Raw genomic sequence first — 144,179 nt, 5'->3', positions numbered from 1 at the left:
AAGAGATGCTCTCTTTGTATATCTCTATATTCTAACACAGTATGAAGATTTGGACAGACCCATGTAGTATGTTGTAACAATACTTGGCTTGCTGATTTCTCAGCTCTAAGGAAGTCTTTGCTTCTGGCAATAGGGACAAATAATAGTGTTCTTCTCTTTAATGCTTTGGGAATAACATAGTTGTCCAAAATGCTAAACTTTATTCTGCAAAGTTACAACCTGCAACAGATTTTTTTTTTTTTTTTTTTTTTTTTTTTTTTGCGGTACGCGGGCCTGTCACTGTTGCGGCCTCTCCCGTTGCGCAGCACAGGCTCCGGGCGTGCAGGGTCAGCGGCCATGGCTCACGGGCGCAGCCGCTCCGCGGCATGTGGGATCCTCCCGGACCAGGGCACGAACCCGCGTCCCCCTCATCGGCAGGCGGACTCTCAACCAGTGCGCCACCAGGGAAGCCCTGCAACAGATTTTTTAAGTAATTTTATATGTATTCCCTGAGCAATACTGGTCAAATATTCATTCATTAATCAGTAACTGTTTATTTAAGTGCATACTGTACACTGTTCCAGGTTGTGTGGGCGTTTCAAAGATAAATGAGGTTCTACCTTTGCCACTTAAGACATTACAATTATTTGTTACATAGACACCATAATTTCATACCTTGAAGCAATTACTACAATGAATGGTAAATATTTTTACAATAATATCTCCTTTATGTGACATCATGAGAAATTCTGAATAGATGAATTTCCCTAATTAACTTAATTGCATTATTCCTAGAAACTAACATAATTTCTAATGATAGTACCATAAAAAGCAGGACTACTGAATACAGTTTTCAGGATTTCTTTGTGGTTCTTTTGATTTCCCATCGGGGTGTTAGACAATATTTGGTATTTTAAATTCAACTTCATATACATTTAGTTTCATTTACTTAAGTTTGTTTTTATTTTTAGGGATTGCCTTACTTTTTTCCTTTTAACTTTGCTTTTTAATGATCTAAAACGAGTGCATGATTCTGAAATCAAAACTATAAAATATGGGGCTTCCCTCGGTGACGCAGTGGTTAAGAATCCGCCTGCCAATGCAGGGGACACGGGTTCGAGCTCTGGTCCAGGAAGATCCCACATGCCGCGGAGCAACTGAGCCTGTGCGCCACAACTATTGAGACTGTGCTCTAGAGCCCATGAGCCACAACTACTGAGCCCGTGTGCCACAACTACTGAAGCCCACACGCCGAGAGCCTGTGCTCCACAACAAGAGAAGCCACCGCAATAAGAAGCCCGCACACTGCAATGAAGCGTAGCTCTTGCTCACCGCAACTAGAGAAAGCCTGCGCACAGCAACGAAGACCCAAAAATAAAATAACTTTATATAAAAAAAACTATAAAATAAGGTACATTTGGAGCAATCATTCCTGTTCACTCTCTACCCCATATTTAAAAAACTAATTTTTAAAATTAATTTTTAGTCTATCATTTGTTTTTTTATTTTTTTCTTTTTGAAAATATAAACAAATATATACACATACATATAAAAATAAAAGGCAAATATGTGAATATTTATACATATATCTATTCATAAATCCTTTCCCATTCTTACACAAATATGGTATAATAGATACACTCTTTTTGATCTTGCTTTTTCTACCTAACAATAGAACCTGAAGATCACTCTGTTTCTCTTCACAGCAGCACAGTGCCGTATTACATGACTACACAATATTTTATTCATTAGGTTGCCTATTGAGAGACACATGGCTTGTCATATCCGACTTTGAGTAATATTTCCCAAGTGGGAAAGGAAATGGGCAGATCTGAATGTCTGTCTCGGTGGTGGTGATGTTTCATTGCAGACTAATATTTAATATAAATCTGTGTGTGTGTGTGTGTGTGTGTGTGTGTGTGTGTGTGAGTTTGAATATCATTTTTTCAGTTATGGCGCAACCCTGAGGAAAACACTGGAGTCCTAGACTTTTGCACCCAGTGCAACTAAAACTGCCAAGACACACTCCCTGTCGAAGGACATATCATGGATGGTCTGGGAAAACTCCTATGTAAATGTTAAGAACCCAGTAAAAGGAGTGTTTGAGGGGTGCTAATTATCACTTAGGACTTTTCTGAAAATCTGAAAAATGTTAGATTGTGAATTTTCAAAGTAGTGATTGATAACCTGCTTAGATGACTGATTTTGGAGCCATTAGACCAAAACTTTTGTTCAGATTGAAAATAAGGTAGGATTGATCACATTTGTGATGGGGTCATTTGTTGTCTGTTTATAGGCTTAGTTTTCAAGGCCGATGTTAGAGTCTTGTAAAAAAAATTCCTGGGGGCTTCCCTGTGGTGCAGTGGTTGAGAGTCCGCCTGCCGATGCAGGGGACGCGGGTTCGTGCCCCGGTCCGGGAAGATCCCACATGCCGCGGAGCAGCTAGGCCCGTGAGCCATGGCCGCTGAGCCTGCATGTCCGGAGCCTGTGCTCTGCAACGGGAGAGGCCACAACAGTGACAGGCCCGCGTACCGCAAAAAAAAAAAAAAAAAAAAAAAAAAAAAATTCCTGGGCACTGTGTCTGAGATCTTGGTAGAGGTGATCTTGTGGGTGGTGGTGTATTTACCGGTTTCATGGCCTCATGCAGTATTTACCACAGTGTCCTCTTGGGAACAAAGTGTATGCCTGGGAACGGAGTTCCAGGATCAAATCAATTTGAAAAATTCTGGCTTAGACAAGTTTCTTTACAGTAAGGTTTCTTAGAGTCTTTAATAACTAATATACCCATGACTTCTCAGGACAGGGATGTAAAATGCTACTTTTCACAGACTTGTTTCTTTATGCAGCCTATTTTTTCGTGGAGAACATTTTAGGAAAGTTGGATGTAATGGTTAAGCTTCTTACAGTTATGAATGTGAGGGTGAGTTGGCGGGAGAGAGAGGATGAATTGAACAGGGTACTGTCATTCCTGTGTTACAGGGGCTGAGACTGTGCTCAGGTGTTAGCGACGTGCCTCTTCTGGATTGAAGGCAGATCTTCAGGCTGTACATAATATGGAAAGATTTGAAGATATAAGAGATCTGGAAAGAGTTTAGTAAAAATATCAGTTGCTACATCTAATGCAAGATTTTCCTAGCCCCACTAGGACTTTTCATTTTAAGAATAAAAAATTTTCTAGGCCACGTATAATTTCAGTAGTCACTGCATTTCCCCTTTCTGTACAGAATTTTAGATGAATGTATAGACGTCAGATGCTGAGTCCTTTGCTTCAGATGCCTTGCAATCAAAACCCTGATAGGAGGATTTATTCTGTTTTCAATTTAGCAGAAATAAGGAATTATTTTTATCCTTCAAATAGTTACTTTTTTCACTCTATATTTCCCATTTCCTAATTTTTTTCTCCTAACAAGAATAAAACTAGTTATCCTTCATATGACAGTGGAAGAGAAGCCACAGTTTTTTTCTGTACAAAAACCTTCTGTACCTCACATCGGTGTTGAACTTTTTCTGTTCAGGGAGAAGGATATTAACTGTCTGCTTTCCAAGTTCCTTAGCTTCTGATGTTCAGAGCTGTTATAAAAGCAAATTTGAAATTTTGTGGAATTATTTTCCTTGATTGAGGTGACAGGGTTTTGGGTTTTTTTTGTTTTTGTTTTTTGGCCGTACCATGCAGCATGTGGCATCTTAGTTCCCCAACCAGGGATTGAACCCGTGCCCCCTGCATTGGAAGCACAGAGTCTTAATCACTGGACTGCCAGGGAAGTCTAGATGATAGGGTTTTAATGTGGCTTCTATCTGGCCTATTCATACAAACTGTTCCATCTTGGAACTTCCTTTTTCTTTTCACAGAACACACATTTTAAGTCTATTTAAAGAGATTTCATTATACATGTATAAATGAATCACTTCGCTGTACAGCAGAAATTAACACAACACTGTAAATCACCTATACTTCAATAAAAATATATATTAAAAAAAGAGATTTCAAACAATGATTTGCAAACATTCTGTAATTAGATACAGTTGGATTCAGATGAATTGAACAAATAAATGAACGACAATTCTTAACTTGGTATATTTACAGCATATCACTGAAGGAATGACTAGATTTACTTTTTTATTTACAGCATGGTCATGAATTTTAGCTGATGTTTGAGAACTCTCTGATGCTGAGACCAAGAGTAATTCATCTTTCTAAAGACTTTCTGTCTTTAGGAAGGTGATAGTTCCTGTCTGGCTTTTCTGATGATTCTCACAACTTAATTATTTTTGGCATGCCCCATTGCTTACTTCATTGTATAGGTACAACACTGAAAAGTCAGAATGATTTTTGTCTTATCAAGCTTAGAAAACATAATTGTTTTAGAGGGTAATTTAAGGATTTTCACAAACACAGGACAATTTTCTACTAGATGGTGTTATTAGAAATTATATTTTTCTTGTAGTGAGGATGAGACTTGCATTCTGTTTGGGATCTAAATTGCTTTGGTGGCAGGCATTTTTGTGTATTGTCATCACTGTGCCTTTGCGGAACCACCAGAGCACAGGAAAAGCAGTATTTTAGACAACTGATAGAGGGATATACCACGTGGAATGATGGCTACACTTGGCATCACCAAATAGACACCTGAGAACCCTTTGCCGAGTATAGGCTAGTGGAAGCCCTCTGCTGTCAGTGCTGATCATTCTTCCAGCCGCATCCCTTTCTCACTTGGTTTTGTTGAGCTGGAGAGTGGCAAATTCTGCCTGATAATAGTTGTGTCATTTCACTCTGTCCTTCAAAATTTTGGTCCCCAGAAGTACTAATAACTAAAAGGCTTTCCACAAATTGAAGGAAGGAAGATGAAAGAAGTTTAGGAAGCCGAGAAGGTGATCATGGAGTTTTTCATAGCCTTTTTTGTGTGGTTATTGAATGTTTATGTACAAATGCAACATACTACAATCATATGATGATAATAATAGTAGTAGTTATCATTATTGGACACTTACCGTGTGCCTGATACAGTGTAACTGCTTTAATTCATTATTGCAATTTCCTTAACTGTTCCATGAGGTAAGTGCATTGTTACTCTGACTGCAGCTTAGAGAGTTTAGTGGAGCAACTTTGCCAAGTTTACACAGTTAGTGCACCACAGAGGCAGAATTCTAAACAAAGTATTTTCTATTCCATTTTTGTTCTGCATTGACCCAGGAGGCAGGGTAGGTATCTGTACAAGAACTAGTGAATGTTGTAATGGAGAACATACACTTCCTGTGTTCATAGAGCACATGGATTTGCCAGATTTCCTTTTTTTGCTTCGTTTTACATTTTATTCAAAATTAGTAAGCTTAATTAAAACATCATTTTCTTAATAAGGTGCCCCAAAATGTTTAAACAAAATCCCATACATCATACCTTAGTTGCTTTAGTCATGTAATGTTAAATAAATATTTTCTGCTTTTTGTGATTGCATAATTATTAAATTTAAAAACATATAATTTGGTTTTACATGGTGAACCAAGAGAGCGATTTTGGGCTTGTCTCATTTCCTGGGTTGGGGTCATCAGAATCTTTTGAGTGGGTATTTAGTTTAAAACAACATTTTCAGTATTATAATTGGTTGTTTTTAAATTATGATATCTACTTTATTTAGAAATATCAGCAACATGAAAGGAAGGGGTGACCAATGTTCATTGCAGCACTATTTACAATAGCCAGGTCATGGAAGCTACCTAGATGTCCATCGACAGATGAATAGTTAAAGAAGATGTGGTACATATATACAATGGAATATTACTCAGCAATAAAAAAGAATGAAATTGGGTCATTTGTAGAGACGTGGATGGACCTAGAGACTGTCACACAGAGTGAAGTAAGTCAGAAAGAGAAAAACGGATATCGTATATTAACACATATATGTGGAATCTAGAAAAATGGTACAGATGAACTGGTTTGCAAGGCAGAAATAGAGATACAGATGTAGAGAACAAATGTATGGACACCAAAGGGGAAAAGAGGGTGGGTGGGAAGAATTGGGAGCTGGGATTGGTATGTATACACTAATATGTATAAAATAGATAACTAATGAGAACCTGCTGTACAGCACAGGTTTCACTGTACAGTAGAAACTAACACAACATTGTAAAACAACTATACCCCAATTAAAAAAATTTTAAAAATTAAAAAAAAGGAAGGGGTGAGGTTTTGCATTTATTAACTATAAGATAACCATCCAGTGGTACTTTATATCTCTTCTTGCACATCACTTTTGGTTTTACATTATTGTTATTCATACGTATGTCTTGTTTCCCCCTATTGAATTGGAGGCTCTTTGAGGTTTTGTTTTGTTTTCATTTCATAGGTCCTCGATAAATATTTGAGTCACAAATGATTGAATATTTAACTTATTATTAATTCTGTGCCTCTCAATATGTTGGGTGACAATCAGAAACTGATAATTATTGTATCAAAAATAATTTGAGAGCACAAATCCCATAGCTTTGTTATGCAAGGATGGTACCTATAGACATAGGTTATCTTTCATTCTTTGGGTATGTGGAATGAGTGTAAAATTTAGTGGAATTGAAGCTTATTTCTGCGTGTGTATTTAGAGAGATATAAAATATTGATTCTCTTCCTTGGAAAAAAAGAAAAGTTAATGACTAAAAATTTCTTTGTGATCTCTATGACAGTTTTATCACATATGTCTCCAAAAAAACTAATCATTTTCTAAGAACAAATCTGTCTGTGTGCTAACAGACTGTGAAAATCTATCAGTCGCTTTTCTTTTCTGCCTTTCTTTAAACCAAAAGCCAAAAGAAGTCAGCCTTTAAATATTGGAAGTTTTTTCTCTGAGATACGGCTGTACTAGGCAAACACTCTGGCATTAACATTTCTAAAGCAGGCTCAAAGTAAATGAGATATAAAAAAAAACCAAACTCCTTCCAATCCCTATGTTAATTGTCATTTTAATTAAAGCTCCTGTGTGTTATCGGTGGCACGAGATTGCCCCAGAAAGATAAAGTAGGACCGTGTCTGTCTTTAACTTTCATGAAGGCAAAGGAGTGTGCAGGAAACCAAATAGTCAGATAAGTTTGCTATTACGTTAAAACAAATAATTTGCTAAGCATCAGGTGAATCACATCATTAGTTGATTAACATCCTTTTCTTTAGATTATTGCATTTCCTAATCTAACTTATGGGTGGATTTCCTGGTTTGGGGGCTTAAACTAGTGTGCTAGCCTCTTCCAACACAGGCTGTTTTATGGAGATAAAGGAATCTGGAAACAAAAATCACTTTTTTCAGTGGCTTTTGATTTGAAAATTTATTTATTCAGGTTGCTACAAGGTTGTGAGATCAAATAAGAACATACTTGAAAGAGCTTTGTAAAATGTAAAATATTACTCGTTATCATCAATTATTATTATCTGGACAACAAAGCAAATTGCCTGTGTTTATTCAACCCCTCCTTCTGACCTACATCGCTCTATTAGGAAACTGGGAATCATCTTTGGAGTATCTGCTGTACATCAAAGTGACTCAGTTATACCTATATCCATTCTTTTTCATATTCTTTTCCATTACGGTTTATCACAGGATATTGAATATGGTTCCCTGTGCTATACAGTAGGACCTTGTTGTTTATCCATTCTATGTATACCAGTTTACATCTGCTAATCCCCAAATCCCAATCCAACCCTCTCCTTTCCCCCTTCCCCTTGGCAACCACCAGTCTATTCTCATGTCCCTGATTATGTTTCTGTTTCATAGATAGGTTCATTTGTGTCATTTTAGAGTCCACCAAAACCTATAACTCTTTATCCAACCTCATCTTGTTTACCTTTGTGCAACACTGAAAATCACACATCTCTCCTCCTGTTTGACACTCTCTTTCTTAACTTTCCTGATTCTTCTTTTACATGATTTATTGCAACTTCTTCTGTCTTTCTAAGTCCCAGTCTCCACCCACTCAAGCTGGCTACTTCCTATGATTCTGTTTCCAGCCCTCTTTTTTATATTTTTTGTCTGGCTGGCCATGCATCAGAATCACCTCTCCACACCCACCCCCTATCCCATAACACTGTGTGTATGGAATATACTTTTCTGAAATGTCCCTTTATATCTCAGTGTCTATTTCTAAAAACAAGAACATTCTCTTATAGAGCCACAATTATCGAAATATAAAAATTAACATTAACAATACTATTATCTAACTTAAAGACTTGGTTAAGATTTTGCCAGTTGTTCCACTAATGCCCCTTATAACAAAGGGAAAAAAACCCAAAATTTTTGTGGTCTAGGAATTCAGTCTAGGATCACAAGTTGCATTTTACTCTAATTTTCTGCAGTCTCTTTTAACTTGGAGCAGTTCTTCAGTCTTTCTTTGTTTTTCATGACCTTGACATTTTTGAGTGTACAGGCCAGTTATTTTGGGTTCCTCTGATGTTTCCTAATGATTAGATTTAGATTATATATTTTTGTCGGAAATACCCAGAAACGATGTTATGCCCTATTTAATGTCTCATATCAGGGGCACAAGATAACTTGTGCTATTATTTGTGGTCACTTAGTGAGGTGTCTGTCATATTTCTGCACTGTAAAATTATTCTTTTCCTCTTATAATTAATAACTATTTTGTTATAGCAAACAAAGGTAGAAAGGTAGAAGCCTAAAATGAAAGGTAGAAACCTAAAATGAACCCATGTGGTATTGGATTGGGATTGGAGATATCAGTATGAACTCATGGTTTTTATATCTATATAGGTATAGATTCTATCTTTATCTATCCATCTATCTATCTATCTATCTATCCATCTACCCATCCTCCTAGCTCTATCCATTTTGAGGATAAAGAAGAAACGATAACGGTAACAATGAGCACAATTACTATCATATCTTGTTTTCTAAACACCATTCTTCAACAAAAATCAATCAAATCTTCCTTGCTGGGTTAGGAAAAGAACAAGATAAGCCTGCAACAGCTTGTTTTGCCAGAAAATAAGGAAGTGAGCAATGAATGATGGAGATATGTCAAAAGGACTCAAGAACCAGCTTGAAGGGCAAACTTCCCAATGAACATAAAAATAAATGGTAGTAACAGAATAAAATAAGAATCTATGAGTCCATACTCAAATAAGAAGGGGAAATTATTTTTTAGAATAGAATTCCAAAAAATAAATGTAAAAGGAATGATTGAATGAAAACCATCTTTTGTCAGCTACTATAGTAATGGTTGTTTGAGGAAAGAATCATCAATGGATTCTTTTCGCTTTAATATTATTAGATTTGCTCTTCCTGATTCTTCCCCACCCTGTCATTCAATCCACAACTTTCAGCACAAAATTATGTCAAATCTGTTCTTGAGCTGGCCTTCCCTCTGCCCATCCTGCCATGTGCCTGAGCATCTAAGATCAGGAAATACCCTGCTTTCCCAGTATTGGATTAATATCTTACCCCACCTATTTAGATTCTTCAGACTTTCTAAGGAAACACTTAGCTTATTTTATATCAGTTTATATCAAGATGAGAGCTAGAGAAATTCCCCAGAAACATCTTTCCCTGTCAGCTCATGTGAGTGCATTTTTTTTTTTTCTGTGGTACTGCGGGCCTCTCACTGTTGTGGTCTCTCCCGTTGCGGAGCACAGGCTCCGGACGCGCAGGCTCAGCGGCCATGGCTCACGGGCCCAGCCGCTCCGCGACGTGTGGGATCTTTCCGGACCGGGGCACGAACCCGTGTCCCCTGCATCGGCAGGCGGACTCTCAACCACTGCGCCACCAGGGAAGCCCGTGAGTGCATTTTTAAAATTGCTGTTGGTAAAATCCAGATAGGTAAGAAAGGGCTATCTGTCTGGGAAACAGGTAAAAGGAAGTCTGTTGAGGGTTAATAAGACTTTGGGGCCTCCTCTTATATCATAGGATAGATTGGTAGATAATTTCTTCTTCTGCGTTGGAGAAAAGTGTTGAGAATTAGCGTTAAGTTGATGGTCATGCACAGCCTTTAGGTTTTTTTGTTTTGTTTGTTTTACTGTTTACTTTTTCCCCCCTTGGTTTGTAATTCAGAAGAGATTTGAGGTAAGTGGGTATTATCTACTACTCCCAAATTTGCTACTATATTATAATAAAAGCAAGTCTCTGACTAACTACTGCTGCTCACAGAAACATTTATTAAGTAAACACTTACTAGCAAGCAAGCAAAAAAAAGTTTATATAGCTTGTTTTAGAACTTGTTAGGAAGTCCCAGTTCTATTACCTTGCATAAAGGTTCCTTCAAGGCAGACAGGGCAACATTCAGAGGCTGACTTCTGTTACCCTTTTCACAACTATCAGGCAACTCCAAATTCTTTTAAACTAACAGATAGATTCAGGGCCATTTAGAGATCAAAGGTCAAGTTCACCTCCATGGGGAGAGCCTTTCTGGATTCTTCTATTCCGTTCACACTAGAGGGGAGAGTGTCTCTAAAGTATGTTTGCTATTCCACATATTCTTGACCATTTTTAATTTTACTTATGAGAGCCCATTTCTAACTTCTTCACAGTAATTAGTAAGCCACTAGTTTCACCAATTAAAATACTAGCTAACATTTGTTATACTGACGATCCAAGTCTTAGGTGTTAATATGGATAATGAAGTACTTATACTGCCATGAAAATAGGGAGAATGGAAGTGGTGGTTGCTTCTGGAGTGTCACCTTTCCGATAAGATATGGGCTGAATGTGGAGTCTTGTTTAGGGCAACCTACTGCCCCTAGAGTTAAAAACTGAGCTAAGTAGCATGCACACAATATCACACGGTTCATGCTGAAGTCTTAAAAAGTAAATTATAGAAGTTGCAGTGGAATTGGGGGAGGAGGAGATGGTCTAAGCACCAGGACATACCCAGGAATTCCAGTTCCAAGAGGTTCTCGATGAAAACAAAGTCCGTGATCAAATGCATTGGGAAAACACTACATTCTATAGCGCCATTTTGGAAACTAAAAAATGCACGTTAGCTATTTAGAGGTCTATGTCCTGCAATAAAGGAACCTGTTTAGCTTTGACCCTGCATTTCCCAAACTTAGTTGACCACAGAGTCCTTTTTTTTCACCTCACTCTTGAAATTAATTTTCCTTCGGCCATACTTTAAAAATCACTTCTTTAGAAATTATAGAAGCAGCTTTCTTAACCAGCATCCACTTAACTGACACTCAGCATTCCCTTCCTAAAATTTGGGATTGACAGTCTTTTCTCTAACGTGCTCTTCTATCACTTGAGTTGTATGCTTACAAAGAGTCAATTGAGTTGTTTCCAAAACCTGTTTATTCCATTTGTACTTAAAATTGCATAACTTAATTAAATATTACATAATCCTGTGACTTGTGAGTGCAAATATAAGGAGTTATTGTTTCTTTGAAAAATAAATTGAATGCTTTGGAAAGACACAAAGCATTCAATTTATTTGCTGAAAGTGTTGTTAAATTAAATGAGAGCAGGGAAACTATCAAAGATTTGGGAAAAATAAAGTATTTCATGTGTAGATTGCTTTGCAGGTTTCTTTTATGTTGTTAATGCAATTTAAAGAAACTACAATGTATCATTACTCAAGAAAGATTAACTGTATAACTTAAATTAGTGGATTCATTCTGAAAACCTTACATTTAAACAAAATATCTAAGGTACATATATATCAATTTTTATTATTTCCTGCTTTTCCTGAATTTTTTGATTAAGTGACTAATTACAGGCCCTGTGGGTATCAGATAAAAGGGCTCGTGTTCTAGTGAGAGAGAATTGAAGAGGAGACTTCACAAAGGGAAGTGTATATATTCTCTGTGGTATGTTTTTAAATATTCAACACAGATTTTGTCCATGTCTCTTGAGCCAGGATCAGTTGTTTTTAGAACCTTTGCCCCCCTTGCCTTGCTGCCTTCATGCTTTTGGCTTTATTATAAATCCATGGAATAGCTCAGTGCCCATGATGCCGTTAAACTTCTAAATTTTCTCTGAGAGGAGTCCATACATATACACATATGCATCCTTCTGAGTCCAGTCCTCTGTTTTTGATTTTGTGGCTGGGAACAAATTTTATTTATTACTAATGTACTCTTTCTATATTATTTTGTAGTAAAAGTTCTTGAAGAATGTGCAGTAAATAACATTTGATTTCTATCTGGGTTCTCTTATGCCATGGCTGCCTATGATTTAAGGTTAATGTTATGTTTGCTATTTAAGAATTTTGGGGATCTGTACGCATATGTGCTGTGTAAACAAAACAACTGTTTTATTGTGGACCAGGTTTTTCTTTTGAAATGAATAATACAACAATCATTTCTCAGGTTTATTTAAGACTGTATTTGTACAGAGATCTGTAGTTTATAAAAGCAGCGAAACAAGGAAGTGCTTTTGATATGTTCAGAACAGAACAAAAAGAGAAAATATTGCCTAATCCTTTCATTAAAAAAAAAATGGGACACAGAGAAATTTGGAATTCACTCAATTTTTATCTTTTTTATTTTCACAAATACCAGAAGCAGAGCTATAAGATAGCAATTTGTCAAGCTGCATATTAAGCTGGTATTTGAATATGAAAAGGATATTTCCATCCAGTGCAATATTTCTTTTTTGAAACATTGAAAGCCCTTCTATTAAGGCAGTAACTGAAAGAATGCTTTAAAAAACTCCAGTGTGCTTCATTTTGACAGATCCTTTGTACATTTTTTGGAGGGTAAGCTGGTCAGGATGTAGTGGGACAAAGGGGGAAGGTGGAATTGAATAGGTGCAAAGGCATAGCTTTTCACTCTCAAGAAGGGACTAGTTGGCATGAATGTTTTTGGGATCTGCTTGTAGTTTTTTTAGATTCAATATGAAAAAATTATTCTAAATTCTAGTGACCTATCTGCCCATACTTTATGCTAAGCAGCATGGATTATTTGCTATCAATGCCCATAGACATTTTAGGGAGCTTCCTTGATGTTATGTTGAAATCTTATTCCTCTAGTCAGTGAAGTAACTTTCTATTTTCCCCTTGTGGAATCGATACATAATTACTTCACAGGATTTGTTTATTATAGCAGTGATGGAATCTTTTCTTGTTTCTTGGTATACCTACATGGACTGTTTTGTTTATTTTCTAAGTCTCATGAAGGAGGGATGACCTCTATTTTTGTGCTATTGAGTTGAATTGTTAAATTCAATTGAATTCTTAAACCTTTTTCGTGGGGGGCTTTCATGTTTCTGATCATTTTGTCATGGTTACCTGATTATTTTTTGCTTCTTTAGGGTCAATTTACAGGATTACAATACAGCACTTTCAGAGTGCTATATTGTGGGAGCTTTTATTATGTTAGGAAAAGTAGATTATTTTAAATATGCAATCACATCACTCATTCAGCTAACATCTATGGGTCAGATAACTGCTAAGAACTAGAGATATTAAGATAAATGAGAGAATTTTCTGAAAGTTTGCTCAACTTGTAGTTGCTACTTTCTCGAAAATGTATAGTGTACCATATAAACTTGTGATTGAAATGGGGAACCAAAGTTATTTGCTAGAATGGGCAAACATATGTCTTTGTCCAAGTGGAAAACATGGGGGTGACATTGAAATTGGAGTTAGGGGGAGGGAATGGATCAGATATGAACACTGTGTCCTAAATAGGGCAATAAATTGTGTCCTAAATAGTACTCTGTATCCAAATCCAAGAGTAATACTTGCAATAATATTTCTTGTGGGTGTACTTACTTTTTTTGAATTTTTTAAAAAAATTGTTTATTTATTTTTGGTTGCATTGGGTCTTCGTTGCTGTGTGCGGGCTTTCTCTAGTTGCGGCGAGCAGGGGCTACTCTTCACTGTGGTGCGCAGGCTTCTCTGCAGTGGCTTCTCTTGTTGCGGAGCACAGGCTCTTGGCGCGCAGGTTTCAGTAGTTGCAGCATGCAGGCTCAGTAGTTGCGGCACACGGGCTTAGGTGCTCCATGGCATGTGGGATCTTCCCAGAACCAGGGCTCGAACCCGTGTCCCCTGCATTGGCAGGCGAATTCTCAACCACTGTGCCACCAGGGAAGCCCACTTTTTTGAATCATATTTTGTAGTAGAAGTCACAAAACGTGCTGATGTTCCCAGCATTGGGGGCTAGCTGAGGAATTTAGGGACAAATATAGGCAAAATGTGACAGAATTCTTATCAGGTGAGCATAGGCTCACTTGAAAAATTGGCTTTTGGGCTTTGCATTTTGGGCAATCAGCATAGTAGTCCCTTTTAGTGATTATTTCACAGAAGTTAATATTTGCAGCTTTTTCTCTCTTTGAGAATGCAACCATTGTAATACTATCACATGGTGTTGAGAGCAAAGGAAGTAGGGAAAGGAGGCCTCTTTTCAGCTTTGCCCTAAGGCCTATTGTTGGTCTTCCTTGTCCTGGTGGAGACAGAGGAGATACAGAGAGAAACCTAGTACCCGGCAATGGTCCGGCAATGGTGCAGTACATCCGGGCTACAGTTCTCTGGGGGTGGAATTTTAGCTTCTGACAAGGACCTGAGGAGGTTTATGAGCCTTCCTATGACCTGTTTTCTCTTCCCAACTTCTGAGAGGATGTCCCCATTCAGGCCCAAGAAGAATGAGGCAAATGTTGCACAGCTTTCTATTCTGCAGGCTCCATGAGGAGTGGTGAGAAAACATGTCCCCATAGGTTTTAAGTTATCTACGCAGTAAATAGGACAATGAAAAGACAAGAGGCAAATTATAAGGACTGTTTAAAAACCTGGTTAGTATGGGCTTGGGGAATTATGTCTCTTGCCTAAGTTGCTCCCAGTTTGAAATCTTCTTAGTACACTTCGAAAGCTGCTCTGTGGCTGACAGCAGTGTTAGTCGGAGATCTCTTAATCCCCATATAGATCAGCATCTCTGTAAAATAAATCACTTGACTTTTTTTTCTGCCTAAGGGGATGGCTTAGGAGACTAACCCTTAGATCTGAAATGTCTGCAGACTGCTTCTCTACTTGACAATTTGAATTGTACTTAGCTTTGCTGGTCTTTTAAGCTTTCAAAGGAAATAGATTCACCACTGAAATGCAAATATAATCATTGTTATTTTCTTGTCTTGTGGAGTATATTTTCACTGAAATAAGTAGGTAATGTACTGTTTTCAAAGTCCCAACCACAGTGTTTTGTTTTGTTTTGTTTACATTCAGTAATTCATGTATTCTTTCTAGGCAATTATAGAATTTTTCAGTCAGTCAGTAATTTACTAAGCATATTTCCTGTTTTCAGCACTTTGCAAGGAACGCGGGCATAACAAAAGAAATCTGAGGCACAGTTAATGTTTCTGTGTAGGGTATAGTATTTGTAGAGAAATGAAGTCAAGTCAGAGGAAACAAAGAACAAGAATTAAATGTTCAACTGAGTAGTACTCACCATAGGAACCACATGTAAGTAAATACTGAATATGGATGAATGAATGAATAAATGAATGAATAGAAGTGTTCATTCAAGGAAGAAATCATTATGGACTCCATGTGTCATGGAGTAGATGGGATGTGAGCAGAGCCACAAAGGATGAATAGGATTTGGCAAGTAGAGAGAAGTAGAGGAAAAATGTTCCAGATAAAGGGAGCAAAGGTAAAAAGGTGAAGGTGAGCATGCCATGTTTGGGACCCTGAGGGAAGAGACCAGGCTGACCAGAGAACAGGCTTAGTATGCAGGAGGAAAGAAAAAATAAATTTGGGCACCCCCCCTTCTTTGATAAGTGAATCTCAGTTTTGTGCCTGTCCTCAAATGATGGGTCATGAGTGGTCTAACCCACTCATGACAATTCTATTTCCTACTTTCCCAGCCTCCTTTGCAGGTAGAAGAGCCCTATGACCTCATTCTGGCCAAGCTGAAGACAGTTGATGGCATTTATGGAAAAGTTTTTTTTTAATATGATAACATGTTTATGATAACATGCAGGAACTTCCTTTTCCCCTCTTCCCTGCCTCGAATGAAGATGTAAAGTCTAGAGCCATATGGCAACTTTGCTACCACAAAGAAAAGGCTAAGAGTGTTGTCTCTGACACCACCAAACTGCTATATCTATACCAAGAGATGCCTGCTTCCTGACTTCCTGCTATGTGAGAAAAATCAACCTCTGTTTATGTTATATGTGTTGTATAACACTCCAAGTCATGGTTTTTTTAAGTTATTTGCAGTGTTTTAACATTATTTTAAGAAGCCTAATCTGTTATAGTGGGCAAGGTGAATTGGAAGGGGGTGAAAATTGAGGTGGTTGTCATAGCAACATGGGGCTGGGATGAAGAAGTTCTGGACAAGACTTATGGCAAGGGGAATAGGAGGGAGGCAGACATCTCTGAGAAGAAGCCACATAACTTCAGAGTTTCTAAACAGGAAAATTAGTGGGATAGCCATACTGCTTTGAGAATATGCAAATATCATAAAAATGAATTCACTTTTAAGGCATGTTGAGTTTTGGATGGTGATGGGACATCCAGGTAGAAATGTTCTGTAAACAGTTTAGAAATAGAGCATTTGAATTCAAGGGAGTCTATAGGGTGCCTATGACCTTGGATGTGGACAGAGAGAAAAGCATTAGACAATATCTCCAATTATGAGTTGAGAGGAAGCACAAGGTCAGTAGTACAAACATGGAGACAGAGAAAGGAGATAATACAGGGTTTGAAGATTAAACATGGTGCAATGTCATCAAAGCAAAGGGCACATAGAAAGGTCAAGAAAGATGAGGACTGAGGAGAGAAGTGAATCTGGTAAAAGCCGGACACCAATCATTTCCAAGAGAGGAGTTTCTGCAGACTTGAGAGCCACGTATCAGCTGCCCAGATCTGAGAAGAAGATGGGGTAGTAAGTGGGAAGGGAAGGGAGTAAAAAAGGAAGGCAGTAAAGGAAGAGCATGCATTGAAGGAGTTGGAGATTGAGAAGTGCTGATTCTTAGCACTTAGACTTAGCACAAGATGGTTTTAAAAAGGTTGAAAACCAAGAAGGAAGTAGTTACGGGAAAGGTCCAAACACACAGCAAAGTAAGGCTATCGGTGATGTTGGAGAAAGATTTTATTTTTAGGGAGGTTCAGATGCTCCTCTGAAGTTGGACACAAGGACGACAAAGGAGCTGTGGAAACTAGTAGCTGGAAGCAAACATACTTGGGTGTGTCTGTCTCCACGGGGTAGGTGAAGTCAGGTGTTAGCAGCTGGGGTGGTGGTGGGGGGAAGTGACGAGGGAGCCTTGGGAGGAATTAACTCTGGAGCAGCTATTGTGAGGATGTGTGTTAATGAGGCATCTGTGCAAAGATCAGCTGGCCTAACCTAGGTGAGATGGCAACAGTCCTTGTCAAGGGCAAGGCTGCGTGATTTTCTGTCTTCCTCAGGCAGGTCCTTAGCAGAGAACCAGCAACTGAGAAGGAGACCCAGCATCAGGTGGAGATTTCATGGGGAGTAGCAAAGGTGAGAGAGTGTAGAACAATGTTCCTGGGGAGGGAAGAGGATGAGAAGTCTAGTGTTCCAGGAAGCAGGAAGACCGTCCAGAGGATAGAGAACAGATCTGGAAGCTGTGGTGGGGGAAGTGGTGGAGAAAGGGGTTCTGACCTGAGAAGAATAAATGCAGGTCTTGGATGGAGCAGGACCTTGAGATGGAGAGGCCCAGGCATTACCCGTTAGTACTTGGACACAGTGGCTTGTTATAAACAGAAATTTCCAAAAAAAATTTTTTTTTGGCAAAAAAACACTTGGGTGAAATTACATGCCATTTACTCAAAGTATACTGGTGTATTATTTACTTAGAAATACAATTTAGGCTGAGTACAACTTAGTCACATATCTAATAAGCTTTATGTCACTTTGGTAAGACTTCCTAAATATGAAATAAAAAGCACTGAAGTACCAGTTCTGGCAGTATTTTACCCTTCCACGCATTCAGCTATAGGCTTGCTGGACTCAGCCTTGGGTTTCTGACAGTGTGGCTGAAACCTGCCATCCATTCACAGTGGCTTCTCCTAGTTAATCTCTGTGAAGGACAATATTTTTAAAAGTCCTTAAAAAGCACACTAATGAGCTAGCAGATGGCGTTTTGCATGAGACCCTAACTGGTCCACACTGTAATTGAACTATATAAGGAACTTTGCTCTCAGCTCAGGAGGAATCCTGTGAAACTCAAGTTTATATTAACTTATGAAGGGGTCGTTTCTGTACATTGGGACTGATTTTCATATATGTGTTATAGCACCAGTTTTAGTGTATAAAAACTATGTATAAATAATAAGGGATAAAAGTGATGCAAATTGTGAGGACCTTAGTAGGTTTTTACACTCTTATTTTCTTCTGATTTGTAAAAGTGAGGCATTATAATGGCAGAAAATTTGAAAAATAGGGAAAAGGAGAAAAGAAGTAAAAATTGCTCCAACTTCCTGCAGAATACCACTATTTGCTTATTTTTTGGTGGGGTTTTTGTTTTTTGAAACTGGAATCATATTAAACATACCTTTGTTTCCTACTTCAGTAGGTCAATTCACTTCTAATTGTAGTTTCATTTTCTGAAAGCTCTCTAAAGTCAGCAAGAAAGGGTTAAGGAGGTAGCACACAACATAAGAGTTAGCAGAAAGCTAACTTAGAAAGTTAGCTTAGAAAGGCTGGCTAATTTGCTACCTCCACTAACTTTCTACTCAGAAAAATGTGGTTGCACTGAGTATAGTCCCCATTGCCTAAGATCTTTAGATGATATGCTTTAACTCTATTATGATTTATACTAAATTCTTTTTAAGATTTACTCTAAGTATAGGTAAAATTTAGTTTTCTACCTTGGTTTTAATTGTTTACTTACAGCCCAAAATGTAGGAGTTAATTTTGGGTGATAGGTCCTTTCATGTTGTCAGATTATTTTCCTTTTAACATTTATGTATGGTTTTTTTGCATTATGCTTTCTAGTGGAAATCAGATGTCCATTAAAGTGAATCAACTGACTATTCAAGTCAGATTTGCTTTAATTTTCCAGCGTTTATTGAGCTTTAATACTCTAGTTTTTTGAATGTTATGAATCTTAGGAATGTAGAGAATATGAAACATATTACATTATTTTAGGTGGAAAGTTAAACCATTTGTAATTTGGATATGTTGTCCTAATTTTTATTACATAGGATACTTTCACTGTTTTTTTTAACTGTGGAAATATTTCATGTGACAGTTCATTTTGCCTTATAGAATTTCCATTTTGAAATTGAGGACAAAAGGAATAATTATTTTGCACTGATTTGTATTTAATACAAGCACTTGAGAAGTAACTAGGAGGGGAGAGAAGGGGGAAGATATTCATGGATATGCATTCTGGAGTAAAGAATTTTAATTGCCAGAAATTAATGGGGCTGCCAAGGACTCAACTGTTATTTTTTTTTTTTTTACATCTTTATTGGAGTATAATTGCTTTACAATGGTGTGTTAGTTTCTGCTTTATAAAAAAGTGAATCAGTTATACATATACATATGTTCCCATATGTCTTCCCTCTTACGTCTCCCTCCCTCCCACTCTCCCTATCCACCCCTCCAGGCAGTCACAAAGCACCGAGCTGATCTCCCTGTGCTATGAGGCTGCTTCCCACTAGCTATCTACCTTAGGTTTGGTAGTGTATATATGTCCATGACTCTCTCTCGCTTTGTCACAGCTTACCCTTCCCCCTCCCCATATCCTCAAGTCCATTCTCTAGTAGGTCTGTGTCTTTATTCCTGTCTTACGCCTAGGTACTTCATGACATTTTTTTTTTCTTAAATTCCATATGTATGTGTTAGCATACGGTATTTGTCTTTCTCTTTCTGACTTACTTCACTCTGTATGACAGACTCTAGGTCTATCCGCCTCATTACAAATAGCTCAATTTTGTTTCTTTTTATGGCTGAGTAATATTCCATTGTATATATGTGCCACATCTTCTTTATCCATTCATCCGATGATGGACACTTAGGTTGTTTCCATCTCCGGGCTATTGTAAATAGAGCTGCAATGAACATTGTGGTACATGACTCTTTTTGAATTCTGGTTTTCTGAGGGTATATGCCCAGTAGTGGGATTGCTGGGTCATATGGTAGTTCTATTTTTAGTTCTTTAAGGAACCTCCATACTGTTCTCCACAGTGACTGTATCAATTTACATTCCCACCAACAGTGCAAGAAGGTTCCCTTTTCTCCACACCCTCTCCAGCATTTATTGTTTGTAGATTTTTTGATGATGGCCATTCTGACTGGTGTGAGATGATATCTCATTGTAGTTTTGATTTGCATTTCTCTAATGATTAATGATGTTGAGCATTCTTTCATGTGTTTGTTGGCAATCTGTATATCTTCTTTGGAGAAATGTCTATTTAGGTCTTCAGCCCATTTTTGGATTGGGTTTTTTGTTTTTTGTTATTGAGCTGCATGAGCTGCTTGTAAATTTTGGAGATGAATCCTTTGTCAGTTTCTTCATTTGCAAATATTTTCTCCCATTCTGAGGGTTGTCTTTTGGTCTTCTTTATGGTTTCCTTTGCTGTGCAAAAGCTTTTAAGTTTAATTAGGTCCCATTTGTTTATTTTTGTTTTTATTTCCATTTCTCTGGGAGGTGGGTCAGAAAGGATCTTGCTGTGATTTATGTCATAGAGTGTTCTCCCTATGTTTTCCTCTAAGAGTTTGATAGTTTCTGGCCTTACATTTAGGTCTTTAATCCATTTTGAGCTTATTTTTGTGTATGGTGTTAGGGAGTGTCATAATCTCACACTTTTACATGTACCTGTCCAGATTTCCCAGCACCACTTATTGAAGAGGCTGTCCTTTCTACATTGTATATTCCTGACTCCTTTATCAAAGATAAGGTGACCATATGTGCGTGGGTTTATCTCTGGGCTTTCTATCCTGTTCCATTGATCTATATTTCTGTTTTTGTGCCAGTACCACACTGTCTTGATTACTGTAGCTTTGTAGTATAGTCTGAAGTCAGGGAGCCTGATTCCTCCAGCTCCATTTTTCGTTCTCAATATTGCTTTGGCTTTTCGGGGTCTTTTGTGTTTCCATACAAATTGTGAAATTTTTTGTTCTAGTTCTGTGAAAAATACCAGTGGTAGTTTGATAGGGATTGCATTGAATCTGTAGATTGCTTTGGGTAGTAGAGTCATTTTCACAATGTTGATTCTTCCAATCCAAGAACATGATATATGTCTCCATCTATTTGTATCATCTTTAATTTCTTTCATCAGTGTCTTATAATTTTCTGCATACAGGTCTTTTGTCTCCTTAGGTAGGTTTATTCCTAGATATTTTATTCTTTTTGTTGCAGTAGTAAATGGGAGTGTTTTCTTGATTTCACTTTCAGATTTCTCGTCATTAGTGTATAGGAATGCAAGAGATTTCTGTGCATTAATTTTGTATCCTGCAACTTTACCTAATTCATTGATTAGCTCTCATAGTTTTCTGGTAGCATCTTTAGGATTCTGTATGTATAGTATCATGTCATATGCAAACAGTGACAGCTTTACTTCTTCTTTTCCGATTTGGATTCCATTTATTTCCTTTTCTTCTCTGATTGCTGTGGCTAAAAATTCCAAAACTATGTTGAATAATAGTGGTGAGAGTGGGCAACCTTGTCTTGTTCCTGATCTTAGTGGAAATGGTTTCATTTTTTCACCATTGAGGACGATGTTGGCTGTGGGTTTGTCATATATGGCCTTTATTATGTTGAGGAAAATTCCCTCTATGCCTACTTTCTGCAGGGTTTTTATCATAAATGGGTGTTGAATTTTGTCGAAAGCTTTCTCTGCATCTATTGAGATGATCATATGGTTTTTCTCCTTCAGTTTGTTAATATGGTTTATCACACTGATAGATTTGCGTATATTGAAGAATCCTTGCATTCCTGGAATAAACCCCACTTGATCATGGTGTATGATCCTTTTAATGTGCTGTTGCATTCTGTTTGCTAGTATTTTGTTGAGGATTTTTCCATCTATGTTCATCAGTGACATTGTCTTGTGGTTTTCTTTCTTTGTGACATCCTTGTCTGGTTTTGGTATCAAGGTGATGGTGGCCTCGTAGAATAAGTTTGGGAGTGTTCCTTCCTCTGCTATATTTTGAAGAGTTTGAGAAGGATAGGTGTTAGCTCTTCTCTAAATGTTTGATAGAATTCGCTTGTGAAGCCATCTGGTCCTGGGCTTTGGTTTGTTGGAAGATTTTTAATCACAGTTTCAATTTCAGTGCTTGTGATTGGTCTGTTCATATTTTCTATTTCTTCCTGATTCAGTCTTGGCAGGTTGTGCATTTCTAAGAATTTGCCCATTTCTTCCAGGTTGTCCATTCTACTGGCATAGAATTGCTTGTAGTACTCTCTCATGATCTTTTGTATTTCTGCAGTGTCAGTTGTTACTTCTCCTCTTTCATTTCTAATTGTATTGATTTGAGTCTTCTCCCTTTTTTCTTGATGTGTCTGGCTAATGGTTTATCAGTTTTGTTTATCTTCTCAAAGAACCAGCTTTTAGTTTTATTGATCTTTCCTATCATTTCCTTCATTTCTTTTTCATTTATTTCTGATCTGAATTTTATGATTTCTTTCCTTCTGCTAACTTTGGGGTTTTTTTGTTTTTCTTTCTCTAATTGCTTTAGGTGCAGGGTTAGGTTGTTTATTCGAGATGTTTCCTGTTTCTTAAGGTAGGATTGTATTGCTATAAACTTCCCTCTTAGAACTGCTTTTGCTGCATCCCATAGGTTTTGGGTCGTCATTTCTCCATTGTCATTTGTTTATAGGTATTTTTTAATTTCCTCTTTGATTTCTTCAGTGATCACTTCGTTATTAAGTAGTGTATTGTTTAGCCTCCATGTGTTTGTATTTTTTACAGATCTTTTCCTGTAATTGATATCTAGTCTCATAGTGTTGTTGTCGGAAAAGATACTTGAAACAATTTCAATTTCCCCAAATTTACCAAGTCTTGACTTCTGACCCAACATATGATCTATCCTGGAGAATGTTCCATGAGCACTTGAGAAAAATGTGTATTCTGTTGTTTTTGGATGGAATGTCCTATAAATATCAATTAAGTCCATCTTGTTTAATGTATCATTTAAAGCTTGTGTTTCCTTATTTATTTTCCTTTTGGATGATGTGTCCATTGGTGAAAGTGGGGTGTTAAAGTCCCCTAGTATGATTGTGTTACTGTCGATTTCCCCTTTTATGGCTGTTAGTATTTGCCTTATGTATCGAGGTGCTCCTATATTGGGTGCATAAATATTTACAATTGTTATATCTTCTTCTTGGATTGATCCCTTGATCATTGTGTAGTGTCCTTCTTTGTCTCTTCTAATAGTCTTTATTTTAAGGTCTATTTTGATTGATATGAGAATTGCTACTCCAGCTTTCTTTTGGTTTCCATTTGCATGAAATATCTTTTTCTATCCCCTTACTTTCAGTCTGTATGTGTCTCTAGGTCTGAAGTGGGTCTCTTGTAGACAGCAAATATATGGGTCTTGTTTTTGTATCCATTCAGCCAATCTGTGTCTTTTGGTGGGAGCATTTAGTCCATTTACATTTAAGGTAATTATCGATATGTATGTTCCTATTCCCATTTTCTTAATTGTTTTGTGTTCGTTATTGTAGGTCTTTTCCTTCTCTTGTGTTTCTTGCCTAGAGAAGTTCCTTTAGCAGTTGTTGTAAAGCTGGTTTGGTGGTGCTGAACTCTCTCAGCTTTTGCTTGTCTGTAAAGGTTTTAATTTCTCCATCGAATCTGAATGAGATCCTTGCTGGGTAGAGTAATCTTGGTTGCAGGTTTTTCTCCTTCATCACTTTAAATATGTCCTGCTAGTCCCTTCTGGCTTGCAGAGTTTCTGCTGAAAGATTAGCTGTTAACCTTATGGGGATTCCATTGTGTGTTATTTTTCCCTTGCTGCTTTTAATATGTTTTCTTTGTATTTAATTTTTGACAGTTTGATTAATACGTGTCTTGGTGTATTTCTCCTTGGATTTATCCTGTATGGGACTCTCTGCACTTCTTGGACTTGATTAACTATTTCCTTTCCCATATTAGGGAAGTTTTCAACTCTTCAAATATTTTCTCAGTCCCTTTCTTTTTCTCTTCTTCTTTTGGAAACCCTATAATTCAAATGTTGGTGCATTTAATGTTGTCCCAGAGGTCTCTGAGACTGTCCTCAGTTCTTTTCATTCTTTTTTCTTTATTCTGCTCTGCAGTAGTTATTTCCACTATTTTATCTTCCAGGTCACTTATCCGTTCTTCTGCCTCAGTTATTCTGCTATTGATCTCATCTAGAGTATTTTTAATTTCATTTATTGTGTTGTTCATCATTGTTTGTTTCATCTTTAGTTCTTCTAGGTCCTTGTTAAATGTTTATTGCATTTTGTCTATTCTATTTCCAAGATTTTGGATCATCTTTACTATCATTATTCTGAATTCTTTTTCAGGTAGACTGCCTATTTCCTCTTCATCTGTTAGGTCTTGTGGGTTTTTATCTTGCTCCTTCATCTGCTGTATGTTTTTATGTCTTCTCATTTTGCTTATCTTACTGTGTTTGGGGTCTACTTTTTGCAGGCTGCAGGTTCATAGTTCCCGTTGTTTTTGGTGTCTGTCCCCAGTGGCTAAGGTTGGTTCAGTAGGTTGTGTAGCCTTCCTGGTGGAGGGGACTAATGCCTGTGTTCTGGTGGATGAGGCTGGATCTTGTCTTTCTGGTGGGCAGGTCCATGTCTGGTGGTGTGTTTTGTGGTGTCTGTGGACTTGTTATGATTTTAGGCAGCCTCTCTGCTAATGGGTGGGGTTGTGTTCCTGTCTTGCTAGTTGTTTGGCATAGGATGTCCATCACTGTAGCTTGCTGGTCATTGAGTGAAGCTGGGTGCTGGTGCTGAGATGGAGATCTCTGGGAGATTTTCACTGTTTGATATTATGTGGAGCTGGGAGGTCTCTTGTGGACCAGTGTCCTGAAGTTGGGTCTCCTACCTCAGAGGCACAGCACTGACTCCTGGCTGAAGCACCAAGAGCCTTTCATCCACACAGCTCAGAATAAAAGGGAGAAAAAGTAGAAAGAAAGAATTAGTAGAAGTAGAAAGAAAGAAAGAAAGAAGGAAAGAAAGAAAGGAGGGAGGGAGGGAGGAAGGGAGGAAGGAAGGAGGGAAGGAAAAAAGAAAGAAAGAAGATAAAGTAAAATAAAGTAAGATAAAATATAATAAACTTATTAAAATAAAAAAATAATTATTAAGAAAAAAAATAAAAACAAAGAAAAAACGGATAGAACCCTAGGACAAATGGTGGAAGCAAAGTTATACAGACAAAATCTCACACAGAAGCATACACATACACACTCACAAAAAAGGAAAAGGGGAAAAAATCATAAATCTTGCTCTCAAAGTCCACCTCCTCAATTTGGGAAGATTCGTTGTCTGTTCATGTATTCCACAGATGCAGGTACATCAAGCTGATTGTGGAGCTTTAATCCGCTGCTTCTGAGGCTGCTGGGAGAGATTTCCCTTTCTCTTCTTTGTTCGCACAGCTCCCAGGGGCTCAGCTTTGGATTTGGCCCAGCCTCTGCGTGTAGGTCGCTGGAGGGCGTCTGTTCTTCGCTCAGACAGGACAGGGTTAAAGGAGCAGCTGATTCGGGGGCTCTGGCTCACTCAGGCCAGGGGGAGGGAGGGGCACGGAGGGCGGGGCGAGCCTGCGGCGGCAGAGGCCGGCGTGACGTTGCACCAGCCTGAGGTTCACTGTGCTTTCTCCCGGGGGAGTTGTCCCTGGATCCCGGGACCCTGGCAGTGGTAGGCTGCACAGGCTCCCCGGAAGGGGGGTGTGGAGAGTGTCCTGTGTTCGTACACAGGCTTCTTGGTGGCGGCAGCAGCGGCCTTAGCGTGTCATGCCCGTCTCTGGGGTCCGCGCTGTTAGCCGCGGCTCGCGCACGTCTCTGGAGCTCCTTTAAGCAGCGCTCTTAATCCCCTCTCCTCGCGCACCAGGAAACAAAGAGGGAAGAAAAAGTCTCTTGCCTCTTCGGCAGGTCCAGACTTTTCCCCGGACTCCCTCCCGGCCAGCTGTGGCGCACTAACCCCCTGCAGGCTGTGTTCACGCCGCCAACCCCAGTCCTCTCCCGGCGCTCCAACCGAAGCCCGAGCCTCAGCTCCCAGCACCGCCCGTCCCGGCGGGTGAGCAGACAAGCCTCTCGCGCTGGTGAGTGCCGGTCGGCCCTGATCCTCTGTGCGGGAATCTCGCCGCTTTGCCCTCCGCACCCCTGTTGCTGTGCTCTCCTCTGCGGCTCCGAAGCTTTCCCCCTGCGCCACCCGCAGTCTCCGCCCGCGAAGGGGCTTCCTAGTGTGTGGAAACTTTTCCTCCTTCACAGCTCCCTCCCACTGGTGCAGGTCCCGTCCCTATCCTTTTGTCTCAGTTTTTTCTTTTTTCTTTTGCCCTACCCCAGGTACGTGGGGTGGGTTTCTTGCCTTTTGGGAGGTCTGAGGTTTTCTGCCAGCGTTCAGTAGGTGTTCTGTAGGAGTTGTTCCACGTGTAGATGTATTTCTGGTGTATCTGTGGGGAGGAAGGTGATCTCCGCGTCTTACTCTTCCGCCGTCTTCCCGGAAGCCCTCAACTGTTAATTTTTAATGCATAGGCATTTGCTTAAGAACTGATTTATTTTAACTTAAATGAAACATAAAAACAAATGAAAATTGTCAGTAATAGTACATAAGTGCCTCATTGAGTTTAGCTGCAGTTATCTCTGGAATAAAATACTCAGGGATGAGGTGGGATGTAAAGGGGCACAAAAATCTTGGAAGTGAGCCCTGCCAGGGCACAGGTGTACCTGTGATACAATAAAAAACTTCTTGTGGAGTTGAGTTTGAATTACAGTGTTGACTGGTGGATTGCTAATATATCATTTGTCTTTTTTGATGTTTTCACAGTTTAAGTTTGAGGTTGACAAACTATGGCCTGTAGGCCTAGTATAACCTGTCACCTGTTTTTATAAATAAAGTTTTATTGGGACACAGCTACATTCATTTATTTACGTATTATTTATGGCTGCTTTCACACTACAATGGCAGAGTTAAGTAGTTTCAACAGAAGCTATATGGACCAAAAGCTTAAAATATTGACTAACTTTTTACTGAAAAAGTTTGTCAGCTCCTAGTTTAAGTCAAACTAGGGCCTTCCCTTCTAGTATTCTTTAAACCTGATAGCATACAATTTCTTTACATCTCAATATAGAATCAAATTACCAAGATGCTAAGGGAGACAGAAAAGAAGTGAGAAACCTGTTCACTTCCTTGCAGAATTCTTCAGACAAGACATATGTAAATGAAATAATCAGAGAAAAATATAACACTTTATAATCAAGGACTAATTGTGTGATAGTAGCAAAAAAAATCTCCTATATTCTGTATCATAAATGTATATGAATTGAAAGTTATTTCAATCTGGTCAGAGCTACAGTTCTCAAAAGTGCAGTGTGAGGACACTGATATATGAGATACTTTTTTGACTTTATAACTTAGAAATGGGAGCGCCAGCTTTTTGCCACACAGTTATATGGTGAGATGTAGATTATCCAGAGTTCTTAAGGAGTCTGGGGCTTTTCCAGAAATCGTAGAGTCAGAAAGTATGCTGAACTAGGCTTTGTTGCTTATAGGCTAAGAAAGAGGCAGTTACTTTAGGATAGTTCTGTGATCCATGTATAGGGATGCCCCCACGACTGCTTCTGCAGAAACTAATTTTAATAACACAGGTGGGGAGCCTTGGGCTCAAAACATAGTGAATCTCTATCTTCAAGGACTACATGGAGTTGAGAGAAATAACCTGGCACACAACTGAACGTATGTAGGGAGAAGGGTGAACTTGGAAGGGGCACTAGAAGCAATTATAAAGTGATGTGAAACTACGTGCACACATGAGCAACACAACATGTTGTATCTCTAATTTGTTTCATTTGCATTTAGTCTTGTACCTTGACTTTCTTGCGTTATAAAAAAATCAGGTCCTAACTTTAAACAGTGGGGTGTTTCTTCTCTATATTGAAATGTCTGTTACAGGGCATGGAGATGGAATTCAGAGAGTGGAGTGCCCATTCGCTTTGCATAAGTCTTCCATGTGCATGATGGCAGATTAAGAACCTTGTAGAGTAGAATCATTTCATCACACTGTACCGAATACCAAATGCCATAAGAATCAAAAGAAAGGAGAGGTCAGTGTGGTGGCCTGGATTAGCTGTGAAAAAGTTCGTGGAGAATATTGTATTTAATCTCAGTTTCTGAGAAGAGTATGAATTTGGTTTGATAGAGGAACAAGATGGTGACTTTAGGAGTTGAACAAGCATGGTTCCTGTGGAAGAAGAGCTTGGATGGAGTGAATGGTTTATGTCTAGAGTTAGAACACTAGCTGAGTAGCAAGAAGCGTGGGGAGAGGGAGCAGGTGGGTGGTGGCAGAACATAAAGGAACTAAGGTGCCATTTTGGTGAGCCTGGTTTCTGTGATTCCATTCCATTACAGGGTTGAGTGTTTAGTGCTCAGAAGAATTACCTGAAGTAAAACAGGGAGCTCAAGGGGTATGAGCATGTCTGCATGGTTTGGGAGTCACCGGGATTGTTTCGTCTGCTCCTACTTGTGACTGATGACAGATCACATTCCTGGAGGGAAGGAACATCAAGTGCCTCAAATACAACAGCGTAAATCTTTTCTCTTAACCAACAGCCCCTGAAGCTTTCTGGCTCTCTCCTCTAAACCTTTCATAGAAGAATATCTGATGCAAATAGTCAATAAATAAAATTACCTCCTGATTTTATTTCACTATAGAGCTAGTGGGGAATCCTTTGGAGAGCAGTCATAGAGCAAAAGAGAGAAAGCAAAGATAGGACCCTTTCTCTCATTTCCCCAAATGGACTCTCCTGATGAGTGTTGCCTTTTAAAGAAAAGTGGATGGCACAGGAAGCCTTTGAATGCAGTTTAGCCATAAATTCCCCTAAGGGGGAGGGGGTGCTGTCCAACAGCCCGGGACGTGGCAGTAGTGCTGGCAGAGGCTGCAGAAGCAGCAGGGGCTTACAGGTCCAGAATCTCCAGCTCATTAGGATTGCCATAAATCACAGCATCTTTCACGCCTTTTGAGTGAAACTTGGCACCTCCAGTTTACTACTGTGTGGTGGTCATACCGTCCCTGACTTCAACATTATTAATAGATGGCGCCTTCCACTGAACAATGAAAGTGGGTGGGCCTGTGCCAGTAATGATGGACTGGGAGCCTGAAAGATTCTGCTGAGAAGAGAGTAAGAGGGTGCCAAGAAAACCTGTCTTTTTATAACTGAAGACTGGTAGATATGAAGAGTTGCTGGGCACATCTATCACCCACAGTGTCCCTGCATCCTGGAAGAGCTTGTATGAAAACTGTGAGGACGACTTTGACAAGGATGAATGCCCCAGCACCTGGATGAGTGTGGGCCTCACAGGCTGGGCTGGTTAGGGAGGGGTGAGGAGGTGAGGGTTGTGATTTGAAACTTGCCTCCTGTTGTGTTCAGTCTGATATGGAAGGTGTTCTGGCTCACCCTTGCCTGGTAAGGCCGTGGAAATGGCTTCAAGGCCTGTTTTTTTTTCTTCTTCTTCTTTTCTTCATGGTTATTATTGTATGTAGACAATGGTAGGTGAGATGTGGAAGAAATAAGAGACTTGAGGAAAACAGACTTTACCAGAAAAGTAAAAATAACTCTTTCCATTATCCAATAACATGACTAATATGTAGATGCTTAAAGATACTTTATCTCTCTTGCATCCCTGAGAAATGGTGGATTGTAGGGAGTGGCGGGGGGGAGAAGAAAGAAAAGAAAAAAGGTATCTTTAAGTGTATAAAAGGAATATCCAGCAAAGGTACTCTTTTGGGAAACTTGGGAGTAATAAAAAGAAAAGAAGAAAACGATAGAACGCTTTTAGTTTAAAGCAGACCGTTAAAGATTGTTTTGTCTGATGTGTGCTGTGAGAAGGTTTTAAAATATAAGTCTCATAACATTCCTTTGACTTAGATGGTGGTATTTAAATTAAGACTTACATATGTCAGGTATCATTCATTTGGCAATTTGGCTGATATGAAATGATCTGGAATTAAAAATTCCTCTCTGGCCTTCACCCCCAAAAGTCTCTGTCTTATACTATTTTGATCTCCTTGCCTCTTCTTTTCTAATTCTTCCTTTATTTTCTCTCATATGCTAAAGAACATCTGGAAACTCTCTTTAGAGGCTTCTAAGAATCCTAGATGAAGCAGTTTGTTACCCAGTCAACACCTTTGTGGGCTATTTTTGATTTTCTAAAATTGGTTTTCTTCAAGTAGTTACATTTGAAAGTGCTATGCAGTATAATTGTTTGAAGGGGAAACATTTTAACCACAATGTAGAGAAAGTAAGCTAAGTGAGTTCTGTCCCTTTCAAGTTCACATTGCTGGAGTTTCCTGGCTTGAACACAAAATGCAATCAATTTGAGGGATCAGGGATGACAAGAAAGCTCTGAACAATGAACAAAGTCATTGGAAAGGGGACTGAGAAATGGACGACAAGAGGAGCAAACACACCGCTCTTCCATATCGATGGAGACATTAAACATTCAGTGGGTCTTAAAAAATAAACTTTTTATTTTGCAATAATTTTTATAGAAAAATTGTAAAGATAGTATAGGTAGAGCCTGTATACACTTTACCCTGCTCTTGCTAATGTTAACATAGTTTTACATTTTTAATGCTTGTGATAAACATGAGTCTATGGTTTATAGATGTTACTACTTTCTTAATTAGGAAAACTTAGAAATAATGAATTTATTCTAATGTTAAGAAAACTTAACATTCTTGTTTACACTTTGAGACTATACCCTATTATGGTGTAAATATTATAGCTGAAGAGTTACTGGCAAGAGAAAGCAGTGAAGCAGGGGAAAGAAAAAGGAGTTTAGAGCTGGAGAGATCAAGGTTCAAATCTTGGCTGTACCATTTGACCCCAGGTATGTTACTTATCCTCTTGAGACTTAATTTCCTACAATGTAGAATGACAGTATCAGTTATTTATTGTGGGAACTAAATATAATAGAGTATCTTTAGCTTATGAGCTGGTTCTTGGCCTTTTTGCTACCAGATTTGTTCCTTGTTTCCCACTCCCCTTCTTTGCATGGCAGAGGGTTCAACCCCTGCTGCCTATTTCCCAGCTCCGATTCCGGCCAATGGGAGGCACCGTTAGAAGATGGGCGAGATTCTGCAGCTATGTTGTGTTTGCTCTGTGGCTCCAGCTTCTGCAAAACAGGCTCGCTGTGGTTCTATCTTCTTCCATGACTCTGGCCCTTGGTACTGGTAACACCACTTCCTCCTTTTGTGGGAATGTAGTAACTACCTACTGTGCTAATCTCTGGGTTACCTCCTTGTTTGCTCTTGGTTTCTCAACTCTTCCAGCACTTGTATATATGAGGCCCTGTGTTAAATTCCCTCTCTCTTGAACACTTGGAGTGGTTTACTTTTTCTCTCAATGGACCTTGATTGATTCAGTCCATTTCGGTAACCTAACTGTGAGCTACAGGGAACTTCAATGAAGCTGAAGAGGCAAAGTTCAGGAGAAATCAGGCAGTTAGGCTAATGGTAACTGTCACCGATGGAGATAGGCCTATGGAAGGGGAGTTGGCTTTGGGGTAAAAGCTATGGGTTTGGTGTAGAGCATGTCAAAGAAGAAACTTCATAATTTTACTGTCTCTGCACCCTTTGCCTTTCCCACTCAAGTGTACTGAAGCTTCAGGAGTGTGAGGGAGAAAGGGTAAGGGGAGAAGCTCAGAGGGAAGAGAGGAAGGCTGTGTGTGGCCCAGAAGGGAAGGCACTCTGGCACCTCGCTCAGCCTGGAACCTATCCCTCCAACTCCATTGACTCCAGCCCTGTCACTGTAACCTCTCTGGGGAGTAGAAGGGGAGGCTGGCTGCTCAGAACCCATTCTTTGCCCGTTGGGAAGCAGCTCTTCACCAGAGGGACTGAGATGAGCCAGCTGTTCCTCTTGCCAGTGTAGCATTTGCGAGAAGAGTGCTGTGGGAAGAGATAAAAATTGACTTCCAAATGGCCTGCAGGAATAGAGAGGCATTTTTGGGACCAGCTTTTAGGTCCAGACTTAATAAGCAAAACAGCAGATACTTGAAGTTTTAACTTCCTCATGGGTTAAGATAGTTCATGGTGGGGATGGTCACCATTGCTACAGCAGGCTGGAATCCCCTTCCTCGGTGTGCCAGAGCACTATGGAAGATGATCTCTGAGGGACAGAAATGAGTTCGCATCTTCAGGAACAATGTCTGGATGTATTCAGAAATGACCTCAGATGGAAAACAAACATAAAATCATTCTGGCAAATCAGAGACAGCACATTATATGGCATTCATGTTGTGTTTTATGTGTGTGTTTGCTGGGAAAGAGGAGAAGAGTCTAATAAATGAGGACAAACAGGAAGCCCTTCCCAAACTCTCTTCCCAGATACTTTTCAGTCACGTTGTGCAGGTCGAAGGTTCTGGGAAGAAACAGCTAGTGCTCTGACCTGCCTTCTCCAACTATAATGTCTCCTGTTTTATAGGAACTTGGGACTGAAAAATGCACAAACCAATGAATTTAAACTCTTAAACTCATAACATTCACAAACCTCAAGGACTACTAATTGAAGCCTTTCTCTCTCTCTTTCTCTCTCTCCCTGTGCGTGTGTGTGTGTATGTGAGAGAGAGAGATTCCAGATGTCCTTGGAGTGTCACGTTATATCTCACTTCCACATAACCTCCCGTTAATTAAATAATTGATTCAATTGAACTGAATGTTAAATACATCAATATTCTATAGTTTCCCAAATGAACCTTTTGTTTTCTATGGTCTTTTTCAATTCTGAGTGAAAGATTTGGCTGGAGAAAACCATTCACAGTATGTCCTCTAAAAATATGGTGAGATGAGCATGGTTTTCCTTGGATTGATGCTTGTGTTAATAAAGCTTTTTATTCACAACAACCTAAATAATACAAAAGTAATATCAACTGCTGACCTCAGGGAACAAGCAGACTTTTTGATAAGGGTTGTATAGCCACTTTTACATTTCTTCCTTTCCTTTTTCATAAATGATGAAAGCTGCAGTGTTGTCCTACGATCACATTTATTCGTAGTGATAAGGATGAAGCTAATCCTTGTTTCATCGCTCTGATCAGCAGTCACACAAACACAATGGAACCTGACATGCTGGCAGCCTCCGCTCATTACAGCTTTCCAACCAACCTCCAAGCCCATGGCTGGAAGTCAAATGGGATGGGCTGGTTCCAAGTAGGAAAGAAAAATAATTGGCTTTGGAGAGAAAGGGATTATTAAAATTTCCATATGAAATTTCCACCACTTCTTAGCTTCATATGGAGGGGTAGTTACACTAAGATGCCTCTCCTGCAGTCTTGAAATGAAAAGCATTCAAAGAAATGGAGAAAATTATTACAGACAACACCACTTCAAAAGCATTTCCCTGTCTTCATGTTGTTTATCTCATTATTAATTACCTGCTAATTAAAAACAAAATAACTAGAAAAATTCTAGCAACAAATGTTTTCATCAGAGAAGTCTTCAGTTTTTCCTGTCCTTACAATGTCAAAGTGTTTTCCCACCCCGAAGGGATTGATTAGTTTTTTAAATTTCTGTAGACATCAGGGACAAAGTGTAATTCTTTGTATGAAACATCAGAGTGGACAAAGGCAACTTTTCTGGCTATCTGGTTTTTAGAGACAAACACTTTGGAGTCCAACAGACCCAGGCTTAAATGCTCAATAGTCTCTCCTTGGCCTAGGCTTGAATCTTCAGTCATCTTTTCTATGTGATCTTGGGCAGGTAATTTCATCTCTTTAAGCCTCAATTTCTCCACCTGCAAAATAGAGATAAGGAAACCTCCACAAAGATCTGTTGTGAGGGAAAAAGAAAGTGATAGTGTGTAAAAAGCTTACGTGACAGAGAGCCTGGCACACAGTAAGATTCAAACCTTAGAAGCTTTTTTTTTTTTTTTTTTGCGGTACGCGGGCCTCTCACTGTTGTGGCCTCTCCCGTTGCGGAGCACAGGCTCCAGATGCGCAGGCTCAGCGGCCATGGCTCACGGGCCCAGCCGCTCCGCGGCACGTGGGATCTTCCCGGACAGGAGCCTGAACCCACGTCCCCTGCATTGGCAGGCGGACTCTCAACCACTGCGCCATCAGGGAAGCCCTGTTTTTTTAAGTTATTGTGCTGTCTGTTTGCTTTTGTGACTATTAAGCATTTGACAGTCTGCTTACTGCATTGCTAAATGTTGTCATAATAGAGTAGCCCCTGAGAGATGGTTGAGGCCTCACAGATTAGATAGAATCATGGAAGTGTTGGGTGTTGCTGACTCTCATTTGGACTTGAGGATACTGCATTCAGCCCTTGTATGGCTTTAGCAGCAATGGCAAAAAATAAGCTCCATTTCACTCTTTGCTACCCAAAATCCTTGATTTTGGCTTTTTGAATGAAAATAGATTTTATGCTTGAGGAGATAACAAACTTGGAGCTGCTGAGGGAGACTGCACCTGGCTTCTCTGGGTGCCCTGGTGAAAACGGAGGGCGCTTTGCCTTTCATTATATTTTTAATAATACTTAGCGAGTAGCAGAATTAAACTTACAAGTTCTAATGACTACTTTTCTTAATGGAGATGAGCCTCTTTATCTCTTACTGGTTAATACCTTGTGGTTCTAAATTAGGATGCTTGATGTGATTGTATTCCTCCCAAACATTAAGAACTCATTTTACAATGGAGAGGCTTGTAATGCAAACAGTCAGGGGAGCAAGGTGTTCTAGGCTTTTGATGGCCTTAGGTTAAGGGACAGAACGAGCTGATTGGGATATGGCTGGAACGTGCTTCCTAGTGTGGGGAGAGGAGGGGAGGGAACTGTCATTTATTTACTGAGTACTAGAAGCTTTGTATACATAATTTCATTTCATCCTCTCAGTGCATCTTTAAGGCAGGTGTTATCATGCCCAGTTTAGACTCAGAGAGATGATTTGTCCAGGATTACGCAGTGAATAGGAAAGCAGTATTAGAAGGAGAAGAAAATACCAGTTCTGGTTATACAGTGTATTCTGTGAAAATCCAGCAAGATATATATTTAGAATTCATGCACTTTTCTGTGTATATGCTATACTTCAATAAAAGTTACTTATCAAAGCAAATAGGTCTGCCTGGCTCAAAGTATATGCCCTTCTCTCTCTATTGTGCTGCCTCCTAAGAAGCATATGATGGATGGAACTCCACGGAATTTCCTCCGTCAGTCACAGCCGGTTGTAGCCAGGAATAGTGCTACTCCTATTAACCAGACCTGGCTTTGAAAGACTTGGGTATTTCCAAGGAAAGATACACTCAGTGGAGTGCAGTTTCCAAAAACTGAGGGTGTATATTTGCATATGAAGAGAATTCTGAAATGTTGTTCTGAAAATGCATTGAGCTTGTTGCAGAGTTGTTCATAATCATGAAAAATCAAGGGGGAAAAACACTGAAATACCCATCCAAGAAGAATTTAAGTAAATAGCGGTTTATAAAACTGCTTATTTTGAATGATCCTTATGTTGTGGAGTGAAATATGGTTATGGAACCACATATATAGTAGGATGATATTTTTGTAATTTTTTTGTTTACATAACATATGTTTGCATAAATAAGTGTCTGGAAAGATATTTGCTAAAATATTAAGAGTAGCATCTCTGCAATTTGTGATATTGGTTGAATTTTACTTTTTTTCTATGTCTTTCCATATTGTTTGACATTGTTTTTCTATAATTCTATTAACAGGAATTTTGTTTTAATATTTAATAAAAGAATGCCTTTAAGCAAAGGCAGCATCCTGAATTAAGTATATCCCTTCTCAAGTTGTCTACTGTGAAGGAGGAAATACTCATTTTACCGTATGAGTTCTGACACATTGAAACAATATAATATAACCTCATAGTCAAACCACAAGGGAGCATTCAGGAGTAAAAAGAATCATTTTGTAAGCTCAAACACATTCAGTTACCAAACTGGCCTCTTTAAGCATTTAAGAAAATTATTTTAAGGAAATAGTTTAAAATATTAAAAAAATAAAATATTTTAATTATATTCTGTATAAGCAGATGTTCTACATCTCTGTACCAGGTATCATAGCAACCTGAAAAATGGTTGTTTTACTACCCAACTATATTTCTTGTATGGCTCATTTTAAAAAGTTCTCCATCCTCTTTAGATTTTAGTATAATGATTGAGACATATGATTGCTTTATTTTATTTTGTTTTATTCCATTTTATTTCATTCTAGTGACATTCTTCCTTAAATCAGGCTAACTAAAGACAGAATTGAAATCATACCGATTACATATGCATGCAAAAACAGTTAATAGAGCAGGATATGACTTTCTTTTTTTGTCTTTTTCTTGAAGATTTTCAAGGAACTAGCATAACAGAATCCTGAGTATACTAGTATATGCTATTTCATTACTTGTAACCTCCAACACAAATTGTGAGCTCTGGCTAAGTTCCTATAATTTCTACCCCTGAACAATTAGCAGTCTCAACAACATTTTTCCCTTTTGGATTAGCAGGTCCCCCAATTTGGAATGCTGTCCCCCACACTTACTTGAATTTAGCCAGCTCAAGCCAGAAACCAGCTCAAGCCTCTTGGACACAGCAAGGTCTCTTCTTTGAACACATTATGAAAATGGACAATGTGGTCTGACAAAATTCTCTTTCTGTTGTGAATTGATATGTATGAACAGACTTAGAATGTGTAAAAAGAAAACCAAAGGTTTGTATTTAACAAATCTCATTTATTAAAAAGAATGTATGAAATTTGTATGGAAACAAAAAAGACCCCGAATAGCAAAAGCAATCTTGAGAAAGAAAAACAGAGCTGGAGGAATCAGGCTCCTGGTCTTCAGACTACACTACAAAGATACAGTAATCAAGACAGTATGGTACTGGCACAAAAACCAAAACATAGATCAATGGAACAGGATAGAAAGCCCAGAGATAAACCCTCGCACATATGGTCACCTTATTTTTGATAAAGAAGGCAAGAATATACAATGGAGAAAAGAAAGCCTCTTCAATAAGTGGTGCTGGGAAAACTGAACAGCTACATGTAGAAGAATGAAATTAAAACACTCCCTAACACTATACACAAAAATAAACTCAAAATGGGTTAAGACCTAAATGTAAGGCCAGACACTATAAAACTCTTAGAGGAAAACCTAGAACACTCTATGACATAAATCACAGCAAGATCCTTTTTGACCCACCTCCTAGAGAAATGGAAATAAAACCAAAAATAAACAAATGGGACCTAATGAAACTTAAAAGCTTTTGCAGAGCAAAGGAAACCATAAACAAGACCAAAAGACAACCCTCAGAATGGGAGAAAATATTTGCAAATGAAGCAACTGACAAAGGATTCATCTCCAAAATATACAAGCAGCTCAATATCAAAAAAACAAACAACCCAATCCAAAAATGGGCAGAAGACCTAAATAGACATTTCTCCAAAGAAGATATACAGACTGCCAACAAACACGTGAAAGAATGCTCAACATCACTAATCATTAGAGAAATGTAAATCAAAACTACAATGAGGTATCACCACACACCGGTCAGAATGGCCATCATCAAAAAATCTACAAACAATAAATGCTGGAGTGGGCATAGAGAAAAGGGAACCCTCTTGCACTGTTGGTGGGAATGTAAATTGATAGAGCGACTATGGAGGATAGTATGGAGGTTCTTTAAAAAACTAAAAATAGAACTACCATACGATCCAGTGATCCCACTACTGGGCATATACCCTGAGAAAACCATAATTCAAAAAGAGTCATGTACCACAACGTTCATTGCAGCTCTATTTACAATAGCCAGGACATGGAAGCAGTCTAAGTGTCCATCAACAGATGAATGGATAAAGAAGATGTGGCACATATATACAATGGAATATTACTCATAAAAAGAAATGAAATTGAGTTATTTGTAGTGAGGTGGATGGGCCTAGAGTCTGTCATACAGAGTGAAGTAAGTCAGAAAGAGAGAAACAAATACTGTATGCTATCACATATATATGGAATCTAAAAAAAAAAAAATGGTTTTGAAGAACCTAGGGGCAGGACAGGAATAAAGACTCAGACGTAGAGAATGGACTTGAGGACACGGGGAGGGGGAAGGGTAAGCTGGGACAAAGTGAGAGAGTGGCATGGACTTATATATACTACCAAATGTAAAATAGCTAGTGGGAAGCAGCTGCATAGCACAGGGAGATCAGCTCAGTGCTTTGTGACCACCTAGAGGGGTGGGATAGGGAAGGTAGGAGGGAGATGCAAGAGTGAATAGATTTGGGGATATATGTATATGTATAGCTGATTCACTTTGTTATAAAGCAGAAACTAATACACCGTTGTAATGCAATTATACTCCAATAAAGGTGTTAAGAAAAAAAGTACATGGATTTAGTCAGTGAGTTGAAGCTGTTTGTGTGCAAGTCACTACAGATGTTAAATTTAGCATATACATATTATTTCCCAAGATTGGAGACTATAGAATATTGTAATATTAAACACACTTCATTGTAATATTAAACACACTTCCACTCAAATGAGCTACGTGTTTAGTTGGTCTCATGCATTTTCCTGCTGAGCTGCAGCAGTAGTTATGGATGTGTCAGAGCACTTCAGTTCCACAGTTCACCCTCATGCTGTCAGTTTGTCCATGACGGCTTATGGGAATGCATGAACACATATACATGCTCTGGAAATCTTGATGGAGTCCATCCTTTCCTCCCTACCCACCCCAAGCTTTCATATAGAACTTTTTGATTAATACATTTGATTATTCATTTTAAGTTATGTTTTGAAATAAATGAAATAGGTTAAATTGGTCAGAGAGTTCTGCCTTTGTATTACTATTTGTTTTGAAATAACAATGTTGAATTTGTTACAAGGTGAGTGGAAGGGAAGCAAAAAGACCTACAGAAAGAAACCCAAAACAACTAAGAAAATGGCAATAGGAACTTACTTATGGATAATTACCTTAAATGTAAATGGATTAAATGCTCCAACCAAAAAACATAAACTGGCAAAAACAAGACCTGTATATATGCTGTCTGCAACAGACCCACTTGAGACCTAGGGACACATACAGACTGAAAGTGAGGGGATGGAAAAAGGTATTCCATGCAAATGGAGATCAATAGAAAGCTGGAGTAGCAATAAACATATCAGACAAAACAGACTTTAGAATTTGTTACAAGGTAGTGGTAGATTTCATTTCCTGAGGCGACTTGAAAAATGTCTTTCTCATGTCACCTTCCTTTAATGTACCATTAAGTGAAATGAACATAAAGAATGTTAATAGGATTGTTTCAGGATTCGTGCCTGATACTGATGTATCTAAAATTGTGGTTAGTAGCAGAAAGCATTTATCAACACTGTTGGGTATAGAAGACCCAGACCCACTTTTGAAAATATATCAGTAGCTGTATGGAACTTTCTACTTTACTTTCTCCATAAGCTACTTTGGATGTAAACGAGTCCCAATTGGAAGTAAGGACTGCAGATTTGACCCAGTAAGTGTAATGATTAGAATTGGTAATGTTCCATTGTGGAACCCTAGTTCCATCTGCTTATGAAAAAAAGATTACGGGTAATTATAATTAGGAATTCAGTGTGCGGCAGCGGATTAGATGTGAAAGGAATGATTGCTTGAAAGCCACTGATAATGGAGCGAGGCAAAAGGAATGTGAAAATTTCATTTGGGACCTGTGAAGCACACTTTGTTAATTAGTGACTCAATCCATTTATATCCTGCAGGTAGAATTTCTATTATTTCTTGAATACTGCAAAATGCTTGGGCTCCAAATAGTGTTTCCCAGTATAATTTGTACTACCCGCAAATAACAAAGAGATGTCACCCATTCCCATCCTCTATAATGACCTCTAACAGTAAAGGATAGTAGAGGTAGCGAGAGGAGCAGCTGTTACTGAAGAGGGGAAAGGGTGAGAAGGGAGCTAAGGGGAATTGGTGAAATATACACTCACTGGTGGATAGTCTGAGTGGGAGACACTGGTTTAGGAATTATCAAACCATTCCTCTCATTCGAATGCATTATTAAGTCAATAGATATGTTGACTCCTAACTTTTTACACTCCATACGTATTGCAGGATACTGAGAGAGATGGCATTTCACCCTTTGTTGCACGACAGTGGTTAGACTTCACTAAATTACAGCTCCTTTCCTCTTCATTTGAGTACATTTAACAGTACTAGTTGTACATGTAAGTAGTTTATATAAGACTGTTGTGATGAATTCTTTCTTTTTTTCTTTTTCTTTTATTGAGATATAGTTGATGTACAATACTATGTAAGTTACAGTTGTACAGCATAGTGATTCACAATTTTTAAGGTTTATACTCCGTTTATAGATATTATAAAATATTGGCTTTATTTCCCATGTTGTACAATATATTCTTGTAGCTTATTTATTTTATACATAATAGTTTGTACCTCTTGGTCCCCTACTCCTGTCTTACCCCCCACTTCTTCCCTCTCCTCACTGGTAACCAGTAGTTTGTTCGCTATATCTGTGAGTCTGTTTCCTTTTTTTTTTTCCACATTGGCCACTTTTTAAAAATTGAAGTATAGTTGATTTACAATGTTGTGTTAGTTTCAGGTGTACAGCAAAGTGATTCAGCTATGTATGTGTTACTTGTGTTCATATATATATATTCTTTTCAGGTTCTTTTCCATTATAGGTTATTACAAGATACTGAATATAGTTTCTTGAGCTGTACAGTAGGTCCTTGTTGTTTATCTATTTTATATACAGTAGTTTGTATCTGCTAATCCCAAACTCCTAATTTATCCTTCCCCACACCTTTCCCCTTTGGTGACCATAAGTTGGTTTTCTACATCTGTGAGTCTACTTCTGTTTTGTAAATAAGTTCATTTGTATCATTTTTTTTTTTTTAGATTTTCCACATATAAGTGATATCATATGATACTTGTCTTTCTCTTTCTGACTTACTTCACTTAGTATGATAATGTCTAGGTCCATCCATTTTGCTGCAGATGGCATTATTTCACTCTTTTTTGTGGCTGAGTAATATTCCATTGTGTGTGTGTATGCACACACATACACACACAGACACACACATCTTCTTTATCCATTCCTCTGTCAGTGGACAATTAGGTTGCTACCATGTCTTGGCTATTGTAAATAGTGCTGCTATAAACATTGGTGCTGCATGTATCTTTTTGAATTAGGGTTTTCATCTTTTTTTTTTTTTTTTTTTTTTTTTTGTGGTACGTGGGCCTCTCACTGTTGTGGCCTCTCCTGTTGTGGAGCACAGGCTCCGGACGCGCAGGCTCAGCGGCCACGGCTTATGGGCCCAGCAGCTCCGTGGCATGCGGATCTTCCCGGACCAGGGCACAAACCCACGTCCCCTGCATCGGCAGGCGGACTCTCAACCACTGCACCACCAGGGAAGCCCTAGGGTTTTCATCTTTTTCAGATATATGTGCAGGAGTGGGATTGCTGGGTCATATGGTAACTCTACTTTTAGTTTTTTATGGAACCTCCATACTGTTCTCTATAGTGGCTGCACCAGTTTACATTCCCACCAACAGTGTGGGAGGGTTTCCTTTTCTCCACACCCAGCACTTGTTATTTGTGTTCTTTTTAATGAAAGCATTCTGACAAGTGTGAGGTGATATCTCATTGTGGTTTAGTGATGTTGAACATCTTTTCACATGCCTTCTCCTTTGTGTGTTTCATGTGTATGTCTTCTTTGTAAAAATGTCTGTTCAGGTCTTCTGCCCATTTTTTAAATTGGGTTGTTTGTTTTTTTTGATGTTGAGTTGTATGAGCTGTTTAAATTTGTTGGATATTAATCCCTAATCAGTCATGTTATTTGCAAATATTTTCTCCCATTTAGTAGGTTGTCTTTTTGTTTAATTGGTGGTTTCCTTTGCTGTGCAAAATATTTTAAGTCTAATTAAGTCCCATTTGTTTATTTTTGCTTTTATTTCCTTTGCTTTAGGGGACAGATCCCCCAAAATATTGCTACAATTTATATCAAGGAGTGTTCTGCCTATGTTTTCTTCTAGGAGTTTTATGGTTTCTGGTCTTACAGTTAGGTCTTTAATCCATTTTGAGTTTATTTTTGTATATGGTGTGAGAAAATGTTCTAATTTCATTCTTTTACATGTGGCTGTCCAGTTTTCTCAGCACAACTTATTGAAGAGACTGTCTTTTTTCCATTGTATATTCTTCCCTCCTTTGTCATAGTTTAACTGACCGTAAGTGTGTGGGTTTATTTCTGGGCTGTTTATTCTGTTCCACTGATACATGTGTCTGTTTTTGTGCCGGTACTGTACTGTAGCCTTTTTGATTACTGTAGCTTTGTAGTATAGTCTGAAGTCAGGGCACATGATTCCTCCAGCTCTGTTCTTTTTTATCAAGATTTTTTTGGCTGTTCAGGGTCTTTTCTGTTTCCATACAGATTTATAAATTGTTTGTTCTAGTTCTGTGAAAAATGCCCTTGGTATTTTGATAGGGATTGCATTGAATCTGTAGACTGCCTTGGGTAGTATGGTCATCTTAACATTGTTAGATGAATCCTTTCTTAAAGCAAGAAGTCCTTTATAACACAAATAGAAACACTTTATTAAGTTCTCTACATTTGAATGGATACTGGGCTTTTCTCAAAGTTGCCTGCAATTATATGTAATTATTAATCTCTGGGAATCTGGAATTATACTAATTCAAGTTAAGGTATTGAAACAATATGGTTTCAATATACAGATATTCTTAACATGGAACTATCACATAATTATATGCGATGTCTACTTTAAAAAGTGTACAAAGTTGAATATCCTGATTTGGTACAGTGTTATTAAATTTCCTTGACCAGAAAAATCACTTGAGGTGAGGGTGGGATATCACTTGTTAAAATTTTGTGTTCCTGCGACCTACCTCAGACCTACTGAATCAAATGGGTAGGACCTGGCAATACATTATTTTAATGAGTGGTCTTAAATGATTTTTTATGGTCAGGGTATGGGGAATTGGATAAAGGTAGTCAAAAGGTACAAACTATTAGAAAAAAAAACCAACCCAAGTGTCTGAACCCCACCCCAGATTCATTGGGTCTGGAGTGGAGCCTGAAAAATCTGCATTTTTTACAAATTCCCCGGTGATGCTGTTGCTGCTGGTCCAGGCATCACACTTTGGGAACCACTGATGTAGCAGAAAGAATGCAAATTTGAGACCAGATACATCTGGGTTCCAGTCCTGTTTGTTAGCTGGGAAGCTTTAGTGTAGTTACTTAGTAACCCTTAGCTTTCTTCTCTTCTTTCTCTATTTTCAGGTTTCTTGTGTGTACTTAAATAAGTTTTTGCATACATTATGCATATATATGTATATGTATTGTGCTTGCGAAGTTCAGTATAGGCTACCTTGGTTAAATATGGACTACAGATGGATACTGAGAAGGAGAAGACAGAAATGAGTGGAAGAGAGGAGGCTGAAAAGGGGGTGAGGGGGTGGTGAACAGTCAGCAAAGTAATAACTGGGCTGTAATAACCACATCTTAGTAAAACAACATAATCTGAGTTCAACTCAAGTATACAGAGTGAATCTAGTAAAAGTCAAGCTAACTGTTAACTGTGTGAGAAGAGAAAGGTCACTTGACTGTATGAGTTTGATAGCATTGATAAATCTGAATGCTTTGTCTGAATAATTACTGTCAAGATTCTGCAAGTTTAGATACTGAAGAGAAGAAATTAATATTGAAATGGAGAAACCAGTCATCTGAGAGCTGTTTCCCATGTCAGTTGGGGATAAAATCATTGCTACCTGCTCTCCTTACACACATGACTAATGTGATATTTGTACATTTAGTTGAGTTCTAAGAAAGAAATATAGTCATCACGTTCAGGGATCAAACACCATTATTTAAACATGAATACTTTGTTCCATAGTTTCTCATAAAGTCAAACATTTAAGAAGTATTTTTTTTCTCATGATATGAGAAGGAAAAGCCAATTTGAGTACAAAGGTCCAATGCTCATATAGAAGCCATATATTATATGGAGATTGTATTCTCATGGAATTGAACTCCTGGAGTAGCTTTCAAGAGAAAGGGCCCAGGAGTCAGATGCCTGGTTCAAATCTTGCTTATATCTCTTAGGCAGGGCCCTTAGCACAGTGCTTGCACTGTAGTAGATGCTCAATAAACTAATAATAATCATCATCATAGCACACAGCCATGGAATTTCTACAAGCTTTTATTCAATATTTATCGAGTGCCTACAAGGTGCCAGGCATGGTCCTAGGTACTGGGGACATCTACTCTCAAGGAGCTCTGGAAGGTTGGCAATAAACTTGAGAATGAGGAAGTTACTATAATAATACTAGATGCTAAAGATGGAGCAATGATCAAAACAAAACCAAAATCCTTATCTTTGCGAACTTCCATTACAGTACCTTATATTTAAGTTTGTTCACATTATTCTGGCTCATTACAGCTAGCTTATAATTTAGATTTCCTGACTAGAGTTTTCTGCTTTAACCAGAAAACTGATTTCCTTAATTCGATGATTTAGAGGTTAGTTTGCAACTTAAAAATATTGTCCATTTTAATCCTCTTTTAGGCATTAATAGATTTTGTCCATATTACCAGTGCAAATAACTGTGAACTTTCTATGTGTTTACTCTCTATTTGATGACTTATCCACAATTTAAGACTTAGCTACAATTAAAATATTGTAACTATAATTTTAAAATTTAGGTTTGCTTTATATCTTAGGAATTCCATTATTTATAATCTAGTAATTTCCATTTTCTTGAGGACAGATTTGACTACAAAATCTAGGAAGCTATTGATTCCTGCCAACCTCATCATTTTCATAGTCTTATGTTTGAAAATTTAAGCAAAATTTGTTTCCTGAGCCAAAGGGAGGGTACTATCTTAGTCTTGACAAAATTATATTAATTATTATTGGTGACTCATTTAAGACTGTACTTTCTTCTGTAAGATTGCAACTAATTTGAAGCAAAGACTGAATGAAAGTCTTTATTGCTTTGCAGACCAAAGAACACCCATTTGTCCTCAGGCATGTGAATTGTTGGAACAAAAAATTGCAGGGGACTGTCTGGTATGGGGAAGATTATGGAGGCAGAATCATTAACGGGCTGGGCAGATTTCTTTCTGGCCCAGAGACCAACACCAGTTTCTCTATGACACACAGAAGACACTGAAATGTTGTTTCCCCTCTAGTCTACCCACCTGGAGGATATTTGGCATGATCAGTAGCATACTTTAGATGGATAGATTTGCCTGTGGACGTGAATTAACAGAGCTCCACAGAAGCCCCCCACATCAGGGGTCAAAACAGCATAGTGACAGCAAGAAAACACAAGACTAGAAACTAGAAATGCAACATAGAAGACCGGAGGGAGGCAGCAAATATTTCTTCTTTAAGAATGCAGATGGACACGCACATATTATATACACCCTGCACTGTGGAAATAGTGGAATGCTCAAAATCCTCTAAGATTAGAACAAAGAGAAGCACTCTGCCATCATTTGAAGTAATGAGGAACAATTTTTAGGACGTAAGACTAGTATACAGAGAAATTTTGCATCTTCTGTGGTAGTCCTCTCTGGATTGGTTTAGGTATCGCCTCGCCAGAAAACCTTTACAGGAAACTTCTTTAGAAAACTTCTTTCTTCAGTTTAGAAAATGACTTTAGTCCGAGCATACTCTCAACCCAGGATTGGTAAGACTAATCACTTTTCCAGTCCACATGAATAAGAAAGTCAGAAAAAGCTATTTCAAATCTTGATAATCTTTTTCTTACAGAATTCTCTCCAATAATTGCTTGATAAATGTCAATTCAGTGAAATGACTTTTATGTTTAGAATCTTGGTAAAAAAATTTTTTTCCATATTCTTCAGATTGGTTTTTTTTAAAAAAACTTCTCCGAATATCTGGCTTGTGAATGACTCATTATCTTGTCACCCTGTTTGTGTTTCCTTTGTCATTCATAAAAGGGTTGTGTTGTTTGGCTTTATGCAAGGATGCTGATTGAGCACCTGTGAATGTTTGCTTTATTGGCATTGAGAGAGAAGAGAGAAAATTATTTGTTTCACTGACAATGAATTATTGCATCTGTTTGTGGCTGTTAAATAATTTAATAGAATTTATAGGGCCTGTTTTCTCTTGGTTAAACTGCAGGCAAATATCTGTCTCTGACTCATCTTAGATACAAATGTAGAAGAAAGTCATCCTCTTAATTCATCTTTTTCCAGTTTAGATGTTGTTAAGACACTGAGTGATCTTATGTTACATCCTTTTTACACTTAAGTTGAATGTCTTTATATTTTATTTTATTTTTAAAAATTTTATTTATTTATGACTGTGTTGGGTCTTCATTGCTGCGCGTGAGCTTTCTCTAGCTGCGGTGAGCGGGGGCTACTCTCATTGCAGTGTCTTCTCTTGTTGCGGAGCACGGGCTCTAGTAGTGCGAGGGCTTCAGTAATTGTGGCTCATGGGCTCTAGAGCACAGGCTCAGTAGTTGTGGCACACGGTCTTAGTTGCTCTGCGGCATGTGAGATCTTCCCGGACCAGGGCTCAAACCTGTGTTCCCTGCACTGGCAGGCGGATTCTTAATCATTGCGCCATCAGGGAAGCCCCTGAATGTCTTTAATTTAAACTTTAGACAAGGTAAAGACTGTTACACAATAAAATTAAAAGGAATGTACAATGATTTCCCATATATCCCCTTGCTCCCATACATGTACAGCCTCCTCCATTACCAACATCCCTCACCAGAGTCATATATATGTCACAATCGATAAACCTACATTGACACATCATTATCACTCAAAGTCCAGAGTTTAAAGTCCAGAGTTTACCTTAGGGTTCACTCTTGGTGTTACACATTCTATGGGTTTGGACAAATGTATAATGACATGTATACACTGTTATAGCATCATACAGAGTATTTTTACTTCCCTAAACGTCTTCTGTGCTCTGTCTATTCATCCCTCCCCCAACCCCAACCCCTGAGAACCACTGATCTTTTTACTGTCTTCATAATTTGCCTTTTCCAGAATGTCATACAGTCGGAATCATACAGTATGGAGTGTTTTCACATTGATTTCTTTCACTTAGTAATATGCATTTCAGGTTCCTCCATGTTTTTTCATGGCCTAATAGCTCATTTCTTTTTAGCACTGAATAATATTCCATTGTCTGGATGTATCATATTTTATTTATCTATTCACCTACTGAAGGATATCTTGGTTGCTTCCAAACTTGGGCAACTATGAATAAAGCTAATGTAAACATTCATGTGTATGTTTTTGTTTAGATATAAGTTTTCAGCTCCTTCGGATAAATACCAAGGAGTGTGATTGCTGGATCATATGGTAAGATTATGCTTAGCTTTTTAAGAAGCCACCAAACTGTCTTCCAAAGTAGTTGTACCATTTTGCATTCCACCAGCAATGAGTGAGAGTTCCTGTTGCTCCACATCCTTGTCAGCATTTGGTGTTGTCAGTATTCTGCATTTTGGCCATTCTATTTGGTGTGTTGTGCTATCTCATTGCTGTTTTAATTTGCATTTTCCTGATGATATATATAATGTGAAACATCTTACTTTTCATCTGTATATCTTCTTAGATGAGATGTCTGTGAAGGTCTTTGGTCCATTTTTTAATAGGGTTGTTTGTTTTCTTATTGTTGACTTTGAAGTGTTCTTTGTGTATTTTGGATAATAGCCCTATTTCAAATGTGCCTTTTGCAAATATTTTCTCCCACTCTTTAGCTTGCCTTCTCATTCTCTTATATTACTTTTGTTTTTAAAAACTTGTTTATCACATAATAGTAGTGATTATATCAAATTGCTAATTACATTAAATATCAAAGTGCTAGGTATTATGACTGAAAATTTCAAAGAATTTCATTTATCTAGTGGAAATCCTAAGGTTACTGATTTCACCACAAATTCATGACAACTAGAAGCCAAATCGAACCTCAACAACGCCTGACAATCAGTTTTCTAGTAAGTTATTCTCTGACTTGCCACAGGGATTAAAATTACCCAAATCATATACTCATATTCTCTCAAGCAGAGAGGGATATTGGCTCAGATCCTGATGTCTGGGAGTATCTAGCTGAATCCAGAGCAAGAAAAAGTTATCAAGAGCCTTTTTTCTTTCTACCTTTTAGTTCTGTGTTCCTCAGGTTTTCTTCCCAGGAGAGATAAAGTTGGGTGCCAGTAGTTCCAGACTTACATCCCCCCATGTTAGAAGCCCTAGAGGAAAAAGTGTGCTTCTTTCCCCGGGGCTTCTTTTTTCCCAGTGGTTTCATCAAAAGTTCTGCGATGGGTTGAAACAAGGATTAATGCAAGAGTGGTGAATGCTTCAGCAGACCTGGGCAAAACCACCCCCAGGATCTAGGTTGAAGGGGAAGGGAGTAGAGCATCAGTTCCATCTCTAGAACATAGACTGTGAGTGGGGAAAGGTGATTCCCTGAGGAATAGGAGGGTGAATGGAGGCTGAGCCAGCAAAAACAACCCAAGACTGTTTCCGCTCCTGTCAGACCTCTGATTTTCCTTACCTCCTTCTCTATCCTCAACAAATGACTTTGCCTTATCCTTTAGAGATAAAATAGAGGCACCAGGTGGGACTTCCTTATTTTACTACCACTCATCCCTCTCATCTAATATTTCTGCACTCATCCTCTTTTTCTTTCCTGCTATAATTTCTATTATTAAAGCTATTTTCTCCACACGAGCCCTGGATCTCTTTCTATCCCTCTTCTCAGTTATCCTCCCCACACCCCATTGTCCTTATCTTCAATTGCTCTCTCTTTCTTTCCACTTGGTACAATAGCAAAAACAAATTTAAAACCTCTTTGATTCATATCTCTCTCCAGCCGTTGCTCTTTCTCTCACCTCCCTTCCTCAGCCAAACTTTTGTGTTCTCTACACATTAATTCTTCAATCTACTGCTTTCTATTCTCTATATCCTCTGCTTCACCACTCCACTGACACTGCGCATTCTAAGACCACCAATAGCATTCGTGTTATCAAATCTAGTGGACACCTCTTTTCTTTTTTTTAATGCTTATTTATTTATTTATGGCTGTGTTGGGTCTTCGTTGCTGCACGTGGGCTTTCTCTAGTTGCAGCGAGTGGGGGATACTCTTCATTGCGGTGTGCAGGCTTCTCATTGTGGTGGCTTCTCTTGCTGCAGAGCGTGGGCCCTAGGCGTGCGGGTTTCAGTAGTTGTGGCACGTGGGCTCTAGAGCACAGGCTCAGTAGTTGTGGTGCACGGGCTTAGTTGCTCCGCGGCATGTGGGGTCTTCCTGGACCAGGGCTCAAACCCGTGTCCCCTGCATTAGCAGGCGGATTCTTAACCACTGTGCCACCAGGGAAGTCCTTGGACATCTCTTTTCATCTTACTAGACTTCTTACTAACATTCACCACAGCTGACCACCCCTTCCTTCTTGCAATGTTCTATTTTCTTGGCTGTCATGACAACATACTCTTCTGGCTTCCTCCTACTGCTTTGGCTTTCATTATCCAACTCCTTTGTAACTGATCTCAAAATATACTTTCCCAAAGGTCAGTGCTAGATATGCTTCTCTTTTTATTTTGCCTTTTTCCCTTAAGTTATTTCATCCAGTTCTATGGCTTCAGATACCACAACTAACTTGACAGTTCCCAATTCCCAAATTTAGGTTGAGACCACATTTCTATACTGAGGTCTGGTTCTCTTTTTGCAACTGTATTCTCAACACCTCCAGAACCACTCACAAATCTGCTCTTTTTTTATTTCTACAAATGGCTCCTCCAATCCCTCTACTGCTCAAACCAGAGATCTGGGGGTCATTTGTGGTAGTCTCTTCTTCCTTTCCCCATTTCCCATTTCAGTTCCAGTAAGTCCTCAAAAAAACCCACTTCTCTCTTATTCCCACCCCATTTAGTATACTTGGATCTCCTGCAATCACCATCTAAGGGATCGCTCCCTTAATCGTTCTGTATCCCCAGATTCGTTATCCAGCAGCTAGAGATATTTTCAATGTACGAACTTTCACTTTTCTGCCTTAAAATCTCAATGGAATAAACTCCAGATATTTTCAGAAATGGTTTGCCTTCTGCCTACCCTTCCAGCTTCATTTTTTCCCCCCTCTTCTCTCATTTGCTACACTGGTCTGCATTGCTGTAGTTACCTCAAGATCTTCCCATGTTATTTCTTCTGCATAGAATATTCTTCCCACTCTATTTGCCTGGCAATTTCCCTAGTTTAAATGCCAGTTCCTCAGGGGACTTGTAGGACCCCACTCCAATCTAAGTTAGCCCCTGTACCTAAAATACGTTCTTTCAGAGCATTCCTTATAATTTTTAGCAATATGTTTATAAGATTATTCTTTAACATATCTTTCTACTACAAGTGACATTATGATATACCTATTACCAAGCTGAGTGCCTACCTACTCACCTGGATGAATGCCTGCACTAAATTGGGGCTCCATAAATTTATGTTGAAAGAATTTAAAATATTCCAAAGTTATCTTCCATACTGTATCCTCTTTTTGTGGTCTTTCTTCTTGAGGGGCATTTTTGCCAAGTAAAATGGCACAGTTGGGAGGAGATAACTAGTAAAGTGACAGTCCCCTTTATTCAATATTGGGTGAGAGAAAATAGCTAGAGTTGTAAAACTTGCATTCCTTACCATGGTGAAGGGGTGAGAAAATACGCAGAAAAGTAGAGCAGTAAAATGCAGAGGTAATGTGAGCTTACAGAAAAAAATTCAATCAGGAATAGGACTGTCTGGTTTGGAGTTCAACTCTGCCACTGATTTACATGTTTTTGGCAAGTAATTCAGTCCTTTTGTATCTTGGATTTTCTCACCTTTAAAATGTTGTGGCGATTTCATGAGAAAACAAATGTGGAAGCCCTTTGCAAAGTATAAAACGTCTTAAAATGTGAGATGCTCTCCTTATTTTGATTTTCATTTATGAATATAAAGGGATTTTACTTGGAGGTGGTTAAACGAATAATGAATTTAGTTAATCTCAGAGTAAGACTAGCTGTCACTCTCTTTCAGTTTATAAAATTACTATTAAGAAACCACCTAGTGATGATAATATGAAAGTAAATGTAGTGAATTCATGATGGATCTACTTTTTAATTCTTTAGAGGCTTTCCTGATAGTACTACTAATTAAATTTAAATATGTTGTGGTGTCAAGTCTCTTTTTCTAAGAGATTAATCAGAGGTTAATCTCTAAGCTATTTGTAAATTACTATGCCTTTTCATTATGAAGTGTTTACTAGAAATGCTGCTTTAAGAAAAGGGTTATAGATTATAAATGGTTTCATTAAGTATTTTACTTCTGTCATTCTACCAGTTTTATAGTAATACATGACTTTAATGTTCTTTTACTGACAATAGAAATGAGATCTAAGAGATGAAACATTATTTTGAAACAAGGTTAATTTAACTGACCCAGCATAGCTTGGAAGCCGTGCTGCCCATGATCCTTTTATGATTAAGTACTAAAGAAGAATCCGTAATGTGAATATTTTTCTTTTATTTCTTCACCATGGGATTCACACTCCCTGGGATAAAAATATCTTATCCTTTTCAGAGAACATTAGTAGATGTATTAGAAATTTAGCCTCTCAGGGGTGTGCCAGTCAGTTTCATCAACAAACGGGAATTCAAAGCTTTTTAGTAAAACTAATGACTTTATATAATGACAACAAAAACCCCCACACATTTCAAGTTGTGTTTTAAATATCTTTGTGTTCAGACAAATTGATAGCCTAGGGATCAGTATGTGTTAATTTATAGTCCTATAAAAGGCTATGATGTTCATCCCATTTTTAAAACTGCTAAGATGAGCAAGTCTATCTCAATTTTCATAAGGTTTTGTAAACTTCTCTCAGTGCCAAGAAAGCAAGCCACCTGGCAGTTTTTTAAAACAGTGAGCCAGTGCTTAGGAATAGGAACCGTAATTGACTGTTAGTATCTCAACTGAATTTGGCTCAGATTTACAAGGGATATGAGAGCATTTTTATTCTAGTTACACTGCTTATTGTTTCTTATGATTATATTCTCATACTGCAGATTATATTCTCATGAGGCAACCATCCTGGTGGTAATTGAGCAGATTTACTGTATTTTAACGTATTGACAACCATTATTTTTTCCTGAAAGTGTAAAAATGATTCAGAAAAATATTGGCTATTTTAAGCATTAGTTAAATTTATTAGTTAAATTTCATTAGTTAAATTTCCTAAGATTCACAAGTTAAATGTAGAGAGTTAAGTATATTTGGTAGAAGAGTGTTCTAAGTGGCAAAGGTGGACAAAAACCACTTTGTGAATTGGGATTAGTTGAGTTTAGATAAGAAACCTCTGTTAAGGAAGGGACTCTATAGCTATAATTAAAGCAATAAAGAAATGTGGATTAGGAGACAATGAAAGACACTTTTTGGGCACTACAATATGTTTTCCAAAGAAAGACTTGAGCGTGTGTTGAGGACAGAATACAAAGGCAAATTTGGGATCCATATCTGGACATGAAAATAGAGGATTAGGCCAAGGCTACCAGAGAAGAACTTTTAAGGCTACACTTTTTATTTAATGAAAACTGTTGAAATTTTGATAATTAGGATGTGTTCTCTGAAAGATTAGAATTCTTGTAACCTGTATGGAATTCTTACTGAATCCAATTTCTCTGAAGCATATTTAAGTCCTAATTTAATGCAGCAGATTTAAATCTCATTATCAGTGGAGTGCATTTAATTGAAATCAAATTGATTTAAACAACTAGTCAGGAAATCTGAGTTTAATCTCCTTTTCTTCCTCTGGGACCATTCATCTGCTTATCTCTATTCTCAAAGCTTAGAGGTAGCAAAAGTTTGATTCAAAAGGAGATATACTATACATTTTCATTTAAATTGATTGTTTAAGTACTCATGAGGTTAATTTTACAGATAAACTACAAAATTGAATTGTGCTTTGGACATTCTTTTCACCAAGCTAATTAAAGTCAATAATTCTAAAGTGTAAGAGTCTAAAATAATTTCCAAATCAAAGACTTATGGTATTTAGGGGATATTTTGTCATACTGTAATAGAGATGCATTGAGCTGTCCCAAGAATAGTAAATATTTAAAGTTTTGTATTTAACTAAAATAACATTGGTTATTTTAATATTTTAAAATATTATTTTAATAAAATAAGCTAATGTACTTCATGCCTCAAGTAAGTCTTCAAAGATATATATTATCTCTATAAACTGCAACTTTCAGATAACTAATGAGGTAATTATGGAACTAATGCTATGGAAATATCTTTAATATGTTTTCTCATAATATATACTAATATATGTTAAGTTTAAGTAATTTGAGCAAAACAGAGAAAACTAATTTCATAATTCTGCTTCTTTTCCCCTAGAAATAACCACTATTACCAGTTGGAATATATCCTTCCAGATTTGTTATATATAAATGATGAGGTCTCATAATATGTACTCTTTTATATTATCTATTTTTTAAGGACACATATACACACACACATACACACACACAGATTATAAGATTTATAAGATTTAAGATTTATAGATCTATGTCATCCATTATAAGAGCTTCATAGAGTCTTTTTGCATGAATGTACCATAATTTATTTTGCCAGTCCTTACTGGGGATAAGTGTTTAGTTTATTAGTTTATTTCTAATTTTTTTAATATTACTGACAGAGTAGCACTGAACTGCCATGTACTTTTTTTTTTTATGTGGACCATTTTAAAAGTCTTTATTGAATTTGTTACAATATTGCTTTTGTTTTATGTTTTGGTTTTTTGGACGTGAGGCATGTGGGATCTTAGCTCCCTGACCAGGGATCGAACCCATACTGCCTGGCTTGGAAGGCAAAGTCTTAACCACTGGACTGCCAGGGAAGTCCCTGCCATGTACTTATATCTTTGCCCGTTTGTTCAAATATTTCCTTAAGATAAAGTCTCAAAAATGATATTGCTGGATCAAAGTAGACACATCTTTAACATTTTAAAACATATCATCACATTGCCTTCTGAAAAAGTTGTACCATTTTATATTTAACAAAATTCCCATTTCCCCATAACCTCACATTTTTTAACCTTTGATAATTTGATATGCAAAAGTAATAACTTTATTTGTGTGTTTATAGTGCCTATAAGTATTTGTGTTTGAGCATCTTTTCATTAATTTTGAAGTGGTTGTATAATTTTGTGAATTTGTCTTTTCCAAAATTAGTTTGTGAACACTTTTTATAAATCAAGAAATATATATCAAATATTTTTCAGTTTGAGATTTTTTTAAAAATTTGGACAAAGTTTTAATGTGCTCATTTCCATCAGGCTTTTCCTCTATGGCTTGTGGCCTTGATTTATTTGTTAAGAAGAGATCTTCCCCACCCCAAAACTATAGAAATATATGGTTACATTTTTTCTAGTACTTCCATGCTTTGTTTCATCTTTAATCCATCTAAAATAATTTTTTGGCCTGGCATGAAACAGAAATCTACTTATATTTTTTGTTCAAATGAATAGTGAATTTTTCAGCACTAATAATTGAATAATATATTGTTTCCTTCATTATTTGAAATGCCACTTCCACCCCACCCCTTGAAACAATCCCACCAGGCTTTTCATCAGAATTTTATTGTATTTGTCTACCGCTTAGTGGAGAATTTGAGTTTTACCAATATTATCTTTCCAGCAACTTTTATGTTTTCATTTACTTGATCCTTCTTTTTCAACTTTAAATGAAATAAAATTCTATATATAATTTTTGCACATATCTTGTTAAGTTTATTCTTGGCTTGTTTACAATATCTGTTGTTAATTTGAATGTGTTCCTCTCACTTCTACCCATCCCTGCCATTACATTTAGAAGATTATTGTATAAGACAGCTATTAATTTTTTTACATTAATATTTTATTTTGCCACCATCAGTTTTATTATTTCTAATAATTTTCAGTTGATCATTTTGAATTTTCTAGGTAAATAATTATCTTCTCCGCAACTAGTCATGATCTTTCACCTTCTTTACAATATTTTATGCTTAATTTCTTATCCTTGCCTTATTGCTTTGGCTTAAGTACCCAGAATTATGTTAAAATATAGAGTAATATAGTAGCCTTTTGTTTCCATTTTTCATTTTAATGAGAATTCTCCTAAATCTTTACCAGTTTGTATGATGTTTCCTTTAGGATTCTGAAATAGGATTTTGATCATGTGAAGGAAGTTATCTTCTTTTCTCAGTTTAGTGAGAGTTTTCTTTGGAATTAATGTTTATTGCCTTTGAGGAATTTATAGGTAGGATCATATTGTTTTTCTCTTTTAATCTATTTATTTATTGAATTACATTGATGGCTTGCTTAATGTTGATACATTCTTATATCCCTGGAATAAACCTGACTTTTTGAAAAATTGATTACTCTTTTAATATATTGCCATATTTTACTTATATTAATAAATAAGATGGATCTATAATTCACTGCTTTGGAGTTTTATGCTTTTCAAAGTGCTTTAGCATGCTTTATTTCCTTTGATCCTTGAGATAGCTGTATGAATTAGGCAGAAATTATTACATTATTCTGATAAATAAGAACAATAGATATAGACCTTTTTGCCTGTCACAAAGTCATACAGGTAGGTGGTGATCGTGACACTAAAATCCATTAGCCCCCAACCCAAATGCTGTGGGGAGAAGAAATTTAATTATTTCAGTAATTTCTATAAGTAAGGTGTTTATGGACTTTGAGTTTTATTATCTCAAATAAAAACAGTCCTTACATACTTTGCTTTTACGTTTTTCTAAATTCAGACAATAGATTTGTTTCTGCTTTAACCAGGGAGCCATCACCCTAAATGAGGCTCTGTGCTGAGAATACACATTCTCTGAGTTCTGCCATCTGTTTGTTGTACGTGGACAGATGCCGATACTCAGTTAAAGAGAGGTAATACAGTAAGGATTAAAGTGTTAGTTGCTACTAACCCATTCCAGAAGTTATGGATAAAACTTGAAACCTTTAATCAGATTCATCTTGATTTTCAAGTCAAGTTAGCTATTTGAGTCAAAGATTTTACATCTCTATGGTAACAAGTACTGAAGCCACATATTCTATTATTATCATAAGAGAAAAAAAATATTAAGGATGTGTTTTTACATTGCATTGGGTCAGAGAATTGATGTTCTATTTTATATGTGATTCAGGGATCTACCTTATACAAAGTTTAGAGATTGCTCTTAGGGATCTATTACAGAAGAAATATTCAACTGGGAAGCTTAAAATAACAAGTATAAATTTTAGAATCTGTAAAACTTAATGCAAATGCAAGAAATGGTCCATTAGTTATGATATACATTTATTTATTAAATAGTAGACTAGACTTCCCTGAGTGTAGAGAAAAATGGATTTAGACTACAAATGAATTGTATTTTAGGTTTCAATAGAATTATACTTTTATAAAATTGACATTTAATCTTCATGTCCTGAGTCACACACATTTACAAGATGTTTTTATAAAGTAAATTTATTGTTTTTAAATCTCTTGTAAGATTTTTTTCTCTTAATGAGAAACCTAAACATGTTTATTTCTATATAGTACAATGGCACTGATTCTATCTTTAAGAAATACCACTGATAGTTATATATTTTATATTTACTCCAATTGGAATTTATAAATGATGTATATAGTCTGAAATCTTGTCCCTAACAAATGTTGCACAGAAAATCATGAATTCCTGGAATTTGACCATTTTTCAAATTCTATTTCATTAATTCATCTTTATGCTCTGTAGCAAGGCTGACTATAACCTTATTTCCACTTAAGCTAATATAACTCTGAATGATTTTCTTTTTTAAAATTGAGATTTAATTGACACATAACATGGTATTTGTTTTAGGTGTACAACATAATGATCTGATATATTTATATATTGTGACAGAATTACCAGAATAAGTTTAGTTAACATCTATCAGCACACATATTTAAAATTTGTTTTTCTTGTGATGAGAACTTTTAAGATCTACTCTCCTAGAAACTTTCAAATTCTACATGATTTTATTTTTATAAATCACATCTGTTTCTGAAACTCAGCTCCAATAACACCCTATGATAACAAATGGTAGAACTCACATAGTGTTGAAACATATTGGGCATTTCCTTTTCAGTTTTAAATATGTTTTATGCAAATCTAGATGACTGGAGAATACGTTTAAATTCCAAAGTGACTGAAATCAATGTAAATAATATGTTGGTGCCTCATATTTGACGGTAAATATTACCATTAAAAATTGAAAAGTCAAAATGAAGCAGAAACTATTCTGTGAACTGGTTATTTAGCACACAAAGGAAAATGCAAACATTTTTCAGGAACATTTTTGACATGAACTATATTTAATAATGTTCCATTCCTATTGATATTTTAATTTTTCAGATAATGTAGTTTAAGTAAATGTGCAACATTAGTTGGAATGAAAAAAATTATGCATAGGTTTAAACGCCTCCCTAATCATATATCAATTTCTGATGGATGCCCTAATTAAGTGTTAATTATACAGTTATACCTACGAAATAACTAGGGCATTCTATTTAATCTCTACAACAATACACTGAAAGAGATGTGTTAGCAAGATAGGTATTAAAAACATACATTGGGACTTCCCTGACAGTCCAGTGGTTAAGACTTTATCTTCCAATGCATGGGGTGTGGGTTCGATCCTTGGTCGGGGAGCTGAGATCCCACATGCCTCACCGCCAAAAAGCCAAAACATAAAATGGAAGCAATATTGTAACAAATTCAATAAAGACTTTAAAAATGGTCTACATCAAAAAAAAAATCTTAAAAAAATAAAAGCATACATTTACATATTCTTCATTACAGACTTTCTTTTTATAGGGACCATGACATGTTGCCTTCTATAAAGAGCACCTCTGATTAATCCTCACACCAGAAACAACAAAGTAGGCTCTGGCATAAGTTCAGCCAGGATTCCTGAGCCTGCTGTGTAGGGAGTCTTGTGATGAAGGACAGAATCATATCTCAGTCTCCAGGCCCACTTGGTTCTTGGCACCTCTGCTGAGAGTTGCACAGGCTACTGATAAATTTTAAATGTAGTGTTTTTGAGTGTGAGGTGGACATCTGTCTTAGAGGAATAGGATTGATAGCAGCATGTCATTCTTCAGAAGCCACTGAATAATTGTCAGATGACCTTTATTTGTGTCCACTTCATTTTGTTCATATTGGTGCTGCTAAGACACAGTACTGTAACATATTCTCCTGGGACTTACGATAAGCAAAACCATGCATTTCATGTAGCAACTGGATTAGTTGAAAACATCATGTTTTTGACTAGAAAAATGGGAGTGTTGATGTACCTTGTACCACTACTGTATACAAAGTAGTGGACTGTGAAGGATGCAAGAGGAGATTGGTGAGATTTAAGTGAGAAACAAGCCTTTCCCAAGAAGGCAGTTGACACTATAAAGGAACATCTATGCTCGTGGACTTGCGGGGAAATAAGAGTTGAAAATAGAAAGTCCATCAGTTAGTGAGGTTTCACAATAAACAATAGCAGGGTTTGTGCCCTCATTCTGTGGGCAAAACAGAAACGGCAAGAATCAATGGCACAGTAGAATGATCGGACGTCTGGAGACACGGGCTTCCAAAGTCAATATCGACCTGGTTTCCTCTGTGGCCAGATCTCCTCACCTATATGGACTTAATTTCTGTACAGGTGAAAAAAATTCCAAACAGGTGAATAGTCTTTGATTTTACCTATGAGCGTTGATCTGCAATGACAGGTCAGAGATTTTTCATTAGGTTTATGATGTTGCCTCTTGAATGAATCACAGGGGTGAAGGTATATAGAAAAAAGTTCAAGCAGTGGTAATTCTTCACCTTTAGTCCACTGTTATTGAACAAACATCATAAATAACATTGAAAATATATAAATCAGGATATAGCGTTCCTAAAATTGTGAGCCAGAAAGGATACTTTGGTATGATTTACTGTTATTGTTACCATTCCTTTGAGTTGGTTTCTTCCCAGTTGTGTTAAAAATTTCAAACCAAAGCCTTTTTAGCCTGTGCCACTCATTATGCTCTAGAGAATAAAGAAGCCTCTTGTTGCAAAATGAAACTGATAGAATGTGCCTCTTTAATCTTGATTTTGCTATTCCAGTTATTTTAGGAGGCATTATAAAAACGTTAACCTATTGAAAATCCAGTACTATTGTGGTTAATAATGTGCTTTGCAGTCTATTAGCAGTTACTATGAGAACCTGGCAACAGGACTTTGGTGTGACTAAACCCACTGATGTCATCTTCTGGGTTCCTGCAGCAAACTCTTACTAGCCACACTGTTAGTGGCAAGGTCTTTCTAGAACATCTGAGAATAATGGAGTCACAGGTAGGGCTATGTAATTTAAGATTTTTTCTCATGGTATAAAATTATAGTGTAGCTCCATGTGAAAATGATATTTGTTTTCTTGTTAAATGGCAATAATTTAAAAATTATTTTAACTAAGACCTTTATAGATTTTGAACATTTCAAAGCTTAATTTTTTTCTTGTCCAATTTTAAGTATCTAGATAAATGCCCTAGTGGTAAAGCTGTAACTTAACTGTACTTAATTACCAGTACTCCCTTTTAAATATCACCTCACCAGCTCTTGTGCCCCTTTGTGGTTTTGGTTCTCAAACATCCTCAATGTTATTTAAAGCTGTTTTTAATGATTTAGAAGCATGCGTTATATGCTTTGTTTGATTTATTAAATTTGAAGATTTTGTCATTATTCTACTTACAAATTTCATCAGTTATAAAAACCTGTGTGTGATGGAAAGAAAGCATTCATCCCAGGTGCCATTAGTGTTGGGATTAATAATTTTTAAAGCACTAATCACTGGGATGGTGTCTAGCACATAGTATGTGTTCAGTTAATCTTTGCATAAGTGAATGCTGTATTTTGAACTAATGCAGGGAACATGCATGATGAGAATTATACTTGCAGAAAAACCCTAACTGGGTAGAAACCATACAGCAGAAGAACTTGAGATAACCACTTTTATTTAGAGTAATGTCTTAATGAATTCTAATGAGTGAATGATTGCAGTGAGATATAGCACAGCAGAAAGCTTCCTCCGTTAAACAAAACAAATCAAAGGTACTAAGAACCCACGCTGAAATAGACTCTTTCTACGTTTTATTCCATCTTTGCCTTTAGAAAATCAACAATTTTTGTTTTCAAGTGAGGAGGGTCATTTAAGAGATGTCATTTAAAAGAATGTTTAGAGGGTCTCCGGCTTCCTATAATTCAGTGAATTTCATAACACAGCCACGGTATGTACACAGTGGAGTAGGTTTCCTAAAGGGGATGGCTTTAATGCATTTTATTAAATGGATCACCTTTTATAAATTAAATGTAATGTTAAATACAGTCATAAAACTTAATTTGGCGAGAGATATGTGCGTGAATAACTTCACACATTGCCTTTAATGAATCCTCTTGAATTATAAGATGGTGTAGAGAATGAACACTTACTTTATGGATAAGAAAATTCAGCTTCTTACCAACTAGGCTTAGTGAGAGCCACCAGGGAGAGAGCCCATGGTTCACAGAGCTTGGGTCAGGCTTCAGCCACTTCTCAGCAATGCCCATCAGGACCTCCACCCCCACTGTCCCACACAGTGACATCAGGTGGGTCACATGGTGCTCATCATAAATAAGTGACATCACCTGTTTGTGACTTTGCATTAAGTAATTTGAGTTTACTGTGAGAGAATAACTTTGGAAATTTCAATGTGAAAAAAATGGTGTAATCCTACAGTTGCAACCTTCCCTTACTTGAAACTTGAAGGCAACAGATGTAGTGACGATACCACCATCCCCAACTCCTGGAGTTTTGTGGGAAGAGTTAGGCCTTGTGTCGGGGGCTGGGTTTTTTCCAGAGTGCCTAACTGCCAGGTACGGTTGTGGATTTGGGCATAGACGCATTGGACACAATACTTTAAATATAGGTATATGTGACACACATTATGCACATCTAATAGATACATTAGACTTGGATTCCATTCCTTGAGCTATCACCAATATAAGTCAATAAAGCCAGCATTGCGAGGGTAGCCTTCTCTTGGCCTATCACTCTCAGTCTCTGCCTGTTGTTTCCTTCTCATCTGGGGCCTCTCTACCCCTCACTTATTATACTGTAGTTATCTTGACCATCTTTCCCACCAAAGGACTTTTGTACCTGCTCTTCCGCTTTCCTGGAACCCTTTGCTCTCAACTCTTTTCAGGCTGCAGTTTGGCTCTCACCCCTGTCACCATCCTCACCATTTTGAAGGCAACATAAGACATTCTCTTATTAAAGTTCCCAGTAAATATCTTGATGACTGAATCCAGTAAGCCACTTTAACATCTTATTTTCTAACACTTGCTCCTTCAAATCTGTTCCTTGGTTCCTGTGAGATTCACGCCCCTGGTTCTCTTACCCCTTAGCCTTTTTTTCCCTTTAGGTCTTCTCCTCTGCCCAGCCTCTTCACCTAGGTGGCCCATACTCATCTATAATCCACCATAACCCGAAGTAAACCTACTTCATTTTCAACTTTACCTCTCCTTGTATTTCCTCTCTTTTAGCAATATTTCCATTCACATCTCATTCAAACCAGAAACCTAGGAGTCATCCTAGACTGAATCAAGAACTTCTGATCTTACCTCCAATTTCTTGATACTTCACACTTCTCACCCTTCCTTTTATTAGCTATTTACCTCAGGCCATCACCATCTCTTTCCTTTGGTGCTGCTTACCTACTGCACCATCTTCAGTTTTGTCCATATCACATCCTTCTAGTGCGCATCCAAAGTGATCTATTTAAGATAAAAGTCAGACTTTATCAGTTTCTTCAAAACTCTTAAATGTGCTAGTTCTTAGCATGAAGTAGGTACCTATCATTGTTTGTTGAATGAATGAATGAAGAATGGAGACCAAAGGCCTCTCAGCATCCACTGTTGGGGCTCATTTGGGTCCTAGATTATATTGTCTACAATCCTTTGAAGGTTTCATGTATCAACTAAACCTTTTCTGAATTTTGCTTGGAAGTTCATAAAACCAGAATGAATATTATTAGTATAGAGTTATAGTTCATAGGTTGTCTATAAGAAAAAGATAGGCTCCTTATGGTGAAAATAAGATTTATGTGCTATATTTTTGCTTGCCTTTTAGTTATAGTCTATTAAATTTTTATGTGGAGACTTTCTTAAGAGAACTATTCAAAAATAAATGTTTCCCCCCCCTCTTTTACTAAAAAAGAAAAGCAAATGTCACTTTAGTGTATCTGCATTTCTGTAGCTAGATTTCTGTATTATGAAATAAGTTTCTTTCTAATCACAGTTTTACACCTGGTGTTTTGATTGCCATTCTTAACGTTTTTGTAAATTTGTTCTGTTTTAACAAAGAATCGTCATTCAGTTAATAACAACTTACCAAAAAAAAAAAAAAAAACCACCATGGAAGGAATACATTACATTACAATTAGATGTTTAAACATGCTTATCAGGTCAGAGGTAGGGAAACCTGGGTATGTTTCCTTTACTCTTAAGGTTTTGTACAGTGCTTCAATATGTTCTTTTTTTGTGGTAAAATAGGCATAACATAAAGTTTACCATTTTAACCATTTTTAAGTGTATAGTTCTATGGCATTGGGTACATTCACATTTTTGTGCTGCTTTAGTACACTTTTTTTGAAATTATTATATTGAAATAATTCATTATTGAGACTCAAAACTGTGCTTTCATTGAATAAGCAGAGTTCTCGCTGGGGCTTATGAGTGTGTTCTGATGAAAAATGATTTTGTTTGCTGAGTTTTGTTAAGAAACTTGCAGCATATCTTATCTTGTTAGGCTCAGAGAGCAAATGCCAATGGGAACCTATGGAAACAGGTTTATTAATTCGATTTATCTGAACATTTTCCCCCAAATTTAGTTTAATAAAACATGTTTAGGGAGCTATAAAGCCTTTACTCTTGTGTGGGAATCTCATGTGATCATGACTGGTACCCTACTCCTAATAGTGTATAAGCAACAGTATTGTAGAAAATAATGAAAAATTAAAAAAAAAACTAGAACAACATTTGACCATTTTCCCCTAATATTTTGAAATTATTCTTAAGATTAGACATCAACCCTTATATCATGAGGTTAGATAGAAATTATCTTTGATATGCATATATTAGAAACAGTGTTCATAGACAAATCAATGTCTTGTACTGTTTTAATAAAAGACTGAAACATTTGTCTGTTGCTTTGCCAGTTTATGAGACTCTTCTTGATTCTGATGATTAAATCCTTCATGTAGAGTATTGATTAATTTAAGAAGACAGTAGATCCAAATGTAAGGTCTTATCTGGAAATGTTCAGAGAACACATAAACACAGTTTGGTTTATTTATTATATAACTTGATTAAATGTGATCCCTTCTTGTGAAATTATAATTTGGAAACTTAAACACAAAATGTTAGGAGATAGAAAAAATTGAGCTCAACGCCTGACGAATTTTTGGACCCCACTAGAATAGGCTAAGCTTTAATTTAGGGGATAGAGGCATCACAATGTGCTGTTCATACTTTTTATTTTGTAAGCTGCTCTAAGAAAAAATTTGGAGGGGAGGAGGAATTTGTACTCTAGCCTCTTCTTTTCATTCCAGAGTGAGGAAATTTAGCTTTGAAATAAATGTCAAGTTCTCATACCTTATAATAATCTCCTTATAATAATGACCTTATGGTCATTGGAGTCAATTCCATCATCTCATGAGCTAGAAACTGGCAAGAGCACACCGGAACTAAAAACAAACTTTGGTTTCTCTTGGAAAGTGCCAGAAGTACCTGTCTTCCTAATATATAGATAACTGCAATGGATTTGCTCTTATTTCATCATCAAATTTTTTTTGGTGTGTTTATCAACAGGAAGATCTATAACCAGTACTTTAATTTTCTTCAGTTGGAGATACATCCAGTCTGTTTATTAGAATAGTACTCCTTTCCCACCATCAATCTGCTAAGATCATCTTGAGGGAACTACAGAGGGGTGTAGGGCTCAGCAAAGAGGCCTTGGTGGTGAAGAAGCTCAGAAAGAGATTTGGAGTAGCCCGTCGTCCCCATCCACTCTAACACAGTTTCCATCTCCCCTTCTGCCAACTTTTCAGAGCTAATGCATAGCTTCACCATTGAAAGAACGGACGTAGAGAAACATCAGAGTCCTGAAACTTTTCCGGCATATTTTGAATATAAATAATCTTGGCTGTAGTCAACAGCAAACTATTTGTTCATATGTACTATGGCTCTCTCTATATATTATATATATAAAGTATATATATTTGCTCATTTGGGGGCTTGTAATAACTCTGGATTTTGTCCTCTGTGAGACGACAACCTAAAGATTGTTATCTTTTCCACTGGTTCCGAGTTTTAAAGCATTTTAGGTTAAGTTTTATAATCATGTAAAAGTTGCATGTCAAGGCAAGAAATAAGCATTACAAGGCAGGTGGATTCTTTTGTAGGGTAGATATAAAACATTTATTTCTTTTTTTTTTTTTTTTTTTGAATTTTTGAACTTTATTTTATTTATTTTTTATACAGCAGGTTCTCATTAGTCATCCATTTTATCCATATTAGTGTATACATGTCAATCCCAATCTCCCAGTTTATCCCACCACCACCCCCACCCCGCCACTTACCCCTCTTGGTGTCCATACGTTTGTTCTCTACATCTGTGTCTCTATTTCTGCCCTGCAAACCGGTTCATCTGTACCATTTTTCTAGGTTCCTCATATATGCATTAATATACAATATTTGTTTTTCTCTTTCTGGCTTACTTCACTCTGTATGACAGTCTCTAGATCCATCCACGTCTCTACAGATGACCCAATTTTGTTCCTTTTTATGGCTGAGTAATATTCCACTGTATATATGTACCACAACTATTTTATCCATTCGTCTGTCGATGGGCATTTAGGTTGTTTCCATGACCTGGCTACTGTACATAGTGCTGCAATGAACATTAGGGTGCATGTGTTTTTTGAATTATGGTTTTATCTGGGTATATACCCAGTAGTGGGATTGCTGGGTCATATGGTAGTTCTATTTTTAGTTTTTTAAGAAACCTCCATACTGTTCTCCATAGTGACTGTATCAATTTACATTCAACATTTATTTCTTGAAGACTTATCTTACTAGGAGAGAAAGTCTTGATATGAGGCAATATCACCACAAAGAAGAGAGGCTTATGAGAGAAAGCTATTCTGACAGCAGTAGTTTTGCTCTCAAAAAATAGTGGCTGAAGTCAAGATTGGCACTTAGACCATGGAGAAGGATGGTATAATACCATGCATAGGGTAGAGGAAATATATACATGCATTCGGAGGAACACTGATTTCCCATTTAAGCTTTGTTAGAAACTATTAGAGGTTTTATAATTCTGTTGACAGTCATCTTATTTGGAATATGATCTGCTTATATAAAAATAATATTTAATGTGAAAGCTCTCAATACTTAAAAGTCTAGTGAAATAGTAGCTTTAAAAGCTGAGTCACAGTCTAATTTACCATCACAATTCACAGTTTCCTTCAGTATTTTACTTGTTAGATTAATCCCATCTCAGCAATACCTTTAGGTTCTTGCCTTGATGATGTGGAAAAATACACACAAACATCTGATATTTCTGAGCATGTGGGCTGTGACAAATTTAAATGTGTTCTAATAGTGCATCTGCATATAAACAGCTGAAGATTTATGGTTGTTTTTTAACTTAAAGATGAGGAAATTGACCACTGTGGGATAATTAAAAATAACAACTCTCTGGGAAAGCAGGGGCTAAGTTCTTAAATGCCAGGGCACCAAGAGACAATATCCTCTAATCTAAATTGAGTAATTTATATCTTTGTCACTTGAGGATCAGACATATATTTGAGTTAATGAATCACCCCACCTACATCCCATAACTAAAGCAAATTTTGTTTCTTTTTCACAGGCAAGGTTTTAGTCAATTGAATAATAAATCATCCTGCCTTTTTCTGAATCATAAGATAGGGAGACTCTTACAGGCAAGACCACAATTAAATGATACCCTAGAAGAGAGATTCTAACCTGTTTTAAAAGAATGCCTGAAGGAAACAGCCTAGATTACTTTGGCTACACTTTTCAGTGTTTAAAATAGTAATATCATGTGGCTGTTTTTAAACATTTTCAGTTTTTCACTGAAGATCTGTCTTAAATGCTCATAGGTCAGGAATGAATCAACTCTGGATAACCCCCAATATCCTGGTCGGTGCCTACTGAAAGCCCTACAGAGACCAGGTGTATGATGAAATGTTCCTCTCCCTTCAAAAAGATTAACCTTACAAAGAATATTCATGAACATTTTCTCTTTTGAGTCTCACAGTAATGCTCTATTATATATAATGATTATTAGTTCCTACTTAAAAGCAGACATTAAGATTCAGAGAGGCTAAGTAACTTACCCAAGGTCACTAGTGAGTGGAGTAATACCAACTGGAGACTAGTTATTTCTACCCTAAGGACCATGCCCTTTGCTCTCTATACTTTGCTGTCTCTTTGATATGCTTTATAAAATTGGGCACTTTAAACATGCACTAAGGTACTTTTGGGAAATTTGTTCCTGGGAGAATTATCTGAATTGATAATATGATTGGGAGCATTGTTAATTTGAGTCTATGGTCTGAACAGAAGAAGGTATAAAGAAAAATCCAGTTTTAAGTGGCATTGTTCAGCTATTCAGTGCAAATGAATTGGGAGTGAGAGACACAGTGGATGGTCCAGGGCTAAGATGAAATACATCGTCTTATGATTATGAGTGTCCAGAGGACTGGACCTGAAATTTAGAAAAGACAATAGGTGAAAAGACCTAGACACGCCCAAGATGGAAATAGCCACAAGAAATTCACCTGCTTAAAATACACTAATCTGCGCAGATGAAGTTTGATGCCCTGTTGTTCAGGGAAGGGCTAAGTGGGCTGAGGAAATTGGGACTCTGTGAGACTAAGATACAAGGACACTTACAGAAATGGGTAAAAGGTAAGATGCAAGTGTTCCCTGTGAAATCTTATGGCAAAAGGCTTTGAAATTTAATTCACATTGGAAGAACCTCAAAAATTAGTTGAGCCATTCATATTTCTGTTTGGTTTTACACAGTGGCTGCTAATAGCATTATACTGAAATGTAGGTGTGAATCTCATAATGTTCATTTATTTTTATTTTTTTATTGAAATATAGTTGATTTACAATGTTGTCTTAGTTTCTGGTGTACAGAAAAGTGATTCAGATATATATTACATATATTATTATATATATATTCTTTTTCATAATGATTTATTACAGGAGATTGAATATAGTTCCCTGTGCTATACAGTAGGACCTTGTTGTTTATCTATTTTGTATATGGTAGTTTGTATCTGTTAATCCCAAACTCTTAATTTATCCCTCTCCCATTCCCTTTCCCCTTTGGTAATCATAAGTTTGTTTTCTACATCTGTGAATCTGTTTCTGTTTTGTAAATAGGTTCATTTGTATCATATTTTAGATTCCACATATAAGGCGTATCATATGGTATTTGTCTTTCTCTTTCTGACTTACTTCACTTAGTATGATAATCTCTAGGTCCATCCATGTTGCTACAAATGGCATCATTTCATTCTTTTTTATGGCTGAGTAATATTCCATTGTATATATATCACATCTTCTGTTTATGGACACTTAGGTTGCTACTGTGTCTTGGCCATTGTAAATAGTGCTGCTATGAACACTGGGGTGCATGTATCTTTTCAAATTAGAGTTTTCATCTTTTGCTGGATCCTGTGGCAACTCTATCATAAATGTTCATTTACATTGTTTACCTGTGTCTGAAAAATTGCTCAGGTGAGAGTCCTTTGTCTATTGTTAGCTCTCAATCTGACTTTCAAGTTGCCTTTATTCTTCAAAATAATTTGAGGAAAAAAAGTGATTTTTTTTTTTAGTTAAGCTATATTGTAAGCCCTTTTTGATGTAATGCATGTTAAGGTAAAAATCTTTTATCTGAACTAATTTTAAGTATAAAAATTAAACTGTTGCAAAGTGTAAATGAGAAAAACTTTTTAAAGAAATCCAGCTTTATTTCTTCCGTATATCTATAGGGACATGAGCAAGGTTGTCAAAATACCAAGAGGTAGAGGATCTTAGGAAATCTACTTTAATGAACAAATAAGAGTGATTTGTAGTTCACTTCATACTTGATTTTATTTCAAAGAACACACAGGTGTTGGAAAAATAAGTTTTTCTCCTGAACTTAATAATATCAATTTTCTTGGCAATTTCTCTTTTCTGAAACAGTGAAAAAGTAAAATTTAGGCTAGCTCCTGTCCAAATAATCATAATAGCTGAATGGAGTCTGAGGCACTCGTAGAGTGTTACTGAATTTGTCTATTTTCTTAAGGAAATTGACTCATTATTTTCAAATTGCTTTACAGGATCCTGCAAACCAAAAATGTGGTGGAAGAAAGAAAACCGTGTCTTTCAGCAGCATGCCATCTGAAAAGAAAATCAGTAGTGCGAGCGACTGCATCAGCTTCATGCAAGCTGGCTGTGAACTGAAGAAAGTACGGCCAAATTCTCGCATTTACAACCGTTTTTTCACTCTGGACACAGACCTCCAAGCTCTTCGCTGGGAACCTTCCAAGAAAGACCTTGAGAAAGCTAAGCTTGATATTTCTGCCATAAAAGAGATCCGACTGGGGAAGAACACAGAAACATTTAGAAACAATGGCCTTGCTGACCAGATTTGTGAGGACTGTGCCTTTTCCATACTCCACGGGGAAAACTATGAGTCTCTGGACCTAGTTGCCAATTCAGCAGATGTAGCAAACATCTGGGTGTCAGGGTTACGGTATCTGGTTTCTCGAAGTAAGCAACCCCTTGATTTTATGGAGGGCAACCAGAACACACCAAGGTTTATGTGGCTGAAAAAGGTGTTTGAAGCAGCAGATATCGATGGAAATGGGATTATGTTGGAAGACACCTCTGTAGAGTTAATAAAACAACTCAACCCTACCCTGAAGGAATCCAAGATCAGGTTGAAGTTTAAAGAAATCCAGAAGAGCAAAGAAAAGCTAACCACCCGAGTGACCGAAGAGGAGTTCTGTGAAGCTTTTTGTGAACTTTGCACCAGGCCAGAAGTGTATTTCTTACTTGTACAGATATCTAAAAACAAAGAGTATTTGGATGCCAATGATCTCATGCTTTTTTTAGAAGCTGAGCAAGGAGTCACCCATATCACCGAGGACATGTGCTTGGACATCATTCGGAGATATGAGCTTTCTGAAGAGGGACGTCAGAAAGGGTTTCTTGCAATTGATGGCTTTACCCAGTATTTGCTGTCACCAGAATGTGACATTTTTGATCCTGAACAAAAAAAGGTTGCCCAAGATATGACCCAGCCATTATCTCACTATTACATCAACGCCTCTCACAACACCTATCTCATAGAAGACCAGTTCAGGGGGCCGGCTGACATTAACGGGTATGTTAGAGCTTTGAAAATGGGCTGTCGAAGCATTGAACTTGATGTAAATGATGGTTCAGACAATGAACCAATCCTTTGTAATCGAAATAACATGACAACACACCTTTCCTTTCGAAGCGTCATAGAGGTGATAAATAAATTTGCCTTTGTGGCTTCTGAGTACCCACTCATTCTTTGCTTGGGGAATCACTGCTCCCTACCCCAGCAGAAGGTAATGGTTCAACAGATGAAAAAGGTCTTTGGCAGTAAACTCTATACTGAAGCACCTTTGCCGTCGGAATCCTACCTCCCATCACCAGAAAAATTAAAAAGAATGATCATTGTGAAAGGAAAGAAATTGCCTTCTGATCCAGATGTTTTAGAAGGAGAAGTTACAGACGAAGATGAAGAAGCTGAAATGTCTCGAAGGATGTCAGTAGATTACAATGGTGAGCAGAAACAAATCTTGCTGTGTAGGGAGCTCTCTGACTTGGTGTCTATCTGTAAATCTGTTCAGTACAGGGATTTTGAACTATCTATGAAAAGCCAAAACTATTGGGAGATTTGTTCATTTAGCGAAACAGAGGCCAGCCGAATTGCAAATGAATACCCAGAGGATTTTGTAAATTATAATAAGAAGTTCTTATCACGCATCTATCCAAATGCCATGAGAATCGATTCCAGTAACTTGAATCCACAGGACTTTTGGAATTGTGGCTGTCAGATTGTGGCAATGAATTTCCAGACGCCGGGTCCAATGATGGACCTTCACACAGGCTGGTTTCTTCAAAATGGAGGATGTGGTTATGTTCTAAGGCCGTCTATCATGCGAGATGAAGTTTCTTACTTCAGTGCAAATACAAAGGGCATTGTACCTGGGGTGTCTCCTCTAGTGCTTCATATTAAGATCATCAGTGGTCAGAACTTCCCAAAGCCCAAGGGAGCTTGTGCCAAAGGGGATGTCATAGATCCCTACGTGTGTATAGAGATACATGGAATTCCGGCCGACTGTTCAGAACAAAGAACTAAAACTGTACAGCAAAACAGTGATAATCCTATTTTTGATGAGACATTTGAGTTTCAAGTGAACCTGCCTGAGCTGGCCATGATCCGTTTTGTGGTTCTCGATGACGACTACATTGGGGATGAATTTATAGGGCAATATACAATACCGTTTGAATGTTTGCAGCCTGGATATCGGCATGTTCCCCTCCGCTCCTTTGTGGGTGACATCATGGAGCACGTGACTCTTTTTGTCCACATAGCAATAACTAATAGAAGTGGAGGAGGAAAGCCACAGAAGCGCAGCCTTTCAGTGAGAATGGGGAAGAAAGTTCGGGAGTATACCATGCTCAGGAATATCGGTCTTAAAACAATAGATGACATCTTTAAGCTAGCAGTTCATCCCTTACGAGAAGCCATAGATATGAGAGAAAATATGCAGGTAGGAAAAATCCCATACTGTCCTCCCTTACCCCTGAGTCTTCTGACCCCTCGCTCACCAGTGAACATTGTGTTTTACTAATGATCTGATTCCTCAAAAAATTATCACAGAGGATGTGTAACCCCATGTACTGCTGAATTGCCTGTGATAAAACAGATATTTGAAAAATAATTTATTGGGGTATAGTTGATTTACAATGTTGTGTTAGTTTCTGCTGTACAGCAAAGTGAATCTGTTATACATATACATATATCCACTCTTTTTTAGATTCTTTTCCCATACAGGCCATTACAGAGTATTAAATCGAGTTCCCTGTGCTATACAGTAGGTCCTTATAAGTTATTTATTTTATATATAGTAGTGTGTATGTGTCAATCCCAATCTTCCAATTTATCCCTCCCCCCCCACCCAGTAACCGTAAGTTTATTTTCTATATATGTAACTCTATTTCTGTAAAACAGATATATTTTATGTTTCTAATGGTGAATGCTGTGTTAAATCTGGCCTGAAATCTGGCCTGAACTAAGCCAGCTAATGGAGTATAAATGTAGCAAAACGCTTTATATGTCCATTAAATGTTCCTAGTACAAAACTAAATTGATATATGGGAATGTGTATATGAAACAGCGTGAAAAGAATAGAATATAAAATATTATATGTGCATGTAACATACAAAATTTTATATATACAAACACATGCATACTAATTATAAGTATACATGTAAAATATTTGCAGATAAGAACACAGAAGGGTATTTGAAGTCATATAAAACAAATGTAATGCCTATTAGATGATGTCTTAGTTGTTTGTGTACAACAATAATAAATTACCCTCCACGAAACAAAGAAGACTAATAAACAAACAACATTCAGCACTTGAACTGGTTGAAAACTATTTAGTCTTCTCTTAGAAATGTGCTTTAATTGAAAGGACATGGATTCTGGACTAAACTCTATCCCTGTGTGATCTTGAGCAAATTATTTCAGATATCTGGCCATCAGTTTTCTCCTCATAAGGTAAGAAAAATAGTAATAATTACATCACAGGATTATTATGAGAATTAAATGAGAGTGTATGTAAATTACCCAGCCTTAGCATGTAGGAATTCAGTGTCAGTTTTCTTGCCTTCATTAATGCTTATAATCAGAGATGGCTGCAAACTTTTTTCTTCAAGACTATTTAATATGCTTATTCTAGGCTCATGTTACTAAGAAACAATCAAACGGCAAATGCTTGCTTAGTTCCTGCAATGTGCAAGAAGATGTTGTTTGGCAGAAGCAGTAGGAGTCTATGTATGAGAGCAAAACAGGAGAGGAATATTTTTCAATGTACTTTATCTGTTCCTTTAACTAACATTTTTATAGTAACCTTCACCAAGAATCCCTACATTCAAAATAGAAAACAAGCGAAGAGGTTAAGTAATTTTCCCAATATTGCATTTAATAAATAGGAATATTGAGCTTTAAATCCAGAATTAACCACCACCAAAACCCAATGATCATTCATGGTTTTTAGTCATGTGATGCTGAACGCCAAACCATGACTTGGTGAAAACTTTATTTTTACATTATTTCACAGAGGAATCCTGGAATGGGTTTAAAATCAATTTTAAATCACCAAAATGGTAGAAAATACTATATTATATAAACCACATACAAATACTTAGATTGTAAATGTATAACTTGTGGTGGGTTGCCTTGGCTGCTGTTTTAAAATTAGGCTCCAAATGTCAGCATTATCTACCTGACTTTTTCTGACATAATTCTATAACTATTATAAACCCCTATGTTAGATTAGTTATAAGTCATTTCTACACCTGACTTTATATATTAGAAGTAGATTTTATGTAGTTCTATATAATTCTTGGAATATGTCCTTTGCATGTATTACGTGTTTAAAATACATAATAAGGAGAGTTGGCTATAGATAAAATTTTTCCAGTTAGTACTGATAATTTATCTCACCTCAGATTTCTTTTGGTTTGGGATTATTTAGAGCCTAAGTACTAGAAAAATGAATACCATCATTGTCACTAAATTCATGAGACACACATTAGGTTAGGTATTGTTCGTTGTTAGTAGGCATAATTTCTATTTCAAATGAATCTTTTAAACGCCTGTCACATGGACAAATGTAGCTTTACGTGAAATGTGTTTTATTACGTGTGTCTGTCAGGTGCATTTCTGGTGAGATGACAAAGGAATACCACTGATGGTTATGTGAAAGGAGTATGATGAGTAATAGCAGTCTTCTACCTTGAGGGGAAAAACTCAAAGAAGATGCACTCCAATGTACAACCACTGACATGCTTTTATGATTATCATGATACAAATTTAACAAGATATTCATGTTATCAAATATAACAAGATATTCATGATATTCAAATATTAATTTGTGTGCATTGTCCAGAACACTTCAGATATTCCAGAATATTCCACAGCCCTGCTTTGAAAAGCACTATGTAGCCTTGGGTCATAATCTGCTTTGCTTTGTGGCATATTTGTGGCAGTTGTTAAAAGCTGAGAAAGATGAAGTGTAGTTGTGAATTAGCTCTGCGTGTTATCTCCATGCGTATCTCAACATTTTTGGTTGGTTATAATCCAGTTTGCTTCAAATTTCATAGTACTTAAGGGTATACTTTTAATGAATATACTTTTGTGTAAACCTAGAAGTGCTGGGGGGGGATGTATCATGTGGTCAGAAGTGTAATTCCATGTTTTCTTCCCCACAGAACGCCATAGTGTCTGTTAAAGAACTGTGCGGACTCCCTCCAATTGCCAGTCTGAAGCAGTGCCTGTTGACCCTGTCCTCTCGGCTCATCACCAGTGACAATACTCCTTCCGTCTCTCTTGTGATGAAAGACAACTTTCCTCATCTGGAGCCTCTGGGGGCAATTCCCGATGTGCAGAAAAAGATGCTGGCTGCCTATGATCTGGTAGGAAATTGTTACTCTCTATTTTTTCTCTGTGTTGGCAGGAAATCATATGGCAGGGGCTCTTTTGTGGAACTCCAGTGAATAACACAGAGTGACTGCCTTTAAAACCTCAACTGGGAGTGGCAGGCAGAGCTGGCCCACTCAGCCCCACCTAAGCCCCAGTGGAGACCTCTGAGGCAATGCTTTGAACCTAGAGCTCCACAGATTAAAACTGGAAAATCTCTGCTTTAGCAAGCAATGAATTATTGATTAAGTCCTCAAAACTATACACAATTTCTCATCATCTAAATGACTTTAGCCTGCAATGTAACCATTTAATTGCATACCTATAGGAAGTAAAATTATGCCTCAGTACGGCCTTATGATGGTTGAGACAAACTATTTCTCTGGAATTTATATTTCTAAGCTAATACTGTTATCTGATTTTTCTGAATATATAATGGAATTTAAATAGCAAATAAATTTAAGAATAACTGTATTTCTGCATATCCTAATTCCATAAAAAAATTAGGACCAAATGAAAAATTGGAAAATTTGTGACATGTGTGCCAGGTAAAGTGTAAATAACCTTAAAATAGAAAGAGCACTTAAAAATCAATGAGAAAAAAAATGAGGAAAAAAATCTTAATCTACATCAGTCAGGATTAAGTTCAGCTTCATGAAACTAAAAATGCAAACTAATCATGGCTTAAAAATACAAAGTTTTATTTTCTCACATAAAAATCTGGAAACCAGCCCTGCAGGGTGGCACTTACATAAAATTCTTAAGAACCTAGGCTCCCTCTAGCTTTCTGCTCCACCATCTCTAGCACATCCTCATGGTCCAAAATGGCTGTTGAAGCTCCAACCATAATACCTGCATTCTAACCATCAGGAATGATGAAGAGGAAAAAGAGGGCATTATCCTCCCCCTTTAAGGACGTTTCTCTGAAAAAGCATGGATCACATTTGCCTACCTGGAGTTGACACATAGACACACTTAGCTGCAAATGAAAACAGGAAATGTCTTTATTTTAAAGGGCTATGTGCTCAACTAAAAGTCATCTCTTCTGTTACTAAGAAACAGAGGTAGAGTGGATATTAGGGGACAACAAATAGTCTTTGCTTCAGAGGTGAACAGGCAATTTATATATCTTCTCACCCTAAAAAAATAATGAAAATGTAAAAACATATTTAACCTTAAAATAAGTTTTAAATTTAAGATGTTAAAGAAATATAATGAGATACTTCCCCTCTCCATCAAACTGGCAATTTTTTTCTTTTTAAAAACTGTACCTCTGATAAAGAATTTAAGGAAATGAATACTCTTATCCATCTACCTTCAGTGGGAAAATAAATTGATATAATTTGGGGGGAAAATTTGGCAATATAATTTAAAATGTTTATCCCATTTGATCCATGTATTTCATACCCAGGGATTTATTCTAAGCCAATAGATGTGTACGTAAACATTTATGGTTAATGTCAGCATAGAGGGATAAGTTAAATAAAATACAGTAAGCCATATTATGGACTCCTTTGAAGCCATTAAAATTGTATGTTAGAATACTTAATGATGTGAAGAATTGCTCATAATTTGTATGTTAGAATACTTAATGATGTGAAGAATTCCTCATAATACGTTTGGTGAAAGAGTCTGGTTACAAAAAAATATACACTATAGCATTTAAGTTGTATTTATATGTATACACATCTAAAATGCTAGCAGGTTATTAATAGTGATTATTTTTAAATAAGGAGAGTGAGTTTTATTTTCTTGGATATGCTTTTCTATATTTTTTCCGTATTTGCCAAACTATTTACAATGAACCTGACTAATTTTCATAATTAAATAAAAATAAATATTAAGGAAGAAAAGAATAATATTTTATCATCCAAAAACAACTAGAAGAGAGACGTTGGGGATAAATATCCTACACCTGAAAAGGAAGAAAAGCCCACAGAGTATATTCTGCTTATGAATGATTTTACATTTTACAAACTGTACTTCATGGTTGCTGGGGGATAAGTTTGCTTATAACCTAAATAGCATTTTTCATGAAATCAATTTTTTCATCATAATAGTAGGGACTGAAAGCTATTCAGTGAATAGGTATAGTTGCCATCTAAGAGGTGAAATTAGGATACCTGTTGCCATAGAGACAGACAGTGGAAATCACTTATTGTTCCAATTCTCTTTTAAGCTAAGAAAGAAAAATCACTCACTGAGAGGGGAGCCTGGTCCCCTGGAGCTGGGCCTGTAATAAGCAGAAAAGCACCTGGACTGTGGTCAGCCAATTTCCATTTCACATCCCCAAGCGTCCCATGGTGTTGGTACCACACCTGCTGGCCAACTATGAACATCAGCCTTTTCTCATTTGTATTTCTAAAATGCAATTTCTAATTGCAGGTACAGCATGGTTTTCCAAAGCTTAAAATAAAAGGCTATAGTGGAAAGCAGAAATACTTCTTTTTATTTAATTTAATTTTATCTTTTGGCCGTGCCACGTGGCTTGTGGCATCTTAGTTCCCCAACCAGGGAGTGAACCTGGGCCCTCGGTAGTGAAAGCGTCGAGTCCTGACCACTGGACTGCCAGGGAATTCCCATGGAAAGCAGAAATACAGCTAATGAAGTGTTCATTTATAGTTCCCTATGGAAATGATTTTTCATTTTGGTAAGGAATTAAGTGTAAATATCCCTATACGAAATGGTAAACACGGCAGATTGTGGACATAATCAAAAATACTGTTAATGTCTCAGCTGGTTATTTCTTTTCTGGGGTGCTGCGGATAAGGACCAGATACATGCCAGGATGATCTTGAAACACCATTTTTACTTTAGGATTTGCATTGTATTGCTTGGCATCTTTAGTACTCTTGGTGTATTCACGTTGGTATTTATTTTAAAGATGTCTTTTAAGATACTCTGCAGATCCAGAGTGATCATTTAAAAATGTAAATCAGATCATATCACTTTCCTTCCTCCAATGGCTTCCCATTAAAATAAAACTGAAACTCCTTACTGTGACTTACAGGGCCAATTATGACCTAGCCTTGCCTACCTATCTCACCTGCTTCCCCATGCACTCTCTCCTGCTCACTCCACCCAGTCATGCGGGCTTTCAGACTCAGCTTGTTCCCATCTCCAGGCTATTTTACTTGCAGTTCCCTCTGCTTGGAGTGTTCTTCTCTTGCATGGATAGTTGCTTCTTATCTCTTAATTCTTAGCTCAAATGTCATATCCTCAGAGAAGCCTTCCCTAACCACTGTCTCCAACTGTCACTCTATCACATAACCCTATTTGATTTCCATTATCTTACCTGGCAGTATTGAAAATACTTGACTTTTTGTTTAATTTCTGTCCTTTTCCTTTACCCTCAATTTGAGTATACACTCCAAGAGGGCAGAGAAGCTGTCTGCCTTGTTTACTATTGTTAACTCTAGCACCTAAAGCACTGCTGACACATAGTATGTTATCAATTAATGTTAGTTGAATGAAATATAGATAGATGCATCTGTATAGTTGGTGAAAATAATGTAGTTCCCATGCTATCTTTGAATGTGCTTTATGGTAAATCTTTAATCCCCTTTGTTTTTTTTTTTTTTTTTTCGGTACGCGGGCCTCTCACTGTTGTGGCCTCTCCCGTTGCGGAGCATAGGCTCCGGACGCGCAGGCTCCGGATGCGCAGGCTCAGCGGCCATGGCTCACGGACCCAGCCGCTCCGCGGCATGTGGGATCTTCCCGGACCGGGGCATGAACCCGTGTCCCCTACATCGGCAGGCGGACTCTCAACCACTGCGCCACCAGGGAAGCCCTAAATCCCCTTTGTTATATCTCTATGACCCTACTCTAGTCAAATTGTTCCCTGTCTTACACGTATAGTTGGTAACCTATAGACTAAGGCAAAACTATGGAGACAGGAAAAAAGATCAGCAGCTGCAAGGGGCTGGGAGCAGGATAGGGTGAGGGAGGGATGAAGAGGTGGAGCACAGGGCATTTTTAGGCCAGTGAAACTATTCTGCATAACAATATAATACATGTCATTATGCATTACCCAAAACCCATGGAATGTACAACACAAAGAGTTAACCCTAATGTGAACTAATGAACTAATGTGAACTAATGTGAGCTATGAACTTTAGCTAATAATAAAGTATCAATATTGGCTCATCAATTGTAGTAAATATACCACACTAATGCAAGATGTTAACAGTGGGGAAAACTGGGAGTGAGGTGGGGTGAGAGGGTATGAGGGAACTCGCTGTACTTTCTGTTCAACTTTTATGCAAACCTAAAACTTCTAAAACTAAAGCCTAAAAAAGACCCACAGAGACTATTAATAAAAACTTATTTAGGTGACTAAGGCAGAAGACGGATCTAGGGTTTATTGCCTGGTGGTGGTGGTAGGGGACAGGTATTCCCAAATGAGCAGCTTGTGTGCTCGACTTAGGCTCAAGCTGCTTAAAGATTTCTCAAAAATGGTAATGAACTGTATAGATGCCATCCAAGACGAGCTGTTGTAACCACTAAAAAAAGAATACAGATTATGTTTAGAATAAAAAGCAACCTGAAATCATTTCTGAACAGACACACATGTTTGGCCTATTTCAGTATCAAAAGAAACAAATCAGGCAACCAGGTAACCTACATTTGTTGAAAGTCAACCTGAGTGCATCAGACTCTACTACTTATCATCAGGAAATAAAATGAAAATATTCTAGAAAACATTGACCTTGAGTTCATCTGCACAGATTTTTTTTTTTTTTCTTCTAAATTTAGCTTTGCCCTAATGACCTGAGATGGTCCTATTCTTTACCAAACACTGGCTTATTTAGTATTTGGAAATATTTCCTCTAGAGGGTTTTGGAAATTCAGTCTTAAAAGTCATCTTATACTGAAATTAAAATGATAGTATCTGTGTTGGTATGAAGGAATCAAAAGCCAAATATATCCATAATAGAGTGGATTTATTTACATGGCATAATTTCAGAAGACACCCCCCCCACCCCCGTTTCGTATCTTATTTAAGACATATATTTTCTATCTGCTTACTGGTACTTGAAATTTCAAAATTATAATAAATTCCTTAGGGTTAAGACATTTAATCTCTTTAAAAATGCAAAAACATCTCCGTAAGTAGTAACACATTGGGTTATCAGTAATTTGTACCTTTGGATGGTTGTAACCTATCCTGTCCTCCAGGCAGTTTTTTACCTGGGGAAAGGAAGAGATCCTAATGACAGAGTCTTCCCCAAGTCTGGGTAAGGTGGGTGTGAAGTTGCTCAAATAATTGCAATTTTACTGAAGAGCATCGCTGTCTACAATCTCCCTCAATGCTCTGAGTAGGGATGTAGCTACGTAAATGCCTGGCTGATATTTAGGGCAACAAAATCAGAGGTGACTTTCCTGATTGATATATCAAATACATGTCACAGCCAGAGGTGGGAAGTGACAGCTTCTGAAAAGCACTAAAGCAAACTGGGAACATTATTAATCAGTAACTCAAGCAAGTAGAACAGGCTCTAAACATTGAAGGTGGAATTGATGTCTCCTTCCCAGGCTAAAGACACACAGAGTAGAGCTGTGGTGTTAGACTCCTTGCCGCAGTGTCATTTTGGTGGCTCTGTGGTCATCAGACAGTTTTTCAGAAACTCCCCAAACCTTAATTTAAAATCAGAATGCCACTTCTAAGTGACTTGTCCCTTTATTGCCCTGCGATTGCCAGGGGAGGGGGGGGAGTGGGGCGGGGGTGGAGCTCTGGTCTCTGAAAGAGCAAGCCTCAATTCCCCACTCTGGATTTTCACGTTCTCTAAGAAAATATCCACTAATGTAGGTAATGTAGGTCATAGCGTCACTGCTGAGTCTTTTAAGGCTGTTAAAGTAGTATAATTATGTTTTGCAAATAAAAGGTAAGGTTTTCTTTTTTTGTTTAGGATTAACCTTGGGGTTGTTAAAAATAAAAATTAGTTACTGAAAGAATTGCTTAGTGCTAGAGCCAGGAACGGAGATGTTTAATTTTATAAACATTTACTGAGTTTCTCCCCTGGGCAGCCATCTGTGTTCATGCAGTGGGAAGTACAGCAGCCCCTGTGCTCCACTAGCTTACAGTCAGGGCAGGCGACCTGGTAAGGTCCAAACCAGGCTTACACATGGATCATTGGTGATCAACTTATGTTCCTCATCATTGAACACAAGGTTGTAACGGTGGGTGATTACATTGGGAAATACATTGCAATTTCAGTAGAACACTATCAAAATTTCTTTGGCTAGGTTAGACATTTTTCCTTCTACAGTGGTGCTTTTAATGCATGGACACTGTACATTATTTTCAAAACCCATCTCTAGCCTCAGCCCTAAAACTTTACTTTAGTCACACTTCTACATTTGATTATAGGACATCACCTAGGTGTCTCAAGAACAAACAATAGAAATTTAATAGGTCAAAAACTGGGTTCATATTTTAGTTCCCTAGGTATTCATTTTTCCTTTTCTGACCCCTGCAAAAGATAACAGCAAGCCAATGGTCCTCAATTCCTCCAAGTGATTTTCAAATGTTCTTTCTCTCTCTATATATTAACTCCAATGAGGTCTTTTTTAAAGTTTTTGGCCGCACCCCACGGCATGTGGGATCTTAGTTCCCCGATCAGGGATCAAACCCACGCCTCCTGCATTGGAAGGGAGAGTCTTAACCACTGGACCACCAGGGAAGTCCTGAGGTCTTTAAAAAAAAAAAAAAATTATTGAAGTCTAGTTGATTTGCAATGTTGTGTTAATTTCTGCTGTACAGCAAAGTGACTCAGTTATACATACATACATACATACGTACACACACATATATATTCTTTTCCATTATGGTTTGTCACAGGATATTGAATATAGTTTTCCATGCTGTATAGTAGGACCTTGTTATTTATCCATCCAATATATAAGTAGTTTGCCTTTGCTAATCCCTAACTCCCAATCCTTCCCACCCCTAGCTCCTCTCCCCCTTAGCAACCACAAGTCTGTTCTCTATATCTGTGAGTCTGGTTTTGTTTTGTAGATAGGTTCATTTGTGTCATGTTTTAGATTCCACATGTAAGTGACATCATATGGTATTTGTCTTTCTCTTTCTGACTTACTTTGTTTAGTATGATAATCTCTATGTCCATCCATGTTGCTGCAAATGGCATTATTTCATTCTTTTCTATGGCTGGGTAATATTCCATTGTGTGTATGTGTGTGTGTGTGTGTGTGTGTGTGTGTGTATGTATATGTCTTGGCTATCCTATAAGGTCTTTTTATTTACAATTCAACATCAATGAGAGCTACTGCTTCTTTCATCACCGTATTTCTCATGTGTATCCATTTCCTTACATTGATACAGCCAAGGTTCTCAACAGGCTCTCTTCTCCTCCCACCTGAATTTTTCAGTAGGCTGACTAGTCCTCCATCTAGTCTCTACCTTTTTTTAATTCAACAATGGGAATAATCATCCTCAGATTCTATTTTTGATTTTTAACTAGCCTTGCAAAGCCTTCACCCACCATGCTGCCTGTTTTGCCACCCTCATCTCCAATTTCCTTCTATTTGAACCTTCTCCTTCAGTCAAGCTGATTTATTTGCCACGTACTTTTCATTCTCCATCCTTTGTATTTCTGTTCTATACCACCTCAAATGACTTCCTAGCCTTAATTCCCTCTCCATCAACCTAAGTCCAGCCTTTTGTCCTAACCTCTTGCAAAACTGACTTTAAGAAAAAATTCATTTATTGACTTTATTCACGGCATTCAACTCATACCAACTATAAAGAATTTTAGTAGATTGTGTGCGATACAGAGATGAATAAACAGAGAGAGGTATCAGCACAAATAGCCATAGTGCAAAGCATGACAGCTCTTTCAACCAAGAGAAATGTAAGTAAAATGAGTTGGGAGCATGCGTATTTGCTGCTTGTAACACAACACTTTCTCTTTTGATGTATCATTTTGTATATGTCTTTAGGCTTTCGATTAGTCAATTCAACAAACACATTTTGCACACACGTCACTACTCTGCAAGTTGCTGGAGGAAAGAAATGGTATGAAGAAAAATTTTTGTCCTTGAGGAATGGGAAATGCTGATAGGAAGGCGAGATTTACACTTAAAAAGGGGAAGGACAGAGTCACACAGTGTTCAGACAGTGAACCAGATGATGTTTTATGTCCTGAGCTGGAGCCTAAGGACCTTGAGTCCTTATGGTGGACTTTTCACAGTGACTTGTAATATACTATACCCCCTCCCCGACTTTCACCCTGTCTCACCCAGTGCTCAGCAGAATTTTATTTGCAAATAGTTTTGAAAGAAAAATATTGTCTAAACTTTGTACATTTTTTCTTTAGATACTTGAATTTTTATTGTTCTGTTGTTCTCACCTGTCTAATTTTTCATGCAGAGTCAAGAAGTATTGCCTAACATATTTTGGTCCTCTTAAGTGTTTTAAAATTAATGTGAATACTTTTGGGTAGTTAGTGTTTCAAACATAGCAGTCAGAGGTGGAATAGTTACAGGGGATTGCAACTGTAAAAAATAAACCCAAAGCATTCTCTGAAGGTGACTGCTGTGCTGAATTATTTAACATTAACATAAAAGTTAAAACTTTGCTATGATATGAGCGACAGATTTTCTGAACATAAAATCAAAGCAACCTAGATAACATGAGTCCAGGGTTATTTAATCTTTTCCTCTGTTGTGTGATTTGGAGAACAGTTGATTATGTTAGCATGACTAGGAATCTAGCAAAAAGAGCCAATCAGTATCTTTTATCACTCTTGCAATGGAATCAATACACTGGCCGGTATCACAATTAAGCCAAACATAATGGTCGGATTAAATACAGTCTCTTCTCTCAGGATGGGAAAAAAATGTCAACAGTCCCCCAATGTAGTTTTACTTATTGAAATAAGTTTAGATTGAAATTAAGTCAAAGGCACTCTCTCTCCATCATTCTCTCTCCTTATGAAGTTTGTGTGAAACTTTATATTAGTTTGCATTTTAAAGAGTACGTTGGGTTGTGTAGTCATGGAACCCGGAAAAAAAAGAAGAGCCCACTGGCATGTGCTCAACCAGAGCTGGTTATTTAAAAACAAGATGTTGTGCATTTAGTGCATTGAAATTTCTTTTACTCTTGGGTGTGACAATGTCTTGTGATACATTTTCTGTATATTGGGGGAAATGTCAGCATCTTGAGAGTTGGCAGCATTTCCACTTGGTACCAGGGTCCCAAGGACACAGAATATCACAGATGCATCAATAAGTAAGTATCTCAGGGGGGCTCCTTTGTGGAATATTGTGCACGCATCCTCAAAGTTTGCTTTGCATTCCTGAATATTCAAGTTCTTGAAACAGTTTTAATTTAAGGCAGTGTGAGATCGTCAAATTGGCCTGAAAATTCTGGAGAAAGTTCATGAAGTTTAGTCACCTGGTAATTTTATGAATGAACTAAATTTTAATCATAGTGGGATAAAAACAAACATTTCTAATGATTACTCAAGATATAGCTGACAACTATATTTTGGAAACAGAACAACTGGAGAAAAGAAAAGATAAAATGATCCTTTTATGCAGAAAGCTTCTCATGCAGTAGATCCTATTACTGACGTGGAGACAGAGGTCCTTTGGCCTGCTCTGTGTGAGTTTCCCTGTCCTGCTCTATTATAAATCAGGCTAGGAAAAGTGATTCAGAGCTGGTTCCAGGACAGAGAATACTTACTTCATCACATACACCAAAGGCAGTGGATTTCCAGTAAGCTTGCAAATGTTCTAACCTTATATGTGTTCCTGTTTCACCAAAAATTAGCAGTCTTATAGGATTGGCTTTGCTTAAAACCAAAAGATGCCCATCTATCAGAGTGCTTTTTAACCATCTGATTTAAAATGTTTAAGTAAATTAAAAAATAAAGGAAATTATCTTCATTCTACTTAGCAAATGTATTTGTAACAACAATCAGATATTAAAATGTACCAAGTTTAATAAAATTCAAGTCTTATTTTAAACAATTTGAAAAGATGAGCCACTATAGAACTAAAAACTAAAACCCAGCATTTTGATTAGAAGGAAGATAGAGACAGATTAATTATTTCAGTCTTCTTAATAGGTCTAGAGCAGATTGACTTTTTCTTGACTCACATATTCTTAAATGATTGCCTTTCCAAATTTGATAACTCCTTCCTGAAAAAACAGTGGGCACAAGTAAGTATATTGCTTACTAGGTTTCATAGGAAGAATATCTATACTGGTTCATGTGTGTTGCAAGTTAGACTTGGAGGGGGAAGCAGTCATGGCAAAAATGTTTCATGTTGCTCTACTTGGTCAATTCTAATTTATAAAATGTTATCACCAACCTGCACTTGCAATAGGAATTCTACACTCTAATATAATATTAACAGCACAGAACAGTTTATAATGTCTGCACCTCAAGAATGCCTGAGTTCTAGTCTAAACTTTTCCACTAACTGGCCATGTGGCTTAAGGTAAGTCAATTGGGCCTGAGTTTTTTCATTTGTAAAATGGGGTTGTCCATGACAGATGGTTGTTAAGGTTACTTCTAAATATAAAGTTCTGTGGTTTTAAGAACTTAGATGTAATTCAGGATAAAATTGGCATCTATGGAAGGTTTCTGAGTCATGATTTGATGAAATCTCATCTTTTCAGTACCATTAAATAGTTACATTGACTCTGCAATGATCCTAGGCAATTAGTCAAACTCCCTATTGAGTTGGGAAGACAGTTTTTTTCACACAGGTTAGACAATTTAATCTACCTTTGAGTAAAAGCGTTACTGTCCCCTTCAGTAAAGTTTTTGTTTTAAATAAATGATTTTGATCTTAACTGACAACTTTACACTCCCCAGTTCAGGACACATCTAATGCTTAAAGTAATGCCAACCTTTATCTGGGTAAGTCCTCTATTCTTTTAGATTCAAAGCCATGGCTAGGAAATAAGATGCATTAGGAGATATTCATGTGACAGAACCAAAGAAAAGCTCTTTGTATTACTATAACAGCAAAGGCAACTGGGAACTCAGGCTGAGACATCAGATATGTAAATCAGGCTGCTGCCAGATTCTATCCACTGAGTCAATCCAGCCTTGGTTGGCTGTCTACTGACTACCCAGCTGGGGGATTATCTGAAGACATGCTTCTCACCTTCTCTCCTTGGCTTTAGCACTTTGTATGTCATTTCCATCAGGATCTGTAGAGATCTAGGAAGGAGATGAAACTCAAATCAACCATTTTCCCTTCCTAACAACTTAGATAAATTACTTAGCTGGGGTGAAAGGTTGAAGTTGTTGCTTTAAATGTGGTTTGGAATTGTTGGTACATTTCAGCCATCCATCTTATTTGTTTTCTCTATAACTACTAAGAATTGAAAGTTGACTGCAGAAATTAGAATAAAATTATTCTTTTAAATACAATGGAAGCTGTTACCATAGAGAAGAGGATCAAATGCTCTTATGACAAAAGTTTACATGAGCAATGATTTTAAGTTCTGAGAATATTAATTATGAGGTGTTTTAAAGTTATGACTTTTGTTACTAAAGGTTTTAAAGTTATCCTCGGGGATACTCTTCTATGTTGAAGGTTAAATCACACTTGACTATCTCTTTATGAAGTGATCTATTAGACAATGGGAAAAACAAACTTCTTACACTATGGGGTTAACAAATATTTACTTGAAAGATTTTGAAGATAACTTGAATCATAGTGTTTGTTCTGTGTTTTGGTCATGAATTTATTTTGCCTCAAGTAAGAAAGTTTTAAAATTTATTTTCTGATACTCGAGTATTATATTTTCCATAGGTATAATCCTACTAAAAACTGTATGTTTAGTTTTCAGTACTCGATTTGAAAGGGAATTAAGAACATGTAAGGTGGATAGCCTCATCCACCAGAGGGCAGACAGCAGAAGCAAGAAGAACTACAATCCTGCAGCCTGAAGAACAAAAACCACATTCACAGAAAGATAGACAAGATGAAAAGGCAGAGGGCTATGTACTAGATGAAGGAACAAAATAAAACCCAAGGAAACAAACTAAATGAAATGGAGATAGGAAATCTTCCAGAAAAAGAATTCAGAATAATGAATAATGATCCAGGACCTCGGAAAAAAAATGGAGGCAAAGATCGAGAAGATGCAAGAAATGTTTAACAAAGATCTAGAAGAATTAAAGAACAAACAAACAGAGATGAACAATATAATAACTGAAATGGAAACTACACTAGAAGGAATCAACAGCAGAATAACTGAGGCAGAAGAACGGTTAAGTGACCTGGAAGACAGAATGGTGGAATTCACTGATGCAGAACAGAATAAAGAAAAAAGAATGAAAAGAAATGAAGACAGCCTAAGAGACTTCTGGGACAATATTAAACGCAACAACATTCGCATTATAAGGGTCCCAGAAGGAGAAGAAAGAGAGAAAGGACCCGAGAAAATATTTGAAGAGATTATAGTCGAAAACTTCCCTAGCATGGGAAAGGAAATAGCCACCCAAGTCCAGGAAGCACAGAGAGTCCCATACAGGATAAACCCAAGGAGAAACACTCCGAGACACATAGTAATCAAATTGGCAAAAATTAAAGACAAAGAAAAATTATTGAAAGCAGCAAGGGAAAAATGACAAATAACATACAAGGGAACTTCCATAAGGTTAACAGTTGATTTCTCAGCAGAAACCCTACAAGCCAGAAGGGAGTGCCATGATATACTTAAAGTGATGAAAAGGAAGAGCCTACAACCAAGATTACTCTACCCAGCAAGGATCTCATTCAGATTTAATGGAGAAATCAAAAGCTTTACAGACAAGCAAAAGCTAAGAGAATTCAGCACCACCAAACCATCTCTACAACAAATGCTAAAGGAACTTCTCTAAGTGGGAAACACAAGAGAAGAAAAAGACCTACAGAAACAAACCCCCCCAAATTAAGAAAATTGTAATAGGAACATATATATCAAAAATTACCTTAAATGTGAATGGATTAAATGCTCCAACCAAAAGACACAGGCTTCCTGAATGGGTACAAAAACAAGACCTATATATATGCTGTCTACAAGAGACCCACTTCAGACCTAGGGACACATTCAGACTGAAAGTGAGGGGATGGAAAAAGATATTCCATGCAAATGGAAATCAAAAGAAAGCTGGAGTGGCAATACTCATATCAGATAAAATAGACTTTAAAGCATGTTACAAGAGACAAGGAAGGACACTATGTAATTATCAAGGGATCAATCCAAGAAGAAGATATAACAATTATAAATATATATGCACCCCACATAGGAGCACCTCAGTACATAAGGCAACTGCTAACAGCTCTAAAAGAGGAAATCGACAGTAACACAATAATAGTGGGGGACTTTAACACCTCACTTACACCAATGGACAGATCATCCAAACAGAAAATTAATAAGGAAACACAAGCTTTAAATGACACAGTAGACCACATAGATTTAATTGATACTTATAGGACATTTCATCCAAAAACAGCAGATTACACTTTCTTCTCAAGTGCGCATGGAACATTCTCCAGGATAGATCACATCTTGGGTCACAAATCAAGCCTCAGTAAATTTAAGAAAATTGAAATCATGTCAAGCATCTTTTCTGACCACAACGCTATGATATTAGAAATCAATTAAATGTAAAAAACACAAACACGTGGAAGCTAAACAATACGTTACTAAATAACCAAGAGATCACTGAAGAAATCAAAGAGGAAGTCAAAAAATACTTAGAGACAAATGACAATAAAAACACGACAATCCAAAACCTATGGGATGCAGCACAAGCTGTTCTAAGAGGAATGTTAATAGCAATACAATCCTACCTCAAGAAACAAGAAACGTCTCAAATAAACAATATAACATTACACCTAAGGGAACTAGAGAAAGAAGAACAAAGAAAACCCAAAGTTAGCAAAAGGAAAGAAATCATAAAGATTAGAGCAGAAATAAATGAAATAGAAATAAAGAAAAGGATAACAAAGATAAATAATAGTAAAAGCTAGTTCTTTGAGAAGATAAACAAAATTGATAAACCATTAGCCAGACTCATCAAGAAAAAGAGGGAGAGGACTCAAATCAATAAAATTAGAAATGAAAAAGGGGAAGTTACAACAGACACCACAGAATTACATAGCATCGTAAGAGACTACTTCAAGCAGCTCTATGCCAATAAAATAGACAACCTGGAAGAAATGGACAAATTCTTAGAAAGGTATAACCTTCCAAGACTGGACCAGGAAGAAACAGAAAGTATGAACAGACCAGTCACAAGTAATGAAATTGAAACCGTGATTAAAAATCTTCCAACAAACGAAAGTCCAGCACCAGATGGCTTCACAGGTGAATTCTATCAAACATTTAGAGAAGAGCTAACACCCATCCTTCTCAAACTCTTCCAAAAATTTGCAGAGGAAGGAAAACTCCCAAACTCATTCTATGAGGCCACCATCACCCTGATACCAAAACCAGACAAAGATACTATATAAAAAAAGAAAATTACAGACCAATATCACTGATGAATATATATGCAAAAATCCTCAGCAAAATACCAGCAAACAGAATCCAACAACACATTGAAAGGATCATACACCATGATCAAGTGGGATTTATCCTAGTGATTCAAGGATTCTTCAATATATGCAAATCAATCAATGTGATACACCATATAAACAAATTGAAGAAGAAAATCTCAATAGATGCAATAAAAGCTTTTTATTGCAATAGATGCAATAAAAGCTTTTGACAAAATTCAACACACATTTATGATAAAAACTCTCTAGAAAGTGGGCATAGAGGGAACCTACTTCAACATAATAAAGGCCATATACGACAAACCCACAGCAAACATCATTCTCAATGGTGAAAAACTGAAATCATTTCCTCTAAGATCAGGAAGAAAACAAGGATGTCCACCCTCACCACTATTATTCAACATAGTTTTGGAAGTCCTAGCCACGGCAGTCAGAGAAGAAAAAGAAATAAAAGGAATCCAAATCGGAAAAGAAGAAATAAAACTGTCACTGTTTGCAGGTGACATGTTACTAAACATAGAGAATCCTAAAGATGCCAGCAAAAAACTACTAGAGCTAATAAATGAATTTGGTAGAGTAGCAGGATACAAAATTAACGCACAGAAATGTCTTGCATTCCTATACACTAATAATGAAAAATCTGAAAGAGAAATTAAGGAAAACCTCCCATTTACCACTGCAACAAAAAGAATAAAATACCTAGGAATAAACCTACCTAGGGAGACAAAAGAGCTGTATGCAGAAAACTATAAGACACTGATGAAAGAAATTAAAGATGATACCAACAGATGGAGAGGTATACCATGTTCTTGGATTGGAAGAATCAATATTGTGAAAATGACTCTACTACCCAAAGCAATCTACAGGTTCAATGCAATTCCTATCAAATTACCAATGGCATTTTTTACAGAAGCAGAAGAAAAAATCCTAAAATTTCTATGGAGACACAGAAGACCCTGAATAGCCAAAACGGTCTTGAGGGAAAAAAACGGAGCTGGAGGAATCAGACTCCCTGACTTCAGACTATACTACAAAGCTACAGTAATCAAGACAATATGATACTGGCACAAAAACAGAAATATAGATCCATGGAACAGGATAGAAAGCCCAGAGATAAACCCACGCACCTATGGTCAACTAATCTACGACAAAGGAGACAAGGGTATACAGTGGAGAAAAGACAGTCTCTTGAATGAGTGGTGCTAGGATAACTGGACAGCTACATGTAAAAGAATGAAATTAGAACACTCCCTAACACCATACAGAAAAATAAACTCAAACTGGATTGGAGACCTAAATGTTAAGACCGGGCACTATAAAGCTCTTAGAGGAAAGCATAGGAAGAACACTCATTAACATAAATCACAGCAAGATCTTTTTTGATCCACCTCCTAAAGGAAATAAAAACAAATATAAACAAATTCGACCTCATGAAACTTAAAAGCTTTTGCACAGCAAAGGAAACCAAAAACAAAACGAAAAGACAACCCTCAGAATGGGAGAAAATGTTTGCAAATTAATCATCAGACAAAAGATTAATCTCCAAAATATATAAACAGCTCATGCAGCTCAATATTAAAAAAAAAACACAACCCAATCCAAAAATGGGCAGAAGACCTAAATAGACATTTCTCCAAAGAAGACACACAGATGGCCAAGAAGCACATGAAAAGCCACTCAACATCACTAATTATTAGAGATATGCAAATCAAAACTATAATGAGGTATCACCTCACACCAGTTAGAATGGGCATCATCAGAAAATCTACAAGCAACAAATGCTGGAGAGGGTGTGGAGAAAAGGGAACCCTCTTGCGCTCTTGGTGGGAATGTAAATTGATACAGCCACTATGGAGAACAGTATGGAGTTTCCTTAAAGAACTAACAATAAAATTACCGTATGACCCAGCAATCCCACTACTGGGCATATACCCAGAGAAAACCATAATTCAAAAAACACATGCACCCCAATGTTCATTACAGCACCATTTACAATAGCCAGGTCATGGAAGCAACCTAAATGCCCATCGACAGATGAATGAATAAAGAAGAAGTGGTACATATATACAATGGAATATTACTCAGACATAAAAAGGAACGAAATTGGGTCATTTGTAGAGACGTGGATGCATCTAGAGACTGTCATACAGAGTGCAGTAAGTCAGAAAGAGAAAAACAAATATCGTATATGAGCATATATATGTGGAACCTAGAAAATGGTACAGATGAACCAGTTTGCAGAGCAGAAATTGAGACACAGATGTACAGAAGAAACATATGGACACCAAGGGGGGAAAGCGGCGTGCGGTGGGTGTGGTCGTGGGATGAACTGGGAGACTGGGATTGACATGTATTCACTGATGTGTGTAAAATGGATGACTAATAGAAAATAAACAAGTAAATAAACATTAAAAAAAAAGAACATGTAAGGTTATAGAAAAATGGAGAACCTAGGAAAAAAGACTAGAGACAAAAAGAAAGATTAGATTTCAAAAAAGACAATGTTGGGTTTGAGCAGGGATCTGTTGTGTACATGTGTGGGTTAATCAATACTAGAAAAAATAAGTATCACAAAATAAGATAAGGAAAAGGTGATATCAATGGATAGATATGAAAATGGATAGATGAATCTGGGGATATAAAGTGGGGTCAACTGCTGAGCTGGCAAGAATGAGAACTGAGAATTGGCCAGGGGGTAGTCTGTGATGACACCAAACTTTGGGGAGTCTCAGTGGAGTTCCGCAAGAGTCAAAGCAGTGAGCATAGGCTAGTGTTTTAAGGAAAGACTGATGAGGTCAACCACTTGAAGGCCAATAGAGTATTTTGTTATTGTTTTTGTTTGCTTACTTTAAGGTAGGAGATGTTGTATGGAAAAGGGAAAAAGCAAGGGAGAGGTAGAAATTGTAGATGAATAAAGAAGGGGTCATTAGGAATGGGTTCCTGAAGGGAAGAGGGAAAGGTGAGATTGGAAGTCAAGGTAGAAGAGTTAGCTTTGGCGAAGAGGACACTTCCTTCTCAGGTTCTCACAAAAAGGCTGTGGCATTTTTGGATGTAGGAAGTACATTTTTGGATGTAGGAAGTACATTTTGTACTCAACACTGAGGAGATATTTAGTAAAATACTGCAAAAACAAAAAAGCTGGCCACAAATCAATAGAGTTTCTTTTCTTTTTTTTTAAATCAGATAATGATATCATATGTTCTCCACTGAGTGCAAAACCAAGAGAAATGAATGTCAGTCAAGATATTATCAAAGGAAATTACCAATACTATCCCTTTTTGGAGTTTTTCTTGAAAAGGACATATTTGAACCTGGCTGAAATAGATTGATTACGGTCATGGCCTCATGTTATTACTGATGGGCTGGGTCAGGTGACTTTGGAAAGCTACATTTCAGGCTCAAAAGACTTAATGTGTGAAGGCATGGTCAGGCTAGACAAAATCAGAGGATGCTGTTTTTTCATGAAAATAAATGGATTCCAGGAAACCGGGATTTTAATTCCAGTTTGATCACTAATTAGTTCCATTTTTTGAACAAGGATTTTAACTCTTGTAAGTCTTAGTTTCCTTTTTCACAAAACTAAGGGTGTGGTCCTGACAGCTAAGATTCTCTTAGCCTTAAAAATAAAATGATTCTAAAATTGTGCAGTATATTGGCTATTTTGCTCATGGTAAAGTCACAGAATGTGTTTGTTCTTTATGAAGGTTTCCCTTGCTTGAATTTTATGAAAACATTTTGTATGCTATCTGACTAATTTGGAACATCTGATAACTTTGAAAGTATTATGAAAGCTCAATTGATGCTGCATGGGTAGATGCTAAACTTAGCATCTTTCTAAACTTAGAAAAGACTAAATCAGATTCCCTTCATATTAAATCTTTCTTTGCCTGTAAGTTTCCTTCACTTGGAAGCTGCAGTAACTCAGGCACATAACCATTTGAGAAATTGTTATTCAGAAGCATTCCACTTCCTCTTGGGAGTTGGAAGAGTTAATGCAGTTAAAAAGTTTGACGCAGCTTAGACCTTCTTGGGTGCCTAGTTTTATGGTTTTAATAGTCACTTTAGCCCTCCAAATAAGTCACTTCAAACTATCATTTTAGGTAGAAAATATCAGTAATTGAAGTTCGGTTGAATTAATTATCATGTGTCATTTAATCATTTGAGTAGACTTCCCTACTAGACTATGAACTCCATGGAGATAGAAATGTGTCTGTTTTTGCTCATCCATGTATCATACCCCTTGTAGTTACTACAGTGCTTACACATAGTGCCTGCTGAGTAGATGTTTGTTAAATGAATGAATGATTTGATTTTACTTCTATAGAGTTGTTAGGCACTAAATATTCATGATTCAAATATTCTTTTCCATTTGAAGATTTGTAGTCATAAACCACTTTATATTTGAAAGTGATTGTATAAAACTACAATCTTGTACAACAGCATTTAATTTTGAAGTATGTCTTACTCAAGACTTTTTATGTCCACTTTGGATTCTGCCTTGAACTCTTCAGATTATTGAGCCAGACAGATAAAACATGGAATAGTCAGACTAAAAGGTACAACATTTATTAGGAGTAGAAGAGTGGCTGGAAGTTCAGGAAGTGTTTGCCTATTGGTGCCTTTCTTTAGTCATTTCTTCAGAAGGGCCCCAGTCCGGTCTTTCTGATCACAACTTCTTTACCTACTCTCATCTTCCCCCTTCTTCACATACAGATTTCTCTTTTCTTCATCTCTCCAACAGCTGTCCTATTTTCCCTACTTCACTCAGTATATTAATTACTTCTTGGTCTTTTTTCTTTCTACCCAAATGTGGAGGGCAGGGACACCATTTCAGCATTGTTGCCTACAAGCTCTGTGGAATTGCTGGTGAATATGACCCACAGTTCATTCTTGCCAATGGAGCTGGAGCCCTTCTCAACGAAGGACCAGGACTCCACCATCTTTGCACCACTTAAATCCAATTTGCCGACTTCACCAATGTGTCCTGTAGTTCTTTACCTCATCACTAGGTGATTCCCTGTTCTGATATCTCATTGCTGTTGTTCCAGTACCACTTGCCTTGATGTTGCAGTAACTTTGGGGCGAGGGGATAAAATAAGAGGTGTTCATGAATGTGATCTGGGACTAAAAAAGAGTGTGTATGCATTTATTCAACAGTTATTGATTTGGCACCCATGGTGTGCCAGGCATATTACATAAGTGGAGCAACCATAAGGTAGGTGACTCTAGCTGGTGTTAGAGTGGATGGGGCTTGGAGCAGAGATCATCCTTCCCTCTCCCATCTCTTGTGGTTATGGCCAGGGTGCCCCATTACTGGCAGTTTCATGTGGGTCTTTATGTTGTCTTTCCAATGTGCCAGTTTAAGGATTTCTGACAACCACCTTTTTAATACTTATTTTGTGACAGATGATCCAAGAGAGCCGGTTTCTCATAGAAATGGCAGACACAGTCCAGGAAAAGATCGTGCAGTGTCAGAAAGCAGGTAACCTTCCTCCCTTGCCCCCATTTCATTTAGAAACCATAATGATGATTTTTGGCAGACTTTTAAAGTTTAACTATACTTTGAGTTACACTGAAGCCTTTGTTTAGTACAGAAGAGATCTACGTGATAGTAGGTAGGTGGTCTGTGTGTATATAGAGGGGGTATCTGAAGATGTCTAGAGAGGTGAGGGTTTCTGAATTTACTTTTGTGATTTGGGAACCGATCAAAGCCTTTTTATTACTGATATGGAAACTGTGGTTTCACATTGCCCCTTAAGAAACACTTTATTTTTACAGTTTGAACCATAATCTTGTTAACCTGCTAGGCTTTTGCCTCATTTACTTGTCCTCAGTTTAGATTTGTTCCTTCTTTAAGGGTGGGATGGGTCACATGTCTCTGATGGCACGTTGCTCTGTTTATTTACTTTCACTTCATCCACACCCCAGTACTTTTATCTCTCTTGGATCCATGTTCTCCCTGATCCACACACACACACACATCAGTGTGCAATAAGGAAGATGACACTGACAGTTGCTTGGTATATATGTATCTGATACACTAAGCACATATGCTATGTTATTTAGTCCTCATAACAACTCTGCAGTGTAGTCATCATTATATCCAATCTAGAGATGAGGCATCTGAGATTCTGAGAGATTGAGCGAATTACCCCAAATCCCATATCAACATGTGGTAGAGGTGACCTTTGAACCCAGACCAAACTTTGAACATGGTGCTCTTCGCTACTGATCTGGAGGCTTAAATGTTTCCGTTGACAGGAAGCATGAAAATAATAACAATACGAAATACTTATATTATGCTCCTATGTACCATGCACTACTTTGAGAGTTTTGTATGTGTTGATTCATTTAATCTTCACACAGTTCCATGAGGTCAATACTCTTGTTATCACCATTGCACCATTGAGGAGACTTAATGGCAGAGAGTTTCAGGGATTCGCTCATGCTCACGTAGCTAGTCAGTGGTAGAGCCAGAGTGTAGGTCTGGGCTCTGCAGCCATGCTCTTACTATGTACTGGGCTTGTGATGTTAGCATCAGAAAAGTTAATGTGGTTTTAGGCTGCATTAATACAAGCCTAGTCACTAGAACTAGGAAGGTGGTGGTGAAACCCTATGTCATGTGGGCAACTTCAATCCCATTTTGAGAACGATGTTCCTGGATGTCACCCTTAAAGAGAAATTATAATAAGCTGAAACATGTTAGAATGTTTAATCTGGAGAAGGGAAAACTCTAGTAGACTTTATCCAACATCTTTCTTCAAATATTTAAAGGGCTGTACTGTGGAACAGAGATTAGACCTTGTTGTTCTGAGGCTAGCTAGCACCAAGGAGTAGAAGTTTCAGGGAGAGAGACTGGTTTGATATCAGTCACAGCTTTCCAAAGATGGAATGAGCTTTCCAGAAGAAAGTGTGATTCCCATCTCTGAGGTGCTAAGACAAAGGCTTAGGAGAGAAAGATGATGGTGATGTTTTTTTATAGTATTCAAGCTTGGGGGAATGGTTTAGCTAAAAATAACTTTAAGGCCATTCCCAAATCTGACACATTTGGGTGTTTCCAGGAATGCTATTTTAAAAAAGCTTTTTATTTTTACTCAACATTTACTAATTACCATTGTTATCTATGTGGGCTCCAGGCCTACTGTCAAGCCATATGGATGGTTCATAAGGCAAAGTAAGATATGTGCATCCTTCACATATGGTAGCCACTCACACATTACACCATTTTATATGAAAACCAGGCAGAGAACAAACAAGATGGATGCCACCTGTTGGAAGAATTTGCTTCTTAACTTCTCATGTCTTTGTCTATGGCCCCTTGCTGTTTAAAATCTAATTTAATCTAATGCATTGATTATTTTTAGTTTCCCTTTAAGGATAGCCATTTGGTGGTGATGAAAAGAATGAGAAGGAGAATTCAATTTTGGGATTTAGAGATTATGAGAAGGACAGAAATGGGAAATTATATTTTTACTGATAATATTTTCACAATAAAATACCTGTTTTTCTGAAATTTATACGAAGAATTCTCTTATGTTCTCTTTTTAAAGGGATGGAGTTCCATGAGGAACTTCATAATCTGGGGGCAAAAGAAGGCTTGAAAGGAAGAAAACTCAACAAAGCAACTGAGAGCTTTGCTTGGAACATTACAGTACTGAAGGTAAATGAAGTACTCAGGTGCCCCTTTGTCTTTATTTTTCTCCTCATCTCTCCAATGTGTAGAGAAGCGTCAGTGGTTAAATACGGTGACTTGAATTTTTAATTAACACTTGACCTAATTAATTTGTGCTCTAAGTGACGGGAGATGCATACGGGGATTAACACACGGTTTGCCATAATAGGATAATGAGTTTTGTGGTGGAGGCAGAAGACAGCACGACCTAATTCTATTACCTGGTGTTTGTGTGTGTGTGGTTTACTCATACTTCTAGTCAAGTCAATATGGCTGTTCTGGTTTGTGGAAAGAATAACACAAAATGTTGCTGGAGAAGGATCCAACACAAGTGACTTGGAAAAGCTTTAAACTACAGAATATCTGGAGCCATTTAGGATTATTTGATTTTAAGAAGAGTCTCTATAAATACATTTATTTTTGCAAAAATTTTGGAAGTCAGTTTTTTGAGATTATGATTTGCTCCACTGAAAATTAATTTTAGGACTTCAAAGTAAAGATGCCACTTTTCATATTTTGTTACATGAATGGACAAATGATTTAGGCAGTTGGAATAGCTTATTCTTAGTAGTGTGATGGAGAAAAACAGCTACAAACAAAATTAGTAATTGCTGACATTTAAGAACACTGATGCGCCAGGCGCTGTTTTACAAGGTTTATATGAATTAACATTTTAATACTTTCATTAACTCAATACTGTTATTATTCTCATTTTAAAAGTGAGAATACCAAGGCACTGAAAACTTATGTATATTACCCAAGGTCACTCAGCTAGTAAATGGTGGAGCTGGAGTTTGAACCCAGGCAGTTGGCTCCAGAGCCTGCTCTATAGAGAGCACACGTTTATGTGAAAGTGCTAGGTGAACTGTAATACATATCACAAATGTTTATTAAAAATTCAGTCCACAAATAGTTGTTAAGCTCCTACTATGTACTGGGCTCTCTGCTATGCACTGGGAACCCATGAAGAACAAAAGCGATACAGACCCTGACCTCGTGAGTTAACAGCCTGGGGGCAGGAGGTGGGGTGGGGGAAAATAGGTGTCATTTGCTTAAGACGCAGGAACTCTAGTGTTACTATAAAGAGGAGCTTGTTTTATAACACCTGAGTACAGCATGGCAGTGTGAGCCCTGATACAGACGCTTTCTGTTCAGCGTGTTTTTATGTGGGCTCATGAATGTGCTGATCACTGAGAAAGGAGCTACAGACACAAATATCAAAAAAGTAATGCCTGGGCCTCCAGAACTAGTCTACTAGGGGAGACAGACGTGTGACTAATAGCACGTGTGTGATTATTCAACACTTCACATGTGACAAGTAGTTCATGTATGTTTCGTCCTTTCCTCTTCACGACAACTGTGTGACATTGCAGCAACTCATGCTGACCCTCTCCATCTCACAGATGAGGAAATAGAGGCTCAGGAAGGTTTTCGTTTCTTACCTTCAGCTAGTAGATGGCAGAACTGAGATGCTATATCATGCCCATCGTTCTAACCACTACCCTGTCCTCCTGCCTCCTGAAAGACTCAATCCATGTGACTGACTCCAGGCAGCCTAGTACAGGGGTGAGGGCACAGGCTCTGGGTGCAGACTGCCTGATAGCTGTGACGCTTTGGCCAAGTTATGTAGTCTCTCTGAGGGTGATAATAATACCTACACCCCAGGTTTTATAAGAATGAAATGAGATAATACATATAAAAATATCTAAGTCACAGTGCACAAAACTCGACATTATATCTATACCTATACTGTTATTGTATATATATGCTATTACTTTTGCCAGGGTGAGGATGACCATTGGGATAAAAGTCTTTTGGTTTTTCTTAATTTAAATTTAAATTAAAAAATCAACTAATTAATTTTTTTAAATTGAGGTATAATTGTTAGTTTCTTTGTTAACTTCTGACTGAAGCCCATTCACTGTTTTCTGAGGTTTGTTTGTGTGTTTGGTTTAGTGACAGGAACTGATTGCTAGATGGGGCCTAGCAAATGCTGTACAAATCATTCTCAGACAGATCTTTTGAAACAGAATCAATCTTCTATTATTTTAGCTCATGTACCAGCTACTAGTGTTTCAGCTTGAGCACTAGGAACTTAAACAAGAATAGTGAACTTCTCCAAACTTCTATTTCCCTTCTCTCCCCCATTGCGTTTAGTGGACGTGTTAATTATGTGCTCTTTCCCCAAGTGCTAAACAAATGACCTCCTTGGAATTTGGATTTTTAGCTGAGGCACAAAGAGACCAGGCTTTTTTGGAGGTTGTGTACTCTAGTGGTGCCTCTCTGAGAAGAACCTCCTCTCTAAGGCTCTTCCTTTATTTCTTGTATCTTGGATCTGAAGTTCTTAGTTCCTTCTTTGTTCTCCAGTCTTCCTATTGATTTTCAATCTCCCAAAAATGCCCTTTTTCTTAAGTTTACTAGAGGCAATTTCCATTGCTTACAACTGGATGAATTAGTAACAACCACATTGGTAAGACATAATCACTGAAATAGTAGGATATGTCAAGGCTCACCTAAAAATTCTGCATTGCTTACTGAAAAGGTTTCCTTACACACAATTTTTACAAGTACTCCTCGATATCTAGGGGAAGAGAATGATGATTGACCAATATTTGTTGAACATGTGCGTTCAAGTAGCTAAAATATTTAATTCCAATGCAATTTCCAACAAGTAAGGGAGGATCTACAAAAAATGAGAAATGTGTCCTCAGGAAAATGGTGGGTGGGCAGCATGGAGCGGTAGAAAGGGACATTGACTTTAAAGGAAATTGAGCTGAGAATAAAAAATAAATTCTTTAGTTTGTGTTTTCTGCAATTCAAAATTACATTGATCTGATATTAATATATGACAGAGAAGCTGGAGAAAAATTTGCAGAGACAAAGATGAATAGCTCTGCAATATAACAAACATGAATTATACTTACAGCGTCCAAATTTTCAAAGCTAGAAATGAGGATTTATAATCCAGCATTAGCACTATTCATGGGTCCAGAGTAGGGAATTGCTTAGCAGATCTTTTGCATCTCCCCACACTTTTGTCACATGCCAATAGCCAACTATTACAGTCATTTTCCTCCTCTTCCTTTCTTTCTCTTTCACTTCTGAGCATAAAATTGAAGTCTTTAAATAGCTTCTGTGTTCATTTGGGATGATATGATGATGCAGGTCTCAATGACTCAGTCTGCAGTGTCTTTTCCAGATAATCATTGGACAAAGATAGCTCTATTTCATCCCACCCTCACGAATTAACTGTTCCTTCCATCTGTCTTTTCTCCATGCTGTCCTTCATAAAAGAGTTTTGTTTGGTTATTAGCATAATATTAAAATCTTACAATGAAAATTTTTCCTGTTCTTTACGTCTTCCAGAAAGAGATACTACGACTTCACCTGCACAGCCAGTTTATTGTAGTAAATTATTATCAACCTTGGAAGTATTTTGCTAACGAGAATTCTGAAGGTCTCTTGGAAAAGAGATATGAATTTATACTATATCACTGATAAAACGTAATGTATCATGAAGTGGAATTCATTTAAAATTTTGGACTCTATCCAGAATGATTTAATTCTTTAAGTACAAAAAGAATTTCATTAAAAGGTGGTCACACTTATAAAACCGAAACTAGTAAGAACCTGAGAGTAGCATTTTAGTGAGTTTCCCAATATATATATTTCTAACTTGGCCTGTCGGCTATTTTAAGGAACTAAATTCCATTATCTTAACATTTTCAAAAGTTTGATGAAAAAATCAATTCTCGAAGCTGGAGAAGTGTCAAATAGAGATATATAAAAAAATTGAAGAAATATAATTAATAAACATTTTATTATAATGGAAAAGCTATGAAGTAGGTGATCACTAGAGCTTACAAATAAATAAAAGGGTTAAGAAGTGGCTGACTTCTTATTTGTTCATGAATTTCATTGATTACTAGTTGAATGACATGTGTTAAATAAATTATGAATAGACGATTTCTTCATCAATGGACACTTCTATTAATTGATGTGTATCTATACTTTCCCTAGATAGATTTCCAGCTTATAATTTAATGCATTTCATTGTATGCCACAAAAAACTGGGTCTCTTTTATAGATTTATGTTCAGTAGATATGACTAATCTTTTTCCACCTAACTTTTTGGCTTTCCATCACTGCTTAAGCTTTGCTCCTTCTGTTTTTATCTTGACAACATTTTCATTTTCCTTGGGAAGAGCAGAGTCTAAAGCTCCTTGGGTACTTGTGTTTCTAATTCAGACAGATTCTCTTGCTCAGTCCCTAAATTTTAGGCCCTCACATCTCTGGGGAATCTTGCTACATAAGGAAAATTACATGGATGTCAGTAATATGCTTTCTGATAGAGCCTGCAAACACATCTGAAGTCTTTGCTCATTGTTGAGAGGCAGGAAAAGAAGGGAAACAAGATTATGGGCTAATGGGAAAAGAAGTATGAGAAGAGGCATCCATTTCTGAAAGACTGAGTGACAGAAAAAATGGGGTCACCCTCAGCAGAAGGACCGTAGATATTTTAAATCATTCTCTGAGATACTGTGTGTGTTGGGGGGATCCAACCAGGCTCTACTGGTGGCCATAGTGACTATGCCCCTGGGGGCTGCTGTGAGGTTATATAAAGAAGGAACATGTCCAGGGTCCTCCTTGTCATCCACTGAGAAATTCTCCAATGGTGTTCTGTCAGCTGCTGGCTGTTGTTATAGCAGAGGCTGGAGAAAGGCTAGGTTTCTACCTGAGCCAACTCTTTCAGAAAAGAACAGCTACTTATGAAGTCTAGAAACAGACCTTCACTGACAACAATGCATTAATAATAAACTATTCTTCGTGTTGATGTTACTATCAATTATTAAGAAACATAAAGTGGTCAAGAGTACAGACTCTGGAGCCAGATACTTTCTAGCTGTGTGGTCTTGGGAAAATTTCTTTTTGTCTCTACGCTTCTGAATCAATTAGAATATGCCAGATTGTGCTGTGGTAACAAAAATGAAAATCTCAGTGGCTTAAAACAATAGCTTATTTCTTGCTCACACTGTTTGCCTACCAGGGTCAGCAAGGGTCAGTTAGGAGCTCAGGCTAATGGGGACTCTACCTCAACTAATCCATCTATAATCCTAGAGGTAGGGAAGCACAAATTGGTTTTAAACTTTTCTGCCAAGTAGTGTCACATGTCTCTTCTATTTAAATTTGACTGGCCAAAGTAAGTCAAATGGTCATATCTGACTTCAGTGGAGTTGGGAAAGTATATACTTCCTCAAGGAAGGGAAGCAGATGTTGGTGAATATAATCTAGTAGTGACAGGTTCCTCAGCTATATCCACCTTTAGTCATAGGACTAAATGAATTAATGTCTGTAAAGTGCTATCTGAGATATAAGAAATGCTATGTAAGAGTTTGTAGGCATTCAGTGCTTACAGTGAGCAGTTAAGTGATTTTCACACAACATATTAAGTAATCTTAAGGGTCACCCTGTAAAGTTACTATTATTATACTCATCTTACAGATAGGAGAACTGAGACTTGAGAGGTTAAGTAACCTTCCTGTTGGCATACGGGTACTGAGTGACGGAGCAAGGGTCTAACTCCAAAGCCCATGCTGTTAGCCCATTATGCTAAGTTGCCAGAGTATATATAGCCCCATAATAATGATGGCTTGTATTAACTGAGTACTCTCTGTGTCTCAAATATTATACTAAGTGCTCTATTATCTTCATCCAAGAGGGTGAGTGTCCTGTTCAGCTAACATGAGTATTCCAGCCACCTTGACAGTGTATTCCTACAACGCAGAACAGTACTTTGAGAGAGTGTAGCTTGGGAACATCAGTTCTCCTTGTTCTGACACTACATTCATCAAGCAACTCTGTTCTCAACTTGGCTTCCCAAGCACACTTTTCCAGTGAAGATGGAATGAGTTGATCAAGTGACGTAACTAGTCCCATCTGCCTGGCTGTCTCTTTGTAAATGAGTCAGTTAACTTCCTTTTTTTTAATCAGTCCATCTCCTATGAGCTTGGTTAGCGTGAATCAGCTCCCCAGGGCCTGATCACTGCCGAGTGATTGGATGCAACTGAGCCCCTGGACAGATACCACTGAGGTTAAGAAAACAAAACAAAATAACAACAAAAATACAAAAGCAGAAGGCCAGATCCTGGACCCACCTTGAGAACCCAGGGAAACATGGGGGATAAGTATCTCAGTGAATCATCGAGACAGCCCCCGGTTTCTCTTGGACAGCTCTACTCTTTATTGGCTTTTAATCTAGCTGTTGCCAGCCTCCGCATCTTGATGAAACAGAGGAAACTTAAGAGCCGTGCTGCCAGCAAAAACTTTGCAAAGACCATACTCCTGTTCATATTCCTTCCTTCGCCCAGCCTCTACAGCCTCAGTTCTTCCTCTCAGGGCCTCCATCTTTCCTGTCAGAGCAGAAGCTGTCAGAGCAGAAGTCCTGGAATCTTCTTCCTTTGAATAACAAACCTGAGTTGATTTAGAAGTGAGGTGAAGTCCCTATAGGTAAATTCCTCAGGTTTCACTAAGAAAGGAGCCTCCTGAGTGGCAAAGCTGAGGAGCCTTTAAGTCACCGATCTTGAGAAGCAAGGTTCAAAGTGTTTAAACAAAGTTTTAAATTCCGTTAAGTCTAAGGAAAATACTTCCTAGTGATACATATAAAATAACAAATTCTTGGGCTGTGAATTCCCGTCTGTGTTACCTTAGAATTATGTAAGGGTTTAGACCTATAGAAAGTTGGACTATGAGTCTAGGAATCTGCAACTGATTAATACAATTTTTAAAAATTATCTTCTCTGGGGCTAGATTTTTCTCACCTAAAAATAAGACGAGACCGTATGACTGCTGGAATCCTTACCCATCTTTACATTTTATGATTGTTTGTTATTTTCAGTCTTTTTCTGTGGCTAAACTACATTACATTCTTAAAGACATTGATCCTTTTGTCACTAAACCTATCAATAACATAAATCTTTCTGCTTATATATCGTCTCTGTTATGTCTTGCTCCGACCACTTTTTTTAAAACCCATGACACTATAAAACTCTAATTATACTCAGTTTCTATCCTTACTTCCCACAGTCTCCCACTATTATCCCTCCTACTGTTACCGAACTCAGGATTAGCTGCTCGCTGCTCAAACACCAGTAATTCGAGAGGCAAGTGTCAATAGAAAGGAAAGGTGCTTTAATCAGAAAAGCCAGCAGTCTGGGGAGAAGGTGGACTGGTGTCCTGAGACCAACTCTGAAGATTTTGCTCTGCCATGATGGTTTTTTAAGGGAAAATGGGGGGAAGTATCTCAGTGAATCATCGAGAGAGGAGGTTGGGTCATCGTTCTCCACTGTGTGCAGTCCAGCTGACTTTTCAAATGTTATCTTGCCAGCGTGATCTGCCTGCAAGATTGCTTAGGGGGCTTTGGGGTAGAGGGCTAAACATTCTTTAACTACTTAATTTTTCTTTCTTCTTTTTATCTATGAGAAATATCAACAAGTTAGGCAAGGCATGGTGTGCATTCGGGAAAGTATAAGTCAGGAGTTGTTTCAATTGCTTAGTGATCTCATTCCTATAATTAGGTTCTTTTACAGTTAGAAGGGAACAGAAATGGGCAAACAGGAAAGGGGCAAAAGAGATGCTTTTAATTCCCTGCTGTCAAACATCATCCCATTTTTATGGGATTGGGGTGAAGGTCCATCTTCTGTAACTTCTTTGTGCTGACATAGGGTGCTGTATTCTCAGAGTGAAAGATGTCAACATGGGTCTGTAGCATCTCTTTGCTGACAATTTTAGTTGCCTGCTTACATATATGGGCAGAGTAAGCTACAATTATTTTGATGCCCACAAAGATATAGATTATTATGAGCAATAATGTTAATCCCATTCTCTTGAGGCCAGTTCTTGGAATTGTGCTAGCCATAGATTCAGTACTGCTCAAGATAGAGCAGCTTATGTCATGCCTGCTAGTGGCTGTTACGGTATCTGTAAAATGACTCAGGAATTTGCATCAGACACTGAGTCTGTGACTCTATTGTCCTAATCATTAACTATTCAAACCTGCTTTTTTGTGACTCTGGGAGGCCTGGGAGACTTCAGCTTTTCTACCAACAAGAGGCAGAGGACATAGAGGGGCTTTTGTACTTGGTGGGGGTATGGGGAGACTGCAGGGTTCTGCTTGGTTCCACTACTGCTGTCTTCTCCCTTCCTGACTGATTTTTCCAAATAAGATGGTCTCTACCTACCATCTTGTTGGGAATTTTTTTCTGATTTTTTTTTTAATTGTGGTAAAATACATAAAACATAAAATTTACCATCTTAAGCATTTTTAAGTTCAGTGGTACTAAATATATTCATAATGTTGTGCAGCCATCATCCCATCCATCTCTAGAACTCTCCTCATCTTGTAAAACTGAAACTCTGTATTCATTAAACAATAACTCCCTGTTGCCCCCTCCTCCCCAGCCCCTGGAAACCACCATTCTACTATCTGTCTCTGCTTTTTGACTACTCAAAGTACATAATATAAATTGAGTAATGCCTTTTTAAGGCTGAATAATATTCCATTGTATATAAATACCATATTTTGCTTATCCACTCATCTGTTGATAGACACTTGGACACTTCCATGTTTTAGCTTTTGTGAATAATGCTGCTATGAACGTGGGTGTACAAATATCTCTTTGAGACCCTGATTCCAATACTTATAGATATATACCCAGAAGTGAAATTGTTCGATCATGTGGTAATTCTATGTGTTTTTTTTTTTTGAGGAACCACCATACTGTTTTCCACATCAGCTGTTCCATTTTACATTCCTACCAACAGTGCACAAGAATTCTTATTTCTCCAAATTCTCACCAACACTTATTTTCTGTTTTTTTGATAGTAGCCACCCTAATGGGTATAAGGTGGTATATCACTGTAGTTTTGATTTGCATTTTCCTAGTGATTAACGATGTTAAGCATCTTTTCATGTGCTTATTGGCCATTTGTATATCTTCTCTGGAGAAATGTCTATTCAAGTCCTTTGCCCGTTTTTGAATTGGGTTACCTGGGGTTTTTTTGTTATTGAGTTTTCTAAGTTCTCTATGTATTCTGAATATTAATCCTTTATCAGATATATGATTGGCAAATATTTTATCCCATTCTGTGGTTTGCCTTTTTACTCTAATGATACTGTCTTTTAATGCACAAAGTTTAAAATTTTTCATGAAGTCTTATTTGTCTATTTTTTCTTTTGTTGCCTGTGCCTTTGGTGTCATTCCAAGAAATCATTACCAAATCCAATGTCATGAAATTTTGGCCTATATTTTCCTCTAAGAGTTTTATAGTTTTAGTTCTTAATTTAAGTCTTTGATCCATTTTGAGTTAATTGTTGTATATATTGTAAGGTAAGGGCCCAAATTCATTCTTTTGCATGTAGATATCCAGTTTTCTCAGCACCATTTGTTGAAAAGAATATTCTTTCCCCATTGAATGGTCTAGGAACCCTTGTCAAAAATCATTTGATCATATTTATGTAATGGTTTATTTCTGGGTTGTCTATTCTATTCCATTGGTCTATGTGTCTGAGTTTATGCCAGTACCACACTGTTTTGATTACTGTAGCTTTGTAAGTTTTAAAATCATGAAATATGGGTCCTCCAGCTTTGTTATTCTTTTTCAGGATTGTTTTGGCTATTCAGGGTCTCTTGAGATTCCATGTGAATTTTAGGATAGGTTTTTCTATTTCTGCAAGAACGTCATGGGGATTTTGATAGGGATTGCATTGAATATATAGATTGCTTTTGGTAGTATTGACATCTTAACAATATTGTTTTCCTGTTGGGAATTTTTGCAAACAGAGTGATATTTTATTCTTTCTTTTGTTCTTCAAGGCCATCCTGCAGTGAAAATACTCAATAAACAGTATAGAGGTTCTAATAATTAAAGTCAGTTTATAATTCACAGAAGTTCTTCTACTCTGGAATTATAGATTATAGTCTGTTAAACTCCATAGGTTAAGTGCTCTGTAATAAAAAACAGATTGTACAGAGTGGACCATATAAGTAGTCACTACCTTAACACGTACTTGTCTGTCTGTTCACCTATCCAGCCAGCTAGCTATGTATCTATCTACTCAAAGACTTACCTGTCAACCTAAAGAGTTTTCTACATTGTTAGGTTAAGTGTGCCTAATAGCTAGTGGAAGGAATGTTGTGTATTGACCTAGTATATATCTTCTCTAGGTTACATTTATTTAAAAATTTGTCAGTTTATTTATTTTTTTTCTTTCTGTACGCGGGCCTCTCACTGTTGTGGCCTCTCCCGTTGCGGAGCACAGGCTCTGGACGCGCAGGCTCAGCGGCCATGGCTCATGGGCCTAGCTGCTCCGCGGCATGTGGGATCTTCCCAGGCCGGGGTACGAACCCGTGTACCCTGCATTGGCAGGCGGACTCTCAACCACTGCGCCACCAGGGAAGCCCTAAAAATTTGTCAGTTTATTTAAAAATGTATTTTAATTATTTGGCCTGTTAAATGTTTTTAAAATAATATTTTAATTTTGGTGAGCAGTTGTGGTACTTGTCATGCTGGAAATGTTTGGTAACTGCAACTGGGAAAGGCAAAACAGTGATGATGCCAAAATTGAGGATCTGATTCTAGTGGCAGCCGGTTTAGTCTCACTCAACTTAGCAAGCCTCGACTCACTTGTAATCTCAGCCAGCTGCCTTACAATGCATGTCATTTTATCATCAGGAAGAAGGTGGCAGGTGAGAGAGAATGAATGGATAAGTACTAGAAAAACAACTGTGGACTCATGTGTCAGTACCATTATCTTACATACAATACACACACACAAAAGAAAATATTATTAGACCTTAAGAAGAGTATGCCTTTAGAAGGCATAGCATCTATTCCAGGGGTTTTATAAGCTAAGTTTGAGGTATTTATACTCAGACTAGGGGTTTGAAAAGGTACTCCTAGACACATTTTTAGAACCTTGTTATTGTTTGGCTTATTAGTACAGAATAAAGATCTTTTACTCCATCGCAAGAAGTTGATTTAATTTATTTCCACTTTAACATTTGTAAATAAGAAGGTGCACAACATAAAAGAGGCCTCTAAGCGATAAATTAGCAAATAGTAATTTTGGGCTTTTTTTGGGTAAAACCACATTCATATATTCAGTAAATACCTATAAGCCCCTATTGGGTTCTGAGTTCTATGCCTAAGAATGTACTCATGAATGAAAAACATTCATGAATGAAAACGTGGTCTCATGGGGCCATGAGACCCATAGTTGGGGCTGTCATTAATAATCACACACTGCATATTATATTCGTCACTGTGATGAGTGCTGTGAAGGAGAAGTATGAGAATGTGTAATGGGATTTGACCTAATGGGAGGTCAGGGAAGTCTTCCATGAGGAAGTACCAGTTGAACAGGGAGTAAATATCTTTAGCCTTCCATGGATTCCAAAACCCTGCCTTATATCTTGATACTTGAGTGTGGTTGCCAAAACAATCTGAAAATAATGGTGAAAAGAAAACAAATCAAAATAAAAATGTGGTAGACATCCTCAACTTGGTCTGTGGAGTTCTAAACTGCCTGCCTCGCTCATTACCACTCATTAGCATCATAGCTAATTTGTTAGTATATCAAATCTGGTCATGAGTCATATAGTTACTTACATGTGAATTTAATCATCTATCTCCTAAAAAATGATCTGCAGCAACATTCTCTGTCCATGTGTATCCATAAAATTCATTTGACAGCTTGTAGTTGTAGAGGAGGATGTTTAAAGGTTGGTTTTTGAGAGATTTCTGTGATTTAAAGCTGAAAAGATGCAGAGAGAGCATTATAGAATACACAGTATGAACTGTATTAGTGTTAAAAAAGTAAAGTCTTTTTTTAAAGAGTATAATTAATGCATGTATAATAATAAAAAATCACAAATCTAAAATGTTATTCCAAACAGCCCTTGTCCAACAATATAGGTGGGTTCAGATGGAAAGTTAATGCTTCTTAGCAATAAGCAGGCTGGTTACATGGTGTCTAGATTTCTGCCTGGGGTGGCTGCATCCCAGCTGTGTTGCCTAGGAGTTTAGTATAGATAAAAGCCAGGCTGTTGATATGATTATGGAAGCACAGACCACTTTCCTTTATCTCCAGTAGAACTAAATTTAGTGTCTCTTGGGGGGGGTCCATTTTTTTTCAGATGAAAGCTGCACTTCATAATGATTTTGAATAATTCAAAAATGGCAGAATCCAAATGAATAGATGCATTATAGACTTTGCTCCAACTTGTGAGGTTATGGAAGGTCTTGCTTTTCTTGCAGGAAATTTTTTTTTTTTTTTTGCGGTACGCAGGCCTCTCACTGCTGTGGCCTCTCCCGTCACGGAGCACAGGCTCTGGACACGCAGGCTCAGCGGCCATGGCTCATTGGCCCAGCCGCTCCGCGGCATGTGGGATCTTCCCGGACCGGGGCACGAACCTGTGTCCCCTGCATCGGCAGGCGGACTCTCAACCACTGCGCCACCAGGGAAGCCCAACAATTTTCTATTTTTAAATCACTCCGCATATATTAGTGATACTTTAAGCATCTGTAATAAGTGGAGGTCCTTTTCACTAACACAGAATAATTAGGAACTGAATTTCCCATTTAAGGAAAAATCCATGGCTTTATGAGAAGATTAGTTACAGATTTTTTGAAAAAGAAATATCTTTGGATTTTTAAAACTAAGTTTAGTTTATTTAGGTTCATAAAAAAATCTACACGTAACTGTTCAGAAAAGTATTTGAATAAGAAAGAAACACTTATCATCATCATCATTATCGTTACAATCATCATATTAATGTTTTGAAAGAAGATAATTTTGGAAAGGAAAAGACTCCCTGTCACAGAACTATGACATAAAATTGAGTCTTAAACTTTTTCATTATCATATGATTTTAGGGAAAGGTTATCAAATTATTAGGTAGAAACTGCTTGCTTTCAGAGACAAAAAAGTATAGGTTTCTTTCTAGCTAAAGAGAATCGTTCACTCTACAACAAAATACACTAACCCCTTCTGATTTGGTTTGTAAATCTGCCACGACAAAGCTATGTCTTCTAAAATTAGCCAAACTCTTTGAGTGTTTATTTAAGATACTACTCTCAATGGAGTTTTGAGTCAATGGACTCAGGGATGGAAAGTTCTTAAATTACTTCACAATGTATTCCAGGATAAAAAGATTGCAATCCAAATCTCTCAGAGGTACCCTTTAATCAACTAGAATACCCTAGATCTCCCAGTTGTCTGCTACTCAGCAGCTGACATTATGGAAAAACTAGCATTAAATGGGTTTGTAAATCCTGTTGCCTGAGAAATATTAATCTTGTGGGCCAAAAAAGAAGTTACTGATCAATTCCTAACAAATCTAGTTTCAGAAAGTTGAGCTTTTTTCCTCACACATGCATTAAGAGATGTATTTCTCACATACATTTGAAATACACAAGATGCCTTAAAATTATGGCCTGGGTTTCAGCAGCCATTTCTGATTGCTTTGGGTCAGAAATAGGGGTCTGTCTCACTGTAATTTTCTACTTCTCCAGATTTAATTGAGCTTCACTTTTTTTTTTAAAGCAATAATATAGAGAGAGGGAAGGTTGAAAGTTTTAGAATTACTCATGCTCTCTGATGGGTACATTACTGAATCAGTAGTTTATTCCTTCAGACTGCTTTGATGAGTACATTTTGAACATCATGGAAAAGTCATATTGACGTTTGAGAGCTATAGACAGTTTATTTGCTGGTGAAATCATGGCTAGTTGCACATGACTTCCTCATTCCTTTATCTTCAGATGGTTCTTTACACTTATTAAAAATGTTGGAGGAAACAGACTCTTTTGTTTATTGTGGACTTGATATCAACCAAGAAACTGATACCCCAGCCTGCTAAAAAATGAAGCTGGCATGTAAATGCTTGTGTATGAAAAGTGTGTTTTAATTGTAGCTATGGCTTAATATTAAGTCTGAATAAATGAGACTAAAGATTCTTAACAATGTATATTGTGTATCCTCTGAGTCAGCCTATAGAGTCTTTTTATGCAATCTGAAACCAGAGAGGGAAAAACCAGCAACTTCCTTCCTCTTCTTTTTTATCTATAACACATTTTTGTCCGGGAGAGGAAGAATACCATTGAAAGAAACAATTATGTGTATATATAGTGTGTGCTGCTGTGTGTGTGTGTGTGTGTGTGTGTGTGTGTGTGTGTGTGTGTGTGTTATAACATAGCCCCCTGACAGACACTTATATTAAACAATCCATTTACTAACCTCACTCATTGTAAGCTCTGTAATAATACATGTAGATATAATAATAATATTGGAGAAATGACATCTCTTCTGAGTTTTTGGTTATCTAAAAGTATCCTCAGTTGTTCTTGTGAAAAACATAAAAGTGTATAACAATATCATAATTACAAACATTGCCAGGGTGGAAATTCCATTTCTGAATTTTGGAAAGTACTGTCTTAGCCTACTAAATTACAGTTATATCACTCAGACTGAATCATTTCTGTCATCCTTCACTTACCAACCACCAAGGTACAGATTATTGGGTTCGTCTCAGAAACATCTTATTCTTGAACTTCCTCTCTGGTCAGAGGGAAAGGGAGCAAATAGTAAAGTGATTACCACTGTTTTTACTCTTTAAATAACTGCTCCTGGGAAGGTCATTTCCTTTGGCTCCTTTGTCAAGGATACCCAGGAAGAGTTTTCACAGGAGACTCTGAACTACAGCTGGCCTCGATAATTAATCACATGAGACTTTATGAATTTCAGTGAAGTTAAATATCAGTACAACTAAAATTATCTTCCTGGAGCTCTTGACTGCACATTTCTACACCAGCATAGTCTCCTTTTTGCAACCCAAGGTTTAACAATCTGATCCTTGAATGGGGCAGAGCTGCTATGCAGTAATATTACCGTACGAGTTGTGTACTACACAGCTCTAGGGGGCGCCATTCCCTTTGAGCCTACGTGAATGATGCCTTCTGGATTTGTCACATAGCTGCCATGAAATGGTCAATGTAATCATTTTTCTGTCTCTAGACTTCTGTTTCCCATGAAGTTTTGGGGGAGTGTCCTTAAGTATTTATTACTTATATTAATTTTATTTATTGCCTACTACAGTGATTTTTCCTACTAAGATTTACATTTAGGAGAAGTCTTTAGTAATTTCCAAGGATCCATGCGCAGTGTGTGTCTTCTTGTGAACCTGCCACTTAATTTGTCTGTTGAAGCACGGTAGAGAAGCGCAACAATCCAGAGTATTAGATACATCAGGTGAGGAAATTTCATTTGTAGCTTAGCTAGGTCTTAACTGTAATTGGTTTTGACAACTAAACTTGGTTGATTCCATTTGTAACTCCAGATGACAGAAACAAGAGGCATTGGAAAAATAATATCCAATTCTCTTTTCAAGTCTAATACAAGCTTGTGAGAGAAAATTTAATTAATATTTTTTTAATCTTCAGGAAAGAATGCTCTAAATTCATTTAAGAGGATTAAAAAACACAAACAAGCTTTTTTTTTTTTTTTTTTTTTTTGCGGTACGCGGGTCTCTCACTGTTGTGGCCTTTCCCGTTGCGTAGCACAGGCTCCGGATGCGCAGGCTCAGCGGCCATGGCTCACGGGGCCCAGCCGCTCCGCGGCATGTGGGATCCTCCCGGACCGGGGCACGAATCCGTGTCCCCTGCATCAGCAGGTGGACTCTCAACCACTGCGCCACCAGGGAAGCCCCCAAACAAGCTTTTTTAACAGCCCAAGTAGACTTGAGTGAGAGAAGTGTTTTTTGATGTTTGCCTGTCAGCCATAGGAATGACTTCTAAGTTCTTGGCCTGGTTAGAAGGTCCAGTGTGATGGGGCCTCTGTACAGCTCTGCACCTCCACGTTTCATGCTCCCACTCTCCCACAGTTCTGTGGCTCCTGGACCTACTGGGCAGTTTCAGGACTCTGTGCCTTCGCACATGCTGTTCCTGCCAGTTGTAACGTTCTTTCTGTCCTCGGTCACCTGCCCAGCTCCGCCTCATCACTCAGTCCAGCACAGGGTCATCTATGACTTTTCTACGGAAGCTTTCCCTGCTTTTTGCTCTCCATGCCCCCATTCTTCAACTTCCGACAAAACCACATCATCTTCCTTTTAGAAGTGCTGTATCTGTAGCTGATACACAATCTCACTCTTGTATGGTAAGGATTTGTTCCCGTGTCTTTTCTCGTAAGAGGTTGCGCTCCTTAAGGGCTGGGCCTGTGCCTCGCTGTGGTGCTGAGCTTGAGCTGAGAACACAGAGGATTACAGAAGCTAAGCAGCTTGTTCAAGAGAACATAAATGACTAGGAAGCAGCAGAGCTCGATGAGGACCTCCATCTGTGTGACTCCAAAGCTTGTTCTTCACGTCCCCAGTCATGGTGTCCAAGGTCACCACCTGATGCCTGTGTGCCAGTTGGGGAGCTGGGTGTTTCTGCAGTTCTTGGCAGCTCCATTTCCTCATGGGGTTGGCATATTGTCCTCTTGCTTCCTCTTCCTACTGCTGGGGAGTGTCGTTTTCCCTGGCCTATTCCTCTCCATCTTTTCTGACCAGGGCATTCTGTCTTCACAGAACCAGGGAGGCACCCATGGGCACTCGATTGGTAATTTGGCTTTAGCTTTTTCTCTCAGGAGGCCCACTGCCCACTTTTACTTTTCTCATCCCCCAGGTACTCATGTACTCTCTGTCCGGCAACTAGCGACTATTCTCAGGTTGTTTATAGAGTCCCACAGTTTTCCAGATCACTGCTTCAGCTACTTCCAGCCGTTTTCCTCAGTTCATGCCACGTAAATGAAGTGTGCACACACGTACACAGCTATTCCGAGTACACATTACAGAATCTTTTTGGTGGGCCTATTCTACGTTTTACAACTAGTTCCCCCATTCAGTTTTTTATTATTGCAATAGAAGCAGCAGGTGGTATGTTGTCAAGATGTATTTGCTGAACTGAATTATTTGATTCTAAACCTGAAAAGATATTAAAAATTGCCTTACTACAATAAGACTTTAGACGATTGCCTTTATTTGGTTATAAGAGGATGAAAAAATATACTTTAATTATCTTTGGTTTTTTTGTCTTTTTCCAGCATGGTTCACATATCATTAACAATCCAAGTGACTGGACTTTAGAATTTTTTATATGATCTTTTTTTAAAATCTGGGTAACTTTTATCTTTGAGTTCCTTCCTCCCTTTGTGAATCATCACCATCTTCATCACTGTCACTCTTTAAATATTTATCAAGAACTCATCAAACACCTAGGGCTATAAATATGTGAAAATGCCTTGAGACTTTATCTCCTTCCTGGATTTCACTTATGCCCCAAACAGGCAGACCTTCTCCCACTGGTCTTTGTTACGCTTGTGGAAAAATCCTCTCATCTTGAGATCATCATTATTTTTATAATAACTTAGAGATTTATTGAAAAACAGCTTGTGTACACCAGAAAGAAATGGGACATTTTAGGGAATATTCACCTTAAAACTGGAATCAACCATATGACTGGTTGAAATTGATGAATATGATTCTCTTAGAAATATTTTTCTTAATACAGAAAGCACTTTAGCAACAACAACAAACAATAAGAGCTAACAGTTATAAAATGCTTATCCTCTGCTAGACAGTGTTCCAAATGCTTCATACTTATTAAACCATTCAATTCTAATAACAACCAGATGGTGTAGTACTACTAATATTTATGATTTACAAATGAGAAAACTAAGGGACAGAGAGGTTAGGTGATAGCTAACCTTTAACAAGGTCAACTAGCTAATGAGTGGCAGAGCCAGAATCGAAACCCAGGCTGTCTGGACCCAGAGTCCTTGTCTATCTTATGACAAGACTGCCCCACTGGTTATGTGTCTATTTCATATATAACATATGAAAAAGCATATTGACAGCAGTAAAGCCATACTTTATAATAATAATTAAATCTTAAACTTAAAATCTATAAATGCAGGGGGGTCTTCAGATGGGCAGAGAAGGGCTCTTGATTCATAGTACAATAGGAAAACTATCCCCAAATTTTAAACATGGGTTTCCAGTGTGTTTGCATATAGATAACACGTTAACTTGAGTCACAGATTGGAGCATTGGGAGAGAGGTCACTGTTATGGGCTGGATTGTGTTCCCCTAAAATTCATATGTTGAAGTCTTAATGCCCATTACCTCACAATGTGACCTTATTTGGAGGTAGTGTCTTTAACGAGGTAGCTAAGTTAGAATGAGGTCATGGGGAGTGCCCTAATCTGATGGGTGGTCCTTATAGGAAGGGGAGATTAAACATAGACTCCCAGAAGAAAGGCCAGGTGAGGACACAGGGAGAAGGAGGTCATCTATAAGCCAAGGAGAGAGGCCTCAGAAGAAATAACCCTGCCTACACATTGATATCAGAGCTCTAGCCTCCAGAACTGTGAGAAAATACATTTCTGTTGTTTAATCCACCCACTCAGTCTGTGCTTCTTTGCTTTGGTAGCCCTAGGAAACTAATACAGTATCTGTCTTCATCAGTTAGGGCTGCTATTACAAGAATACTATAGACTGGGTGGCTTAAACAACAAACATTTATGTCTCACAGTTCTGGAGGCTGGGAAGTCTGAGATCAGAGAGTTAGCAGGTCTATTTCTGGTGAGAACCCTCTTCCTGGTTTCCTCACATGGTGAAGAGAGAGTGAGCTTAAATCTCTTTACCCTTTTATAGGAGCACCACTCCCATCATGGGGGCTAATTACCTCATCCAAACCTAATTACCTCCCCAAAGTTTCACTTCCAAATACCATCATGTTGGCGATTAAGGCTTCAACAGATGAAAATCCATAGCAGTGACTTAGGAAGAGAAAAATTGTAAGCTAAAGTTTAAGGAATTTTCTAATATAAAACCCATTAGGAAAACACATGCCACAATATTCTATTAATCATTGGCCAAAAATATAATTTACTTAGAATGCATTTTTACATGATGTGGGGTGCCAGTGGTCACATGACTTGGTCTTGATGTGGGCAGATAGGACAGTCTCCTTAGTCGTGTGATTAGAAGGATTCCACTGGTTCACGTCTCCCACGAAATATATCCATTATTACTCCATTGGTTCCTGCCTCCCCAACGAGGTGGAGAATTATACCTGTTATCACTCCACCTGACCCTGACATTGCTACTGGTATCATGGTCATCCTCCAGAAAATTCTTGTTAAAAAGGTCCTGAGTAAAAGGTAGGGGGCAATAGATTTGTTATAAAAGGATGGGCTAGTTTTTAGGTGAATTGACTATTCCTTGCCAGAATTAAAAAGTTGGGAAATGAGATTTTGCAGGAGGTGGTTGTCAAGGGAATTCTAGGCTGAGGTGATTGTGTAGTCAATGGCACCTAGTTTATTCTTTCACTTGACAGGTGCTTTGGATCTCTGCTTTGGGCAAGGCTCTGTGCCACCTGCTAGGCATACAGCTGTGCCCATGACAAAGGCAGCCACTGCACTTAAGAAGTGTGTGTTCTCGTGAGAGACGCAAATGTTAAAAAGTGCAAGCCATCATCAGTTATTTAGTTGTAACTGTGGCAAGTGCTATGCCAGGAAAGAGGCTGGAGAGAGTGAAAAATAATTTTACTAAACTCACTGTATTGCTGAAGGTTGGCACCGTCTTTTAGCCTGTGTTGTCCAATGTGGACAACACTAGCCACAGGTATCTATTGAAATGGAAATAATTGAAATTAAATAAAATTATATATTCCATCTTCATGGCACTAGTCACATTTCAGTTGCTCAGTAGCCACATGTGCCTATTGTCTGGGCTATAGAGTTATACCAGAATTGCAAAGTAAAGTAAGAGAGTCCTTAACTGTTAATTCCTTAGAGAATAGAAGATATCTATATATCTATGTATCTATATCTGTCTATATATATGGACCAAAATAGTCCACTTTTGGCTGCAGGCCAAGGTACAAATCTCATCTTAGGCTGGCCTTCAAAATGAGGAATGGGCTTGGTTTTAAACTAGAGATAGATTTATTTTTCTTTTAATATTATGAATATTGAGGTTTTGCGTTCTTACAGTGTTCATTTTTATATTTATGAGCAGTTTGTCCATAGTAACTAGGGGATCTTTAAGATTTTTCTTTTCGTTTTTATTTAAAACACCTGACTGTACAAAATAAACCTCCTATGGTTTATAGAGATGAGAAATGTTGGAAACTGTTCCCTTGAAATAACATAGCAGACTTTGGACCCTCCACAGCCGAGAAAACTAATCTCGACTTCACTACAGCCAAGCTCCATTTTTCCAAGTACATGGGAAAAAAGAAGAGACAGAAATGTGGGTAGAGAAGAAGGAAATCAGCTGTGATGGTTCAGTACCCTTGAAGTTGACACTAGTGGGAGACTTTATTAAAAATGTGCAACCTGAAACGGAGGATTAAAAAAAATAATATGTTATGGAAGGGGATATGCTTTTGCTGTCACACCTAAAGGTCACCCTTTGAAGGGAGCTGAGGTGGCTGCCAGGACCCATTGATTTCTCTCAGTGCTGAAACATCCTCTGGCAGGTGTCAGCCTGGCTGCTCCAAGACATAAATATGGAAAGTTAAAGGGTAAGTCAGAAAGAGAAAAACAAATATCATCTATTAACGCGTATATGTGGAATGTAGAAAAATGGTGCAGGTGATGTTTGCAGGGCAGTGATAGAAACACAGACGTAGAGAACGGACGTGTGGACATGGTGGCGGGGGAAGGGGAGGGTGGGATGAATTGGGAGATTAGGTTTGACATAAATACATTATCATGTGTAAAATACATAGCTAGTGGGAACCTGCTGTACAGCACAGGGAGCTCAGCTCGGTGCTCTGTGACGACCTAAAGGGGTGGGACGGGAGGTTGGTGGGAAGGGAGGTCCAAGAGGGAGGGGATAGATGTAAACATAGAGCTGATACACTTCAAGGTACAGCAGAAACTAACACATCATTGTAAAGTAATTATACTACAATAAAAAAAAAAATAAAGGGTAAGGAAGAGTGGCCCCGGGGATCCCGCTAGGAGGTGGTGAGACTGTGTCAGTAGTTGTTCTGAACAGACATGACGTACATTTTTACATAAGCAGCACAACAAACATGCTTCTATGAAACGAACAGGTATTTCCCTTAGAGGAATACAGCTTCTCAAGTCTCTAGGGTAACAACGTTTTAAGATCCTGTCTGGGTGTATACAGTTCTTTTAATTTGTCTCTGATGAGGTTGTTTTACCTTGTTAAGTAGGTTATTTTCCTTAATGACCTTAATGCTGCGTTTATTTTTCTTGTACAGTATTCATCTTCACTTTCCCCCTGTGCTCCAGCCATGGCAATCCCTCTGCAATTCTCCAAATATCCCATGGGCATTCCGGCCTTCTGAGGTGATTTTGCTCAGTGGCTAATGTTTCGGATTTTTTTCCTTCAAGTTTCTCAGAAAATGACGGAAGAGGGATAAATAAGGAGTAACATGATGTGCTGTCCCCAGGGATGGTCATGGGGATTTCCCAAGGGGCCCTGTGGAGGGAGCCACACCTACCTTAGTGCTTCTCTCATTTCCATTTGGGTTCCAAACCTGAGGTGCTGACGTTCATGCTGTACTATTAACAAGTTAAAAATGCTAGAACTGTCTCCTAAAAGATAGGCAAGTGAGGGAAACTAGTTTTAGCTAGTATGGTGTGTGTGTGTGTGTGTGTGTGTGTGTGTGTGTGTGTGTGTGTGTGTGTGTTTAACCCCTTTGTACACTGGTAGTTGTAAAACTAATCTTTTCCCTCCCCTTTCCTGTGTTATTTCTGGTGTTAGTGGTGTTTCAGGTACAGCAGGATGGGAGAGGGGCAAAGAGAAGTATCTGTGGGGGGGTGGACCTTTCCAGCTGCCCTTCAACCCACATAATTTGCTTATTGTGAATATTCATAAATGCATAATGATAACATTTCCTGAATGCTAAATCATGCTAATAACCCCTATCAAGTAGAGGAAAGATCTTTATGTCTTAGAACAATCAACAGATTATTTAAACCTGAGAGCTTTACATCATATTAGATTAAGTTTTGTATGTTAAAATTCTCCAAACAGCAAGTATAAAGATACTGCCTTATACATAAAAGAGGCATTGAGAGCTTCCCTCGTGGCGCAGTGGTTGAGAGTCCGCCTGCCGATGCAGGGAACACGGGGTTCGTGACCCGGTCTGGGAGGATCCCACGTGCCGCGGAGCGACTGGGCCTGTGAGCCATGGCTGCTGAGCCTGAGCTTCCGGAGCCTGTGCTCCGCAACGGGAGAGGCCACAACAGTGACAGGCCCGCGTACCGCAAAAAAAAAAAAAAAAGAGGCATTGATATTTTAACCCATCTATTGTTATGTAAAACAAATTTATTGTACATTTTAGAATTAGTGTTTTTTCCTTTCACCAAATTGAGAAAGCAAGTAGGCAGATTTTTTTTTTTTTGTCTTTGAAGAGGCATGACTATTCAGATTTTGCTGGGAAAGATATTTTCCATCTAAAAATGCTTGCATATACCGGTTGGTGATACATGGATATTTTTTTATGACATAGTAAGTTTTCAGAATTTATTTGAGGTCTCTCTTACATACGTAGAATGATTGAGGTGCAAATCTACGTGGAAGCAGAGGAATTAACCAAATGGTGTTAGAAGGTGGTTTCTAACCATTGGAACACAAGCTTTTTGTGGACAGACCAGAGCTCCCTACCTAAGCCCAAAACAGGGGAGCCACCTGGTGGACAACGTGAGAACTTCATTTTCTGGGGGTAGTTATAAATGCATAGACCATGTGCAATCCCTGCTTTTTTCCTTTTAAGTTTAGGTAGATTTACTTATATATTTAAATTAGTATGCTTTACATGTTTAATTGCTGGGTAACTTTCCCACTTCATACAAATAACAGGCTCTGATATGAGGAGAAGGAACCATGAAGATCAAGTGAGAACAACGATCAGTCCAAGAAGTAGAGGCTTTTATTCCATTTCATGTTTTGTCTTTTTGCTTTCACAATTCATTGTTCAGCTTAACCGTGTTTCCACATAGAAAATGGTTTTTATAAATACTTTCAGCTCCCCTCCAGCTACTTTACTTCCTATCTCTCTCTTCGCCTGCGCTGCCAAACTTCTCAACAAGGTTGTTTACACTTGCTGTGTGTACTTCCTTACCTCCCATGCACCCCTTAGCCAACTTTACTCTGTCTTCTTCCCCTGACACTCCATTAAATTGTTCTCATCAGAGTCACCAGTCACCTTCTCGTCACGAAATCTTGTGGATGTGTTTCAGCTTTTATCTCCCTTGACTACTTGGGAACGTTCTTCATGGCTGATCACTACCTCCTTCCGGCATCACCGGTTCCCTGGATTTGGGGGACATCCTCTGGCCATTCCTGGCCTTCTTCTTACATCTCTGGCTTTTTCTTCTCAGCGGTTTTTGCAGGTTACCCCTCCTCTACTCTTCTATGAAATTCTGGTGTTTCTTAGGGTTCTAGCCTAGGCTCTCTTCTCTTACTCCATCCTCTCTTTCTGGGTCATCCTGTCCATGCTAATGGTTTCTATTGCCCCTCTATGCTGTTGAATCCCACATGTATATCTTTGGTCCAAGTGTGTCTTCCTATCCCTGAATGACCTCCACTCCCCACACATCCCTCCCAAGGACCCACCCGGCATTGCACTCTGGGGGTCTCTCAGCCACAGCGAGGCCAGCGTGTCTCAAACTGTGCTCATCTCCACCCACATCTCCTGCCTGCCCTCCACGACACCTCTGCTATCCCTACTTGAATGAACGAATGACAACTCAGAGCAATCCAAGCAAGAATCCTGGGGTTATCCTTGATTTTTTTCCCCTAAACCTCCATCTCTAAGCAATTACCGAGTATCGCTGGGTCAGCCTCCTAAATATCTCCCTAAGAGATCTCCATCCCCGTAGCTATGGCCTTAGTTATTTATCCTCTGGTTAGTGAAAAATCTTTCCTTCTCCATATACCCTTGCCCCCCTCTGAAGCACAGCAGCTTGATGACCTTTCTAAACGTAAGTCTGGTCATGGCCATTCTGTGCACTTAAAGCCCTTCCAACGTTTCCCATGGCTCGTCCTGCAAACTTCTTAACTTCGCCTGTGGAGCCCTTTGTGACCTCCTCCCATCCAGCTTGGCCTCTCATCACCTTCCTCTTTCAGGCACAACCCCAGACACACCGAACTTTTCCCTCAGTGGTACCAGTTAGGCTGCCATGCTGAGCAGTTATGCAGGCCTTCCCTTCTGCTGTCACCCCCGCTCCCTGGGAGCCTTTGTTCACACACTGCATTGGGCACTTCACCGCAGGTGCCAGGCCTTCAGGGTACCTTTTCTGATGTGGAGCCTTCTCCTGTCCCTCCCGCCTTATCAAGGTTAGGATCTTTGCCACGTGTTTTCCACAGCACCCTGTTCTTCCCCTAACATGACACTTTCACTGCTTCTTTGTCTCTTTCCCACGAGACAGTCTCTCTTACTTAAAATAATGAGGTAATGAATTTTAACACAGCCCTTTTAAATCGAGCCCTAATTAATAAATGATAGACATTGGGTATATAAGGTGAACTCAGAGAACATCTCATCCAGTCCTCTTGTTTAATAGAAAAGGAAACAGGAGTTAATGATAGTCCCAAGGTCACACAGCCAATTCATAATTTGTTAATTGTCTTTGCACTGCAGACATCAGCCACAATCCCTGTCCTTTGCATCTATTTGACGGATTCTGGTTTTCTCTACAAGAAGCTTAGAAAGCCTTAGCTGGGATGAAAGCATGGTTTAAACTCTGTTTTGGTAGACTTTGGTGGTTTTTTTTTGCCTGAGTTACAGGGAACAGGGACTCATTTAGGCTTTTTTCGGGTGAGACTATAAATGACAACGCAAACAACGCATCTCCTGGGAAGAAGGGAAGCCACAGACTCACAGAACCTCCGGCTAGAAGATCATGACAGATCAAGGAGGCTTTAAGGCACTGTGTTATCTTTTCCTCTCTCAGGAGCAAGAATTCAGAATTTTCCCTCTAGTGCTGTAGCCTTAAGTTCAGCTCTCTGCTCTCTCTTTCTTCCCTCTGTTTCCTAGCATCTCTTTCTGTGAGCAACTAAGGCTTTTCGAATTTCCCAGGCTCACTTTCATCTGATTGGTTTGACTAATTGGTGTCATTGCTGCCTGGAGTCATAGGTCACTGGCCCCCATTGAGTGGCCGCTCTTGGGCCAGTGTGATGCTTGGTTTAACCCGTTGTGGCTGGGGAGATGGGTTTTTAAAGCACAGCGCAAAGCCGTCCCGGCTCAAGGTCAGCCTGACACCGTTTTCTTTAGCAGGGGTCTGTGGACTTGGACAGGGTCATGCAAGGCTTGGCAAATGGTGTTCATGGGGATAATTTAAAGTTCCTCTAAAAATGTAGAGTTTTTTGGTTTGCCTAGCTAAGGCCTAAAAAACTACCAGCTACTGAAATATTGGAATTGAAGTTTCTGATAGTCTGATTTTCACAGTCATCTATTCTGGAAAGAAATCTGAGGCCTGCCTTGGAAGAGCAGCCTGACATTCACAAAATTGAATGGGTTTGGTGAATGTATGGTGAGTTTTTCCAGGCGTATATATTTATAAAGTTGATTTAAAAATAAGAATATAAGAGTGATGGTATTTGACAGTCAGAAGAAATGTTTTGACAAGTGTATGTGATGATTTTGTGGTGCGTATTCCGCTAAGTGTACAGGAGTGAAGCTGAGGTAATAAATGTATGTCTTTCAAGGAAGTGGTACTTATTGCTGTGAACTTGCTGTTGAGTTTTCATGTGCACTCACCTGTCATTCGTGATTTTGCTCTAACCCACATTGCTGGATCATTATTTCCAAAGATGCTAGGAACGTGGGAAACTTGAATGGATTCTGGACTTTTAGAAAAGCTGTAAAAGTTTTGGGACATTTGGGCAATTTAATATGCACCGCAGTCAGATGAAATTACTGAATAAACGTCAGCTTTGTTGGGGGCAATGATAGTGGAGTGGTTACGTAGCATGTCCTTATTTTCATGATATGCCTACTGAGGTATTCAGGATGATGTATACACAGACAGATGGATAGCAGTAGATAAGTTGATTAAGCCAACATGACACAATATGGAAACTTGGATGCTATTATTTTAACTTTTGAGCAGCATAATTTTAAAAACAAACATATAAAGCATGAGGAAAATGTGTGGCTAATAGTTTGGTGTTGTGGATGGCTTGAGTTTGAGATCTGAAACTTGAGCGAGGCTCACATTAGGGAAAGCAGGTCTTGACATTTTCTTGGAGTAACAGTAGTCTAGTCTTTTACCAAATGCCCTACTGGATTTGGGCCACCAACAGTGAGTACCTCATTAATGACTAAATCTCTAAACAGTCACTGTGGAGGGAGCTGAGTTGGCTGCTGCTTGATTTAACTGTTAATAAAAGTAGCCCATTTCATTTAATAGCTGCCTTACCCTCATTAAAAAAAAAAAAAAGAAAGGTGGAGAGTACAAGGCAGTTGCCCCTTTGACAATGCCTTGCTAATAGCTATTTGGCCATCGCAACCGACACTGAAACTAGAAGTCACGCCAGTGTAAATGGGTGCCTATAGAGCCACTGGGTAGGCTAGTTCTGCACATGCCATGATGCACTCCTAAAGGGGACAGTTTCAGTCTTTTTAAAAGCATTATGATTTGGCAGAGAATAAAGAATAAATGTCCTTGGTGAAAGGACACGTCTAGACCAGATGCAGTACGTCTGTCATTGGGCTGCAGGGAATGCTGTGCGCATAGAAGACAGTGTGAACGGAGCCCCTGGAGTTGTGCAACACAGGGCCAGATGTCACAAGAAACCACTTGCTTACTGAAAGTCTCAGCGCTGCGGCCATTAAGCAGCTGAAGCCATTTTGTGATCAGTTCACCCTGATGTTGGACCTTTGGTATTGCATCTACACTCTTATTCTGGCATTTTTGCAGATTTATTTTTTGGGTGAATCAAGTAGCCAATAATTTAGGCAATGCAATCAGTAATTTCTTAAAGTGAAACCTTACCAAGTAAATTCCAGAATGGATTTTTTAAAATATCCTTCTAATATTAGTAACTAGTAACTAATATTAGTAACTATCCCTGTAGCCTTTGTCTGCTCTGGGGTTTGAGGCATCCGACATCCTTCAAGCCATTGTAAATAATCTTTTTGAAATGGAAATAGCACTAGTTGGTGAAGCAGAGGTTTTTATAGGAGCTTGTTCTGCATGTGGCTTTTGGCACTCAAGATAGTTGTATGAAGTTGGATTTCAGGGTCATTCATTACACAGGGAAAGTTACTTTGAGATGCTAGAACTTTTAAACAATATATTTTTTGTGATGATGACCATCTACTACCAAAGTTTCATCTGAAGTGCAATTAATTACCATTGTCACCTTGCTAAAAGTTGATATCACTTCTGTCCTTTCTTATTAGATCTGTTGACATAGAGGCAGATGATCACGATAATGGGGAAGGAAAGAGCAGAGAGGGGGGAAATCAACAGGCAGTGACTTATTGTTTTATTGAATGGCTCTTTTGTCAAAATGCCTGCAAGAGAATTCTCAGGATACCAGTATCACCACACACACCTCAATTCACAAAGCTTTCTGCAGAATCATAGTTTTAGAATTTAGCTCGGGGTTTTCTATTATTCAGCTCACTGGTGCTGAAGCAATTTTGTTGACATTTTCTGTAAGTGGATTAGGCTCACAGTCATTTGCCCAAAGCAGATAGATGGCTTCTTAAACAGAGTACCCTGGCAGAAATCTATCTTATGGTATCTTCAGAAATGTAACAGTCCTGTCACAAAAGATAATGTTTGTCATGAATTTCTTTGGGTGACAGATGATTTCAGTTCATTTTTAGTGTCTCATCTGGCCTAAATGAAACAGCTGTTTAAAACTTTTTATTCCAATAGTGAGCAATGCTTCTGTGTTTTACACTGAACAGTGTTGTAACTTCTAAATTACAAATAAGAAAATAGACTTTTGGAGGGGGGAAGATTACACGTTCTGGGGTTTCCCAAGGAAAGTTCCCACATCAATGCAATTGTTACTCTTTTTATTTTAAACACTATGAGATTTTTCATAGGGTTAACGGGTGATCAATCCTGAATTTTATTCTCAGCAATGGTTTATTCCCCCTGACTTTACCAACTTGTCTTTTTTAAGCTTCAAAGTGCTTATGTTTCCTCACAATTTAGAAGGTAAAATACAGTAGACATCTATAACATTACTGATATATATATATAATGTTACTGATAGTGAAACATTGCATTTACTGAAAGCTTTAAATTTTCAGTTTATAAGATAATAGTAATAGCTAATAATCATTAGAGTTTACCATGTATGCCAGCCATTGTTCTATATGATGCACATGTATTATCTCTCTTAATCTTGCTTTTAAACCTAGAGATGGGTACAATTATCATAGTCATTTTATAGGTGAGGAAACTGAGGCATTGAATGACCTTGCCCAAGGTCAAAAAGCTAACACTTGGTGGATTTGAACCCAAGTAGTCTGATTGTGCAGGTCATACTATATGTTCACCTGTAGAATAGCAGTATGGTTACAGTTCAAAGCCTCTAGGCCAAATTGTTATTATATGACAGAAATGTGGAATCCTTAAAATCAGATATATTCCTTCATCACTCCTGGGGTTCTGATTCTGCTCTCAACTTGTGTGTACCATCCTGGGCAGCCATCTTATGTGGGTGACTTTTAGAGTTCATGAGTATTGCAAGGAGAATCAGTATCCTGGGGATACTGATCTGAGAACTAACTGATGAGTTTTTACGTTGTAGCATTCTTCAGAAAGGTTTGACATAAGTACAGTACCATGTGTAAAATAGATAACTAGTGGGAACCTGCTGTATAGCACGGGGAGCTCAGCTTGGTGCTCTGTGATGACCTAGATGGGTGGGATAGGGGATGGGGTGGGAGGGAGGTCCAAGAGGGAGGGGATATATGTATACATATAGCTGCTTCACTTCATTGTACAGCAGAAACTAACACACCATTGTAAAGCAATTATACTCCAAAAAAAAAAAAAAAGTTCAGCTGTTACTTGTAATGGATTGATTCACTTATAATCTTCTTTTTTGGATCTGATCTATTAGCGCTTATGATGAGGTCTTTAAAATGAAAACCAGTCATCTTCTCCACACTTTCCCTAATCATCAATCTTCTATCATTGCTTTTGTATTGCAGTTTTCTGAAAAGTTGGCTCAGATTAAAATTATTAAATTATTCCAAACTCTGTACCCATATTGAAGGCAAAGGTCAGACATCAAAGTATGAGCACAAAAGTAGTATTTATGTGAGTCTATCAAAGCATTTTTGAGGGTCTATCAAAGCATTTTTCTTTTTAAAACCAAGTAAGTCTTAAGCTATTTTTTTCTTCTCTGCATTTCTAAGACCTATTAGATGACATGAGCAATATAGCATGTAATGCACCTAAACACAAAGAAAAATAATGCAGTGAAGAAAAAGCATCTGTTGGTCTCGGAAGCAGGCGTTACTAGTTATTTCCTTCACACTTATTTTCTGTGTGAACTTGAGCAATGTATTTATTTAGCTATCTTGAGTCCATTTCTTCATCTATCTATTTATGAAAACATTATAGCTGTACTTCAAAAATTTGAAATAATTACTAAGAACTCTTACTTAGCAGAACAAAATGATACTGTCACTAAATTAAACTTTATTGAGTATTTTCCACTTTCAGTGGTTTTTCCCAAGTATAAATTTCAAGGAAACAAAGTAAATTCTAAGTAAATAAAATATGAGGAAAAATGGGATATATTAGACTATTTTGGTACTACGTCATAGAGGCAGTATCCTTCCAGAACACTCTCCCATACTCTCTATATCTGTATCTGTAAGACTGTAGAAGGATTGAGGACTCAAGGTGAGCATCAAAAGATCCTTACATCGTATTTCACTGATTGTAAGATGAAGAAGCTTCTCCATCTTTCAAATTGTTGTTCAGTTGTCGCTTTTATGAGGAAGCCTTGACTCATCCCCTAGAATACCCATTCTCACAGCATCACAGTCCTTTCCTTTAAGCACACAGCACAACTTGCGATTAGACATAACTTTCTTTTTGTGATTTTTTTTGATTTTTGCCTGTGTCCCTCACTAGACTTAAGTTTTATGTGGGCAGGAGGGGGTCTGTGCTCACCGTGTTATCCCCAGAGTCTAGCCTGATGGTTCTTAATGGGCACAGTACTGACCCCTAGAGGGTGTTTTGGAACATTGAAGAGGTGACTTGGGGGGATTCTCCTGCCATTTAGTGGGACTGGCCAGGAATGCTGGCTGTCCTGCACTGTGCAGGATGGTGCAACATAATGAAGAACTGCCCTATGTCCTGCAAGACTTTCTCAAGTCCTGCTTGACTACACCCTCTAAAATACAAATCAGAGTACTTTTGTAAATGATGTCTATTTAACAAGAAGTTATGTGAAAGGCCCAGTACATGAGGAAAAGGTAGTTACTGAGAGGGAAGCCTAAATGAATAAAGACATTGTTTCCAAATTATTGATTAATGTATTTCCTCTGGGTATTCTGTCCACCTGATTGTATAATTGCTATACAGTAACACTGGAACAAACTGAAGTGAGATATTCATTTTAATATGATACTTTATTATTGATAATCCATGATAAGCATCCCACAGTATCCTGCGAAGTAGAAGCTGATATTGTCAACCACAAGGAAAATGCCCTTTGAGCTACTTTTGAAGATTTGGCAAATTTGGTGGGGTGTATGGACTTAACTTACTTCCTCACTTGTGGGATTATCAGACTTTTTCTCCATGGTGAGACTCTGTACTCGTCTTGACATATTATCCCTATCTTAATTAAGGTTATTTCCTTCCTTCTTTTATTGTATGTAAATAAGTCTGGTCAGTTGCCATTATTTGTTTTTATACTAGTGTCTTTGTAGTACATCTGCATTGTCATTTTCCTGTATCTTGTGTGTGTGGAAAGGCATCTGATCTTATCTCTCTTTTAAATTTAAATGAATTCATATTAAGTAAGTACAGGCATTTGTCTACTTCATTATGGTTTCTTGTGTGCCTGCCTGGGCATTTACATATTGAAATACATATTATTTTATTTTAAATGACCATTCTTATTTCTCCTTATATTATAGCTAGGATACTACATTTACTTAATTTTTAATAATGTATATAGCTAGGTTATATTATTTATGACTTTAATTTTAGAATAATAAAGGAAGCCTTACAAAATATTTGTTTTAAAGGATCTTGGTTTTGATAGGGTTGACAACCACAGGTGAAGACAAAGTCTGGCATATGGTAGATGTTTAATAAATATTTGCTTGATGTATTGATAGGTGAATAAGACAAAAATGAAGACCCAAGTCCTAACTGATAGCTAACAAAGACCACCAGTGTTCCTAAATCAAAGAGAAAAAGCAGTTCATATATCCATAGCTTAGAACAGGATACAATAGGGACAATAAGTGGGAATTGGAGACATTAAATTCCATACTTCTTCTTTTTTTTTTTTTTTTTTTTTTTGCGGTACACGGGCCTCTCACCGCCGTGGCCTCTCCCACTGCGGAGCACAGGCTCCGGACGCACAGACCCAGCGGCCATGGCTCACGGGCCCAGCCGCTCCGCGGCACGTGGGATCCTCCCGGACCAGGGCACGAACCCGTGTCCCCGGCATCAGCAGGCGGACTCTCAACCACTGCGCCACCAGGGAAGCCCCTATACTTCTTTTTATGATCTGGTCAACAAAAGCATCTCAATGCAATAGGTTTTATTGATGAATTCAGGTGTTACCCATCAATACTACCTGTCATCAGCACTCTTGTTACTTGATTATTATTAATTTTGTATTATTATTATATTATTATTTTTTCAGCTTTATTGAGATATAATTGACATATAACATTATGTAAACTTAAGGTGTTCAGGGTGATGATTTGATATATGTATATATTATGAGATGGTTACCGCAATAAGGCTAGTTAACAAATCCACTACCTCATGTAGTTACGTTTTTTTTGATGGTGAGAACTTTTAAGATCTACTCTCTTAGCAACTTTCAAGTATACAAAACAGTATTGTTAACTATAGTCACCATGCTGTATATTAGATCTCCAGAACTTATTCATCTTGTTACTGGAAGCTTGTACCCATTTACCACCTTCACGCATTTCCCCCGATCCCCCAGCCCCTGGCAACTACCAACCTACTCTGTTTCTATTAATTTGGTTTTTTGAGATTCCACATATAGTCTTTCTCTGTGTGCTTGTCTCACTTAGTATAATGCCCTCAAAATTTATCTATGTTGTTGAAAATGGTAGGATTAACTTCTTTCTCATGGCTGAATAATATTCCATTTTACACACACACACACACACACACACACACACACACACACATATGTATATAAAATCTCCATATATATATATTACATCTTCTTTATCCATTCATTAGTTTGGTGGACACTGAGATTATTTCCATGTTTTGGCTATTGTAAATAATGCTGCATTAAACATGGGGGTGCAGGTCTCTCTTTGAGATCCTAATTTCATTTCCTTTGGATATATTCCCAGAAGTGGAATTGCTGGATCATATAGTAGCTCTATTTTTAATTTGGGGGGAACCTCCACACTGTTTTTGTATACGACCGTACCAATTTACTTTACCACCAACAATGTGCAAGGGTTCCCTTTTCTCCACATCATTGCCAATGCTTATTACCTCTTGTCTTTTTGGTAAAACCCATTTTAACAGGGGTGAGGTGATATTTCATTGTGGTTTTGATGTTGATATTGAGCACCTTTTCATGTACCTGTTGTCCATTTGTATATCTTCCTTGGAAAAATGTCTATTCATATCTTTGCCAATTTTTTAGTCAGATTGTTTTTTGCTATTGAGTTGTTATATATTTTGAGTTATTATATGCATATTGAGTTCCTTATGTATTTTAGATATTAACCTCTTATCAGATATATGGTTTGCAAATACTTTCTCCAGTTCCATAGGTTGCCTTTTCATCTCCTTCTTTGTTTCTTTTGCTGTGAAGAAGCTTTGTTGTAGTCCCACTTGTTTATTTTTGCTTTTTTTTTGCTTGTGCTTTTGGTGTTATATTAAAAAAGTCATTGCCAAGATCAATGTCAAGGTTTTTTTCCTATTTTTTTGCTAGTAATTTTATTATTTCAGGTCTTACATTTAAGTCTTTAATCCATTTTGAGTTAATTTTTGTGAATGGTGTAATATAAGGCTGCAATTTATTCCTTTGTATGTGAATACCCAGTTTTCCTAGCACCATTTATTGAAAAGACTATCTTTTCCCCATTGAATATTCTTGGCTCCCTTGTCAAATATTAGTTGACCATATATGTATGTGTTTATTTCTAGTCTCTCAGTTTTGTTCCATTTGTCTACATGTCTGTTTCTACTCCAGTATCATACTGTTTTGATTAGTTTTGTAATATAGTTTGAAATCAGGATGTATGATGCCGCCAACTTTGTTCTTCTCTCTCAGGATTGCTTTGGCAATCTGGGGTCTTTTGTTGTTCCATAAGAATTTTAGGATTGTTTTTCTTTTCTTGTGAAAAATGCCATTGGAGTTTTGATAGGGATTGCACTGAATCTATGGATGGCTTTGGGTAGTATGAACATCTTAATAATATTAATTCTTCTGACCCATGAACATGGGATATCTTCCTGTTTATTTGTGTTTAATTTCTTTCATCAGTGCCTTGTAATTTTCAGTGTACAGATCTCTCACTTCCTATGTTAAATTTATTCCTAAATATTTTATTATGTTTGGTGCTAATATAAATGGGATTGTATTATTTATTTCTTTTTCTGATAGTTTGTTATTAGTGTATAGAAACACAACTGATTTTTTTTGTATGTTGATTTTTTATCCTGCAACTTTACTGAATTCATTTATTAGTTCTAACAGGTTTTTTTGATGGAGTCTTTAGGGTTTTCTATATATAAGATTGGGTCATCATTTTACTTCTTCCTGTCCAGTTTGGATATCTTTTATTTATTTTTCTTGCCTAATTCCTCTGGCTAGGACTTCCAGTACTATGCTGAATAGAAATAGTGAGAGTGGGCACTCTTATGGCACTCTTGTCTTGTTCCTGATCTTAGAGGAAAAGCTTTCAACCTTTCACTGTCGAGTGTGGTGTTACCTGTGGGCTTGTCATATATGTCCTTTTTTATGTTGGGGTACATTCCTTATATACTCACTTTGTTGAGAGTTTTTATCATAAAAAGATGTTGAATTTTGTCAAATGCTTTTTATGCAACTATTGAAATGATCATACAATTTTTATATTTTATTCTGTTAAAGTGATGCAATTATATTATTATTAGTGATTAGTATTTAAATACTATTAAACTACTTTATTTACATATAGTATTATACACACACACACACAGGGACACAATAATGGTCTCCTCTATATTAAAAACTATTTTTAAAAAACATGGTTAATACAAAGGCTTTCTGCTTAAGATGCAGTTAATTACCATTTTGAAGTAAATAGGGTTCTTCATTCCGTCAACACTCAAGTCAGTCAAGATTTCCTGATGAGAAAGGTATTGTAACAAAGCAGGATGTTATTTGGGAAAGACTTGTGGAAAAAGAAAATCTTATTTGTCAGGTCTTAAAACGTATGCTTTCAAATTTAACTTTCAAACATAATTTTCATTATGTTGAATTTTAATAGAGTATGACTTCATATTTTTTTAGAGCCGTTTGTATGGCTGTGCTTATTAAACATGTCATTCTGCTTTATTCTGTAATGTTGTGTGGTCTTGTTGGCATTGAATTATTCTTAAAATTTCTTTGAAGTATCTTCTACATTTTGTAAATTATTCTTCCTTCAGATCTAGATTCTCAGATATTAAAAATATTTACTTATGTTCTCTTTCCATAATCTTCAGAGATATCTGATTAATTGGAATTTCTGACCAATACTAAAATGTATCAGTCATAAAACTAACTTAAAAAACTTAACTTTATAAAGGGTATAAAATCTAATGGCTCAGGTAAACATGTCCAATGTAATTCACTTTTTGTTCCTATAAAAATGAAATAGTTTAATTGCATTATGTGATAAAGATTTGAAAGGTAGTGTCTTTTCCTTTGTTTTGAGTTCAGAGTTTCAGGAGAAGAGTAACATAAGAAGCTCCAATAAGTCAGTACTCTTAGACCAGAACTGCTCTACAACTATTCATCCATATTTCTTGAAAGTTCATAGAGTAAAAATTCAACTTCTTAAGTGGTGAGTAGAATGCAGTTGAAATATTTGGTGGACAAGGTCTTGAAAAATAATAAATCTGAGTTTTAATAACTTTAGGCAATGAGAACTTCTATTTTTGTGCAGTTGAGGTATTTTGTACATAATTTCCCTAATGGCTACATCTTTGTGCCTGTAACTCTTGCTAACATGTTGTATACATTCCCTACAAAACTAGGCTTTCATTCTGGAGAGCAAGGATCCCAGGCCATCTTTGCATAGCTTTACCCAATATTCCAGTAATCTAACATCAAGAGAAATGTATCTGTCATGACATCAACACATTTTTGATTTGCTATTTTAATTTCTCAAATGAAGGACATTGTAATAGTTGTTTCTACCTCTTTGGAGCAAAACATTTACCCCCTTTAGATAATACAGAGATTCCCCAAAAGAATGCTTTTTGAACTGTTAATACGGTGGTAGTACACAGCTCACCACAACATGGTCATGTCCACCAAATGGAGCTGGAACAAATAAAGCGGTGCTAATACCACCATGCTGTCTGTGGCGGACTTTTGTTGCAGTATTATCCAGGGGTGGCTCTAGCTGTGGGTGTGGATGCTCATATGGGACGAATTTCAGGGGAATTAGTCAGCCGTTGAGTGTGTGCTGAAAAATACCCATACACGCCTGCCCGGTGACAGAGTTGCATTTGTTTATATGCGTAGTTGTATATATGTGAGGGCATTTCCATTCCCAGAGTCTCAATTAGCTGCTTTAAATATTTGTGGTGTACTCTGAGACAACCCACACATTTCCTTCACACGTGACAAGGACACTAGTTATGATGTTTGACCACTCTTTCATACACTAATATCACAAGGGATAGGGCAGTTCATGGGAAAAATGGGTATTTTAAGAGCCATGGATGTCAATGTCTTTTGAAAGTTACTCTGACAGATTGTAGCCAAAACTATTTTCAAACTATAGAAGAAAACTGCATTTCTTAGTAAGAACAGGAATAACACAAATTCTAAATGTCTTTTGACAGATTATAAAATATAGTTATTAAATAACTTACAAATATATAACTAATAGATAACTCACATTTAGAATTCTAGCCCCTTTTATGGTTTTGATATAATGAGATAATATGTGCAAATCGGTTTACATTTAGTATATTAAGTGTTCAAAGTGTTAGCCTCTGTTTAGTGTTGTGATAGCATATTATTGTCAGTAATAATTTATGAGTAATAATAAAAATTGTGGTGGTATGGTATGTATATCAGTCCCATTTACAATCTCATTGCATCAGATATTTCTTGATTTCTAGATGATTTATTTTAATTGCAGTTTAATGACGTTGGAAGGATTTGGTTATGAATGCTTAATGTCTCCTTTTTAAAAAATTCATTAATCATTACTAATTTTTAGGTTCAAAAATCTCTGTAGTGGGCTTCCCTGGTGGCGCAGTGGTTGAGAGTCCGCCTGCCGATGCAGGGGACACGGGTTCGTGCCCCGGTCCAGGAGGATCCCACATGCCGCAGAGCGGCTAGGCCCGTGTTACTTTTTAAATGTGTTGGGATTTCCATGGACTGTGACATTTGGAAGTCAAATAACTGTGGAGGCTGAATTGGTAGTCATTGCTGTTGATACTTTTGATAATCCTGTTGTCCCATCAGCATAAGTCTGCCTGAGATGCTTTCTATCACTCTTGCTTTTCTTTGGATTAAAGCAGTCCTTCTCATTTTTCTCCCCCTGAAGCATCCCTAGTACCAGAGGAGAGAAACTATAAATTCCCATGAGATTGCTAGTATATTGAAATGTTGGCAACAGCTTGACATTTCTTTCAAGTTGAGTATTCAGTGGTCAAATTGTCCATTAATTTTACATTCCAGGCCGTAACAATCCCAGATTTATTTTCCCAGGAGATGTTACAATTTATATACCACCAAGTAAAATGAATTCTCTTGGGCTTCTCTCCTTTCTGCCTCTCTCCCAAGACCTCTGTTTGAGGAGAATTTCTGAGCATATTCTTTAGAAATGCCCTGTTATATTACTCCTTAAATACATACTACACACCAATACCTTTAAGTGGCTTAGCTGATCTGAGTACCTAATAGGTCTTGTGGGAAATGATACACAGGACAGAGGCGTTTTGAGGGAGGAGATGTGGTATAAGCTGGCTAGGTAGGAGGATTTTGAGAGGGAGTGTAACGGAGTAGAGAGAGGGATGCTAGTTGGTCAGCGGAAATCACTGCAAGCATGGTGAGAAAAAGTCAGCCCGGAAAAAGAATGCCAAGATGGGGTTGTTAACAATAAACTTCACCCTCTTTACAATTTTGCCTAGAATGAGTCTTTTCTGCTTCTGCTAACTTAATCCATAAGACTCAAGGAGTTTAACCACAGAACAGAAAGATGACCTCTATGCCTCCTTCTTAAAAAAATATTGAAAACAACATTTTTACATCAGTGTTTCGATGGAAACTCTTCATAATTTAGTCTTTCATTTTTAATTCTTCTGTTAGTTAATAGCTTAATTTCTTTTCCAATTTTTTTTCTGCCTGTATCATGCAGCCAGGGCGTGTTGTCTCCTGGTTATCAGGAGATGATGTCCTTTGTTTTTGTGCACTGGCACAAACTGTCTTCTCCAATTGGCCTTTGTTTTCTAGAGAGACTGACTTCTATTTACCAGAACTGACACAGTCTGACATTTAGGCCTGGATGCCACCTCTCAGAACCGATGAGATGATATTCTGGCTGATTAATTAGATACGTTTTATAACCTGCTGCAGGAAAAGTGACGTGAGAGCATTATTCATTAGTAGTATCAAGCCTGATACTTTTGCATGTTTTACTCCTCTCTTGCAATTAGGGAAGATGCCAATTTTGCTTTTTTTATGCTTTAAGAATGCCTGATGAAAATTTTAACACTAAAAGAAAAGGGAGCACTTAAAAGTAATACTCTGAAAATGAGTGTGGGTATAATCTGTTTATTAATACAGTATTTTTAAAGGAATCTTTGTGCTTGTAAAAGCAGTAGCAATACACATATCTCTGTAAAAACAGACTCTTGTAGATGCATTTTAAACAAGTTAGTAAAATTTATATTAAAATATGCACACTATCAAGATACTTATTTTAGTAATAGAGTATGTTAATTGCTTTTCATATCACCTTAGAGCATAGTTTACTTGTGATTATTTAAATCACAAATAGCTTTTCTTTCTTTCTTTTTTTGAAAACATCTTTATTGGAGTATAATTGCTTTACAATGGTGTGTTAGTTTCTGCTTTATAACAAAGTGAATCAGTTATACATATACATATGTCCCCATACCTCTTCCCTCCTGTGTCTCTGTCCCTCCCACCCTCCCTATCCCACCCCTCTAGCTGGTCACAAAGCACTGAGCTGATCTCCCTGTGCTATGCGGCTGCTTCCCACTAGCTAGCTATTTTACGTTTGGTAGTGTATATAAGTCCATGCCACTCCCTCACTTTGTCCCAGCTTACCCTTCCCCCTCCCCATATCCTCAAGTCCATTCTCTAGTAGGTCAGTGTCTTTATTCTTGCCCCTACGTTCTTCATGACCATTTTTTATTTTTTTTTTAGATTCCATATATGTGTGTTAGCATACGGTATTTGTTTTTCTCTTTCTGACTTACTTCACTCTGTATGACACACTCTAGGTCCATCCACCTTACTACAAATAACTCAATTTCATTTCTTTTTATGGCTGAGTAATATTCCACTGTATATATGTGCCACATCTTCTTTAACCATTCATCTGTTGATGGACACTTAGGTTGCTTTCATGTCCTGGCTATTGTAAATAGAGCTGCAATGAATATTGAGGTACATGACTCTTTTTGAATTATGGTTTTCTCAGGGTATATGCCCAGTAGTGGGATTGCTGGGTCATATGGTAGTTCTATTTGTAGTTTTTAAACCAACCTCCATACTGTTCTCCATAGTGGCTGTATCAATTTACATTCCCACCAACAGGGCAAGAGGGTTCCCTTTTCTCCACACCCTCTCCAGCATTTATTGTTTCTAGATTTTTTGATGATGGCCATTCTGACTGGTGTGAGATGATATCAAATTGTAGTTTTGATTTGCATTTCTCTAATGATTAATGATGTTGAGCATTCTTTCATGTGTTTGTTGGCAATCTGTATATCTTCTTTGGAGAAATGTCTATTTAGGTTTTCTGCCCATTTTTGGATTGGGTTGTTTGTTTTTTTGGATATTGAGCTGCATGAGCTGCTTGTAAATTTTGGAGATTAATCCTTTGTCAGTTGCTTCATTTGCAAATATTTTCTCCCATTCTGAGGGTTATCTTTTCATCTTGTTTATGGTTTCCTTTGCTGTGCAAAAGCTTTGAAGTTTCATTAGGTCCCATTTGTTTATTTTTGTTTTTATTTCCAACAAATAGCTTTTCAACATTTTTTGTAATCTTTAAAACTGTGAGGAAGACAGAAGAATATTTTCATCATTTTTATAGGAGATAAAATGGCCCAGGGGGAAATTGTTGGAGCTAAAAGCAAAACTAAGATACTCTGACTTTTGTCCCTGCCAACGAATGTTGGTGCATCTTATCTTCCTGACTCTGTAGATCCCATCTCTGAGTTCTGTCCGACTGTGCCACCTGGTTAATGATTGTCTTTTTATCCGTGTTGTTTCCATGGGTGACAATGACTGGGAGGCTTTACTGTGCTTTGTTGAGAGTTCACAGTTTGCCTTGAAGGGATGCCACATCATGTAGTGGTTAAGACTACAGGTTCTGGAGCCAACTCCTGGACTTTATTTCAACCCCAGCTCCATCACTTAGCAGCTGTGTGAGTCTGGGAAGGAGGATCACTCTGGACCTCTGTTTTCATTGTAAACTTAAAGTAAGAAAAGAGCCTATTTTGTGGGGATGTTGTGACAAATAATGAACCTTTGTAAAGTATGAAGAAGAATGCCTGCAGAGAGTGAGCACTTTCTATGCTGTATTATTATCACTATCACTTCAGAATTGCATTTTTCAAAGTCGATGTGACTTTTTTTTTTGTGGTACACGGGCCTCTCACTGTTGTGGCCTCTCCCGTTGCGGAGCACAGGCTCCGGATGCGCAGGCTCAGCGGCCGTGGCTCACGGGCCCAGCTGCTCCGCGGCATGTGGGATCTTCCCGGACCGGGGCACGAACCCGTGTCCCCTGCATCGGCAGGCGGACTCTCGACCACTGCACCACCTGGGAAGCCTGGATGTGACTTTTTTTAACGTCCAGAGGGGACTCATTATGCCTATACTCCCCAAGTTCTGCTTGTGTCGTGCATATTTTTCTCTTAGAAAGTCCATCTCTATCTGAAAGAGTGTTCATTCTCTAGTCTCTAGTTTTAGTCTAAATTATAAACATGGTGTGTGGAACAGGGCACTGAACCGAGAGGCAGAAGACCTGGACTTAAGTCCCAGCTCAGTCATTAACCAGCTGTGACCTTGGGTCAGTCATGTCACCTCATCAGGCTCAGCTTCTTTTCTCCTCATGAGAAGGCTAAACTATACAACTTCCAAGTTTACTTCTAAAATCCCAATCCATGATTGAGGTACTTGGAGGTAAGTTCACCTTAACAAAAGTATTAGGCCAAGTTGTACTTATTCATCCCATATATTTAAAGGCTGTTGTTTGAAGGATTTTATGACATAAGATAGAATTGGCAAGTGCTTGTACAGATTTTGAGGAAAGAAATATTCCAAGGCATTTTTAATGCAATGCATTTTTAATTTTAGGGTCCTCATACATCCTAAAGTAAAAGCTTTCATCAAATTAAAGAGATCAAACAGTGTATGATGAAGTACCTTGCATAAAATAGGTGACTTACCTTTTCTCGAAGTCTCTGCTTTGTAGAGGAACTCTCCAGCAGCTCGTGTAACCTCCAGTTTCAAGGTCACACTCTCAGGCATTGTCATGAGAATGGAGGGGAGAGACGGAACTCCTTTCTCTTTTGTCTGTACACACCGGAAACATGTTCTGGCTTCCCCACACTTACTCCTTCAGCCCCTTGGGCTAGTGTCAGCATATACACTTGATAATTATAACAATGACCTAAAATAAGAAAAAAAATAATTGGAAAAGATCTTTCTCAGACTCTGATATAACTGACAACTGATGATTTCCTGTGATCCTCGTTTGCTTTTTTGTTTTGATTGACACACTAAGCCTCTGGAGCCTCTCTCCATCAGCCAGATGGGAACATTGTCCTCAGGATAATAGAAAAGAACATGGGTAAATAGGAACTTATCAAAAGGCAGGCTGTAGCGATGACCCAATATACTACAAACCAGCTTACCAAGCATAAGGGTGTGTGGTTTACTTTACAGAGATTTGCTTTGTAAGCTCTTTTACACTGAGAAGATGATTTAATTTTCAGTTCTTTGAGGAAGAGCTTCTTCCCTTGTTTTCTCCCAAGCCTAGGAATGCTGGGCTGGGTGGGTTAGGAGTTACAGCAGTGTGCAGTCTCAAACCCTGGTGATGGAAGGGCTGATTGTCCTTGGTACATTCAGATAAGGGTCCCCAGACGGTGTTCCCTCCTATAGGAAATCTCCAGAGGCTCCCAGCAACTACAGAGACAATGGGGAAGGCTCAGGTTGAGGTCCTTGACTTAAAGAGCAAAGACCCTCAATAATGCAAGGAAAGGATGTTGGAAAAGTGGGCTCTCCGGTCTGAGTCTGTTTCCTCACTGAGCAACAGCATGAAGGATATAGAGTGATGTCACTTAGGATCTGCCTGGCCCATAACATTCTTCTTTGGTGTCTATTTCTGCCTGTTTGTAGGGCCAAGGAGATCTGTTGAAGAATGCCAAGAATGAAGCTATAGAGAACATGAAGCAGATCCAGCTGGCGTGCTTGTCTTGTGGCCTTAGTAAAGCCCCCAGCAGTGGTGCCGAGGCCAAGAGCAAGCGCAGCCTGGAGGCCATAGAGGAGAAGGAGAGCAGCGAGGACAATGGGAAGCTGTGACCCTGAGTGGCAGCCACGCCTTCACCCAGGCTTCCTGCCAAGGACTCTGGTTTTTCCTTCTGGTTTTCTTTCTTTAAGCTTTTTAGAAGTTCACAGAAAGATGCCCTCTCTGGGGTATTGGACATAAACAGATATTTTCACAATGTCAGTATTTTAACATAGTTAATTTATCTAAGTTAAAATCTTTAGTAGCAGTGTTTTAAAATTCTGAGATGTGTGTACACACTCACGTATGGATGTGGGCGGAAGTGTGTGTATGTGTGTGTGTGTGAGAGAGCAAGCGAGAGACAGAGATAGAGAGAGAGAGACAGAGGGAGAGAGAGAGAGAGAGAGAGCAAAAGAGAAGGACTGAGAGAGGTGGGGACGGGAGAGAGAGATTGAGATGCTGTTGAAATCTATTCTGTGTTGCATTATTCATTTAGTAACTTATTACTTTATCATTTTGGGACAAATTTGTTCATCTGAAATTCTAAAGAGCACTTCACTATAACCTGTTGCTGTGTTTAATTTTACTTCTCTACCTTTATCATTTAATTTGGAAATCGTAACACAGCTTATAATTGAAGGAAGCCAAATTTATCATGCATAGATGTTTTAATAGATTAAATATAGATTAGACAAATTCCTAAGAATCACAGTAGAAATAAAAGTGAATGAAGGATAAACAACTGATCAGAATTTCTGGGAAGATCAGCAAAGTCTTCAGTTAGTGAACTCTTTAAAATATTTATTAAATAAAATCAATTTTTAGAAAGTTTTCTGTAGTTGTTTACTTTTCAGTGGAAAAGTTGATCTTAAGTGAATTTATACCCACTTATGTGGTACTCTGAAACACCATGAAAACTCTGTTGAAATTAGGATTTTGATGTGACAACGATATTCAGTTATGAAATTTCAAGGTTGTGATTTATAGGAAGGTCTCATTCTTCCTAACTGGGAATCTTAGCATTCATTTTCTATTACACACATGGGCAGCTAGGAGGTCTTGACTTTCATTGCATTTAATTGAGCACTAAATTTAAATTTAAAGACATTGTTCAAACCATATCATATCATCACCTTGAGCTGATATAAATTCTGTGGGTCAGATAACACTGTGATGATTTAAGGACTAACCGATTACAAAGTATCTATGATATAATTTTAACACATGCAGAAAAACATACACACAAAAGAAGCAAATGACTAATTAGGGTACATTTATAATTGCATCCAGATCATTTTTACCCTAATATCTTCAGAAAGTACTTGAGTGTAATATGTTTGTTACCTCCAACAGAACTAAATGTTCTATGGTTATGAAAATATATCTATTTAAAACATTGCTTTTATTTTGAAAAGCTTCTTAATTAATTTGGTTAACAAATATGCTAATTTGGGGGAACCTAGGGAAGATCATTGTTGAAATTTTGCAAATATAAACATCTTCTATAGCAACTGTGTTAAGTTATTTCTGACTTCTTAACACTATTATGTTCATGTTGCACATTACTGAGAGAGTAAAGATATGAAACAACACTTTTATTGTTCTCTTTTATTGTGAATTAATTGAAAAAGGAATGATAATGAAAATGAGTTACTATATAAAAAATATCTTACAGGGTATGATATTTCCATGGACCAGATATGATGATATTTCTCCCTAGGTTTAAAACTGGGCGCTTGGGAAGACACATGAGCTCATTTGAAGGTAGGTTTCCAGTGGTACTACAATAGCCTGAAAAAATGTCTTTACCCTCCATTATACTTACCCTTCACAGTGGAAGGAATAGTGGAATGCAGATATCTAAGACCCTTATGATGAAAACGAGGTGATATAGACAGAAACAAAACCCTCCTTGCATTAGCCAGTTGGTTGGTTTCACCTGTGGACCTCTTCGCCTCCCTGAGTACCATGTGGAGAAATTCATGTCTTTACAGAGAGGTGGGAAGAGAAGCTAAAGGGTGGCAAACTTTCAAAGAATATTCATTCATGTCTTTACTTGAGGGTCAAATCCAATCCTTGAGAGTGGCTTCTCTAGTTTATTCCATTTGTCCTGGGGCTCCACACACACTTAGGCTCTAGTACCCAAATATTCTTGAGAACATGATATGATTCCACCTCATCTAATGCTGCTTCTGGTGTCAGCGACTCTCTGCTCCACTGCGCTGGGTATCCTTCGTAGGTAGGGATTGAGGTGTCGGGCAGAGAGGAGCTTTAGATTCTGAGAGTAGAGAAGTTGCCAGGGAAGAGGTCTTACCTCCTGATGGAATAGCAAAAACAAACATACAACCTTTTTTCATTATTATATTCTACAAGTGTCTGGTTTTTTTCCAAACTTGAACTTCTCTAGAAAAAGCCCCCTTCTCTCCACTTAGCTTTTGGTGATGCTGGGAAGGCAGAGTGGTAGATATTCATTCTATTTTTGTTTATTAATTTTTACATTACCCAGGGAATTTGAGGCGGTGATGGTAGGTATTATCACTGATATTTTGTAGGTGAGAAAGCCAAAGGCCACTGATATAGTAAGTGGAAGAACTGATTTTGAATTCTGGTCTGTCCAAATTTTGTGCAAGAGTATTTATTCAATGATTTTGATTTTTAATTTAATTCTCAAAACTTTAAACTAAATTATTAACTCTTTCCGTTACAACAACAAATAAAAAAACTTCATCCTATTTTCTTATAATAAAATATTAATGATCAATATAAAAATGCGAAAATAGAAAAATATATAAAAAATAAAGATCTCCTGCTATTTTTTTTTTTTTTTTTTTTAATTTATTTATTTATTTATTTATTTTTATTAACATCTTTATTGGGGTATAATTACTTTACAATGGTGTGTTAGTTTCTGCTTTATAACAAAGTGAATCAGTTATACATATACATATGTTCCCATATCTCTTCCCTCTTGCGTCTCCCTCCCTCCCACCCTCCCTATCCCACCCCTCCAGGCTGTCACAGAGCACCGAGCCAATATCCCCGTGCCATGCGGCTGCTTCCCTCTAGCTATCTACCTTACTACGTTTGTTAGTGTGTATATGTCCATGACTCTCTCTCGCCCCGTCACAGCTCACCCTTCCCCCTCCCCTCTCCTGCTATTACATTTAGATTTATACCTCTTAGACCCTGTTTAGCATTTCTTTATACATATAAATGTGCTTTCATTTTTAACAAAAAATGAGATCATATTATATAAACTGCTTTGTAACAGGCTTTTTACAACAATAAAAACAATACATCGTGGAGATCTTTTTATGTCAATAATATATATATGTACACTGGAGCTCTCAGCCTTTGAATTGAATGTAGTCCATAAATGACATATTTTATTTGGTCACTGAATTTTTTCAAAAAATTCTAAACAATAGACAACTTTTAAACATGAGGAGATTTCACATAAAAACTTCAATTTTCTACTTATTTTAAAATATTAGGTATAGGGCTTCCCTGGTGGCGCAGTGGTTGAGAGTCCAACTGCCGATGCAGGGGATGTGGATTCGTGCCCCGGTCTGGGAAGATCCCACATGCCGCGGAGCGGCTGGGCCCGTGAGCCATGGCCGCTGAGCCTGCGCGTCTGGAGCCTGTGCTCCGCAATGGGAGAGGCCACAGCAGTGAGAGGCCCGCGTACAGCAATAAATAAATAAATAAATAAATAAAATATTAGGTATACTGAAAACACTAGACCCTCCCCCACTTCTTACTTGGCATCAATTGATTTGAGTTGCCCTCTTCAAAAGGCGCATGTGCTATCCAGTTTGCCAAAGAGCCGCTTTACTCATTTATGTTACATCTTGCCCCTGTGGACATCTTAGGTGGTTATCCTTGATCCAAATCATTATTTATAATTTTGACATAGTGTCTTTCTATATGGATTATCATGACATATTTAACCCATCTCCTATTGCTAGACTTATATTTCCTAACTTCTTGTTATATAAGCATTGCAGTGATGAAAATCCACTTTTGCAAAACTTCCATATCCCAGAGTCTTTAGGATGAATTTCTAGAAGTGGAATAATTGGTCAAAGAATAGGTATATTTTTTAGGGATTCTGTGATACATTGCCATATAGTCTCTGGAAAACTTGTCCAATTTAATTTCCTACCATAAGTTTATGAAAGTTCTGAAATCTTGGCTAATACTAAATTTAATTTTTTTTTTATTTTCATCTTTGCCAATCTACTAGGTTAAATTTCTTATTTCTCTTTATCTTTATTCTCTAGTGAGATTGAACACGTTTGTATGTTCATTGACTATAAATAATCTCATAGAGATTGCCTTTGTTTTCTGATCATTTTTGGGTGGGGTGGTAAATTTTTATCTTTTGTTATTTATTTTTAAGAGGCATTTACTTAAGAATCTTAACGCTGTGTTTGTCATGTGTGTTGCTAATGTCTTTTGATGTATAGATCCCTAATTTAGTCCAAGCTATTTTTTTTTCCCTTTATGGTTAGTGTTAAGACATCTTTGCCCTGGATGTTCATGAAGATATTCTCTTATATTACCTGCTACTAGCTTTTTTTTTACTTTTCACATTTAACTTTACAAGTCCCCTAAAATTGATTTTTGTGTATAGCATAAGGTGTAGTCCCAATTCCATCTTTTCCCAGCATGGATAATCAGTTAGCCCAGTCCATTTATTGTAAAGACTGTCCATTGTCCAAGACTCTACAGTGCCACCCTTGTGAAAAATGAAGCACCCATGTATGAGTGTGTGTCTCTTTATGGAATCTCTATTCAGTTCCATTGGTCTATGTCTGTCCTGGCAATATTACTGTACTGTCTTCATTGCTATAGTTTTATAATTATTATTATTTTTTTACATCTTTATTGGAGTATAATTGCTTTACAATGGTGTGTTAGTTTCTGCTTTATAACAAAGTCAGTTATACATATACATATGTTCCCATATCTCTTCCCTCTTGCGTCTCCCTCCCTCCCACGCTCCCTATCCCACTCCACTAGGTGGTCACAAAGCACCGAGCAGATCTCCCTGTGCTATGTGGCTGCTTCCCACTAGCTATTTTATGTTTGGTAATGTATATATGTCCATGTCACTCTCTCACTTTGTCACAACTTACCCTTACCCCTCCCCATATCCTCAAGTCCATTCTCTAGTAGGTCTGTGTCTTTATTCACGTCTTACCCCTAGATTCTTCATGATATTTTTTTTCTTAGATTCTATATATATGTGTTAGCATATGGTATTTGTCTTTCTCCTTCTGACTTAACTTTGCTCTGTATGCCAGACTCTGGGTCCATCCACCTCACTACAAATAACTCGATTTTGTTTCTTTTTATGGCTGAGTAATGTTCCATTGTATATATGTGCCACATCTTCTTTATCCATTCATCTGATGATGGACACTTAGGTTGTTTCCATCTCCTGGCTATTGTAAATAGAGCTGCAATGAACATTGTGGTACATGACTCTTTTTGAATTATGGTTTTCTCAGGGTATATGCACAGTAGTGAGATTGCTGGGTCATATGGTAGTTCTATTTGTAGTTTTTTAAGGAACCTCCATACTGTTCTCCATAGTGGCTGTACCAATTCACATTCCCACCAGCAGGGCAAGACGTTCCCTTTTCTCCACACCCTCTCCAGCATTTATTGTTTGTAGATTTTTTGATGATGGCCATTATGACCGGTGTGAGATGATATCTCATTGTAGTTTTGATTTGCATTTCTCTAATGATTAATGATGTTGAGCATTCTTTCATGTGTTTGTTGGCAGTCTGTATATCTTCTTTGGAGAAATGTC

The 144,179-nt window shown here is 37.7% G+C and overlaps 1 protein-coding gene across 1 annotated transcript; it reads left to right on the top strand.

Annotated features, from left to right (window-relative positions):
* Nucleotides 1-68,518: 68,518 nt before the first annotated feature.
* On the top strand, nt 68,519-139,941 carry PLCL1 (phospholipase C like 1 (inactive)). The gene is made up of 5 exons (XM_060016359.1): nt 68,519-70,993; nt 73,725-73,928; nt 93,871-93,946; nt 96,015-96,124; nt 138,247-139,941. The coding sequence occupies exons 1-5, from the start codon at nt 68,573-68,575 to the stop codon at nt 138,427-138,429; spliced, it is 2,994 nt and encodes a 997-aa protein (XP_059872342.1). The 5' UTR covers nt 68,519-68,572; the 3' UTR covers nt 138,430-139,941.
* The last annotated feature ends 4,238 nt before the right edge of the window (nt 139,942-144,179 follow it).

Source organism: Delphinus delphis, chromosome 7 (genome assembly GCF_949987515.2).
Source record: "Delphinus delphis chromosome 7, mDelDel1.2, whole genome shotgun sequence".
In the NCBI taxonomy this organism is placed as follows: domain Eukaryota; kingdom Metazoa; phylum Chordata; class Mammalia; order Artiodactyla; family Delphinidae; genus Delphinus; species Delphinus delphis.
This window is presented reverse-complemented; position numbering and strand designations above follow the sequence as displayed.

Excerpts from the sequence above, each read along its gene's own strand:
- PLCL1 (XM_060016359.1), top strand. The coding sequence starts at position 68,573 with ATGCCATCTGAAAAGAAAATCAGTAGTGCGAGCGACTGCATCAGCTTC. Across the intron at positions 73,929-93,870 it reads TGCTGGCTGCCTATGATCTG|ATGATCCAAGAGAGCCGGTT; the intron begins GTAGGAAATTGT and ends ATTTTGTGACAG. Across the intron at positions 96,125-138,246 it reads GGAACATTACAGTACTGAAG|GGCCAAGGAGATCTGTTGAA; the intron begins GTAAATGAAGTA and ends GCCTGTTTGTAG.